The sequence below is a fragment of the Pinus tabuliformis genome, chromosome 1_1, assembly GCF_031772625.1.
Source record: "Pinus tabuliformis cultivar Carrire ecotype Pingquan chromosome 1_1, CPIR1, whole genome shotgun sequence".
In the NCBI taxonomy this organism is placed as follows: Eukaryota; Viridiplantae; Streptophyta; class Pinopsida; order Pinales; family Pinaceae; genus Pinus; species Pinus tabuliformis.
The window spans coordinates 210470495-210614673 of NC_142297.1; the positions used below are offsets into that span (position 1 = coordinate 210470495).

The 144179-nt window shown below is 38.7% G+C and overlaps 1 pseudogene; it reads left to right on the forward strand.

Annotated features, from left to right (window-relative positions):
- The first annotated feature begins 18417 nt into the window (after positions 1–18417).
- Positions 18418–97037, forward strand: LOC149212283 (callose synthase 3 pseudogene; annotated as a pseudogene).
- The last annotated feature ends 47142 nt before the right edge of the window (positions 97038–144179 follow it).

Genomic DNA, 144179 nt, shown 5'->3' on the forward strand with positions numbered 1-144179 from the left:
TCAAGAGTTTGAGCTGTTTCAGGATTGGGCAGATTTAAAATTTCTGTTTGGGGAACTTTTTTTGGTAGGCTGGTTGCATCACCTGTTGTGACAATTTCGTGGGTATGTGCAACCGACTCTTCGTTGATGTGTGCTTGTTGCTCTAGAGTGAAGGACTCATTACCAATTGAAACATTTGTATCATCATTAAACAAAATAAATGAATCCATATCAGAGTGGATTGAGTAAATGGGAAAATTTTCAGGCTTACTTTCACTACTCACTACATACTTCATGAGCATTTCTCTGTACAGTCTCTTTGGTTGCCCAAAGACTAAAATAGTAGCATAGGAAAGGTCTAATTGAAGGGATCCTTGGAGCTTTGCTCCCGATGATCTTGATAGGAGCATACCATACTTTGGTGGAATGTCAGCAACCACTACATCCATAAGGATGGTTTTGTTGGGATATTGGACTAAGGAGACACACAAATCTTTGATGAGGCCTAAACATTTCACTTGACTTGAGTCAAATGAGTACAGATCTTTGTAAGGTCTTGTAACGTCAAGATTCAGTTTTTCCATAACTGCTTTGGGCATAAGATTATGTGATGCCCCTGAGTCAAACATAGCATTGTGTAAAACTTTATCATGTATGTGAAAGCTGACATAAAAGGGTGGGACAGGTCCATGGGTTGATCTTCCGTTAACTTCTGGGCCAAATAGCAGCTCTGGGGTGTCGTCTAAAACATTTACATCATCCTTATTTTCTGGGATTTGAAGTGACCTTTGAATTTGTTGCCTACATACATCGTGTTTTGCAAGTTCAGATAGAGGGATGGCTATCTTGAGTTTTCCTATTTCTGCCTCTAAGTTAAAGGGCTTTTCTAGTGGAGTTTTTCTGTTGATAATGGCAGTTTTTTCTTTTTCATTTGCATTCTCGGCAATCTGGTCTCGCTTATCAGTGTTATGGGAAATTTCTGCTTGCGGTTTTGCATTTTCAGGAGTGCTTTGTGGGACGCTGTTTGAATTTTCTTTTGAAGAGGGAGGTGGCAGAGGCCGCTCAACAGAAGGTTGAGTGTCTGTTATATCTTCTACAGTCACTTGATGTGGGTTTGGGACAGTTATATCAGCTGGTTCTGTTACCACAGCTTTGTTTTTAGCCTTATTGGGTTGTTTGCCTTCCTTTGTCTTGCTAGGCTCAGAGATGTCAATGGTCCTAGTTCTGAGCTTATACTGTTTGTGTACTTCATACACAGCAGTATCATAACCTTGTTTGAAATCAAAAGACTCACCAGATTTAGTCTGAAATTGATTACAGTCATGTTCGTTTTGGTCTTCTTGTGTCAGGAAAGTTTGATGCTCACCCTTTAGATCCATTAAGTTCATGTGAGAGTCATCTGTAGGTTCACTTGAAGTGGAACCTTCAACATAGTTGTCTTGAAACGGGGGTCTTATATCATGGTCTTGGTTAGGCCTACCAGCATTTGTGTTCTGTGTCTTCCTGAAATTTGGGTTTTTTATAGTGTTGGACTACTGTCCCTCCCATGATGCTTTTCTCTCAACATTTTCTACTCTTTCTCCTAGTCTTTGCAGGCCATTGATAATAGCATCAAGATTTTGGTCAAAGGCTGAGGGTTCTTCTTTAAAGGTGGTTCTTCTTTCCATTCTCGCTCTGTTTCTCTTGGCAATTAAGTTAGCCTCTACGGTAACAGCAACCTTTTGCGCATCTTCGAAAGTTGCAGGGGCTCTTTCTTTCAACTGATATGCCATATCAGGGTCAAAACCATCCATAAATTTATACAAAGCAAGGTCAGGTGGAGGTCTTAAGTTCAGTGGTATTGCGTTATATACGTTATTGAATCTTGCACAGTACTCTAAAACAGTCTCTTGAGGCCTCTTTTGATTGTATCGTATTCGGCTAGTACGTGCAAGGGGTCTTTCTTTTTCTCCCATCTGTTGGTAAAGGGTTGATAGAGCTCATCTGGGGTGGTTATGGAATTTGCGGCAAGTGATCGGAACCAAGTTCTAACATCACCTGTCAGACTCTGAACAAAAATTCTCATTCTTACACTATCATCATCTATTTCATAGTTTTCAAAATAATCTTGCATCTTTTTGGTATGCTTCATGGCTGTGAAAGGATCGGTGCTGTCAAAATATGTGATTTTAGATTGGTACTCTTGAGGTAAAGCCCCAACATTGGCAGGTAATTGCAGGGGTGCATATCTATTAGCCATATTGGTAGGTATAAGTGGAACCACAGGGATAAGTGGAACAACTGGAGTAACAGGGATAACAGGAGTAACTGGGACGCTAGAAACAATAGTAGTGTTAGGATGTGCAGTGGATGAAGGTGTGGAAGGGGTACTACGGGATGTAGATGATGAACTGATGGAAATAAGGGATGAATGGAACAAAACCTTGACAGGAGTCGGAAAACAGCTAGGGTACATTGTTTCAAAGCTCAAATCAGCAAAATTTTCCTGTTTTTCTTGCTTCCTAATGATTTTGGGGATTATGTTAGGGTTTTCAAAAACAGCTGGAGGGTTGGGATCTGGATTTGACCTTGTATATCGTGGATTTTTCTTGGGAGCCAGCTTCTGAATTGTTTTTTGGGTATTTTTCCTTGGAATGTTTTTGTAATCGACAAGGGACTAATTAAAATATGGGATAGCTTGTTTGTAACTTGAAACTAGCATGAAGATTGACTGAAGCAGCATTTATTTACTCCTGTTAATGCAAAGCAAGAAACAGTCTCAAAGGCTTCCTGGCTGACATTCAGGCTTCATCTGCAGTTTTAAGAGATAAACAGCAGTTGGAAGTTTTGATTTATGGTCTCGGTAGAGCTTTCTTACCTTCTTTGTGAAACTATCTGAGGAAGTTCCCCAGTCGAGTTGCCATTATGTTATCACTCAGGTTGTCCTTAAAGCTCTGGAAAAGGATACGGCCGAGGTAACCACAAACCACTTTGGATTGCGGGTTCTAGCCAACCTGCAGTCAAAGAGGGCTCTCTCTTTATGATTTAGCTTTGTTTAAAAGGATTTTAGGCTAGGTCTCGAGTTCAGAAGGTTTTTGTTTTGTTTTCGGTGTGAAAATTGATGTTTTCAGACAGAGAGGCAAGGCATAGTCTGGAAGTTTCAAACCATTGGGCGTGGAGTCGAGGAGTGTGACTGCTGGTGCTTTCACTTGGTCATAACAGAGGGAAAATGGAGCAAGACAGCTGCGCAGGAAACAATGTTTCAGGTCTAAGTGATGGAAAGAAATGCTAAGCGATGAGGGGCAGTTAAGAATCTCTTAATCAACTTAGCAGTGGGAAGTAATAGAGCGCTACCTAGGGGCAGTTAAGAATCCCTAGATAATTGGAAAACATAGGTGAATCGGGGTAAACATGAGCCAGAAGGAATTCATATTCATAACCAATTCACTCAGAGGAAAACATAAAGAAACAATAGAAATTGAGCATAGAGAGTATTTAAACTAATTCTAAGCTATTCTTTCTTTTTGCCATTTAGATAGTGATAACAATAAAACAGAGGTAACATGCACTTATTGTTTTAGGCTGCAGCACAAGAATTCCATCTTCAATCTCCAAAACATTCATTTACAACAAACAGTTTTCTCTCCAAGCTTTCTGCAATCTTTGATTATAGAAACAGTCAGGTATACAGTGCGGGTCTCTAGTGAAAATTCTCAATTGACAAACCCTTAAAACAATGCTGAGGGTGGTATATATAGGGAAAAACTATCTACAGAGTTCTTTATTACATCTTGACCTAATCAGGTCATAATTAACTGACCTAACTCTACCAGAAATAAATGCATGCAATAACTCGGGCTGCGCTAGGGGCGGCCGTATCAAAAACTGAATAACTTATTTAGTCCTTGGTGCCTTGGTGCAGTGTCTTTTGAAATAAATGTGCATGGGTTTCTGCTTCTTTGCTGTCCTGTGCTTCGAAAGCTTTAATGGTGATTTGAGGGTAAGGATGGGCTGATGATGCCTGATTTGAATTTCTGGTGGCTTCATTAATATACAGGTGCTTCGAGCCCCTAAAAAATCTTTGTTGATACTCTTTGGCATCTTTTCTTTCTTCTGATACTCTTTGACAAAATCTGGACTGCTGTTCTAATGTGCTGCGGGTCTAATCACGCATTGATGGCCGTTGTTCGGCCTCTGTATCCTCTGAAATTGTTTTCTGCTCCTTTCGGTATGCTCTGTGAAGAAAATGGATCATTTTTGGGCCTTTCAGGCTTCCTTGGGCCTGTGTAACAAAACATTCCCTGAAGATTCTCCATTTCGGCCTAAAAAATCCTCCATTCTAGGGCTCCGAAGTGCAATTTTCGCGCCCTTGCGCCCAAAAAGTGTTGATGACGTCAGCATGACATTAGCATGATGTGACATTGTACGGCGGGTGACGTCAGCAGGATGACATGGGGGGATGACATCAGCAGGACGACGTGGGGGGATGACGTCATCATGTACAGATGGTGACGTGGCAGGTACGGTAGCAGGGATACGTGGTAGGAGGCCACGCAGGCAGGTGACTCGACATGGTGACTAGACAGGGGGGTGACGTAAGAGGTGATTGTGCAGGGGGTGACGTGGGATGTGACGTCACGGGCGGTAAGCGGTTTTGTGGCGCACCGCTTATGGACAACGGTGGTTTCGAGGGAGAGGGCTCCGCCACAGCCCAACGCTTGACGCGTGGCAGGAGGTACGGCGGTAATACCGCCCATCTCTCGGACGCTAAACGTCGGGCAGGTCGGGGATGGGACGGCCCGCCCACCATTGATCTGTGGGGCGAGCGATCCAACGGCTGGCGGGGAGTGTGATATGACGGAGGGATAAGGGGCGGTATATGCATAGGAATATTCCTTTAATATTTGCGCGGGTGGGTTTAAACTTAGGGAATGGGGTTTTTATGTGTTAAAAAAGGCGCGGGTTGATACATTTACATTCAGACTTAGGGACAAGGGTGGAATATGGGTTTTTTGAAAAGCGGGGTTAATATTTTATGTACAGAACGTAGGGAACAGGTGCAAAAATGGGTTTTTTGAGGGGTTTTTGGGCTAGGGGAGAGGTTACTAGCTGACCAGATGTCAGACTAGCTCCTTAATGACTCGGATGGGCTAAAGACAGCCCAGATGGACTGTGATTTCCCAGACTCAGCAGAATTATGGCTATAATGCCCGGGAGGGAGTATTTACATAAGGGAGTTTTATATACATGATTTTAATAGGGGAAGGGAAAAACTGATAGGGAGTTATATAATAAAGTTAGTAGTTAATATTGAGATGTATAGAGGGCGCTAAGGTATGAGACCTTAGGCTTTGTTGGGAAAAGAAGGTTCACAGAAGATGAGTGAGCAATCCTTGGGTGAAGCAGATCCTCACCAAGGCAAATGTCATGGAAATGATGAAACTGAGAGGCTCAAGCAGATCTTGACCTCTTGGGGGATGTTAGTAAGTGACTTGGGGGAAATGAGAAGAAGGGGAGGTTAGTGAATTCCAGCTTGAGTACCTCCTTTGAAATAAAATTGCCTGATAACTGTGATCTGAAAAGATAAGACATTGTGAGACACAAAATTTATCATCAGTCATCATTCTGCCACCAAACAGCTACCTGCCTAGCCTATTGTCCTAACATTTTTTCTTCTTTTCTGATTAGGGTGCACTTAGACTTGCAGACCCAGAATTACAATTTTTCTTTTGAATGTTTCCTATCTAAATCTGCACTTATTTCTGCCAGGGCCCAGATTAAACAGTTGGGTCCCTTTGGTTCTCTACCTATCTACAAATCTGACCAAGATTAAACTGTTTGGACAGATGCATTCTCTATATTCTACAAAAGGAAATTGAAACCTAGGGAGACCAAGATTAGACTGTTTGGACCTCCCTTAAATGAAAACTCTTCAAAACTGGAACAACTCATCAAAATGGGATCTCAGCAGTGGCATTTGGACTAGCACACTCTCATGGTATCTTCTGGAAATATGGAACACTGCAGCTTGCCAAGTATGACATATTTGGCATGTGAAAATGTCAATCATGAAAAATGAACCCCTGTTACAACAGGAGGCCAACAGTGTGGCTTTAATTGCTCTTATGTTTATTTCAAATTTATGAGATTAATTCATTTTATAGTCAAGCGTGAACGGATCCGTACTTGGAAAGTTTAATTAAGTTTCTTTCTTTCTTGCAATTTCTTTCTTGCAAATTAATTTCTTGCAATTCCTTTCCTGTAATTTTTTCCTTATTTTTCTTCTGCTCAGGTCGTGCAAGAAGATTCTTCCTATACCAGTGCATGTAGTTTCCTACACTCCGGTTTTACTTTACAGCAAGTGTTACGTTCCTTTCCTTCTTATAATTTCATTTATTCTTGCAAGCAAACGTATTGTCAATTCAAGTAATCATTCTCAATGTTAAGAATTATAGTTCTGAAGGATCTTTGCATGAATTAAGAAAGCAAGTTATTACAAAAACTTTAATTTATACTTGCAGTTTATGACTTAAGAACAAGGAACATAAATGCTATAAGTGAATCTCCGAAAGTCAGTTGATGCATGAAAATTACTTTAGCTGTTGCTTGATTATTTCAATTTGTTTTTGCTTTATGAAATTTACTTTCATTTCAAAGTTCAGTTAATTAAAGCATTCTCTTTCACATGTAATTTATCTTAGAATCTAGCTTGCAATTACAATTATTTTCAACGTGTCTTTTAATTCTTTCAAAAGTAAATTGGAAACTTTGTTGAAGGAAGCTCTGTCTCGGTGCAAGAGATAGTATCTTGTCACAAGAACAGAGTGCTCTAAGCCTTGAGTCTTAGAGCACCTCCATAAAGACACAAGCCTTCTGTAAAGAAGGTAAAATATATTTTTTCACATAAAGTATTGTACCTGCACTAGTGCAAGCAGATTGCAATACTACAAGAACAGGTTTCTTGGTGTAGAAGAAATATCAATTGGGAAACATATCTTGCAAGGCCCCACTTTTTAAGCTATTATCCATCTATTATGATCATAAACATAGTATTTCATTTCAGCATTTAAGATTTCTTCCAGTTGTGTGAAAGTTCCTTTACTTGATTTCCTCGCAAATTGTTCTTTTACATTCCAGCACTAGAATTTCTTTGGTGTCAATTGTCTTTAAGATTATTTTTTGTCCTATTCTGCAACATTTCATTTAAGAAGTAGGATTAAGAATAGGAAATGTTCATACCACTTCTGGCATTGCTTATGCTTCATCTCTAAGTTTACAAAACCCCTGCATTAACAATTCAGTGTTGAGGAGTTTGCTTAAGTGCAATTCCTACACCGAACACTATTGATGCATGCAAGCTCCAAGGTATTGAAAGGGAGTTTCTAGATCATCTTCCTAGATAATGAGTTGGAGACGACAGGAAGTGATCTGTCGAAGGAGGGCCATAATGTTTCCCACATCATCGACAAGAAACATAGGATTTTGCATAGTTGGAAAGAGTGATTTAGGATTGATGCAGAGGAAGTCAAATAAGATATGAGTGGTTTGAATTTGCAGATGGGACTTCTCTTAAACATTTCGGCAACACGACTCTAGAATTTGGATGTATTTGAATCAAAATAAGATCAAAGGTCATGGTGACAATTAAATATAATCAAATGAGAGTCAAATGGATTTCCCAAACTAAGTAAACCAAGTGATAAAGTGAGCATGCCCCAAACCCAACATGAGATATAGATAAGTTTCATGTTCAAGAGCGACATACTTCCTGTCATACAAAATACAAGATATATATTTCTTACCTTTCCCACCACTATTTCTATCGAGAACATATTTATTTTTAATATCAAGATTGAAGAGGATGCCATATTCTTGTAGTATAAGCTCATCCTTCGAATGAATCTATCCTAGTATTTATAACGAGCCCTAGGAAGGAGTAGTTCAGTCTTGTCATCGTAACAAGTCCTTCGTTGTTTTAGTTTTACGAGTCCAACGGAGGGCTAACTCGACATCTTTTTCATGTTTAGAGAGTTTGAAAAAGAGGCGAAAGCAAAACTCTAGATGCCCCTTTTCGAAGATAGTCTCTTAAGTATGAAAAGGTAGAAAACAATACTCAAGATAACCTCTTAGCCATGTTTGACTAAGGTATTCCTTTTTCGTAGCTAGTATATCTAAGTTCTAAAAAGGGTTAAACTTATACTGAGTAGAAGTATTTTCATTTACTTTTATGAGTTCTAAAAGACAAGTGCTCAGAAATCTTTTCATGTTTTGGGAGTCTAAAAAGAGCTAAAAGAGGACTCCTCTTAAAGGAACGAGTGGTATAAAAGGTAGCAATTGGTTCCAGTGATGATGGAACTACTCAAAACATGTACAAGTCAATAAGTTGTCTAATAAGACCACTCATCACAACAATTCTTCAAGAAAGGGTAAAACAACCAAGTGAAAGCATATGATCATCCAAAGAGATGGTGACGATGGAATGAAAAAACCAAGGCTCGTCTAGCAAAAACAGGCTAATAAAAATGGAAATCACTTGAGATAAAGTGGGAGTGGTTTCATTTTTACACAAGCTTGAAACAGAGACAAACTATGCTTGAGATTGCTTTCATTTTTACAAAATCTTGAAACATGAGAAAAAACTATGCTTGGATTTGGTTTCATTTTTACACAAGGTTGAAACTGAGACAAACTATGCTTGAGGTTGGTTTCACTTTTACACAATCTTGAAACAAAGAAAAACTATGCTTGAGATAAGTTTGCATGCCCCTAGCATAATGACTCAATTCGAGGCACATGCCCCCCAAGCTTCATTTCATTCACCTAAGTACACTACTTGTTACTAATAGGTGGATGGAATGAAGGTTCATTTATGAGAAAATACTTGACTGGGAATTTACGAGATCTAATCAAAGACTCAATTTGGAAGAGAATGTATTTCATTTTTTAATGAGCTTGACATAGGAAAAGAACCATGCTCTTGAAACCTTGTTTAATTTTTTAACAAGCTTGACACAAGTAAAGGAACTCTCCTCCGAGTGCCTTGTTTCAATTTTTAGGGAGCTTGACACAAGGTAAGGAACTCTGCGCCGACACCTTGTGTCATTTTTTAAGGAGCTTGACACAAGAAAAGGAAGTGTGCTCCAAGAACCTTGATTCATTTTTTATGGAACTTGACACAATTAAAGGAACTTTGCTCCACAATTTTGATCATGGACCATAAGAGGCCATGGCTTCCAAGAGGTTTTAATCAGATGGGAAAACAACATTTTGGAAGGGATACATGTCAAGGGATTTAATGGAAAGAAAAGACTCCAATGCCCTCAGTACATGATGCAATATATCACTGACTAAATCATCAGTAGACGCATGCATGAAACATGTGGCCACATAATTAAGCTATGGCATGGGTGATACCACTTGCATACAAGCAGAATTTAGGGAAGATGGTTGATTGGGAGTCAAATTAGGACCACCGAATGAAAGTTGATCAATGGTCACAATTCTTCCTTCATGTGAGAAACATATGACATGAAAGAGAGAAGAGAAAAGAGCTCCTATGACATAAACATAGTCACAACCAAGGAGTAAATTAAAATCCTAAGGGCCTTGGACAACCATCACATCAATATAGATGATTTTTCCTCCCAAAGTAATAGACAACTTAGGTAGGATCCCTAATAATTGACTGGTTCCTCTATTAAAAGCCAACAGATTATGGGTAACAAACACAAGATGTGGAGAACCTAAATCTTACCAAGTAGTTGAGGAAAAAATACTAACCGATCCTCCTTCACCTATGATTGTGCCAGGTACAAGTATATTATAACATTGTACTATGAGCTGGAAGGGTATATAAGGAGGAAGATGATATCCTATAAGTCAAATCCAATCAAAGGAAGTGAGCATACTACTTGGAGAGGGTTCCATGGGAATGGGAGAAATTCCCCCTTGCATTATGGGAATAGGAGGATCGCCCCCTGTACCGTGGGAACAGGAGGATTTCCCCCCAATTCATTAGAATATGAAGAAACAAGAAGAACTCGAGTGGTATGAAGTTCACTCTCTACGAGAAAAGCACGATCAACTGCAGGTGGAATAAAGTCAACCATTTTCTCAACCAATGGTCGGTCAAGAATAGACTTATGTGATTCACTTTCAGAGAGAGTAGGATTGACTAGAGATCAATTATGATCAATCACTTAATTAACTAGTGGAGTATCATGGGAAAGCTTTCAATAACCATTTGAAAGATGAGGCTTAGAAGTTCTAAGGTTGTTCAACACTTTTGAGGCTTCATTCATGTAAATACAAAGGTGAATAGGATGATTCCCTTCACATAACCTACAGGGAAATTTGACTTTACCATTTTTTCCATGGACCTTACTATCACTAGTTGAGGGTTTGTCACCAACATGATCTCCAGAGGCTGATAACAAAGGTTGATGTAAGCTTGTGGACCACACTTCTAATACCTTGGGAATACTAGGACAATCTCTAAGAAGGTGGTCACCCTTACAAAGCATGCAAGGGAATTTAACTTTGCGGGGATGATTGGAAGGTTTCTCCACATTAGTTGCATCAGTAGCAATGGTTTCTTGGTTTCCCCTTTGATTATTTTGCTTCTTCTTCTTCTTAGCTTTCTGGTTACTAGAATCAATACTTTCACTAGGCGAAGAGGGAGAAATGGGTGAAGAAACAATAGGTGAAGAAGAAAAGGGGTCAACTTTAGGATCAACATGAGGTTGATGTTGTTCAGTTGGAGGAGAAATATGTTAAGAAACAATTTGGACATTCAGAACCATAGGGGTTGAAAACAACCAAACTAGCAAACCAATGGTAAATTCGAGAAGGGACAATGTTTCCATATAAGGAGCACCAACATTTCCAAAAGAAGGAAAAGGACCAGGATTCCCGTCAGAGGGGTTTCCTTGATTGGTAGACTCAAGAACTATTTTTATTAGTCTCAAAATAAGATCCACTAAGGAGCTATTCCACGTAGAGGATGTTGTTTTGCGGTCAATTAATTAATTTAAAAAATTAAAGACACAAAACAAAACAAAGGGGTAGCTACGAAAAATGGTTTACCAAGTCACCGTGAACTGGAATATACACCTTGTTGAACCAAGGATTTAACGTATGGGATCCAATCTCCCTGAATTTTGTGTTTGGTGTATCATGGTATACAAGGCGGTGGATGGATAGCAACCTATAGGGGATTCCCAAAATATACTCGACGGTATGTGGGAGTGCAATAGATAGTAGTGTTGTTTAATGCATAATCGTTTGATGAGAGAATTCCCATATGATTTTCATGTATGGAATGTCATACGATATACCTAAATTTATGTGGAGAACGATCCTATACACTTTCGTACGTGGAACGTGATTTAGCCCCCAAGATGCAATGCTAAAAAACAAAGACAACTCCTAGGTTCAACGACACTAGAACATGTCTCTACCCTAGACCTCTAGATGTTTTCATTAATGTTCCAAATGCTCCTTAGGTTAATTGATATAAAATTTAAATTTGATCTTGAATTATGTCTCGGTTTTAAGGCTCAAAAATCAATGTCACCTGAAGACACCTATGATGCAACTAATATGCCGAAAAGACTCTTTTCATTTTTGATGAAAGCTATCTAGTGTAGGGAATAAGTGAAAACATTGATGGAACAATCAAATATGCAACCAAAAATAGCTTCCTAACTATATATTTCAATTCCATAATTCCAATGCAACGATAAAAAAAATTAAATTAATTTTAATTTACTAAAAATCACCTACATGAATCCTTTGTTTTAAAATGGATGAAGATGCACTTATCAGCTTTCAACACTAAACAATGTAATCTATGCTCAATGAAAATATCAAAAACAAAATTCCAGTGCAATGTAATCTAATGCAATTTCAAAAGGTAATGATCAATTTTTAGATGATGGATTAAAAAATGCAAATGGATTTTCTTTCTAGTTTCCAAAAGAACTAAAAATTATTATCAAGAAGCAAATTAGTAACACATGCAAGCAACAAAATAGTAAATTTGATTACCTAAAGGACTAAAGATTCAACCAAAATTCCTTTTCACTACCTAAACATGGGACAAACTTTTGTAAACCACAAAGAATATAACAACAATAAGTCAAAATTTTATGCACACAGAGCAGGAGAAAGACTTTAGAGATCAAGAAACTATAGATATTATGTCCAAAACCCTTTAAAAATCTCATTTTTGGACTAGCGCGACTGTAATGGTCAAAATCCACACGGATAGGGTCTTCAGTGCTAATGTAATCAACAAAATTCGTTCTCATAGCACTCTATTTCTTAGGAGAAATGGTGTTGGGCGAGAAAAATTTAGGAGAAAATAAACAAATTTGAACAGAAACCTAGATTTGACACTCTAAGCCACACACCACTCAAAATGTATATCCACAATCAATCAAAGTTATGGATCATTAAGAGGTTGGAAAAACTTATAAAATGAGACCAAAAACAAAAGGAGTTTTGAAGGGTTATGTACTCCCCAGCGGAGTTGCCATTTTGTCATGTAGAAAATTCTTTTTGCGGACATAAGTGATCCCTCTAGTCCTATAGGAGGATCTAGCAACTATGTTAGCTCCCTATACTACTAGGGTAACCCCTTATTGTTATTAGTACAACCCCATTTGTAGGAATTTACAGGGTAAGTTCCTCAGAAAGAATACCAAGAGGACACCGCTCACAACCAGATCTCAAATCAATACACCAGTATTTTTGACGTGGTTAAAACCCTCAGAGTGCAAGGAGGGAAACAGTCCACGGCCTGTCCCAACGTGGGTACAGACAATTTATTAATCAAAGAATGAAAATTTACATAAGCTTCTCTCATGCACGGATTACCCGAACAATGACCCTCCATGCGCTTTAAATAGAACTCATGGACCAATCGGGTGTCAAGCCACGGATCAAGTGTCGGTAATACCGAGGTGAGAGTGAACCGTCGGATCACTACATATCGTGACCGTCGGATTGTAAGTTACAAAATGTACAACGGTAAAGAAACACACTTTACCTAACTCTAACCTAACTCTATACTAGACCAAGTTGAACTTAACTATATCCTATGTGTCGGAATATCCTAACACCATTATTATATTGTTGTGCTCGTGTAGTCCCCATATTGTTATTAATGTGCCCCATAAAAGCCCTCTATTGTTATTATTGTGCCCTTACATTATTATTGTTATGTTGGCTCTAATTATATTATGACCCCTTAGACTCCTATATATAGAAAGGAAGTCTTGACATTTGTATCATCCAAGAATTGTTCATTTGTGTAATGTAAAGGAGGTTTCCCCATCGAAGAGGCTTATTTCTAAGGCATTGATCTATCTTTTCTATCTTTTTGTGAGCTGGTTTCATAACATTTAGTATCAGACCTTTGGATTCTAGGGTTTTGCTGCTCCAAATAGGTCATCGTGGAATTTTCGCTATAACATTTTTTGTGTGACGTTTTAGAACCTAAAAAAACAACCCATTTGAGATGAAATCTCGCTGAAACTCGGGTCCGAATTTTAGATCTTTCCTCGCTATATTTTTGGATACATGATCTGAGGAAGTTAGGATTTTTGCAGACTCCTAAATTACATCTTAAACAAGTGATCTTGGGAAAATCATCATAACTTTCTCTCTGAGCTTTAGATTGAAATATCGTAAGAAGTTACAGAAAGAGGACGGACTTTGTTTTTCTATGTATATTTTTCAAATTTGAAGGTCAAAACAATGACACGTGGTACTTCATACAAGTTCACTCTTTTGAAAAGGTATATAATCAGGCCATCTTGGGAGATTGTGCATAACTCTTTCTTGGAGAATCAAATTTCAGTCAGACTGGTGGCATTGGAAAGACGATGTAGAGGGATACTGTAGGTCATGATTTTAGAACTGGAAGATCTGAAATTACAGAGTTACAATCATTTCAAGATTGAGATACTAAAATCAAGAAAAGGCAATATGAGGAAATTTGATGGCAAGGATCCGGTAAATTGGATACTACAGATGGAGCAATATTTTGATCTAAATGAGGTGCAACTGTTACAAAAGGTACATATTGCATCTTCATATTTAGAACCGGATCAATTTTTATGGTATAAAGGGCTTTGTTCTCATAAACCACTTGTTACGTGGTCAATTTTCACGAAGGAAATGATAGCACATTATGAGGATACAAACAAAAACACCTTCTTTAGCCAATTGATAAATCTCAAACAAAAGTGTTCAATGGTAGAGCACATTGAGGACTTTCAAAAATTTAATATAAGGGAAAATAATATTCCAGAGAAGCAGAGGATTGATGTCTCCATAGGGACTTTAAATGATAACATTCAACATGAGGTTCGTCTTTGGGAATCGGATTCATTGGAGAAGGCATTCAGGTTGGCAAGAAAAGTGGAAAGCAAAATTATCGCAACAAGGAATTCTACCCCTCACAACTATAAAGATGGAAGTGTTGTTTCTCCTAGCCTTCCACAACCTACAAGGTTGACAACACAACAATTGGAGAAAAAATAGCGAAAGGACTTTGTTACAATTGTGATAAAAAATACATTAAAGGTCATAAGTGTGCCGAGAAGAAATTATTTTGCATTGATTGTGAAGAGGAGGAAGAAAAGGATCAAGAAACATCAAAAGAAGAGGATATACACCATGAACCAACCCCAAAGAAAGAAGAAATGAATCCGACCATAGCTTGTAAAGCATTGGCAAGAATTACCACTCCTCAAACTCTCAAGATAGAAGGACATATCAAGAAGAAAAAGGTTCAAGAAGTGAAAGATCACATCGAGAAAGAAGAAATGAATCCGACCATATCTTGTAATGCATGGGCCGGAATTACCACTCCTCAAACTATCAAGATAGAAGGACATATCAAGAAGAAAAATGTTCAAAAAGTGAAAGATCACATTGAGCATCAAGAAATGAATTCGACCATATATTGTAATGCATTGGGAGAAATTACCACTCGAACTCTCAAGATATAAGGACATATCAAGAAGAAAAATATTCAAGCAGTGAAAGATCACATCGAGCATCAACAAAAAGTTCTATAACTTTTAAAGGATAATGCCACTTTGGTGTAGAATCGAATGAAACAACAGGCATATCAACATCGCAGTGAAAGAAGTTTTGATGTACGTGATTGGGTATTTTTATGGCTACATCTCAAGCAAGCTATTTATGAGAAGGAAATGTTGGCAATACTACATGAACTTAAGAAATGGCGACCTTACTTAATGGGAAGACACTTCAAGGTAAGAATGGATCCTAATTGTCTTAAACACTTTTTAGAACAAAGATTATATTTAGAAGAAGAGAAAAAATGGGTCACAAATATGTTGGGTTATGACTTTGAAATCATCTACAAAAAAGGGAAGAAAAATGTTGTTGCAGTTGCACTCTCAAGAAAGGATGAGGATGTGGAAGAATTGTTTTGTGTTATTTCTATTATCCAACCAGATTGGATAAATGAAGCAAGGAATGAATGGAAGAAGGATGAAGAAGTGTGGTCACTCATTCAAAAGTTGCAGAAGATCCCAGTTCAAACAATATTGCCAGAACTTGACGAGGAAGGAAAAATCATATTGGAACCTAAAGCAGTCATAGAAAAAATAACCCAATAGCTACGAAATCGATCAATTTTAGAGTATCTCATCAAGTGGAAGAACTTACTCGCTGAAGATTCCACATGGGAGGACAAGAATTTTATACAAAAGCATCAAGAACTACTCAAGCGTTGAGGACAACACTTTTTGAAGGAGAGGGGCATGTTAGGTCCCTATACTACTAGTGTAACCCCTTATTGTTATTAGTAAAACCCCTTTATTATATTTTTGTGCCCATGTAGTCCCAATATTCTTTTTATTTTTCCCCATATAAGCCCACTATTGTTATTATTGTGCCCTTACATTATTATTGCTATGTCGGCTCTGATTATATTATGACTCCTTAGACTCCTATATAAGAAAGGAGGTATTGTCATTTGTATCATCCAAGAATTGTTCATTTGTGTAATGTAAAGGAGGTTTCCCCCTCGAAGAGGCTTATTTCTAAAGCATTGATATATCTTTTCTATCTTTTTTTGAGTTAGTTTCATAACAAACTAAAGAAGACATTTACATGCATTCTTTCCTAATTCATACTAGAAAATACAAAGGAGGATAGATATCCTACCTCTCTCTGATGCTAATACCCGTGTTGACCTTGACTCTTGGGCCTCGAGGCTCATGATCTCCTCTTCGTTGGTGTAGATGAGTGCCTACAAGAAAGATCAAGTGGAGACAACAAAACTATGCAAAGAATAACATTTTATAATACAAATTATGTAATAGATCAAGGATAATTACAATAAATGGACAATAATTGACACATTTATGGAAATAAAACATATATTATATTATTAATAGAGGAGAAAGGGAGCATTACAACCAATGAAGCCTTGATGTTGGAAGCCTCCTTCAAGTGAGATTCCAAGTCGAAGCCTTAGCCTTCAAACACATTTTCTCCTTTGCAAATGGGCAACAATTGGGCACAATTCAACATTAGGATGACAACCAGCAACAACCAACAACCAAAATCCAACCCTTAGTGGATGGTGGGAAATTCATTTATAGGGAAGGAGAGGGAGTTGAGGATGCATGAAAAGAGGGAGGAGTTCCTCATCTCAAGGGAGAGATCCATGGAAATAGAATCAAGGGCCAGGAATGGGAGGTCTCATTCCAATCTTCATTTAACTGAAACCACATCATCATTCTCGAGCCTTCTAGTAAGAGAATCTTCTCCTCCATTTTGGGAAAAACTACCTAAAGAGGACCAATGCAGATTTTCCTAATAAAAGTTGTGTTGGCAGCACTAGATATTTGTAATGCCAGAGGTTACCAGCACAGATTTGCCTTATAAAAGTTGCGTCGGGCTTTCAAAATAGGGCTTTGACAAGCCCTTTAGAATTATTTCAGGGAAATTTTTCCTCCTTTTCTTCAGGGATGTTCTAAACATGTTTCATGGTGAATACATTATTTGTGACAAATTTCATCACTTGCGAAACTTATGACATCGACAACACAAAGTGTGACACTTCAGGAAATGAGACTGGGAGTGCGACAAAATATTGTATAAAAATGCCTAGTCCTAAAGTTTATTTTTGGTTATTTAGCCTTGTCATCATGTGATTGATGGATTTTGAAAGTTACAACAAGTTCTAGGCAGTCGCCAAAATTCAGGGCTAGAAAAGTGCCTTAAATTTTGCGGGCAGTGGCACAGGTCTATTGTAAAATGTCCCCGGATGTAGGCATGCAGGCCTATGGGAGCATACAAAGGTCCCTGGACACTGGCATGCCCATAGAATGAGAACATCCATAGGTCAATAGGTTTGAAAGGTCAGTGGGACCCAGGGGCAAGATGCCTGAGTGGCTTGGGTGTCTCCCGGGGGTGTTTTTGTATGTGTAGAAGGTATGGTTTATTTGTTTTGGTTGATTCCATTTCCTTAAAGTTTCCAAGGAGGTTGAATCACATCATAGTAGCCTCTCGTTGCATGTTTACTCTAGTTGGTCAGTTACTTGAGTAGATCTAGGAAGAGGGTGGTTACAGATTATTATCAAAGTGTGTTTACACTTTCCTTGGGTGGATGTGTTTGTCATGAATTCATGTCAGTTGCACGTGTCAATCATCCTTGAATGTGTGTTGCATATGCATGGTGTTGGTCATGTTCATAGTGATGTCTCCATGGGAATGACGATGTCGTTGTGTGAAGTGTGTTGTCATGAGTGTATGATTGGTCACATGTTGTTTGTGCTTGCATATTGTTAGTGTACGTTGGTATGGTTGTGTTGTCATGCATGAGGTCATGGTAGGATTAGTTGATATTTTCATGCATTGATGACCAAAATTTAGCTAGACTGATGGTTACATGGTTATATGATTTTGTATCATATGTATATATGTTGTTATGATTATGTTATACATGTATCATGCTGATTTGATGATTTTTCAGATGAGATATCCTCCCCGAACTATGCTAAGGTACATTGGTTTATTGTGATTTGGTTTAGATGACATAGTATGCATTGTAGGAAAGAGATCAAAATAGCTAGCAAGATGGTAGACTACAAAGACTCTCCCTATGAATCATATGAGCAGTGTTGTATTGGGCACTCTTCTGATTTGGAAGACACATTAAGAATCCTGAAGGAAGAGATAAGGAGTTGTAAGGTGGACAATGACAAAATCATTAAGGCACAAGAGAAAAAAGAAGAGGTAAATGCAAGGATAATTCAATGTTTTTCATATTTGCAGCAACAGGGACAACTTCAGAGCCATGAGTAGGAGGACATAACTAATGGGGCATATAGAAGTAGGTCTTATGGTGGTCACAAGTTAGACATAGATGACAGGATCAAATATGGTAGGTTGTTGGATACTCTAGATATGAGAGGTGATGGACACAAGTACTACTCTAGTTCTGATTTGGATAGGCATCATGCTCATCATCGTATCATCCTTACAATAGGAGTGATAGGGGATACTTTCCAAATGAGTTTAAGAAAGAAAATCGACCGACCTTTTGATGGAGAGATGAAGATATCACAAGATGCAAAGACATGGTTGCTTGGTATGAGGATTTTCTTCAGATTGCACGAGTATTTAGAAAACATGAAAGAAAAGATAGTCACTTTCAATATAAAAGGTAAATCAGATATTTGGTGGGAAGGTGTGAAGAATTTTAAAGGTATAAATGAAGATGATCTAATTTGGCAAGAGTTTGAGAGGCTTTTCGGGAAGAAGTATTTGTCAGAGAGTTACTTTGATGACAGACCTAAGGAGTTTTATGGGTTGCAAATGGGTCGCATGACAAATGATGAGTATACTAGTGAGTTTTTGAATCTATTGAGATATGTGCCTTACCTCAAGAAGGAGAAGGCTAAGGTTCATAGATTCATTAGTGGTTTTCTAGTAGCATAGTTAGATCGTCTTGAGTTCGATGAGCCTAGATCATTGGAGGAGGCCATCTGAAAGTTGAAACATTGTTATGAGAAATCGAAGCACAAAGTTGATCCTAAGTGTGACTTGAAAGGAAATGAGAAAGCTAAAGGAAAATGGCCACCAAAGCGAGGAAGACCTCAAGATGCAAGTGAGAAAGAAAATGTAGTCCCTTATAAGAATTTCAATACAACTAAGAAGGGATATGGAGAGCAGCAGGTTAGAGGCGGTGGTAGAGAACCATTGCAGTGTTGGATATGTGGAAAGGATCATCATAAGAGGGATTTTCCGCAGTATCAGGGTGGTAGACCCAAGGTCTATACTCAGGAGGCACACATAGTTGGTGATGTTGGTCATAAAATTACTCAGATCTATGGAGTTGCGGACAACAAGCAGGAAGATCATCAGGGATCTATCATTGAGATGGTCAGTAAGATTTGTGATCAAGTTGTTTCTATTTTGATTGATCCTGGATCTAACTATAGTTATATTAATCCTAACTTGGTGGATAAGTGTGGTTTGAGAAAAGAATTGCATGCAGAATATTGGTTGGTATAGTTGGCTACAGGTACAAAGAAGAGAGTTCACCATTGGGTAAGAGCTTGTGCATTTGAGTTAAATGGTATGCCTACAATAACACATTTGAATGTACTACCATTGGGATCGTATAGTATTCTTTTGGGTATGGATTGGATGTACCTTCACAGGACCAAAGTGGATTTCTTTGACAAGGCCATTGAGTGTGTGGATGATAGTGGGGAAAAGAAAACTTTGCAAGGAAAGAAGAAGCTTACATTAGTGAGAATGGTTATCGCTATGTAGGCTATGCATAGTTGCAGAAAAGGTTGTGTGATGTTTGTAATCCATATATCTAGTGACAAGGGAAATGATGTTGGGGATGCAGAAATCTTCAAGAGGTATCTTGTATTGCAATAGTATCAGGATATGTTTCCAGCAGAGATTCTAGAGTTACCTCCTCGCAAGGAAGTGGATTTTTCTATTGAGTTGATGCTAGGGGTAGCACCAGCATCGAAGGCACCTTACAAGATGAGCACCTTAGAGCTAGTAGAGTTGAAGTTACAGTTAAAGGAGATGATTGAAAAAGGATACATTAGGTCAAGTGTACCACCTTGGGGTGCACTAGTGTTGTTCATAAAGAAGAAATATGGTACTCTCAGATTGTGCATTGATTACAAGCAGCAGAACAAGGTAACGATTAAGAACATGTACCCATTACCAAGGATTGATGATTTTTTTTATTAGTTAAAGGGAGCAGTGGTGTTCTCTAAGACCGACTTGAGATCGGGATACCATCAAGTATGCATCAAGGAAGAGGATATCTTCAAGAATGCGTTCAGGACCCGGTATGGGTATTATGAGTTTTTTGTAGTTCCATTCGGTTTGACTAATGCTCTACCTACATTTATGTGTTTTATGAATAGCATGTTGTGTCCTTATCTGGACAATTATTTTATTGTATTCATTGACTACATATTGGTACATTCTAAAAATGAAGAAGAGCATGTCAAAAATTTAACAGCAGTGTTGAGATTGCTAAGAGAGCATCAGTTGTATGCTAAGCCTAGAAAGTACAACTTCTTTTAGAAAAAGTTGCATGAATTGGGACATGTCGTTTCCAAGGAAGGCATGGCATTAGATCCAGAAAAGGTAAGGGCCATCATGGATTGGGCAGCTCCTAAGAATGTGGATGAGGTGATATCATTAATGGGATTGGCAGGTTACTATAGGAGGTTCATCAGAAACTTCTCACACATTGCATGTCCTATCACATCATTGTAGATTAAAGGTAAGAAGTTTGAATGGATAGAAGAATGTGCAACTAGTTTTGAGCAACTCAAACAGTTGTTGACACATGCACCAATACTAAATATTGCAGATTTGGATATCGAGTTTGTAGTGTGTAAAGATGCTTGCAATAGAGGACTTGGTGGAGTTCTCATGCAAGAAGGACAAGTAGTGTGCTATGAGTCACAAAAACTGAATGTGCATGAGCAGAATTATCTGATGTATTATCTTCAGCTAGCAACGATCATACATGCATTGAAGAAGTGGAGGCACTATCCTCTTGGCAGGAGGTTTGTATTGATGAGCGATCACATTGGGTTGAGGTATTTGTTTGACCATACGACTTTAAATGGCATGCAAGCTAGATGGTTAGCCACCCTTAGTGAGTTCGAATTCAAGATCAAATACATCAAAGGAAAGGAGAACCAAGTTGCAAATGCTCTTAATAGAAAGGTACAAGTAAATCATATAGAAACTATCAACTCTTATGGGACAGAGTTACAGGATAGGATCTTGGAAGCAAGACATCGGGATGACAAGTACAGAAATAGGTATAGGTGCAAGTACAAGTACAAGTACATATATAGGTGTAGGTACAAGTATAGTTGATCAGGATGCAAACTATCATCTCACGGCAAATGGTTTGGTGAGATTTAAGGATAGGATATATGTGTCGAATTGCAGTGAGATTAAGAAACTTATCTTGGGGGAGTTTCACGTCAAGCCATACTTGGGTCATCAAGGATATCATAAGACATTGAAGGTAGTGAAGAAGTTCTACTATTGTCCGAATTTGAAGAAATAAGTGGCAGAGTTTGTGGCTAGATGTTTAGATTGTCAACAGGTAAAGGCAGAATGTAAGCATCCAGGTGGTCTACTACAACCTAATGTGATTCTAGAATGGAAATGGGAGGTCATTTCCATGGATTTCATTACAAGTATTCCGATGATAGAGATACAACATGATTCTACTATGGTTGTGGTCAACAGGTTGAGCAAGGTAGCTCACTTCATTCTGGTGAAGACTGTATATTCAACTAGTGAGGTGGCATAGGTTTTCATCAGATAGATAGTGAGATTACATGGTGTTCTAAAGAAGATTCTATCAGACGAGGATGAAAATTTCACTTCCAAGTTATGGAAGGATGTATTTGTAGGTTTGGGTATAGATTCAGCCTTCATTACAACTTATCATCCGCAGACATATGGACAGACATAGAGGGTCAAAAAGATCTTGGAGGATATGCTGAGGTTGTATGTGATGCACCAACAGAGAAAATGGGAGGACTATCTTCCATTGGTTGAGTTTGCATACAATAATGGTTATCAAGATTCTAATTGAGGAAGAGTCCTTTTGAGGCATTGTATGGACACAATTAACTCCCATCAGCTGGAATGATCTAGTGAACACGGTACTTATTGGACCTAATATGTTGGTAGACATGGAACAAGAAATGCAGGTTATAAAGAAGAATCTAAAGGAAACACATGATAGACAGAAGAGAGGACCAACATAGGGTATTCAAGAAGTTTCAGGTTGGGGAGCATGTGTACTTGCGCATCGAGCCCAAGAAGAGCTCTTTGAGGATTGGATCATGTGTCAAATTGGCACCATGGTATTGCAGGACTTTTGAAATCCTTGAGAGGAATGGATCATGTGCCAAGTCGGCACCGTGGTATTGTGGGTGTTTTCTGATCCTTGAGAGGATTGGACCGGTTTCCTATCGACTTGCACTACCTCCAATAGTGAAATTCCATGATGTTTTCCATATTTCATTGCTTAAGAGTTATATAAAGGATGTTTATCATGTTACTGATTGGTTTGTATTGTAGGTGGAGCAAGAATGAGAGTTCCAGTCAGACCCTTAGTGCATATTGCAACAGAATCATATCATGCTCAGGAACAGACCCATAGAACAAGTTAAAGTGTAGTGGAAGCACTTTGGGCCTAAAGAAGCTACATGGGAGATGGAGGATGAGATGCAGGTCATGTATCCTTCATTGTTTGTCGGTTGAGGCAAAGTAGTTTTGGTTTGATGTTCAGTACATGTTTGGCATATGTTTTGTTGATGTTTTGGTATATGTATATATGTATATGGATGTAAATACTGCTATGAGCTAAGTTATAAAGCTCCAATAAGTAGTATGGTTGTTATCTTGTCATGTTGTCATGATTTTTTGCTTTTGAGTGGGTCTTTCATTGTAAATATTGCAATGAGCTAGGTTATAAAGCTCCATGGGAAGTATGTTTGCTTTTCAATGATTTTTCTGAGGTCTTGGTGTGGTTTAATGCCAAGGATGTTGTTCTCCAATGGGCAAGGTTCTATAACAACCTTGGTGAAAAGTTCATGCAATAAAAGTTGATAAAGGAAAAATAAGACCACGAGTAAGGGACACGTATTCCAAGATGAATGTTGGCTAAAGATATCCTAGTGGTCATCACTAGATGTGCTTATGGCTAAAGGAAATTGGCAAAGGAAAAGGCAAAAATGCATTTTTTGGCGCATTTGAATATGAAAATAAATGAAATTAGGAGAAAAGTAAGGTGAAAGGTCACATGTTTCATGTAAGGAGTAAATTGAAGGAAAATAATGGAAAGTGAAGAAATTAGATGCCTCATTAATAAAAGGCTTCTGAGGATCAGTTGGTAACCTTTCGTCAGTTCAATTTTGGAGCTCTCTCATTATTCTCTTTCTCACTCTTGGTCACTTAGAGTTTTCTTGGAGCATTCTAGATTTGGATGAAGGAAAGAAAAGCAAACAAAGGGAAAGGAAGGAAAGCATAGATCAAGAAAGGAAGAGAAAGATCAAGAAACTTCATCAAGAATACTTGCAGGTAACATATTACATGTGTGAATTCCTAGCTGTTTTTGACATGCATGGCTTTGCATGTTGGTGTATGGTTCTATTGTTGTCGGTGGCATGGTTTTGTCAGGTTATGATAGTGGTTTTCAGCCGAGATTTGCCTTTTCCGGATGCCATGGTGTGTTGGGATGTTTATCTCAGTTTTGAGATTTCGATTTTCTGGATGGATTTCAGAATCTGAGGCAGAGGTGGTCTCAAGGTTCATTCCTTAAGGCCTGGGAATCCTTTGATTGGTTTGTACACAGTAAAGCCTAAGGGAGGAGTCTCGGTTTAGGGCCTAGTGATCCGAGTTTGGATTACGGTAAATCCTGAGAGACTGATCTCAGTTTAGGGCCTAGTGATTTAGGATTGGATTGTGATAAAGCCTGAGAAATAATGAGATGGAAAATTCATCAAGGAAAGTGATGGATTTCGAATGGAATTCCAAGCTCGGTCCGGTTTTGTGCTTAGAGCACCAGTTTTGGTGTGCTCATAGTTTGGTGAGGGTTGAGGTGGTTTAACCTCTGGATTCCATTTGGTTCAGCCGTGTCTATGATTTGGTGGTACATGAAAGTCTCGAACTTGGTCGGATTTTCCTATGATTAGTGAAAGCTAAGTTCTCGTTCTTTAGTACTTGTTTACATGTGGATTTAATGGTTGCTATATCTCTGTTATTTCCATGGTTTTATGTTGGTTATAAGCATGGTTAATTGACTAGTTCATGTCATGGTTATTTCATGTATTTACTTGTAATTGTTAAAATGATGGAGGAAAGACCTAATTGATGTCATAATAGTTCAAGGGAGAAGGTGGTGATCCTTCTTGTCATGTTTCAAAATAGTTTTCAGTCATTCATGCTCTATCTTGTACCTTAGACCTGTAGGTTTCATTGACACGAAGTGTTTGATACAATCCCAGTTCCAGTTGAGGATGGTGAGGGCTAGTCCTGAAGTTGATTTTTGGTTATTTAATCTTTTCATCATGTGGTTGATGGATTCTGAAAGTTACAACAAGTTCTGGACAGTGGCTGTAATTCTGGGCTAGAAAAGTGCCTTAAATTTTGCAGACACTGGCATAGGTATGATGGGAAAAGTCCCTAAACGTAGGCATGCAGACCTGTAAGAGAATCCAAAGGTCCCTTGACACTCGCATGCCCACATCATGAGAGCATACAGAGGTCAAGAGGTCTAAAATGTCAGTGGGACTAAGGGGAGGATGCTTGAGTGGATGGGATGTCTCTTGGAGGTTTTGTGGCTGATGTAGAAGGTATGGTTGATGTGTTTCTGTCGATTCAATTTCTTGAAGATCACCAAGGAGGTTGAATCATATCATAATATGCTCTCGTCAAATGTTTACCCTGGTTGGCTAGTTACTTGGGTAGATGTGGGAGGAGGGTGGTTACACCCAGCCCAAGGTCTTATCCCTTCACACATAACCATGGGTAGATGAAACAAAGAGGCGAGCACGTGGCACCCTGCCTGCACCCATCTCGTGGCCATATGACAACATACATGACTAGGAGTGAGGTTGGTGGAGCATGTAGCCTCTGGCCAGTGCCCCCAGTCACATGGTGTGCCACGTGATTGACCCGAGGGTGGAGTTTTAGGGCGTAAGAGTCAAATTAATGATCCGACATTTTGCACCCTTTTTGGCAGGCGTACCCCATTTGTTTTTGCAAATTTTTTGGTATGCAAGTCCGCCAAAGGAAGATTTCATTGTTATTTTTTATAGAGGGTCAATTTTGTAGGACAATTAGCAGGCAAATGAAGGAGGAGGCCTAACTTGGACATTTTCAGCCTTTTTGAGCCCATGAGAAGGCTACACAGGGGTTATTGTGTATTCTGGACACAATGGCAACGTTATTTTTGTGATTTGAGCATTGTATATTGATGTAATTGACATTTTGAGCATATAATTTAAAGGGCCAATATTGGAAGCTAGACATGGAAATGTAGCCCATGAGAGGTGAACTCTGTCATCAAATTGTTGTTTTGTGATGCTTCTTGTTGTCTATTTTTTACTGTTAAATTTTGTAAAATTTAACTAAATTTACTAATTTAAATTTTTTTTTGCAATTTTGATCTATTACTCACAATACATAAACTAACTTGCAAAATTTTATAAAAAACCTTCAATTTTTAATTCCAAATCAATAATTTATTTTTTCATAAACTTTAAGTATAATAATCATTTTTTTTTCATAAATATGAATTATGTATTTGATTTTCATTATATTATATAATATTTTGATAACATCCGTAATTTTATTTATAATTTAAAATAAAATTAATTGTAATAATGAATTTATTATAAATAACAATTATATACTTTAATTTTTATTATATTACCATATATTTATATAACATTAATAATCACTTTTTTGAAATATCATATTTCTACTGGACTCTCTACCTCATTGTTATTTAGCCATTTAAATTTAAATTTAAATTTAAATGTGTTAAATAATATTTATATGATCTTATATTATGATTGCGGGTCGTTAGAGTATAAAGAAACCTAACCATAGGGTGCATTTGACACTGTGGCCTTTTTTTAACTTTCACAAGGATCTTTGTGAAAAATAAGGAGGTTGGATAACTTTGCGTATAAAAAAATTGTGATTATTAAAAAAATAAATTATGTGTATGTAAATATTAATATGGTTTTAAAATTAAAGTTTAAAAATGTAGATTATTGCATGTTAATTAAATTTAAGTATATTAAAATATATATATTTTTTCCATTTAAAATATTTTCTGGTTTTGAATGATTTGGTAATGTAAGTATATTAACTATTACTACACGTTAAATAAATCACTTAACTCAGTGTATAGAATGTGATTTATATTAAAATTGTTTTTATCACAAACATAATAATAATGATGGACAATTTTTTCAATGGAACATGGACAAGAGGGACTATAAGAAGTGGAGCCTATTACACTGTAAGAGAAAGTGAGAGGGTTATACGGATTGGAAGAAAAATGAGCTTCCAAAGATAAAGATAAAGCATTCAAATTAACATGAAAGGACTACAATCCTTATTATGAATGTTAGTCTTTTACATCTTCCTTTGAATTCTAATACATAATTAAATTTACTTTGAGCATATATGTAGATGAAGTTAAGAGGATAGAGGATAGAAAGGAGGAAGGCTCTTAAGGGCATAAGGTATTCAGGAAGTCAACTCACACAGAAAGCTACCTCCACGCTGAATCTGAAGTTTGGTGTTCTTAACACTCTGGCTATTAGAGCCCTTCGAATTTCTGACTCTGAGCATCTGGAGAAAGAGAAGAAGCATTTAGTTTCGCTATTTAAGGGTATAGGCTATAAAGAAAGAAATAAATTAAAAGAGCTATAAAGAGGGTTGAAAGAAGGGTGTTATCTCAGGAGCCTAAGGCTCAAGACCAACCTCAGTGTGGTAGGATATTTCTACCTTATATTCAAGGGGTGACAGATAAGATTTCTAAAATCCTAAGAAGGAAATACATAATCACACAATTCTCAGCACTTGGAACAATTAAATAAGGTATGAGGTCTGTCAAATATAATATTGATAGACATCAACTCAAGGGAGTATATAAAATAAATTGTTCGTGTGGAAAAAGCTACATTGGTGAAACAGATCGTTCCTTGTAGACAAGACTAAAAGAACATGGAGCTGATATTAAGAATGGAAGGTCTCGTACTTCGGCCCTAGCAGAGCATTCCTAAAAAACTAAGCATCATGTATGTTTGGAAAACGTCTCAGTTTTCGTAATGGAGGAACAACATCATAAGCGAAAGATTAGGGAGGCTCTTGAGATTATAAAACATCCACAGAATCTCAACAGGGCCAATGGTATCGAGAACAGTGAAAGCTGGCTTCCCTTAATTAGAGAAATTAAGACCACCAATACATCCCAGGTATAACACACATTAAGTAGCTATCTTCCTCTCCTATCCTTCTAATCTTATTTTACAAATAAACATAAAAATTTGTATTATTATTATTACTCCTAATAATAATTATCATTATTATTAAGTGTGGATAATAATAATTAGTATTTAATTTTAATATTTATAATAATAATTATTTCTAATAATAATAATAATAATAATAAGTATTATTATTATTATTAATTATTATTGTGAAATATTACTATGAATTATTTATAATAATAATTAGTATAATTAAGATCTATTAATCAATCGTTCAACTAACTAAGAATTGATAAGGGTTTAATAACAATAAAAAATTCAATAACTAAAAAAACATTATAATTTCTTTTAGTAAGAACATTAATTTTTCCTAATAATATTAAACAGTATTAGTCTAAATTAGTTATAACAATATTGTTATATATTCAATATAATAATTAATACTTAATTATCGTGATTATAATAATAATAATAATAATAAAAATAATAATATTATTATTAATTAACTATTGTTATTAATTATAACAAGTACTTATTAATTATAAGATCTATTAATCAATTAATTATATTAACTAACTAAATATTTTTAATAAGAATTAGTATTTAGTAATAAATATTTATAATAATGATTACTATTATTAATTATTTCTATTAATTATTATTATTATTATTAAGAATTATTTATATTTATATTAAGAATTATTATTTAATTATGAAGATCTATTAATCAACTAATTATTTCTCTTAGTAATTAGATTTAATAATAAATAGTTTTTATTATTATATTATTATTATAATATTTTCCAATTAATTAATTAATTTCTAAATTATTATTAACCTCTTCAAAAATTATTAAAAATTACAATAAAAAACTTTAAAAGTGTGGATAATAATAATTATTATAAAAAAGCCGAACTTCATCTCATCCTTAAATCAAAACATCTCATAACTATTTAAACTCTCATTTAGCTCTTCTGCTAATAGCATTCAGAAATTGTCCTGATGATGGATCCTTGTTGAGATTTGAAACGTTGATAGAATATGGTTATTACTGTGGGTTCTCAGAAAACTAACTCAAAAGAAATGAACCACAAATGTCTAAAATCCAGGATAGATGACAATGACTAGGGAAAATAACCTCAACCTTGCAATAGATTAGGTGAAACAAATTAATTTTATCTTTAATTTCTTCATTTATAGGACAAAACTCCTTTTTTCTCTTCATTTACAATGTAAACTTATTATTATTCACTAAAATCTTTATAAATTATAAATCATATACAAATTAAAATTGATATTACATTTATGATTTCTAAACTTTCTCAATAACAATGACCTTAAATTAATATGCTCTTTTGACAACTTAATTAAGGTGGGTACAAATTACTCCTCGTTTTGACAACTTTATTAGGGTGGTAATACAACATGGAATATTGAATTACTAGATTGCATGCCGAAATACCACTGATTGAAGTTGTTGTCCAACCATATGTTGACAACTTTATTAGGGTGGTAATATAACATGGAAGATTGAATTACCAGATTGCATGCCAAAATGCCATCTATTGACGTCGTTGTCCAAATATGTCAAAAAACAATGATAAGAGTTTTATTCTTTTCTACAATGACGAACACGAGTACCTTTTCAATCTCAAACAATATCGGACCTAAGAGGATGAAAAATAGGAAGTCAGGTCCCAAGATTTCCTAATCGGCTGGGTTTTCTGATGGATCGGCACAAGAGGTCATATGTGGTTGTGGTTTCTGGATCATCATATCTAAGGAATAGGAATTATGGGTTCACTAGGGAGCCAGTAGAGGCACTAATACAAAGGCAGAGGTTGTGGCTTTGTGGGTACTACTTTGGTTCACTACTTTCCTGGACATGCCCAAAATTCACATTTATGGGGACTCCCAGGCTATCATCGACCACGTCTAGGGCAGCACAGGAGTTAGAAAACCACAAGTACATGAATGGCTCAGACAAATTGAGACCTTATAGGGGTATTTCATGGATCCAACTATTCAGTACATAGGAAGCGATTTCAATCAAAATGCTGACAGGATGTCAAAGCTGGGACTTCTAGATGCACGAACGGGATGCACATTGAGATAAGGTTGGGTGGAAACATACTAGATGCTGGCATTCTACCTCTTCCAGGATAAGTCCCGCTTGGCTGAGATATTTTACAAATGGAATGCTCATGTTTATACATCTTCCTTGATTGTTGTCTTTGGCCATGTTTTCGATTTCGATATGCATATGTTTACATAGATAAGGTGCATTGATGGACTGTTTAACTGGATATTTGCAGGACATAGATGTAATTTTGATTTGTTAATATGTTTAAGTTATCACACTTTAGGTTTATAGATTGGTATATTAGAATTGATTGATCTTATGTCACATCTGAATGGACATATACATGGTGCCTAGGGCAATGATTTGGCACTAGAAAATTTGGATATATGTACTGTGTTTTTCTCTATATATGATGAACACGAGTACATTAAAGCCAACAAGATATCAAAGCACCATTTCACGCTAGTGTTTCCAAAATTTCACAGATGTGGGTGATATGAAATATTAGAACAAAAGAAATAAGAATTGGTTCACCAAATCAATGTTTTTCACATATGAGATAATGCAGGAAAGCTTCTGCAAATCACATGTTGTGTTCTATGAAATTTGGGAGCTAGGTTTTGAAGCAATCACCAAGGATAAGAATTGATCCCATAAGGTCAAAGATAATAATTGCCAAATTAGACTGCTATGATCACGAATCACAAAGCTACATGTTATTTTTGTTTACAGTATATACAAGTGTAGAAAATTGAGATGCTACATGGATCAGAATGATTGCAGGAGATTTACTACTTGACAATATATGTACATATTTCTCCATAAATATTGAAACACATGAAATAAAAAGGATAATAGATTCGCTAAATTGACTACCAAAATAAGCTTGATTTTGAGTTAGATTTAATGGAGAACTTGACTGTATCTCATCTAAACAAGTAAAATTAGCTTGGATTGCAAGAGAAAAACATGAAAAAAAATTAAGTGAATCTGCAAGTTATTCACATCGACCATTATCATCCCAAATCATGAAGAAATTTCATTGGATTGTTTAAAGAAGAACTTGAAATGTTATTGAATCACTATACAAGATCACTCATAAGTCAAAAGATTTTTGTGACTCACATTTTGATTTAACTTTTAAATAAGTTTTAATTAGCCTTTTTTTAGAACTAAGCTTAATTGTTATCTTAACATTAATAATTAATTATAATTAATATTTTTAGTTTATTAAAATATAATTAATTATTTTTACTTAATTAAGATTAAATTTGAAGAGGTTCACAATAATAATAATGTGAATGTGAAAATTCTAGCATTGATAATATTAATAATAAGTTTTTCATGTTTAAAGTTATATTATTATTAAAAGGTTTTTATTAATATTTGCATTTTTTTGCAAAGGTTTTATCAAATAATTATAAAAGTTTTATCAAAGAAATAATTTTATCCTATGTTTTTTCACTTTGTTAATAGTTATTTTTATTTTATTGTTTTGAGAATGGATTGGATTATGATGGAAGGTAAGTATAAATTTACTTTCATGAATTCATATGATGTAAATTGGTTTATCTTTTATAAATTTTTAATTATTAGATATTTTATTCATGAAATAATTTTGAAGTGGGAGAAATGAATAGCCACTAGATAAATATATAATTTCTTATAAAATATAAAAATGGCTAGCCACTTCCTTGTATATATACATCTTCTAGCAAATAAGATAATAATCAAAGTATTAAGTTATTTCTCAATTTGATAGTTTTTAGCAAATAATATAATCCTTAGAGTATTGAGTTACTCCCAAATTTGAAATCATATCAAAGTTAAACAGTTTCCAGCAGCATAACTTTTGGTGTTTTACTCATGCTATGTTATGATATGCAAATCTCTTGGTTGTCAATTACCATTCATTGGGTTTATAATATAAATTCCTTGGGTTTATTAATTGCAATGTGGCAAAGATTTTCTTGTTATGAAAATCAATCATGGTCAACCATGGTCCAATGTCGCATTGTGACAATGATTGTCTCAATATGAAAATCAACCATGTTCAACGATGGTCAACCATGTTTATTTTAGGTTTATAATATTTGCCTTAGGTTTTATATACCTTGGGTTTATAATATTAATCCCTTGGGTTTAATATCAATCCCTTGGGTTTATTAATCTAAGGGTTCATATTCTTAGGGTATAATATTATTCATAGTGTTTATAATATTAATCATATGGTTTAATATAAATCCCTTGGATTGTAATCATGGTCGACCATGTTCAACCATCATCAACCATGGTCAATCATGGTCAATTATGGTCCAACATCACATTGCGACAAAGATTGAATCAATATGAAAAATAACCATGGTCAACCATAGTTAACCATGTTCAATCTTGGTCAACCATGGCCAAACATCACATTGTGACAAATATTGTCTTAATATGAAAATCAATCATGGTCAACCATGGTCCAATGTCACATTGTGAAAAATATTGTCTTAATATGAAAATCAATCATGGTCACCCATGGTCCAATGTCACATTGTGAAAAATATTGTCTTAATATGAAAATCAATCATGGTCACCCATGGTCCAATGTCACATTGTGACAGATATTGTTTCACAATATGAAAATCAACTATGGTCAACCATGGTCAATCATGATCAACGATGGTCAACTATGGTCCAACGTCGCATTATGAAAAAGATTGTCTCAATTTGAAAATCAACCATGGTCAACCATCGTCCAACGTCGCATTGTGTCAAATATTCTCAATACGAAAATCAACGATGGTCCAACGTCGCATTATAACAAATATCCTCTCAATATGAAAATCAACCATGGTCAACCATGGTCCAACGTTGCTTTGTGACAAAGATTGTCTCACTATGAAAATGATCCAGATTTAAATAGGAACGCAAGAAATTACAGATATAACCATACATATAGAGATGTAGTAGAAATAATACTTCATTTCATTACTATAAAACACTGAAATATGCTTACAAACAGAAATGGAAATAAACTAGCTAGGGCGATGGTAGTTTATCTTTGAGAAAAGATGTGGCAACTACATGCCTCTGAACTATGTTACAATGAGGCTCAAAGGCCTATTTATTGTTGAGAAACAATGGAAAACCCTAAACATCCAAAAACCTAACCCTAGAAGATGAAATGCCAAACTATGGGCCCCATTTGGGTAAATTGGTACATCAACTTCCCGGGGTCGTAACTTTGGCATACAATCTCTATTTGATGCACACAATATCTCGTTAGAAAGATATATCCGAGAAATACAACTTCAAGAAGAGGAACATCGGTCCATGGACCCATGTTGCTCCCATTTTTCCCAAAAACGTTGTTTAGGGCCTCAAAATGGCTTCGGAAGTTCAAGAATCGAAAAACTGCTAAAAATAGTAAATTGTGCTACAATTAAGGAGACTGAAAAGATGAAAGAAACAATGGTGGGGGTCCAAGTGGAATTGGTGGGTGGCCACCAATATGCACCTAGATCATTCCTCACCCCTTATGAAGCAATGGTCCCCATTGCGTTGAGTTCCTCCATCAGATGAGGAAACTTCTGCTAAACTTGGTCCCTGGTGAACCACTTGCCCTAGTGAAGGAGTTGGTATGCTTTGAAAACTCGGTACAATTGGATATTCTACTGGTGAGTGTGCTTGATCTCTGTGTCCATGATCCAATCAGTTGCAGCTTTTTCCATGCAATCTGGATTTAACTCTGTGGGTGTGAGCTATTTTGCAATGTCGGATGTGTCTAGTAATGGTGGAAAGTATGGTCGAATGCGGTCCACATTGAACACTGTGATCCGGATCTTGGGAGGAGGCCCCCAAGATCTAAAAGATTGAATTGGATCTTGGGGGGAGAGACCCCCAAGATCTGAAAACTTGAAATGGATCTTGGGGGAAAGGACCCCAAGATCTGAAAACTTGAAATGGATCTTGGGGGAAAGGCCCCAAGATCTAGAAGATTGAAATGGATCTTGGGAGGAGAGACCCCCGAGATCTGAAAACTTGCATTGCCAGAAGAAAAATAGGAGAATGCCCAATAAACAAAACCACAAAGAAACTTTTTTATTAAAACCGATAATAACTGTAAAGGCTACATTGTGGCGGACAATCTGTCCTTTTACAAAATGTGACTTGTTACTTATAGTATTTTTCAGTTACAATACCACGGGTCAATTCCATGGGTGAATGAATACCATGGGTGATTTTACAATACCACGGGCAGATGCCATTTACAATACCATGGGTAAATTCCATGGGTGAATGAATACCATGGGTGGATTTTACAATACCACGGGCGGATTCCATTTACAATACCATGGGTAAATTCCATGGGTCGATGAATAATATGGGTGGATGAGTACCATGGGTTGATGCCATTTTTCATTCGGATCATTCCTCCCTCCTTAAGAAGCAATGGTCCCCATTGTGTAAATTTCCCTCCTGCAAAGCCTTTGTTGAATATGAAGATCCACTGAACATAAGGGTTTTACGTGGTTAACCCAAAACCCTGATAAATGAAGATCCGAGGATAGAGATACCCTGTAATGCTTGTGACCAACTGTGATTCTGACAGTGTGTGGCCTAGCAAATGGACTTCGATGAACTGTGGGTTTGTGGATGACCCATAACCATGAAGAACGAAGATCCGAGGATATAGATACCATGTAATGCTTGTGACCAACTGTGATACTAACAGTGTACAGCCTAGCAAATGGACTTCGATGAAGTGTGGGTTTGTGGACGACCCACAACCATGATGTTGGTTGCTGATGAAGTAGCAGGTGCCTACATAGCCTGGGGTGGGAGGGCACATCTCCAAATAACCCAAACCGATTGTTGCTATGTTGAAACTGATGAATGTGAAGCAGGTGCCTACTAAAGTGGGGTGGGAGGGCACGTCTCCAATGGAAACCCACTCCGAATGCTGCTCCAGAATTAAAATGGACATAACTCAGCCAAAATAACTCAAAATATTTATTATAACCTGTTTTTGGAAGCAGAAGGACCATTTTGTATCTTCCCATGTGATGGAAATCCTTATCTGGGCACTCTGAGATCTCAGATGTGTGCTGCAACAGTTCCGCCGTCACAAAAATTCTGATAAAATAGCTAATTTTAAATCAGCGATATCTCCCACATCCGGACTCCGATTTGACCCATTTTGTTTTTGAAATTGGGTGATTTTTCGAGGGGAATCCAGATCTGGTATTTGATTTTGTAAATTTTGTACCAAATGTTTCAGATATGATCTGCAAAGTCGCCGCCCAAAAAAAAATCCTGCAAAAAAATGAGAAAAGAAAAATTCTTCCTGCTTGACCCAAGAAAGTGCTCTGTGGAGGTTGTAGTACATGCCTAAAGTTTGTTGAATATTTCTGCAAAATTTGAAACTGAAACATGCATCAAACCCTCGTTCCCATGGAATCATAACCTGCTCTGATACCACTGATCCAGATCTTGGGAGGAGGCCCCCAAGATCTAAAAGATTGAATTGGATCTTGGGGGGAGAGACGCCCAAGATCTGAAAACTTGAAATGGATCTTGGGGGAAAGGACCCCAAGATCTGAAAACTTGAAATGGACCTTGGGGGAAAGGCCCCAAGATCTAGAAGATTGAAATGGATCTTGGGAGGAGAGACCCCCGAGATCTGAAAACTTGCATTGCCAGAAGAAAAATAGGAGAATGCCCAATAAACAAAACCACAAAGAAACTTTTTTATTAAAACCGATAATAACTGTAAAGGCTACATTGTGGTGGACAATCTGTCCTTTTACAAAATGTGACTTGTTACTTATAGTATTTTTCAGTTACAATACCACGGGTCAATTCCATGGGTGAATGAATACCATGGGTGGATTTTACAATACCACGGGCAGATGCCATTTACAATACCATGGGTAAATTCCATGGGTGAATGAATACCATGGGTGGATTTTACAATACCACGGGCGGATTCCATTTACAATACCATGGGTAAATTCCATGGGTCGATGAATAATATGGGTGGATGAGTACCATGGGTTGATGCCATTTTTCATTCGGATCACACTGGGTGCAGGCCAACGAATGGGGGAATGCTAAGCTCAAATGCATTGTCTCCCACAGCCTTGGTAATGGTGTAAGGACCATATCGGAGTGGTTTTCATTTATGATAGGCTCCGGTAAGGTGTTTCTTTTGCAAATGCAACTAGACTTTGTCACCCACTTGAAACTGGGGTGGCACCTGATGTTGATCATGTCGCTACTTGTACTTGGCATTTGATTTCTCTAGAATGTCATGGACCTACTGTCGAGTATGTTTAAAGTCTTCAATGAAATTGTTTTCCTTATTTGTTTCAGACTGGACATGAGTCGAATCTACGTGAGTAGCTGCAAATGGCATGGCCGCATCAATGGGACATAGTGGTTAGAATCCCAAGCCCACCTGAAAATGGTTGTGGCCAGTCGAGCTGCGGAGAGCTCGATTATAGCTATGCTGAACACATCCCATGTGCGTGGATGCTTTGAGTTGTACATGTGTAGAATATGTACAATCATCCTATTGACAACCTCTGTCTGGCCATCAGTTTGGGGATGGAAGGTTGTGGACTTAGTGAGTTTGGTGTCCAGCATCGACCAGAGACTAGGCAAAAATGTACTAAGGAACCTATTGTCCCACTCTGAGATGATAGATTGTGGGATCCCAAAGTGTGTCCACACTCATTCAAAGAAGAGTTTAGCAGTGGCTTCTTCTGTGATATTCTTCTTGCAGTCCACCATAATGGCCATCTTCAAGAACTTGTCGATGACCACAAAAACAAAGTCGTTTCCATGCTTAGTAGAAGGAAGGCCTGACATGTAATCCGTGCAGATGGATTCCCAAGGTCGACTAGGGGTAGGAAGCGAGGGATAGAGGCCTTGCTTCTTGATGGTCGGTTTGGCAATGGTGCGGGCAGTGCATAATCTGATGTACTTCCCGACATCCTGTCAAAGATTCGGCCAATCGAAATAATTTTGTAGTACTGCCATTGTTTTCTCAACCCCGAAATACCCAACAGCTCGACTATAGTGTGCTCTCCAAATCATCTTGGCATGCTCACTTGAAGGAACACAAAAGGTGACCCAAGTGGCATAACAGGGCATCCTGGAGGTGAAAATCTGGAACATGCTAACCCTCCAAGAGTGTCTGGTATGTGTGGCGAAATTTTGGGTCGCTGTTATAGACATTTTTGTGCCTTACAGCATGAAGCATGAAATGTCAATAATCTGAGGGATCCAAAGTCCCTAAACATGTTGTTCTTACCCCTAGAGGAACAAGGTCAGCAAACCACAGCACTTCAGATCAGTTCTCCACCTGAAAACACTCAAAAACAAGCAATTTCAGGATCATGTCAGCTGCCCCATTGAGCATCTGCGCTGAATGTCAACTGCTCCACTCTGTACCTGCGCTGAATGTCAACAGTAATGAAGGCTACCTGCGCTGGGAGAGAATGGCCAAGTGGCACAGTCATTCTGCAAGGTGTCAGATGCCGAGGAAGCTTCTAAAATGACACTTGGATCAGCAAATTCGCCCTATGATGAGTAAGAGGTCCTTAAACTCCAAGTGGAAGCTAGGATCTCCAAGTGGACTCAAGAACTGAAGTATAACTGAAGAGGGAGAGGACACAAGTCAGCTTCATGTCAGTTTCAAGCTGACTCATCCTTTCTCCAAATATCCTATATATAGAGCTCTCTCATGAGGTCTAGGGAGGCTGGAATTTTGTGTAAAGCAAGGAAGTGATGTTGGTTTGAGTTTAGAGCTATTGGGCGATTGCTTTGAAGGAGGTGAAGAGGAGATTTCTTGCTGCTGAGAGGTGTTGCTGGATTGGGCCTCTATGGTTGTAACACTCTCAGAACTTTACTTCTTCCATTAATAAAGAATTTGAGGTTCCTCTATATACATGTGTTTCAATGATGTATTGTTGTACTTGTGTATTTGATTTATTCTAATCCTTGAATCAGTTATGAATGTATGCTTCTTGTAGTTTCCCTCTCTTGCCTTTTTGCAGGATCTTTGTGTAGCTGGGCCAGTGAAAGAGCAAGGAGCTGGGAGCAAGCAGCAAGGAGAGAAGACTGGATCAATCAATAGCGAAAGACATCGGTTGGTGGATCTCTTTCTCCTCTCTTTACTTTCATAAAGAAGAAATCTTAGATAGCTTTGCTTTCTGTTGTTGGTGAGGTACTATCACCCTTAGAGTAGGGATAGGGTCATTCCGTGTCGGATACTTTTCCCCGCAACAAATTGGCGACTCTACTGGGGAACGCATCTTATTGGTTGTTTGTGTTTCTTGCTATTCATTTCATAAACAAAGGGAGTACCGAATCAAACTGCATTTGGATCTTTCAGATGCAAAGTAGAGGGCAGCTACTCTAGCTCAGTTTCTGGGCATGTTTATGATTTGAAGAGCTGATCCACAAGGACTCTGAAGCTCTTAGTGATAGCTTTTCATCCTCCTAATTATCCCTTAGTGTGTACTTGACTGATAGCTTCTGATTTGGCCAAAAACTGTGAATTTTTGAGCAATCTGTGACCCGGAAACTGTGAAAAACGCAAGTCTCGTTCTTCAGTGCAGGCTGTACAAAGGCAGTCTGCATTTCAGCGCAGGTAGCCCCTTCGGGAACTGCGCTGAATGTCAATCTGACAGTCCAGAGCCTGCGCTGAACCAGTGTGGCAGTGTCCTACTGGGGTTTCCTACTGTGTCTTGCCCTGTTTTCACTCTTGTTTTTGCTGCCTGTTGCTTGTCAATGTACCTATCTGAAACCAACTGTCCTTGCCACTATTCCGCCTCGGTTGTATAAAGAAACTATGATTGTTCTTTGTGTATTTCTTGTTTCATTTACAGTTTCCCATAGCGAAAAGCGAACTAGTCTTGATGTGGCCTCTTAGATCCAGAACTGTGATAAGTGTCGTAGTGATCTTAAGGGCTAGTTTGATTGCTGTTCATAGCTGATTGAGCGTTTTCTTTCATCATATGGTTTGAATTTATACATTTCTAGTGTCGAAACAAGTAAATCTTGAGGTGTCTTTTGATTTTGGACAAGCTTGTTTGCTTTCACTTGAAATTAGATTCAAAGTTATACAACAGCTTTCTTTTTGTAATACATCAACATTAAGAAAGAGAAAAGAAATACCTGCATTGTGCATGTGCATTTTGACAGCTTGCATGTCGATTTAGGAAAAAGTGCATTAGTGTGTGCTCTATGATCTGTGTGAAAAGTTGATGTCTTTCCTTTCCCTCAGTAGTTAAGATTTTCAAAGTTGAAAGATTGAAAATCTTTCTTATCATCTTAGATTGCATCTAGGAAGTTGTTTATACATCTCGTGGTGATCCTTAAAGGCAAACTGCTAAGCAAGATCAACTTAAAATGAATTGAATTTACATAACAACGCATTGAAACATAACGCAAACACATAGAGGTCTAAGCTAGAGACGTGTTCCGGCATCGTTAAACGTGATATCTTAGCGTTGAGTGGTTGGGTGATTCCTCCACGGTGAAGCGATAAGTATCAATACGGACTTGTGCTCCCGCGTACCGTCGCGTATATTGGGAGACCCCTATAGGCATTTATCCTTTATCCTTAGGAAGCCGTGTCGGCCGCCCTACTGATCGCGATGCAGTGAACACAGCATTCACGAAGATCGACCACCCGTACCGTAAAACGTATTCTGTGGTTTCGCGAAAGGTTTGGCACACCCTCTGCCTAGATCTCCAGAGCAGTTTCTTTTGGCCTTTTTCAAACTCTATAACTGAAAAAGTCCAACCGAGCATTTGTCACTTCGGGCTCGTTAAAACATCGAAGGAGACTAGAGTCATCTTTAGCTTTTTCTCGACTCTTAAAAACTGAAAAAGCAAGTTGTGTCTAAAAGCGTCTAATAAAATTCATTCAATACGGAAACATAATTCCCCTTTTTGTATTTTAGTTGATCGAGTAATCCGCAACCGTGGAGGAAAGTCAATTGAAACCCCGTCGTTCGCGGAGGCTTGCGAGTCAACCGTCTTTGTCTCCGGAATCGAAAGTAGTACGGACGAAGCGAACTCGCTTGACCGGGTCAAAATCTCCCATTAAAGTTAGAACAACAGTTCCAACAACATCTGAGATTCTGGTCACTCCTAGTATTTCTGGAATCCCTGCCTCTATTGAAGAAGTTCAACAGCCACAGAGGGACAGTTGCACTGATCCTGGTCTGAGAACAAGTACTTGCATAACTGAACCAGTTCCATCTGTAACCGGTCCACAGAGTCTTGTTGCTCAAACAACTGTCGCTGTCGAAACAACCCCTTCTTCGGCACCAGAAATCTTTTACGGACCTGACGGTCTTCCTCTTCCTCCTGGTCTGATTGCAATAGAGGAAATCGTAGAGGACCCACAAGCAAATACTCCAACTCATTTTGGAGTAGGTGTCACTCTTTTTCCCTCTGCATCAGAAGTTTGTCCATCACCCGTGGAAGTTCCTGTAGAATCGCTGGGCAGTTTATTGGATAGACTTAAAATGTCTGAGCAACCATCGACATCTAGGACTGTGCCAAATGACACAGCGACGGCAGAAGCTCCTGCTGTCACTCCAACGATGTTTGCCGGCATACCAGCTATCCCAACTAGCTCTCAACAGCTAGAAGGAGTCCACCCAGGGACTATTACGACAGCTTGGTCTGTTCCAGTTTGTTCTTCCGGTATAATACCCGGTAATTCTTATGTTGAAACTAGACAAATTGATCCCTATGGAGGTCAATTTGGGCCATCCAGTCCTCAAAGGAAATCCATACCCTTGAGCTCCGGATTGTTACCGTATGGGGGGCAATATGCCCTTTCACTACCCCCTCCGGGAGGATACCCATACGGCAGTTTTCAACAGCATTCAGGTTTGACTGAAGTTACGACGAGCGGTTGGGTACCTATGTTACCCCAACAACCGAGAGTTGTATATTCTATGCAACAATGTGTACCTATGTCTAGCATCCCGACGACGCCAGCAATTGTAACCGTGTCGCAAGTTCAATCGATGCCTGTTGTATGTCAACCCCAGGTTGTAATGCAACAGCCCCTTGACCTTGCAACACAACCACAATCGCCAACTGCCGGGACGACACAGTTACAAATGGGTACAATAACCCCGCATCTTGGTTCGTCGGTTAGTATAGCACAACAAAACATGGCTTCACAACCATGGATGGTGCAATACCAACAACCTTAGTTTCAACAGGTGTACCAGGGATCTGAGCAACAGATCTTTGCGAATAGTGGACAACCCTATATTCAGAACGGGTTAAATCAACCACTTTACAGTGGCCAAATCCACCAGCCATATCAGTCATATCAGCATCAATTGCATTATGCTGGTATGCAAAGGCCTACTGCTCAAGCGATTCCATCGTATCCTGGGTACGCCTCGCCAAACCTGAATCAGCAGTTGCCATTCGTGGCGACTCTAGAATTACCAGATTTACATCGATTGACGAATGATCCAATCGCCTATGCCCATTGGTGGCCAACGATTCCTCACAAGCTTCCTTCGGACATTCCTAAATTCAATGGAAATCCTGGCGAAGACCCGTCGAATCATGTGATGACTTTTCATCTGTGGTGTTCGTCAAATACCTTGAATGATGATTCGATAAGGCTTCGCCTTTTCCAGAGGACATTGACTGGTCCGGCGGCTAAATGGTATATTGAATTACCTAGAGCCTCTTTCGACAATTTTAGTTCCCTAGCCACGACTTTCTTAACACACTTTCAGTTACCTATAAGGTACGAAACTAGAACAGAGATCTTAACCAATTTCAAGCAGACAACGGCCACACATATATCAGATCATATACATGAGTGGCGTCGTCGTCGCAGAATGGTAAAGACTTATGTTCCAGATCAGCTATTAGCTGAGTGGTTTATAAAGTCGCTTCTTCCTGCTATAACAGAAGATGTGGCCAAGGGAGGGGTCGTAACAGAGGAGCAAGTTATTGCTCATGCCCAGTATTTAGACTTAGTATATACTCAGTCTGGCATGCACTATGATAAGATACCCGACGCCCTCAGACCGGAATTTTCAATCCCTCCTCCTCCTGGATCAAATAATGCCTCTCACGCCGGCGATGGTGTGATTGGCACTGCAAACGCAAAGTCGACAAGGGACTCAAATAAGAAAGCCCGTAAGACTTCAAATCAAAAAGCGAATCAAGAAATTCTTGCTTCGGAAATAAATGCCATATCTGCAGATAAAGGCAAAAATTCCAATCAACCAGGAAGCAAGAAGAAGCAAAAGAAAGGGAAGAAGAAGAAACAGGATGAGTCATCCCCTCAAAGAACTTCTTCAAGCCCTCCTAAGAAAGGGAAACCAAAGACTCCATGTCATATATGCGATGAGGATCATTGGACAGCAGATTTTCCATACAAAGCTGAGCTTAAAATATTCTTTAAGAGTTCGAAAACCTCAGCTGTGTTGACTGATCCGTTTCCCAATCAAGGTCAAAATATGGTTGATAGTGGAAATGCTTCCCCGTCGCAAGTGCTAATGTTATCGATCTCTAAGCAACAAAATGATGCTTTGATTTCGACAAGGAGTAAAGATTACGGGAATCCACAGGTGTCGAATGACAAAGGTAAAGATCAACCTAGTAGTTCGATAACAATTTCGGCAGAAGTTGTACCCCCCATCAAGCATGAGTTAACAATAAAACCGCCAAAGGGAGTAGTACACAAGTCGACATTTAATCCTCGCGCCAAGGCGGCGCAGCATTATAACATAGTGGAAGATTGGGCCCAATCACCATCCGCTATGTCGACTCTTGAGGTACTGCAAAATTGCCCATCCCAAAGGCAGGCCTTGTTATCAGCTATTGGTGGAGTGGATCCTAAGGATTCCAATCTTGTATCCTTTGATCACCAGGGATACGATCCTCAGTTACCAGCTCAACTAGCTTTCCTTATTCAAGTGAAATCCATCAACAAAACTGTTCACCAAATAATTATTGATGAGGGGGCATCTACATGTATAATGTCGATGAGTTGCTGGAAAACTCTCGGATCTCCAACCTTGTCGCGATCTTCGACGGCACTAAAAGCATTCGACGGAAGGACGTACACCCCGTACGGCATCCTAAATAACTTGAAGGTTGAACTGGGGGGAAAAACAGTAGAAATTGATGTTGAAGTAATCGACGGAAACCTTGATTACAACATCCTACTGGGAAGGCCCTGGATATATGCCATGGCCGCAGTTGTGTCGACCTACTTCAGGAAGATTGCATTTCCCTTCCAAGGAGGAATTACAATCGTCGACCAACAAACATTTCTCCCCAACAGTTCACAAGTTACGGGAAGCGTTCCGATGATCCATGGAAGCAATCATTCGCTCCAAAATATCAGAGTAGGTCTCCTAAAAGACCCTACCTTAATGGGTACTTTTGCCCTACCGCCTCCGAGTAATCTGGCGGAAGTGGCCACAGTGGAATATGAAACCTTCTATATCTAATGGATCTAAGGCTTAGAGGATAGTTCTTCGCCGTGTCAACCTCATTAAAAAATGAAACGACCCCCTGAAGTCTAGGGGGCATGCACCTCGTTTGCATTATTATGCTGGGGGCATGAAACAAGATCCGAGCAGTTTTAGCACATAGTTCATGCTCGTTAAAAAATAAACATAAGATTGTGAGCAGGCTTTCCCTTAGAGTTCAAGCTCATTCAAAAAAAAATGAACTGGTAAATAACCTTTTGTGATCATAAATACATTAGCCATAAGAGCCTTGGTTGTGTTCGCCCGTCACCTCCACTTTTCATTTGGCCGATCATTCACCTCCATTTGTGTGTTTACCTCTTTTGAGAAACAGCTGCGAAGAGTGATTTCACCTAGCCATCCTTGTGACACTACCGTGATTGGAGAATTCCAACCTGTACCTGGAATCTGCTGCTATCCCTGTTTATCACTCGTTCCTCAAAAGACGAGTCTTCTTTGAGCTCTTTTCATCTGACTCGTAAAATATGAAAAGTTTGCCGAGTTTTGGCCTTCCAGCTCGTTAAAGGGACCGGAAGAGCTATCCCTCCTCTAGATTTTAATATTTTTGGACCTGAGGGATTATTGCACAAAAAGATCAAGCGCTTGTCTTGTTCGGCTCGTTAAAAGTACCGAACACTCATCCCTTCTGTATTGTTTTATACTTTTTCGAACTTAAGGGATTAGATGACGAAAAAGGAATTTTGGAGTTAACTTTCTGTACCTTTTCAGACTCTCTAAAAATGAAAAGTACCGAGTTTTCCTTGTCGTTAGACTCGTTAAAATGATTAAATAGCGACAAACTTGTCTTTAGACGAGAACGAGTTTCCCTATCGCTAAGCTCGTTAAAACATAGCGATGGGCTTGCCCGAAGGGCAGGTTATAGAACAAGCATATGTTATCCTCCTCAAGCTTGACAAAAATAAAGAGGTACTGGTCAGAAATGACTGGGGAAAAATTGGGAGAACCTCAAAGCTTTAATGGTAGCAAGTCGCTCTTGAACATGACACTTTTCCTCCGTACCACATCGGGTTGGGTTGTTTCATTCACCGGTCTCATCACCATGGTCCTCGCAAAACCATCCACATTTGGGGTAATGCTACTGATCCATCGCATCAGTGTCGTTATATGTTCAAGAGAGGTCATTCAGAAAGTGTCAACCGTGTCCCATCCACTGCCATACATTATCCTTCATCCGTCCATGATCGCCACCCTGAATCATATGTCACAGTTTGTTTTCACCTCCACTAAAATCATTAGCTCCATTCCGTGTCATTGATGTGGGATTCATTAAGGCCCTCCTTTGACGGATCGCTTCTTGTCGACTTCAGCTCATTATCCAAGAAGTTGATCTAGGAACAACCCCCTCAGTACTTTGAAGCTTGCATGCCTCAATGGCAAGTTTCTCACTTCCGGCGACAGGTATACATCAATGACCTTCGACCAGAAGATTTTGCGTGGCGTTCGACGCCAAGTCCTTTATTCACGCCACGTGAATTGTACTGCAGTACCTTGAGGGTCATTATCATTATCGGTGATTCCTCTCGCGCTTGTTAACGGTTTTCATCATTGACCGGTAATCAAGCGATGTATTTCCATGTTCGACTTCAGCGCAATTCTCACATGGATCGACTTGTACTTAGAGTGAAGATCGAACGAGTTTGAAGACCCCGGATCTAGTTTCATCCATCTGGGCTGCGATATATATTCAGGAAATATAAAAACATTTGTCATGTACATCATTGCAGCAGATGATCATCCTATTCAAAGGATGATAATTTCAGCAGAGAATTATCAGTCTACCATCAGACGATCGTCTGTTCTATGTACCAAAATGTATTTATAAAGCTGAGCATGGGAATGCCCGCCTCAGCTAGATCATGAAAACAGAATGAAAAATAATGTATTGTATTGTATTTTATTACAGGACACCTCTCAGCGATTGAATGAACTTCGGATCCTCTGGATAAAGCATTTCACCCGATAAACGACCTCATACTTTAGGGGGCAACTGTTATAGACATTTTTGTGCCTTACAGCATGAAGCATGAAATGTCAATAATCTGAGGGATCCAAAGTCCCTAAACATGTTGTTCTTACCCCTAGAGGAACAAGGTCAGCAAACCACAGCACTTCAGATCAGTTCTCCACCTGAAAACACTCAAAAACAAGCAATTTCAGGATCATGTCAGCTGCCCCATTGAGCATCTGCGCTGAATGTCAACTGCTCCACTCTGTACCTGCACTGAATGTCAACAGTAATGAAGGCTACCTGCGCTGGGCGAGATTGGCCAAGTGGCACAGTCATTCTGCAAGGTGTCAGATGCCCAGGAAGCTTCTAAAATGACACTTGGATCAGAAAATTCGCCCTATGATGAGTAAGAGGTCCTTAAACTCCAAGTGGAAGCTAGGATCTCCAAGTGGACTCAAGAACTGAAGTATAACTGAAGAGGGAGAGGACACAAGTCAGCTTCATGTCAGTCTCAAGCTGACTCATCCTTTCTCCAAATATCCTATATATAGAGCTCTCTCATGAGGTCTAGGGAGGCTAGAATTTTGTGAAAGCAAGGAAGTGTTGTTGGTTTGAGTTTAGAGCTATTGGGTGATTGCTTTGAAGGAGGTGAAGAGGACATTTCTTGCTACTGAGAGGTGTTGCTGGATTGGGCCTCTATGGTTGTAACACTCTCAGAACTTTACTTCTTCCATTAATAAAGCATTTGAGGTTCTTCTATATACATGTGTTTCAATGATGTATTGTTGTACTTGTGTATTTGATTTATTCTAATCCTTGAATCAGTTATGAATGTATGCTTCTTGTAGTTTCCCTCTCTTGCCTTTTTGCAGGATCTTTGTGTAGCTGGGCCAGTGAAAGAGCAAGGAGCTGGGAGCAAGCAGCAAGGAGAGAAGACTGGATCAATCAATAGCGAAAGACATCGGTTGGTGGATCTCTTTCTCCTCTCTTTACTTTCATAAAGAAGAAATCTTAGATAGCTTTGCTTTCTGTTATTGCTGAGGTACTATCACCCTTAGAGTAGGGATAGGGTCATTCCGTGTCGGATACTTTTCCCCACAACAGTCGCTTTTATAGAGAAGTGGCCAATCAGAAGTCTCATTCCCACAAGAGTTGAGCATGGTGGTTAACGCCATGATCAGTGGTCGAATGAGGCAATCTACAACATTATTGGTGTTTCTCTTCTTATACTTGATATTCAAATGGAACTGTTGCAGGTATGTGGACCACTTCTGATGGCGATCATTCTACAATTTCCCTTGGGTGTGTGTGAACTACAGGGGCCGGTGGTCTGTGTGGATGGCCATTTCTTTCCCCAAAATGTAATGCTTCCATTGTTGGCAGGCCTGCATAATGGAATACATCTTTTTGTCATAAGTGGGATACTTCTGAACTGTGTCTGAAAGTGTCTCACTATGATATGCCATTGGATGCCCGTGTTGAGTAAGGGCTGCCCTAATAGCATAGTCAGAGGCATTTGTCTCGACCTCAAATGGTTGTTGCAAGTCTGGTAATGCGAGCATTGGTGCCAAGAAGAGGTGATCTTTCAACTCTGTGAATGCCTTCTGTTGAGATTTAGACCAAAAGAATTTTTCTTTCGCTCCTCTGTTGGTGACTTGACTCAAAGGCCAAGTGATATGAGAAAATCCCAACACGAATCTGTGGTAGAAGTTGGCAAGACCTAAAAAGCTACGGAGCTCTGTCAGAGTGGTTGGAGATGGCCAATCCCGAAAGACTTGGATCTTGGCTGGATCCACATGCACCTTCCGTTCATCAATAATGTATCCCAGATACTGAACCTGGGTCATGCCAAAAGTGAATTTCTCCAAATTGTCACATAACTTGTGTTGCCGCAGTGTTTGGAGAACCTGTTGGATGTGGTGGAGGTGCTCTTCCCAACTCTAGCTAAAGATTAGGATGTCATCCAAGTATACCACTACAAATGAGTTGGTGAATGGACGCAAGATGTCATCCATTAACCTCATGAAGGTTGCAGGATCATTCGTCAATCTGAAAGGCATAACCAACCATTTGAAAAGGCCCTCCTTGGCTTTGAAGGTAGTCTTCCACACATCACAGGGTTCGATTGGTACCTGGTGATATCCTGAATTCAAATCAATCTTGCTGAAATATTTCCCCCCTTTAGTTGGTCCAGGAGATCATCAATCCATGGGATCGGTTACCTATTACAAACAGTGATCTTGTTCAGCGCCTAATAGTCAATACAGAGTCTCCAAGTCCCATCGTTCTTCTATACCAACACGATCGAGCTCCCACAGTGTGATGAACTCGGACGGATGTGACCTTTCTGCAACATCTCCCCAATTTGCCTCTTGATTTCATTGTTCTCTAGAACGGAGTGCCGATAGATTGGTCCATTGGGTAGCGGCGCACCTCGGGTCAGATCGATGGAGTGCTTGACCTAACAGTGCAAAGGAACCCCTGCGGGGGAGGTGAAGATGTCCTCATACTCCTCCACTACCTTGTCCATCTATCGTTGTTGTGCAAAGGGGCCCTGTCTGGAGGTTGTGGCCACTGTCTTCTTCTTTCCTTGAGGGTGTATCATTAGGAAAACAAATTTCCCGGTTATGGATTCACACATAGCATGGGGCCTTGATTCACACATAGCATGTCGCTTCCACAAGTATGGTTGTCATAATAATACATCACAAACATCAAGGGGAGCAACATCACACAATACCTCATCCATGAAGGGCTTGATGTTGTATGGAATGCGACACTGCTATATCATGCGAAGATCACGTCCTTGGTGAAGCCACCTGATGGTGTATAGTTGTGGATGTGTTGTGTTCGGTAATCCTAGCCGCGTCATGACTTTTGCTGAAATGAGGTTCTTTTGGCTCCCGCTATCAACAATGAACTATAGCAGGGAGCGCTTTACCCACGTCTAGGAGTGGAAGAGGTGATCCTCCTCCTCTGGATCTTCGGGTTCCTCCTTCTGGATCTCCATGGTGGCAACAGTCGCATTGGGCTCCATATCGGTAATCTACTTCCCTTTGTCATTCCCCTTGTCAAGTTCTAACTCAGATTCAGAACATGCATCTGATTCTAAAACCTTTAGCTTGGCCAGCAGTTACTGCTTGGCCCAACACTCACTTGTGTTGTGAGTAGAGCTCTTATGGAACTCACACCACTTTCTCGTGTCCTTTTTTGTCTTCACGGCATTGTTCTTTGCTTGTAGCTTTGGCGGGTTATCTTGGGTCACCCTGCCTTGGCTTTGTCCTTCGTTCTGCGGTTTGGGGGCACCTTTCCCTTGCTTCAGATTTTCAGATCCAAAGTCTCACTTCTTCTATTTAAAATTTTGCTCGATCTTGACAACATATCGGTATGTCGTGCCGAGCGAGGAGATGTTTAGGAATTCTATTTCTTCCTATATGTACCTATCCAGGCAACTGTGGTATTTGAGTACCAAAATTCTACTCCAAATCCTTGATACCAAACTTTGTGCGAAGGGTATGGAAAATATTGGTAAAATCCGACACGTCTTGGTCCCTTCCCTGCCGCAGTGTGGTCCACTTTATGTATTGATCCTTATAGCTTCCGACAGGGTAGTACTGCTCCTTGATGGTAGCCTGGAATGAATTCCAAGTGGGTGCGGTTGAAAACAGTGAGGCTGTACTTTCATCCTTCTACTCGCAGTAGGTTTCCCACTAGTCCTTGATGTGGGGGCGGCTTTGAGAAGAGCGAAAGTAATCTTTTCCCGGCCGGAAAAATCATGAACAGAAAAATGCCCTTCTAGTAGATTTAACCATTTATCTACAGTGTCTGCATCTATTTAACCCTCAATTATGGGAATGTCAAAGTTAACGTATACCTTAAAGGGTGTGGCGCTTCCAGAGTAGCTACTAGAAATAGATGTGTTGCCCCTGGGTAGCCGCTCAAGGATCTGGGCAAAGTTGTCCATCATCGCATTCCTTTGTCACTTGAGGGCCTCTTCGAGCAAGATTTTGATAGGATCCACTACCCCCTCGTATTTCTTTTCATCCACCATGGGAGGTCGTCAGGATTTGCGAGGCTACTCTTGCAAAGGTTTGACCAGTTAAAGCCCTAACTCCTTATATCCCGGCCTCATTGGGGACATGCAAAGAAAGACAGAGAAAGAGCAGACCACTTTGACACCATTGATCTAGATTTAAATTGGAACGCAACAATTACAGATACAACCATACATATATAGATGCAACAGAAATAATACTTCTTTTCATTACTGTAAAATACTAAAATATGCTTACAAACAAAAATGGAAATAAACTAGCTAGGGCAATGATATTTTATCTCTGAGAAGAGATGTGGCAGCTACATGCCTCTGAACTATGTTTTTTTTTTTTTTAACACGATCGATTACTATTATATTATAAAAAACTTCAGCAAAGGAAAAAGTCCTATTACATATATTGGAGGAAGCGAAGCTGAATTGATCCGAAATGGGCACGCAGTCCCTTGATCCAATTCACTAGACTTGAGATTTAAGACTTGGAAGGTATAACGACTATATTTCCATATGAACTGGCCTAGGAGCAAGCAGTATTTACAATGCATAAGATGTTTTACAAGAATTTATTTACTGTATCATCAGGCGGTGGCTCTTTTTTGTCACTGTTCTTTGTAGAGGTCTCCCCTTGCATGCTTTAGGGCATAGTTTTTATGTGGTTGATGGCTTCTTCCAGGTGATTGCACTTCTCTTTGAGGCTTTCTATTTCCGCCCTCTGTTTTTCAAGATTTTTCCTCTTGGATTTACTATCAGCCTGAACTTCTTCTTTGAGATAGTTGAAGTGCTTGACGAAGCGGGCAATCATGAAGCAGTGCACCTTACAGAGGGAGCAACTGCTGTTGGTACTGACACAGTCCAGAGGATTTTCAAACATTGTCGACGAGTCTTGAATAGTCTTGGAAATCTTGAAGCAGAGCTTAAAAGAGTTGATATATAGAAGAGAGGAAAGGTTGACAGAGGTTTTGGAGGGAGAAGACTGGTAGATCAGATAAGTGGGAGAGGAGCAGATCAGAGAAAGGCTCGAGGCTCCACAGATAGGGAGGGGGAGGCAGGGAGAAGCAGGGTCGGGGGGGAATAGCTTCTATAGAAAAGAACAGAGAATATGGCGAGAGGATGGTGACAGAGGTAAAGGGGAACTCAGAACTAAGTAACGGTGGCTGATGAGGTTGAGAGGAGCTGATTCACAAAGACAACGACAATGTTAAAGAGAAAGAAAATACAATCCCAAAAAACACAATCAATACCTCGCCAGGCAGAATTTGAAGAACTTCTTCGGCTGAGGAGCACCGAGAGCGATCTAGAACAACTGAGACTTGAACCTTTGACCACCTGGGACGATCTGTAGGAGGCACGACTGGAGCACGAGCCTTTTCCAAGATGGCAGAGCAAAACTGAAGCACTGAACTGGCTAAACTAAGGCACCTCGTGCTGTTTATAAGCCCACTCAGATCGGATCGGGCTACTCAGATATTTTTCTGTCCCAAATGTCATTTCGAGTATTTCTTGAGCAGCCTCTGAGGATTACGAAATGATCGATGCCTAACTTCTGGTTTATTTTATCACGAGACTCTTCCCGGTCCATTATCCAGTACAGATTTTCCATAAGCCTGAGGATTTCATTGACAGTGCTTTTGATGTGGTGATGGACATTGTCAATGGGGAGGGAATCAGATGTCCAATTGCAAGAATTAAGGGGAGAGGTGAAATTTTTGTTGAGGTGACTATGGTAGCCTTAGATCACGAGCCCGATTGAGGAGAGGGCCAAATTATGGAATTGGTTTGTCATAAGTGTGTTCATTCTCACAGACCTGTCCTGTGGGTCTGATGACTGCACTGTTGGCTAGAGAATCCGCCTTGATGTTGTGGTTTCTCATGACATGTTTGCGTTAGATGGTCCCCAGCTGATTTGATTTATCCTTGATCCTGTGCTTGATTTTGTTGAGGGCCTGGTTCTTGAAGTCTCCCCCTGAAGCCATAGCTGCAATCACAATTGCCGAATCACCAATTATGACTGGATTTTTAGCTTGAAGTTTTTTCAGGATGCAGGTACCTAGAAAAAGGCTATAGGCCTCTGCCATATTGTTTTTCATGTTTACAAATCTCCATTCATAAGTGGTGATAACTTTCCCATTTTGGTCTATGATTATTCCCCCTACCCCTGCTTGACCAGGGTTGTTTTTGGATGCGCCATCGAACTGGAGAGTGAAATTATTTTGCTCTTGAATCCACTATTCTATGTCTTTTTGAGTTCCCCTGAGTTTCCACTGGAATAAACCAATTGGAATTTATTGTACCATTATTCCTCTTCCTTCTGCCAATTGGAGTGATCAGTTTTTGTAACAGTGTTGGCACTTATCATTTCTGGAACTAGGCCTAGAGTTTTAGCCAGAGGGCGAGCTAGGTTTGGTTTTTGGTTTTTAAAGATGCAGTTGTTCCTAGAGAGCCAAATTTGCCAACAAAGAGTAGAAGGGATACATTTTCCGTAGGCGAGTGATGGTGGATTTGCCTTTTCTTGCATGGGGGTAGCTTTTCTCCAAGTTTCTATTGAGGATTGTGAGCTGATCGAAGTTTTCTCTAGGAGGCCTTAGAGGGATGATAATTTGATTCCAACAGTGTTGAGGAAAGGGGCAATCAAGGAAAAGATGTTGACTGCTCTCCTCCTCCGAGCAACAGAGGCAGCAAATTGAGCGACCATGAATCCCTTTTTTTTTTTAGATTTTCGGCAGTGAGGATCTTCCCTTTGAGGAGGGTCCACGCAAAAAATTTAATCTTTGGGAGGCATTCGGTTTTCCACACTGCTGACCAAAGATTCCAGTTATCTAGATTGTTTCTAGATTGGAGAAGTTTATACCCTTCTTTTACAATGAACTTTCCTCCACTTGGGTCCCAGACGAAGCTATCATGAGCTAATTTGTTTAAAGGAGCTGCTCCCATCAACGTTTTCTTAAGGTCTGCCCATTGATTATTGAGGTGGTTTGGGAGGGGGAGGTCCCTCCAAGAAAACCAACTATTGTGGTCCCAAACCGAGATGTCAAATAAGGAATGCCAATTTTTAGCCTCCATCCATAATTTCAGGGGTCTGAACTGCTGGAGAAGGTTTCTTGGCTCCGATCCCATAATTCTATCAGTCCAGAGATTTATTTCTTTTCCATTCCAGGTGACTTTGAGATATGATTTTTGATTTGGGGGATGACTTTTTTGATGAGTCTCCAAGCCGGAGTGCATGGTCTTTCCACTATCAAATCAGTGAGAACCTTGGAGTGCTGCCCATTGAGGTATTTTCTTTTGAGAGCCTCAACCCACCAGCTGCCTTTTTCCATTAGCATTCTCCACACAAGTTTGAAGCCCATCGCTTTATTAGTAAGGCTTGGAATTTTGATTGCTATGCCCCCTTTTTCGAAGGGGAGGATTACCTGTTCCCATCGGACCAAACTGAATTTTTTTGTATCTTGTTTCCCTCCCTGCCAGAGAAAGCCTCTCATAATTAACTCCAATTGTTTGTGTATACTAGCTGGGGCCAGAGTGACAGCATACTGATAAATGGGAAGGGCTAAGAGAAGAGCCTTTATGAGGGTGGTCCTGCCCGCAAGATTTAGCCACGACAACCCCCAACTGTGGAGAAGCCCTCTCATTTTTTCAATCTGCTTGTTCCAAATCTCAGACTTGACAACTTCTTTTGCCAAGGGAAGGCCAAGATATGAAAAGTGGCTCCAGTTTCTTTGAACTGGGATGTCCATGATTAGAGAGATTCTTTGCATTACTTGGAGAGATAAATTCCAAGTGTAAATTCTGCACTTATTGTTGTTAAGCAATCCCCGTGAGACATCCAGGAAAGTGTCCAGGGTTCTCTTGAATCTCCTTGCAATTAACCCTGAGGCTCCACCTATTAAGAGAGTCTCATCGGCAAAGAGATAGTGATTTATTTCTTTTATTCCTCTCGCTATGCTGATACCTGTTATCTCCTTTTTCTTCCTTAGATTTTCTAGATGTATGCTTAAGGTTTCTGCCATGATGATGTAGAGGAAGGGTGAGAGGGGGCAGCCTTGTCTCAAACCTCTGGAGCTTCGGAAGTAGCGACTGGGCCTGCCATTGATTAGGGGGGTTGTCCAAGGATTTGAAATACATTCCATAATGATGTTTATGAATTTGTTGGATATTCCAAACTTCCGGAGGACAGCAGCTAAGAATTGATGATTGACCCTGTCAAAGGCATTTGCCATGTCAAGTTTTATGATCATACCTCTTTCCTTTCTATGGAAACTGTTGTGGATTGCTTCTTGGATCAGAATGACATTGTCCGTTATTTGTCTTTTAGGAACGAATCCTCCTTGGTTCTCTGAGATAAGGGAGGGCAATAGCTTTTTCAGTCTATTTGCCAAGATTTTGGTAACTATTTTGTAGGAGACATTGCAGAGGGAAATGGGTCTGAAGCGATCAAAGGAGAGGGGGTTTGGATCCTTGGGGATAAGCGCCAAATGGGAAGTTTTTGTATTTTCTCCCATCTTGGTTTTTTTGAAAATATTTTTGACCATCCTTACGAAGTCTTTCTTTATAATATCCCAATGAGTCCTGTAGAAAGCAGTTGTGAAGCCGTCAGGTCCGGGAGCCTTGTCCGACTGCATGCTACACACGGCTTCTCTAATTTCTTCCTCCAAGACATCCTGATCCAGCTCGCTATTTTGCTGCTCATTGATTTTACAATCGACTGGTTGCAGAAAGTCCACGCTGTCCATAGACTGGGAGTCTGCAGATAAGAGAGTTTTGAAGTGATTGTGGGCAGCTTCTTTGATTTCCTCTTGCTCTCTTAATTCTTTTCCCTCAGCAGTGATTTTATCTATTTGATTTCCTGCTCTTCTGAGCTTAAGGTTATTATGGAAGAAAGAAGTGTTTTTATCTCCCGCACTGAGCCAGAGGCACCTCGATTTTTGTCTCAGCTCCTCTTCCTCTTCTCTGTTCTACCTATATAGTTCCCTAAACATTTCATTTTCCTGTGATTGCTCTTCCTTTGAGATTTGTTGATCCTCCTTTTCCTGGTTCCATTTTTCCAATTTTCTGTGTAGCTCGATTCTTTTGTTTTTCTCTAATATTGCATTCTCTTTTGCCCACTTTTTGATTGCTGCTCTTAGGGATTTTAATTTGGATTCCCAGACATAGTGAGGGGATCCAATGACTTCCATCTCCCAACTTTCTTTGATGATCTTGCGGAAGTCCTCCTTGCTATCCCAAATTTTATTGTATTTGAACGGGATTGGGCCGAGATTTCCTATTCTGTCAAGAATCAAGACCACAGGCTTGTGATCTGATGTTGTGGCATGGACGATCTTACTTTTTATTGAGGAGAAACCTGTAGCTATACTTTCATGGATCAAGATCCTGTCAAGTCTTTCTTTGATGTTGTGTGTTCCTGCTCTCTTATTGCTCCATGTAAATTTCCCATTGCATGGTGGGATGTCGATGAGTTTGTAAGTTTCTATTATTTTTTCCAGAGCATCTCTTGAAGGGTCAGCAAGGAATTTCCCTCCTATTTTTCCTTCAATGTTTCTTATTAAGTTAAAGTCACCACCCAGAACTGTATTCCTATTTTGACATGCCTGCAGCTCTGAATTGATAGATTCCCAACAATATGCTTTGTCCCTGTAGTGATTTGGAGCATAAATGTTGAGCACAATAAATTCCTCTTTTGTGATTTTATTTTTGAGGTCAGTTCTGACCCACCAGTAGGTTGAGTTTTGTCTGATGAGGTCCCATTTTCTCTTGTTCCACAATGTACCTATTCCTCCTGAGGTGCCCAATGAATCTGTTGTTGTTCCTGCAAAGCTTTTGTATCTTTTTGTAAATGTTTGAAAGTCTTGGTTTGAACATTTTGGTCTCTTGGATTAGGAAAAAATCTGGCTGCTCATGACTGATTAAATCCCGGGCTGCGTTGGATTTTAGGGAGGAGCCCAGGCCCCTACAATTCCAAGAGACGAGTATCATTACTTATTGGTTTTTTGGTGAGCCCCGCTCTTCTCCTTCGTCTTTTCCCCACTTCCTTTTTGCTTGTCCAAGAAAGAGTCCTTCGGTTGTTGAGTGCCCATGGTCATTTATTTAGCTGCTGTTTCATCTCTTATTTCTTTATTTGATTTCCTGCCTGCTTTTTTTGGTGGGTCTGAGGTGTAGCTTGCTTCTTTGAGTTTGTTTCTTGTTAGGATACGTTCTATGGTAGGGGGTGGGGAGGGAAGGATCTGAGAAGGGGAGGGAATGACTGCTAGAGCAGTGGCTGAGGGAGAAGAAGGGGGAGGATGGGTCTTCGTCCGCCAGAGATTCAAAGGGGTTGGAAGAGGAGGGGAAAGGCTGAGTCAAGATGGGAGGGGGGGGGAGGGGAGCGGCTTGGGGTTCAGGGGGAGGCTTAGGTTTAGGGCCAGACTGATTGGGGTTTGATTTCTTTTTTTTTACTTTCTCCCATGTGCCTTCGCTAGCTTCAGCATTTTCATTCATTTCATTTACTTTTAGTTTACTACACCTATTAGCAAAATGACCATATTCATGGCATACCTTACATTTGAACGGGATTTGTTCGTAGTCCAGCTACTGAATATGGGTCCATTGGTCCACTTTGATCTTGATAGCTTCCGGTAGGCCCTTTCCTAAGTCGACTTCAACACAGATCCTTGCACAAGCATGCATATTATCCTTTGGTTCGCATCTGTCAATGTATTTTCCCACAGCGTTCCCAATAGCTTTAACCGATTCATCCCCCCAGCAATGAAGAGGGAGGTGAGGCAGGCGAACCCAAACCGGGACTGCATTTGGGATATCCATTTCTGGGTCAAAGTCGGGGGACCATCTATTCAGGTAGAGACCTCTTGAGTCCATGAAGTAGGGACCATTTCTGAAGATGAGGTTCTGGTCTTCTTTGGTTTCAAAGAGGAAAGTGTAGTAGCCCCTTCCACAGAATCTTATGGCGATTTTCCCTTGAATGTTCGCGTTCCAGTTACGCTCCACCCATTTCTGAACCGCTTTGGGAGATGGCCAGAGACCAGTAAACTGTCCTACCAAACCTCTCTCAGCCAAAGAGATCGTTGCCTTCCTTGGGAGACTGGGAGGAAGAGAGATTTCTGGAATGTCAGCCAGCTTCTTAACAAACTTTGAGGCTGTAGGTCTGATTCTAGAGGATGCATTTTCGGAAATGAGAGAAGCAAAAATTTCCGCCTGGTCTTCATTGTCTTGTTGCTAGGAGGGATCAATCCCAGCCATGAGAGAAGCAGAAGGAGGCCAGTCTCGACACTGATCAGAGGAGGGTGAGGACCGAAAGCAAGAAAGGATATGAAGAAGGAGGGAGGCCCCGCAGCAGGGGCTGCCAGGCAGGGGGCCTACGGAGGGCCGCAGGAGGCGGAAAGTAGAGGGCGGGAGCACTAAAACCACAGCAGGGGCCAACTGTCGGGGGATCAAGAAGGGGAGGGCCCAGTAGCAAGGGCTGCTAGGTGGGAGGCCTGTAGAGGGCCGTAGAAGGTAGAGTTGCAGAAGCACGGGAGCCACTAGTTGCTGGGCAATCTTCTTTACGCATCATTTACTTATCCCCTGAAGTTTTGTATCATTAATTTTCACCCTCCTCTGAACTATGTTACAATGAGACTCGAAGGCCTATTTATTGTTGAGAAACAATGGAAAACCCTAAACATCCAAAAACCTAACCCTAGAAGATGAAACGCCAAATTATGGGCCTCATTTAGGTAAATTGGTACATCAACTTCCTGGGGTCGTAACTTTGGCATACAATCTTTGGTTGATGCGCACAATATCTCGTTAGAAAGATCTATCCAAGAACTATAACTTTGGAAAGACAAATATCAGTCCATGGACCCATGTTGCTCCCAGTTTTCCCAAAAAACGTCGTTTAGGGCCTTAAAAACTGCTAAACATAGTAAACTGTGCTACAATTAAGGAAACGGAAAAGATGAAATAAACAGTGGTGGGGGTCCAAGTGGAATTGGTGGGTGGCCACCAATATCCACATGGATCAAAAATCAACCATGGTCAACAATAATATCAATAATATCAATACCTAGGGTTTATTAATCTAAGGGTTCATATCCTAGGGGTATACTATTATTGATAGGTTTATCTTATTAATCCTTGGGTTTAATATAAATACCTTGGGTGTATAATCCATTAGGTTTATAATATAAATTTCTTGAGTTTATAATATTTATCATATGGTTTATATTCTTAGGTCTATTATTCAGCCTAGGGTTTACAATATCAATCCCTTATGTTTATTAATTTTAGGGTTTATATTCCTTAGGTTTAATATTCAACCATGGTCCAACGTCGCATTGTGGCAAAGATTCTCTCAATTTGAAAAACAATCATGGCCAACCATCACATTTTTGTAACAAAGATTGTCTCAATATGAAAATCAATCATGGTCAACTATGTTTGTTTTAGGGTTTATAATATTTATCTCAAGGTTTATATGCATTGGATTTACAATATTAATCCTTTGGGTTTTTGAGTTTTTAGTATTAATCCATTACATTTGTTAGTGCCTTGGGTTTATAATATCAATCCTCTGGGTTTATTAATCTAAGGGTTCGTATTCCTATGGTATAATATTATTCATAGGATTTATAATTAATCCTAGGGTTTAATATAATTTTTTTGGGTTTATAATCCATTAGGTTTATAATATAAATTCCTTAGGTTTATAATATTAATCATAGGGTTTAATATTAAGTTTAGTTTTTACAATATTAATCCGTTAGGTTTACTAATTTTAGGGTTTAATATTTATCCTAAGGTTTAATGTTATTCCCTTGGGTTTTTAATATTAATCCCTTGGGTTCACATTGTGACAAATATTATCTCAATATGAAAATCAATAATGGTCAACCATGGTTCAACGTCATATTATGACAAAGATTGTCTCAATATGAAAATCCGTCATGGTCAACCATGGTCCAACGTCGCATTGTGATAAAGATTGTGTCAATATGAAAAACAACCATGGTCAACGATGGTCAATTATGTTTATTTTAAGGTTTATAATATTTATCTTATGGTTTATATATCTTGGGTTTATAATATTAAACCCTTAGGCTTAATATTATTCCCTTGGGTTTTTAGTATCAATCCCTTGTGTTTATCAGTGCCTTGGGTTTATAATATCATTCCCTTAAGTTTATTGATCTAAGGGTTCATATTCTTAGGGTTTAATATAATTTTATTGGGTTTATAACCATGGTCAGCCATGGTCAACCATCATCCAATGTCACATTGTTACTGTTGGATTGTGTTATATTCTTTCCACGACTAGCCCATGTAGTTAACCGGGGTGTTAGAAGGGGGGCAAAGCCCCCCCTGCATTGCACCGATTGCATAGCAGGGGGAGTCACAGGTGGTTTGAGGAGTGTAGGTAACCCCACTCTATGGTGCCCGGGGCAACGCCTCAAAATTTTTTGTTTTTGGACCCTATATTAGGTTGGGCGGACCTACCTATGGTTTTGTGCATGATTTTTCGCACATGGTTTTGGATGCGATGGTTTTTTGGTCCATGGTATTGGATGCTTCAGAATCTACAAATATATATTGTAACATTGAAAGGAATGTAATGAAAAATCAATATGGTAGTCCCAGTTTTGGGATCCAGGGGAAAATCTCTGTGTATATGTGTTTTATGTGTTATGCTCTCACATTGTTTATTTTTTGTGTTTTAGAATTTGTATGCAGGTAATTTCTGTACGGGATTAGAACCTACATTTGGTATAAACGTTGTTTTGGCTTCAAGGGAACGCCTTTTTTTCTGAAGGGTTTTGCTCGGGCATGTGGTAGACCCTGTTCAGTGGGAAATTTGCGGGATCGATTCTGGTGGTGAAAGAAGATGGCGAGCAGCGGAAAGATAGAGATCGAGAAATTTAATGGTCAGAGTTTTGAGTTATGGAAACTCAATATGGAGGATCTGTTGGTGGATAAAGATCAGTGGATCATGGTATATCCGAGTACTAAACCAACGAGAGTGTTTGAGGAAGAATGGAAGAAGTTGAATCGGAAGGCTAAGAGCACAATACAATTGTGTGTCTCGGATTCAGTATTGTTGAATTTATCAGGGGAAGCTACGACGAAGGTTTTGTGGGACAAGTTAGGGACTTTGTAACAATCTAAGTCTCTGGTGAATAAACTGTTCCTACGGAAAAAGTTGTATAACTGGAGGATGAAAGATGGAGACTAAGCGACAAAACATTTGAACACATTTAACACTGTGATAAGTCAGTTATTATCTGTTGATATTAAAATTTTAGATGAAGATAAGTGCATCAGTTTGTTGTGTTCTCTACCAGATTCGTGGGATAGTCTTGTTATTGCAATAGGTAGCAATGGAACTTCCTTGCAGTTTGATGAAATAATCTCATCCTTACTGATGGAGGAGATGAGATGAAAAAATATGGAGAGCCAGAATGGTGATTCCTTGTCTGTACGAGGATGGTCCCAGAATAGAAACAAAAATAAGTCATTGAGTGGGAGATCTAAATCTAGAGGTAGATCTAAATCTCCAGGAAAACCTGTAAAGGTGGTGTGCTGGAAATGCAGAAAGGAAGGGCACTACAAAAGAGACTGTAAATCTAAAGCTCCTGATAAAGGAAATGGATCTGATGATGCTCCTTCTACAGAGGAAAAAACCACCTCAGATGAAGGTGGGGATGTGTACTTGGCTTCTTCAAGTACACATGTAGATCATGAGGCATGGTTGATTGACTCAGGTGCATCCTTTCACTTCACTCCCCATAGAGAGTGGTTTTTCGAGTATGAGAAATATGATGGTGGTGAGTATTCTTGGGGGATGACAAGAAGGCTAGAATCATTGGTCGTGGAAAAGTAAAGTTGAAGTTGCAAGGTGTGTTATAGACATATTTTGGCACTGCAACCCAAAACTTATATGTCCATAAACCAAGGGCTTCTGAGTCCCTAAAAGTGTTGTTTCACACCCTAAAGGAACAAGGTCGGCTGATTACACCATCTCCCAAAAGTTCTCCATAGAAAACTACTCAGAACTGGTCAAAACTGGACCATACATACTGCTCAGTGCTAAGGGTGTGATGCATCTCACCTACCACATGCAAAAAGTGCGATGCATACTAAAATGCCTTTCTATAGGGTGCGATGGGCAAGAGTAGACAAATGCCATAGAAAGTTTGCAAGGTGGATGATCATGGAATCTTCCAGAAACTTCTCCTGTGACACTTGCCTCTCTGAATTCGCCCAGGGATGAGTAAGACATCATGAATCTCTAAGTGGAACCAAGAACTATCAGAGAGAGGACACTAATCAAAATCCTAGAAGCTGACTCACCCCCCTGCAAACATCTATATATAGATCCCTCATCCCAGAGGTCCAGAGGTTGGAATCTTGTATTTTGTAAGGAAGTGTTGTTGGTTTCTTTGTGGAATATCACAGTGTTGGGTGATCTAAGCTTTTCATGAGGTGAAGAAGGGCTTTCATGATGGGAGGATGATGTTGGGTCAGAACAATGGGTTGTAATCCTCTCTTCTACTCTTTCTATCAATAAAGCTATTTAAGTTTTCCTCCACATTCTTGTATGTTTTGATGTATACATTTGTGTGGTCAATATATATCTGGTCCTATATTGTTTATGATTGTAGATCTTTGTACTTTGATGGTATCATGCTGCTTTGACTTTATAGGTGCTCTTTGAAGCGTGGTAAGCAAGGGAGGACTGGAAAAGGTCTGTCAAAGGGGAGAGGAAACAAGTAAGGAGCCAATCAGAACTGAGGGTGGTACTCTCTACTTCTCTCTCATCTACTTCTCATAAAGGAAAACGCAAGTAACTTTAGTTTGTTTGTTTCTAAGATAGCTACCCATCTTAGTGGGACTAGCAGCTCTGAATGGACACTATATTTCCCGATAACAAAATGGCGACTCCACTGGGGAGCGAATAGCTTGTTTTCTTGTTTCTAGTTTGTTTACTTTATAAACTACAGACGGATCCTGAAGTTATGCCAGCTAGCCTTTGAATTGCTTTTGCTATGTGACTACAAAGTAGATAAACGCTGCTTCAGTCAATCTCTGGGTTCGTTTATGAATTAAACATCTGACTTGAAACCATCCTAATTGCCCTAGTGGTGGCTGAAGTAACCTCATAAGATCAGCCCCTATGATTTGTATTTACTGACTATCATTAGCTCGGCCTAAATCCCTGAACTAAGCTGCAAATTATGACCAAAAACCAAGTTAAAGTCTCATCCCTGGACCATCGCACCTTCTCCTCTTGGCAATCTAGATGCATCACACCTCCCGTGTGCAGTAGGTGAGATGCATCCCTGTTTCCCTGTGTTACAGGTGCGATGATAAGATAAGACTGTTTCTGCCTCTAGATTTTGGTTTTTCTTCACTCTCTTCAGCTTTATTCAGGAGTTTTGTTGTCTGTGATCAGTATACCACTGTGGAAACTCCCTTCCTTTGCATTATTCCACCTCCATTTGTTAGGATATTCCGACACATAGGAAATAGTTAAGTATAACTTAGTCTAGTATAGAGTTAGGTAAAGTGTGTTTCTTTACTATGTACATTTTGTAACTTACAATCCGACGGTCACAATATGTAGTGATCCGACGGTTCATTCTCTCCTCAGTATTATCGACACTTGATCTGTGGCTTAACACCTGATTGGTCCATGATCTCTATTTAAAGAGCATGGAGGGTCATTTCTAGGTTAACCGTTCATGAGAGAAGCTTATGTAAATTTTCATTCTTTTATTAATAAATTGCCTGAAGTGGCCGCGTTGGCTCAGGCCGTGGACTGTTTCCCTCTTTGAGGGTTTTAACCACGTTAAAATTACTAGTGTATTGAACTGCGATCTGTTTGTGAGCGGTGTCCTTTGGTGTTCTGTATGAGGAACTTACCCTGTAAATTCCTACATGGTATCAGAGCTATTTGAGGGCCGCATTTGTTGGTGATCCAAATCTGAAGCCGGTAGAACTGCATCCAACTACCGTTTCCTAGATCTACGGTTTCTGACTGCTTTCGGGCCGTGAGGACTGCTCTGTTATGTTGGGAGCATCTATTCCAGTTAGGAACCCCTTTCGTTTCACGCGAAAAGGTTTCCGGTAGCCCTAGCTGCGTCATTTTTAAGATCTGGAGGTATACATTGTTTATTTGCAGTTTACAGTTATTTTCTCTCTGTTTATTTCCGTTTTGGTTTATTTAGTATTTTTTATTACCGGATCTATACCTTTCATTTCTATGTATGCTCTTTGCCCCACGACTCTGTGCGATCTGGGCAAATCAGAAACAGAAAGGAAGGATTTTTCTCATGCGTATGCTCTTTTCAGCTACGCCTTAGTGTGATCTCGGAAAATCAGAAACATTGAGGAAAATATTTAGTTTCCGGCTAAAGCTAACTTTGAGCCATAAGGTTCGTTTTTTTTGTATGTCCGTGTTGGGTTTTGTGTTTTTTGTTTTGTAGGGAAAAAGAGCTTTCTCAAAGCAAGCACGCAACCCAAAGCTTCCCCCCCCCTCTCTCTCTCAAACTTTTTGTATAGCTCACTTGGTCCAAAGCTAATTTATGAGAGTAGAGGTCTTGAGTTCAAGTCTCCTTTTTGTGGGGGCGGATTTTTCATTTCCACACATTCCCGCACTTCGTCGGCGACTTCATAAAATTTTATTCAAAAAGCCATAACTTCTTCATCCGGAAGCCGTTTTCAGAACCGTTTTTTTTTAAACATCCTAATTTTTCGAGATCTTTCCATTGGAACAATTAGTTTCAGCATCTATAGCTTCAGTTTCTATTAAAATGGAAATTCCATGTCAAGCTATTCTTGACAGCACCAACTACTTCCAATGGTGGTCCTACATTGTGGATTTACTTAGAAATAAAGGTCTCTACAGAATAGACACGAGCCAAGAAACCAAACTGAAAGATGAAGATAAGGCAGCTAAATGAAAAAATAGGCAAGATCAAGAACGTAGGTTGATAGGGATGTCTATTTCTCTAGATCTTAGATTCCATATTGTAGAACTTGATACTCCTGATGAAACATTGAAACATATTACTAAAGTTTTTGGAATAAAAAATGAACTTAGAGCCCATCAACTTGAAAATGAGTTGCTCACATTGGCCCCAAATAATTTTTCTTGCATTGAAGATTTTTTGTCCAAGTTCAAGACCCTTAGACTTATCTTGGAAGGAGTTAAGGTTAAGAAAGAAGATAGTAACCTTATCTATTCCATTCTTACTAAGTTGGGACCAGCCTACTCTGTGTTTGTTTCCACTTTCCATTCTACAAGAGAAACCTTCATTTCTCAAGGACAAGACTACAAGTCCCCTTCCTTTGATTCTTTTTGTGATTCTTTAATAAGAGGACAAGAAAAACTCTTACACCTTGGTCTTCTTAATCTTGGAAACTCTTCTAAGAAAGCGTTAGCCGCCTAGCAGCAACCAAATCTAAAAAATCCTAAGAAGTTGTATCCTAAAAGGAATGGTCCTAAACCAAACAAGGGTCATAAGCAATTTCAGCCTCAAAATGAAAAATCATTTCAACAAAATGATAAGACAAATAAAAACAAAGGGAAGAAGACTGATAGACATTGCAACTTTTGTAATCAAGATGGCCACTTAGAATCCAAATGCTTTAAGAAGATGGAAGCCTTGGAAGCAGCAATGAAGAAGCATAACATCCATTTGGAGCACTCTTCAACTTCAACTTCATCTTCAGGAATGGCACTTTCTGCATGTGGTTGTCAAGCATCTCGGTCTGGCTATGCACTAAATGTATCTTCTTCTTCTCATTCTCATGAGTGGCTCATTGATTATGGAGCTTCTTATCACATGGCCAAAAACAAAGCCATGTTTTCTTCTTTAAATGATTGTAACACCAAAAATATATATGTTGGTGATGATATATCTCTTAGTGTTGTAGGGACTGGAACTGTTCATATAGACAATGGTCAGTTTAATGATGTATTATGTGTTCCAACCTTATCCTACAACCTTCTATCTGTATATCAAATAACCCATTCAGGTGAAGGTAAAATCATTGAATTTTCACCTCATGATGTTGTAATTAAGGAACTAAGAGATCCTAGACAGATTTTAGCCACTAGCATTGCTGATGATTCTACAAGGTTGTATAATTTTCACAACTTTGGGTCATCAAATCTTCCCTCAGTATTTGTTGTTCATACTGATGAAGTGAGCAAACTTTGGCATGAGCGATTTGGTCACTTGAATTATCGCTCTCTTCAGAATCTATGTAAAGAAAATATGGTGACAGGTCTTCCAATGGTATCTTGCAGAGATGGTGTTTGTTCCGGCTGTGTACTCGGAAAACATCATCGGGACAGTTTTGAAAAACGTGCCTCTTGGCACGCCTCAGCCCCTTTACAGCTCGTGCATAGTGATTTATGTGGTCCACTTCCAGTTGTTTCATTCTCTGGCTACAAGTATTTCTTAACTTTCATTGATGATTTCTCCAGATGCACTTGGGTATACTTCTTAAAACTCAAGAGTGAAGTCTTTAACATATTCTTGGCCTTTAAGGCCTTTGTTGAAAAACAATCTGGACATCAAATTCTTAAGCTAAGATCTGATAATGGCGGAGAATATGTTAGCAACAAATTCATCAACTTTTGCACTGAGAATGGAATTCAAGTGCAATTTACTATTCCATATACTCCACAACAAAATGGTGTAGCTAAAAGGAAGAATCGCACCTTAAAGGAAATGGCTAATTGTATGCTTCAATCTAAAGGACTTAGTCTTAATTATTGGGCAGAAGCAATTAACTGTGAAAATTACATAATAAATCGCACTCCTACTAAGGTTTTAAAGAATATCACTCCAGAAGAAGCATGGAGCTCTATCAAACCAGATGTAGGTCACTTTCGTGTTTTTGGAAGTGAAGCATGGGCCCATATTCCAGATGAGAAGCATAAAGCTTTAGAACCTAAGAGTGAAAAATGTATTTTTGTTGGATATTTTGAAGATGTCAAAGGATATAGACTTATTCCACTTAAGTCCAAAAATGTTATCATTAGAAGAGATGTAAAGTTTGCTGAAAATATATCGGCCTACGAGCCTAGTTCAGCGGATGTGCCACCTCTCCCTATCTCTTCTACTTTTGAAAATATTTCTTCTTCAGATGATGAAAGCGCGGATGAAAATCCTCCCCCACCTTCTCAGGATCCTCCTTCAGCTCCTCAGCTTCCAAAATGGGTCCGTGCTACTCGGGATGCAGTAGGTGATCTTGTCGGTGATCCTACAGATCAGCGACGTACACATTCTCAGTTTGATAGAGCCTCTTCTTTACTGGCTCAAGCTTCAGTGAATTATTATCCTGACACCTTTGCAGAAGCTTCGGGCCATCCAGATTGGGAAGCAGCTATGAATGAAGAATATTATTCATTATTGGCAAATGATACATGGGATCTTGTTCCTCTACCAAAGGGACGAAAACTTGTTATATGCAAATGGGTTTACAGAACCAAGTATGGACCAGATGGGAAAGTTGATAAACATAAAGCTCGTCTTGTTGCTAAGGGTTTTTCACAAGTTGAAGGCATTGACTACACTGAAACCTTCTCCCCTGTTGCCAAAATGAACCCTATCCACCTTGTTCTTTCCCTTGTTGCCTCTTTCAAATGGGAAGTCCATCAGATGGATGTTAAATCCGCCTTCTTGCATGGGGACTTGCATGAAGAAATCTATATGGAACAACCTATTGGCTTTATACAAACAGACTCCAGCCTTGTATGTCGCATTAAGAAATCCCTTTATGGTCTCAAGCAAGCTCCTCGAGCTTGGTATGCCAAAATGGATAACTTTCATTTAGAAAATGGCTTTTCTAGGTGTCATTCTGACAATACTGTCTACACCAAGAAAGTGGGCAAGTCTCTTATCATTATTGTTCTTTATGTTGATGATCTTATCCTGACTAGTAGTGATCCCAACCTTATAAACCATGTGAAGACTAGCCTTAAAAGGAAGTTTGAAATGACAGACTTAGAACACTTACATTATTTTCTTGGTCTTCAAGTCTTGCAATCCAAGGAAGGTATTTCCCTTTCCCAGTCGAAGTATGCCTGTGATATTCTACGCCATTTTCTCATGGAAGAATGTAAGCTAGCCCCTTCTCCCTTTCAATCTGGAGTCAAACTTTCAGTCACTTGTACTTCTCCTGAAGTTGATGCTACCTTATACCATCAACTTGTAGGAAAACTTTTGTATCTAACCCATACTCATCCTGACCTTTCCTTTACTGTTGGCCTTGTTGCTCGGTTTATGCAAAACCCATGTGAAATTCATTGGAAAGCAGCTAAAAGAATATTTCATTATGTTTGAGGTACAGTTCAGTTTGGGATTCATTACAATGCCGAAGCATCTCCTCTATTGGTTGGTTTCACTGATTCCGATTGGGCAGGTGACCCTGATGATCAGAAGTCTACTGCAGGTTATGTGTTCACTCTTGGTTCAGGACCTATTACATGGGTTTGCAAGAAACAAGGTGCCATTTCTCTTTCTTCAATAGAAGCAGAGTATCGTGGTGTCGTAAAAGCTAGTAAGGAAGCCTTGTGGCTTCGTTAGATCCTATCAGAGTTTGGCTTTCAGTAGTAGCATCCGACTACACTTTGGTGTGATAATCAAAGTGCCATTCAACTATGCAAAGATCCAGTCCAACATCAGCGTAGCAAACACATTGAACTGCACATGCACTTCATCAGAAATATCATCCACGACCATGTTCTTGAAGTGCAATATTGTTCAATAGATGATCAAGTTGCAGACATCTTTACAAAGGCTCTCACAGAATTGAAGTTCACTAAACTTTGATTTATGGTTGGAATTCAGGAAGTTGTCACTAAGGGGGGATAGGCTCTAGTGCCACCTTCCTTATCCTATTGTGTCATATTTGTAAATCCTTCAATCCTATCCCAAGTTGTTCTTAAGGGGGGATGTTAGGATATTACGACACATAGGAAATAGTTAAGTATAACTTGGTCTAGTATAGAGTTAGGTAAAGTGTGTTTCTTTACTATGTACATTTTGTAACTTACAATCTGACGGTGACGATATGTAGTGATCCGACAGTTCATTCTCTCCTCGGTATTATCGACACTTGATCTGTGGCTTAACACCCGCTTGGTCCATGATCTCTATTTAAAGATCATGGAGGGTCATTTGTAGGTTAACCGTTCATGAGAGAAGCTTATGTAAATTTTCATTCTTTTATTAATAAATTGCCTGAAGTGGCCACATTGGCTCAGGCTGTGGACTATTTCCCTCTTTGAGGGTTTTAACCACGTCAAAAGTACTGGTGTATTGGTCTGCGATCTGTTTGTGAGCGGTGTCCTTTGGTGTTCTGTCTTAGGAACTTACCCTGTAAATAGCTACACCATTGTACAAAGAATTGTGAATGTTTTTATGTGTTTTTCGCCATTTACAGTTCTCCTTTACAAAGAAGTGGCTTAATCGAACTGTCGTCTTTTGATTTGGAAGTGTTGCAAGTGTCGTTTTCAGTCAAAGAAAAGAATCCCACTCTTCTTGATGGTCGATTACACTATTACTATTGTATTTGATTTGAATTAATAGTATTTCAAGTGTCGAAAGCAGTTTTCAATTCAAAATCGCAAAGTGTCGTCATTGTCTTCCTTTCGTCTTTTGAAAAGAAAATTGTTAGTATTGTCGCTTTGAAAAGATAATTCAAATTTGTACTTAGCATTCTTTTTGTCATTCACACATTAAGAAAGCAAAAAACAAATACATGCATGTGCATTTGCATTTAGACTGCTTGTTGATTTTGATTTAGGACAGTGCATCTAGTGTGTGCTCTCTGCTCTATGTTGAAAGAATCTCGCTTCTCTTTGCTTAGTAGCTAGGATTTTCATTACAAAAAGAAGAATAAATGACTGTTTATCATATTAGATTGCATTTTAGGAATTGTATATCTACATCATGCGGTGAACCTTAAAGACAAACTTCTTAAGAAAGATCAACTATAAAATAAATTCAATGAACATAAAAACGCTTTGGAACCTAACACACAACATTTAGAAGTCTAGGCTAGAGACGTATTCTAGCATCATAAATCCTGGTAACTATCGCTTTCATCGTAGGTTGGGTGATTCCTACTCTTTGAGACGACAAGTGCCAGTACGGACGTGTGCTCCCACGTACCGTCGAGTATATATTGGGAGACCACAATAGGCTATATCCTTTATCCTTAAGAAGCCGTGTCTGCCGCCCTATCGATCGCAATGCACTAAACACAACATTTGGGAAGATTGACTGCCGTACCGTAAAAAGTATTCTGCAGTTTTGCGATTGGTTTGGTAATCCCTCTGTCTATATTTCCAGAGCAGTCTCTTTCGTTCCTTTTAAGAATCCTTAAAGGAAAAGGTCCATATGAGCACTTGTCACTTCAGGCTCATTAAAAATCGAAGGTGACTAGAGTCATCTTTAGCTTTTTCTCGACTCTTAAAAAGTGAAAAAGCAAGTTGTGTCAAAGCATCAGAAAATTTATTTTAATCGGAATAATGTCACTATTCCCTCGTTGATCTTAGGTTGAGAAAATGGAGTCCACCAACCAAGGATTTCCCCTTGGGGGAAATCCTAGTCCTTTCTCCTCTTGGGGAGATGTTGGTGCACCCCATATGGCCACATTGTCCCTTCCAGGACTGACAATCGGCTTGCCAGTATGGCTCTTCTCGACTTCTGTCGTTCAAAGCACCATGATTCCTAAGCAATCAAATCTGCAACTAGACGATACTAAAGTTACCCCCCAAACTTCTACTTCGTTTGCCTCTCCCTCTCCTCCTTCCTCTTCGCTTGGTAAATTTGGTAAAACTAAAAACCAAGTAGCTGAGAAGAAGAAGAAAGGGAAGGAGAAGAACAAGAAGGAGCCAACGGCCAAAAGGGGCAACCATGCATTGTCTAGCGAAAATCCACACACTACACATTCCAAACCTAAATCTTCATGTGTCATTTGCAAAGGATACCACTATCATCGAGATTGTCCTTGCATCCCACGAATCTTAAGGGACTAGTCTCCCCGCTTGCACAATCTGGTGTCCTCAACCTCTGGCAATCATGTTGATAATACACCGTCAACTAGTGAAAATGAAGTCACTGGATAGAAAGGAAAATATAAAATTCCTTGTAGACTGTGTGAAGGCGATCATGCCATCCACCGTTGTCCCTTCCTAGACGAAGCTAAAAGAGTTTTGGATAACCGCCCTGCTTCCCCGCCACGACTTCCTCCTGGATACAAGAAACTCTTGCCGAGTCCATCACTAGTTGAAAATCCGACTGACACACCTTTGTAGTCAGTCGAAGCATCTATCATTGAAGATAAACCCTCTAAGTCCACACCGAATTGAAGTCAACATGTCGAGATGGCAGTCGACCCAGTCTTTTCTTCAGAAGGTCCATCTTCAGATGATACAGTCACTGAAGAGAATGAGAATGACACCGTTCAAATTCTTTTTGTAAACACAGACTCCGATGAACCTGGGGGCAATCTACCTGTTCCTTTACCGCAGGAAGGAAGTTCGTCAGAGTTGTATCCGACCGTTTATTCGGTCCCACCTCCGAGCAACCTAGTCGTTTCCTTCAACTGGAATCTACTAGGCAAATCCCATCTACCATCTAATTTATCATTTCGAATCATTGTACAAGCTTACAAAATGGTCATGGTTAGTACTATCATAGATGAAGGGGCTTCTGTGTATATCCTTTCCTCAACTGCATGGAAAACGCTTGGTTCGCCATCACTTCAGCCTGAGATGCAAAATATGACAGGCTTCAACAAAGGAACCTGTCGACTGTTAGGGATCCATCCAAATTTTCCTATAACTTTGAGAGGGAAAACCATTTATCTGAATGTAATGGTAGTCCAAGGACCTTTAGATTACAATCTACTCCTTGGGCATGACTACATTTATAGCATGGGAGCCATTGTCTCCTCGCTCTTTCGAGTAATGTGTTTTCCGCATGAAGGCAAAGTGGTCCAGCTCGTAGACCAACTTTCATTCCCTGGCTCACATATAGCTAACAGTCAAATTCCATCCCTAATTGGTCTTTTTACGCAAGGAATGTTTCATCAATCTCCAGTCCGTCCACCTGATGAGTGCGAGTGATTCGGTGATTGTGACTGAAACCCAGGGGGCATGTACCCTGGTCTGCTTCAGCAGGAAAACTTCAGGTATAGGGTGAGTTTCCGTGGAGAATATATTACTAGTTTGATACACCCATCCGTTTAGGAACATGGAATTAGACGGGAATAAGATACCTCCATCAGAAGGTATGCCTTTCCTGATAGAACAAATGTTTTGTCTACAAATTGAAGGGTAATGTTGGGTCCCTATAATACTAGTGATTATCCCATTACTATTGTAGTTATACCCCTTATTTATATTGTTGTGCCCCTATTACCCCCATATTGTTATTTCTGTGCCCCATAGAATCCCTCTATTGTTATTTTTGTGGCTTTATATTATTATTGTTAGGTCGGCTGGATTATATTGTGACTCCATAGACTCCTATATATAGAAAGGAGGTTTTGTCATTTGAATCATCCAAGAATTGTTCATTTATGTAATGTAAAGGAGGTTGCCCCCTCGAAGAGGCTGAATTCTAAGGCGTTGATCTATATTTTCTATCTTTTCTTGAGCTGGTTTCATAACATTTGGTATCAGAGCTTTGGATTCTAGGGTTTCGCTGCTTCAAACAGGTCATCGTGGCATTTTCACTATAACGTTGTTTCTGTGATGTTTCAGAAGTTGAAAAAAAAAACCCATTTGAGAAGCAATCGCGCTGAACCTTGGGTCCAAATTTCAGAACTTTTTACGCAATATTTGCGGAGATATGATCTAAGGAAGTTGGTCTTTTTGCAGACTCCTGAATTACATTTAAAACAGGTGACCTGGGGAAAATCGTCATAACTTTCTCTCTGGGGATCGGATTGAAATTGCGTAAGAAGCTATAGAAAGAGGATGGACTGTATTTTTCTTTTATGCATGTGTTAGATCCAAAGGTTGAAACAGTGACTCGTGGCACGATATACAAGTTCACTCTACTGAACTAGTCTAAAAGCAAGTCACTGTGGGAGATTTCACATAACTCTTCCTTGGAGAATCCAATTGGGGTCAGATTTGTGGCATTGGAAAGAGGACACAGAGGGCTACTACAGCTCACTAATTGAGAACTAGATTATTGGAAAGTACAGAGATACATCAGAGGCAATATCGAGCTCCTACAAAGTGAAAAAAGGTGTGTAGATTTTCTTTAATTTTTGCTTAAGCTTGGTTTGAAAATTTATTTTGAAGGAATTCAAAGGGCATAGTAGAGGATTATTATCGGTAATTGATGCCTCGAGGAAAGAAAATGCAAACACCTAGTAAGGAACCTGAAAGCTCTAGCATGACTCATGAAGAAGAGGAAGAAATGCAACATGATATATCAAAATTACAAGACCAAGTGCAACAACTGTCCCTTGCACAAAAAGGAACAGAATCTAAGATGGATGGTTTAAAGAAAGGTAGAAGCTAAGATGGATGGTTTAAAGAAAGGTGTAGAAGCTAAGATGTACTGTTTAAAGAAAGGCGTAGAAGCTAAGATGATTGACGTGGAAGCTAAGATGGATGATTTGAAGATAGATTTGAAGACAGACATGGACGAATTGAAGATAAATATGAATAAGTTGCTACAAGAAATGGTCCCTAAGGGTGAAAGGGTACTAAAGTAAACTCATGATGAGAACAAAAGAAATGTTAATCATGATTCCATAGACACTAATGTTGGATTGAAGAATCACCATATTCCAAAAATCGATATGAGGAAGTTGTTAGAAAATTATATATTACGGAGCAATGGAACACATAAAATATTGCAGAAATATAAACACAGAAAACGCACAAAACAAGAGAGACACAGATATACGTGGTTCACCCAGTTTGGGCTACGTCCACCCCGAACAGCCAATCCTTCCTTTCTATTATCCAGCAAAATGAAGAGATACAACCTACAGCAAAACCGCTGTAATATCCTCTGTTGTCTCTCACAGTCTCACCTCTATGTTTCTCGCTCACCGAATACACATCTATCTCACAGCCTCAAATACAATGCCCTCATATAAAGAGAGGGGTTGCCTTCTAGGGCAAAAAACCCTAAACTAAACATAAGTTCTACCGTCAGATCATCCGCCTAATGAACGGCCCAGATTGACTATAAATTACTATACTTTTACAAGGAAATTTTACAGCTGTTTTTAGCTTCGGGGCGCTGCCACCGAAACCCCCCGCCAGGGGGGGGCTCCCAAAAGTCGCTACCACCCCCCCCTGGACCCCCCACGGCAGCGATTATTTTACGGGCGGCGTTTCCGCCCCATTTTGAACTGGGGTCCAATATGCCGGTACTATAGAAGATAATCAGGCTCCACACCCAACAATCTCCCACTTGGAGACTGATTGTAGCAACTCCACCGCTGCTCCATTTGCTGAACAATGACTCCTCTTTGGACCTGGTTGTTTCTCATCTTCATCGTCATCCTTGAAGACCAACTGAAACTGAGCATATTCTCAGTTTCTCCCTGGTTACAACTTTTGTTAACATATCTGCAGGGTTCTGGCTAGTGTGTATCTTTTCCAGCTTCAACTCTCCATCTTCCAACACTAATCGTATGAAATGGTACTTGAGCTGTATGTGTTTTGTCCTGGAATGAAATGCTGAGTTCTTTGCAAGATGAATGGCACTTTGACTATCATTGTATAAAGTGCCCATATCATGCTCCTTACCCAATTCACCCATAAACCTTTGTAACCAAATCATTTCTTTACTAGTCTCTGTAGCAGCAACATACTCTGCTTCTGTTGTTGAAAGTGCAACAACACTTTGGATTTTTGAAACCCAACTGACAGTTGTTCCTCCGACAGTAAATACATATCCTGTAGTGCTCCTCCTATTATCTCTGTCACCTGCCATATCTGCATCAACATATCCTTGTAGGGATATGTTTGAACCACCAAAGCATAATGCCTGATTTGTGGTACCTCTCAAATATCTGAGAATCCATTTCACTGCCATCCAATGTTCCTTTCCTGGATTGTTCATGTACCTGCTTACAACTCCCACTGCATGTGCAATATCAGGCCTTGTGCAGACCATTGAATACATTAAACTTCCAACTGCTGATGCATATGGAACTTTAGACATATAATCCATGTCTTCTTGGGTCTTTGGGCACATGTCTTTGCTAAGTTTGAAATGGCTAGCAAAAGGTGTACTAACTAGTTTTGCATTTTGCATGTTAAATCTTTTCAACACCTTTTGTATGTACTCATTCTGAGACAATGTTAATTTTCTATTTTTCCTGTCTCTAGTTATTCTCATACCAAGGATTTGTTTTGCAGCACCCAAATCCTTCATTGCAAATGAATTTGCCAATTTTCTTTTGAGCACATTTATTTCCTGCATGTTAGATCCTGCAACAAGCATGTCATCTACATACAATAACAATATAATATAGCTGCCATCATTTTGCTTTTTCAGATAAACAGAATGATCAGAGTGACATCTAGTATAACCTTGTTCAGACATAAACTTGTCAAATTTTAGATACCACTGCCTTGGAGCTTGTTTTAAACCATACAAGCTCTTCTTCAACCTGCACACAAGTTTCTCCTTCCCTTTCACCTCATATCCTTGTGGCTGCTACATATATATCTCTTCCTCCAAATCCCCATGGAGAAAGGCTGTTTATACATCTAACTGCTCAAGATGCAAATCTTCAGCTGCTACAAGACTTAAAATAGTTCTGATTGAAGTCATTTTAACAACAGGAGAAAATATTTCATCAAAATCAATACCTTTCTTCTGTGCAAACCCCTTCACCACAAGTCTAGCTTTGTACCTTTGCTTTCCTCCATCTTCTTCCTTCAGCCTGTAAACCCATTTATTCTTCAATGTAGTTTTTCCTGCAGGCAACCTGACTAAATCCCAAGTCTGGTTATGCATTAAGGAGTCCATCTCTTCTTCCATGGCTACCTCCCACTTCTTCTTGCTTTCAACCTGCATTGCTTCTTCATAACATTCAGGCTCACCGGAATCAGTCAACAATAAATAATATAATGAAGGAGAGTATCGTTCAGGAGGTCTACTTGTCCTGGTAGATCTTCTAACACCACTTTCAGGTGTTTGGGGTGCCTGTTGTTGTTGTGATGGTTGTTGTTGTTGTGGTTGTTTATTATTATTATTTTCAGGCACCTTTACTTTTTCAGTAATTTCATCAAGAACTGCGTATTCCTTGTTTTCTTTTTCTTGTTTCTTTTCCTGCAACTAATTCTTATACAAGACCTTTTCATTGAATATTACATCTCTGCTCCTTGAACATAGTCATGAAAGTATTTCTTATCAGGTATGGCATGGAATGAAGCCCTTGAATCTACCACCCAGGAATCAGTAATATTTTCAAAAGAAAGAATCAAAGCATCTTGTAACACCTCACCTGTCACATTTGCTTCATGATTGTTTTCTTGCTGTGCATCTGCTTCTTTTCCCTTCCGAGATCTACAGTCTTTCTTTAGGTGTCCTTTCTTTACACATTTCCAGCACACTATCCCCGATCTGGACTTGGATCTGCCTTTCCTTGATTTACTGCGATATCCTGAGCTCTTTCCTCTTTCCATTTTTCTTCCTCTAGACTCTGCACTCAAAGCATTTCCCGATGTCTCACCGGAGCTTTTCCGTCGCATTTCCTCGCTAAGGATAGCACCGACAACATCATCAAACTTTAAAGTACTAGATCCAGAAACAGAGTTACTGATGGCCATTACCAAACCATTCCAGCTTTCTGGTAACGAGCACAAGAATAACAGAGCTCTAATTTCATCATCAAAGTTTACCCCTACAGAACTTAACTGACTTGTAACTGTATTAAAATCATTTAAATGGTCTGCAACAGATCCACCTTCCGACATCTTCATATTAAATAACCGTTTCATAAGAAATACCTTGTTCGAGGCCGAGGGTTTTTCATATAGTTTCGACAACGCCTCCATCAAACCTGCTGTCGTGGTTTCCTTCAAAATGTTGAAAGCGACTGACGCAGCAAGGCACAGTCGTATTGTTCCGAGTGCCTTTCTATCGAGAAGGTTCCATTCTTCGTCTTTCATACCCGTCGGCATCTTTGTTTTTCCGCCCAATGGTAGGTATAGATCTTTCTGATACAAATAATCTTCCATCTGCATCTTCCACAGCGAGAAGTTTTGACCGTTAAATTTCTCGACCCTAAACTTACCATATTCCGCCATTGCTCCCACTCGAACCAGGAACCCTTCTTTCCTGTGAGTTTATCAGCCAAATAGACCTTCGGCTCTGATACCAGTTGTTAGAAAATTATATATTACGGAGCAATGGAACACATAAAATATTGCAGAAATATAAACACAGAAAACGCACAAAATAAGAGAGACACAGATATACGTGGTTCACCCAGTTTGGGCTATGTCCACCCCGAACAGCCAATCCTTCCTTTCTATTATCCAGCAAAATGAAGAGATACAACCTACAGCAAAACCGCTGTAATATCCTCTGTTTTCTCTCACAGTCTCACCTCTATGTTTCTCGCTCACCGAATACACATCTATCTCATAGCCTCAAATACAATGCCCTCATATAAAGAGAGGGGTTGCCTTCTAGGGCAAAAAACCCTAAACTAAACATAAGTTCTACCGTCAGATCATCCGCCTAATGAACGGCCCAGATTGACTAGAAATTACTATACTTTTACAAGGCAATTTTACAGTTGTTTTTAGCTTCGGGGGCGCTGCCCCCGAAACCCCCCGCCAGGGGGGGGCTCCCAAAAGTCGCTGCCCCCCTGGACCCCCCACGGCAGCGATTATTTTACGGGCGGCATTGCCGCCCCAATTTGAACTGGGGTCCAATATGCCGGTACTATAGAAGATAATCAGGCTCCACACCCAACAGAAGTTTGATGGCAAGGATCCTGCCACATGGATATTACAGATGGAGCAATTCTTCGATCTCAATAATGTGCAAAACGCACAAAAGGTACATATGGCAACTGTATATTTGGAACCAAATCATTTTGTATGGTATCAATGGCTTTGTTCTCGTAAACAATTTATCACTTGGGCAGTTTTTACGGAAGAATTGATAGCACATTATGAGGATACAAAAAGCAACACTTTTTTTAGCCAATTGATAAGTCTCAAACAAAAGGGTTCAATAATGGAGCATATTGAGGAGTTCCAAAAATTCAACATAAGGGTAAAAGATATTCCAGAGGAGCATAGGATTGATGTGTTCATAGGGTCTTTAAAGGATAATATCCAACATGATGTCCGCCTTTGGGAACCTGATTCATTATAGAAGGCATTCAGGTTAGCAAGAAAAATGGAAAGCAAAATTATGGCAACTAGGAAGCATACCACTCACAATTATAAAGACGAAAGTGTTGTTGCCCCTAGTCTTCCACAACCTACAAGGTTGACACCACAACAATTGGAAGAAAAAAGAGCAAAAGGGCTTTGTTACAGTTGTGATAGCAAATACATAAAAGGTCATAAGTGTGCTGAGAAGAAATTATTCTACATAGATTGTGAAGAGGAAGAAGAAACAGAGCAAGAAAGGTCAAAAGAAGAGGATATACTCCAGGAACAAAGCCTAGATGAAGAACAAATAAATCCGACCATATCTTGTAATGCATTGGTGGGAATTACCACTCCTCAAACCATCAAGATAGAAGGACAAATCAAGAAGAAAAAGGTAATAGTGTTGATTGATTCAGGAAGCACCCACAATTTTATTCATTGTAGGGTAGCAAAAGAATTGAATTGCTTCCTATATCCAACACCAGAGTGTCAAGTGATGATTGCAAATGGAGGAACAACAAATTGCTCTGGAAAGTGCCATAATATCAAGCTATCCATGGGAGAATATGTATTGACTAGCCCAATGCTTTCCATTCCAATGGGAGGTGTTGATGTTGTACTAGGAGTCCAATGGCTACAATCCTTGGGTACAATAGCTTTTAATTTTCAAGAACTTTTCATCAAATTTTCTACAGAAGGAAAGGAAGTTGAATTAAGGGGTATTGCAGGGAAACCAGGAAAGATAATCAGCTCTAATGGCATGACTAAGCTTCTAAAAAGGAGCAAAGAGGTGTAATTGCACAATTATGTTCGCTAGATGTTTCCACATTGGAATCATCTATTTCTCCAGATCTCCAAAAAGTCCTGGACAATCATTCCAAGGTATTTGAGACTCGCAAAGGTCTCCCACCTATGCGTGATCATGATCATGCTATTCATATGATTCCAGAAAGTGTTCCTCCAAACATCAGGCCGTACACATATCCCTATGCCCAAAAAGTGAAATTGAACGTATGGTTGCAGAAATGCTAGAGGCTGGTATAATTCAACCGAGTCAAAGTTCTTTCTCAGCTCCAGTAGTATTGGTGCACAAGAAGGATGGATCATGGCGCATGTGTCCAGATTATAGGGAGCTCAACAAGCTCACTATTAAAGATAAGTTCCCCATTCCTGTCATTGATGAATTACTGGATGAATTGCATGGATCAATTTACTTCACCAAGTTGGACCTTCGTTCGGGATATCATCAAATCAGAATGAAGACTGAAGACATTCCGAAAACGTCATTTAGAACTCATGAGGGTCATTATGAATTTTTGGTCATGCCTTTTGGCCTTACCAATGCACCTTCAACATTTCAAGGTTTGATGAATTCAATTTTCAAACCATTCCTTAGAAAATTTGTGTTAGTATTTTTTGATGATATACTAATCTACAGCAAGTCTTGGAAGGATCATGTTGAACATGTTGACAGGGTGCTACAACTATTTGAGGAGAAACAATTATATGCAAAAAGATCCAAATGTTTCTTTAGAGTCCAGGAGGTGGAATATTTGGGTCATATTGTATCTCATGAAGGAGTTAAGGTAGACCCTAGCAAAATTAAAGCCATTAAGGAATGGAAAATCCCCACATCCATAAAGCATCTGCGAGGATTTCTTGGGTTGACAGGGTATTATCGCAAGTTTGTTAAGAATTATGGGAGAATAGCAGCACCTCTAACAACATTATTGAAGAAAGATTCATTTTCATGGACTCCGAAAGCAACAAAGGCCTTTGAACATCTTAAAGAGGCAATGTGCCAAGCACCGGTCTTAGCTACACCGGACTTCACAAAAACCTTTATTGTGGAATGTGATGCTTCAGGAAATGGAATTAGTGCTGTTCTAATGCAAGATGAAAGACCCATTGCTTTTGAAAATCGTCCAATCAAGGGAAAGTTTTTAAGCAAAGCTATTTATGAAAAGGAAATGTTGGCAATACTCCATGCACTTAAGAAATGGCGACCCTACCTAATGGGAAGACACTTCAAGGTAAAAACGGATCATGATAGCCTTAAATACGTTTTAGAACAAAGATTATCCTCTGAAGAGCAACAAAAGTGGGTCACAAAGATGTTGGGTTATGACTTTGAAATCATCTACAAAAAAGGGAAGCAAAATGTGGTGGCAGATGCACTCTCAAGAAAGGATGAGGATGTGGAAGCATTGTTGTGTGCCATTTCTATTATCCAACCAGATTGGATAAACGAAGCAAGGGAGGAATGGAAGAATGAAGAAGAAGTGTGGGCACTTATTCGAAAGCTACAACAAGATTCCAGTACTTCTGATACATTTAGCTGGCAAAATGATTCGTTATGGTACAAAGATCACTTATACCTCTGTAATAATTCCCAGCTAAAACAAAAGATTCTTATGGAATTGCACACTTCTCCCTTAGGAGGGCACTCAGGATTTTTAAAAACTTACCACACGGTTAAGAAGGAATTTTTTTGGGATGGCCTTAATGTTAGGATATTCCGACACAGGATATAGTTAAGTTCAACTTGGTCTAGTTTAGAGTTAGGTATAGAGTTAGGTAAAGTGTGTTTCTTTACCGTTGTACATTTTGTAACTTACAATCCGACAGTCACGATATGTAGTGATCCGACGGTTCACTCTCACCTCGGTATTACCGACACTTGATCCGTGGCTTGACACCCGATTGGTCCATGAGTTCTATTTAAAGCGCATGGAGGGTCATTGTTCGGGTAATCTGTGCATGAGAGAAGCTTATGTAAATTTTCATTCTTTGATTAATAAATTGCCTGTAGTACCCACGTTGGGACAGGCCGTGGACTGTTTCCCTCCTTGCCCTTTGAGGGTTTTAACCACATCAAAAATATTGGTGTATTGATTTGAGATCTGGTTGTGAGCGGTGTCCTTTTGGTGTTCTTTCTGAGGAACTTACCCTGTAAATTCCTACATGGTATCAGAGCTATTTGAGGGCCGCGTCCGTTGGTGATCCAAATCTGAAGCCGGTAGAACTGCATGCAGCTGTCGGTTTCCTAGATCTGCTGTTTCTGACTGCTTTCGGGCCGAGAGGACTGCTCTGTTGCGTTCGGAGCATATGTTCCAGTGAAGAACCCCTTTCTTTTCACGCGAAAAGGTTTCCGGTAGCCCTAGCTGCGTCACTTTTTAGATCGGGAGGTATACAGTGTTTTTTTGCAGTTTACTGTTATTTTCTCTCTGCTTATTTCGGTCTCAGTTTATTTAGCCTTTTTTTTAACCGGATCTATACCTTTCATTTCTGCGTATGCTCTTTGCCCTGCGACTCTGTGCGATCTGGGCAAATCAGAAACAGAAAGGAAGGATTTTTCTCATGCGTATGCTCTTTTCCTTGCACCTTAGTGTGATCTCGGAAAATCAGAAACATTGAGAAAAATATTTAGTTTTTCGGCTAAAGCTAACTTTGAGATTTTTTTAAAAAATTTCTAGTTTTTTTGCTAAAGCTAACTTCGAGCTGCAAGGTTCGTTTTTCTTTGCATATTCGTGTTGGGTTTTGTGTTTTGTGTTTTGTAGGGAAAAAAGAGCTTTCTCAAGGCAAGCACGCAAACTGAGGCCTCTCTCTCTCTCTCTCTCTCTCTCTCTCTCTCTCAAATTTTTTGTATAGATCAATCGGTTCAAAGCTATTTTAAGAGAGTAGAGATCTTGGGTTCAAGTCTCCATTTTGTGGGGGCGGATTTTTTTTCATTCCCGCACATTCGCGCACTTTGCCGGCAACGTCAACAATTTGTTTTTCAAAAAGCCATAACTTCTTCATCCGGAAGCCTTTTTCAGAGCCGTTTTTTTTAAAACCGCCTATTTTTTTGAGATCTATCCATTAGAACACTTACTTTCAGCATCTTCAGCTTCAATTGTTTTTAAAAATGGAAAGTCGATGCCAAGTCATTCTTGACAGCACTAACTACTTCCAATGGGTAGCCTACATGGAAGATTTACTTAGAAGCAAAGGTCTCTTCAGAATAGCCACAGACCAAGAGAAGAAACCAAAAGATGAAGACAAGGCTGCAAAATGGGAAAATAGACAAGATCAAGCACGTGGTTTGATAGGGATGTATATTTCTCCTGATCTTAGATTCCACATTGCAGAACTTGAGACTCCTCATGAAGCATTAGAAAAACTCGCTAAAATTTTTGGGATTAAAAATGAAATTAGAGCCCATCAACTTGAAAATGAGTTGCTTACTTTGGATCCTAATAATTTTTCTTGCATTGAAGATTTCTTGTCCAAATTCAAGAACCTTAGATATCTCTTGGAAGGTGTTAAAGTTAAGAAAGAAGATGGTAACCTTATTTATTCCATCCTTACTAAGTTGGGACCAGCCTACTCTGTATTTGTTTCCACTTTCCATTCTACAAGGGAAGCTTTCATTTGTCAAGGAAAAGACTACAAGGCCCCTTCCTTTGACTCCTTTTGTGATTCCTTAATAAGAGAACAAGAAAAACTCTTACACCTTGGTCTTCTTAATCTTGGAAACTCTTCCACGAAAGCGTTAGCCGCCCAGCAGCAACCAAATTCAAAGAATCCTAAGAAGTCATATCCTCAAAAGAATGGTCCTAAACCATCTCAGCCTCAAAATGAAAGATCATTTCAGCAAAATGGTAAGACCAATAAAAACAAATGGAAGAAGACTGATAGACATTGTAACTTTTGTAATCGAGATGGCCACTTAGAATCTAAATGCTTTAAGAAGATGGAAGCCTTGGAAGCCGCAATGAAGAAACATAACATCCATGTGGAGCCTACTTCAACTTCAACTTCCGGAATGGCACTTTCTGCATGTCATTGTCAATCATCTCAGTCTGGTTATGCATTAAATGTATCTTCTTCTTCTTCTCATTCTCATGAGTGGCTCATTGATTCTGGAGCCTCTTGTCACATGGCCAAAAACCAAGCCATGTTTTCTTCTTTAAATGATTGTAACACCAAAAATATATATGTTGGTGATGATAGATCTCTTAATGTTGTAGGGACTGGAACTGTTCATCTAGACAATGGTCAGTTTAATGATGTATTATGTGTTCCAACCTTATCCTGCAACCTTCTATCTGTCTATCAGATAACTCATTCAGGTGAAGGTAAAATTGTTGAATTTTCACCTCATGATGTTGTAATCAAGGATCTAAAAGATCCTAAACAGATTCTAGCTACTGGTCTTGCTGATGATTCCAAAAGGTTGTATAAGTTTCAAAACTTTGGGTCATCAAATCTTCCCTCAGTATTTGTTGCTCATAATGATGAAGTGAGCAAACTTTGGCATGAGCGATTTGGTCACTTAAACTATCGCTCCCTTCAGCATCTATGTAAAGAAAATATGGTGACAGGTCTTCCTATGGTATCTTGCAGAGATGGTGTCTGTTTCGGATGTGTACTCGGAAAACATCACCGGGACAGTTTTGACAAACGTGCCTCTTTGCACGCCTCAGCCCCTTTACAGCTTGTGCACAGTGATTTATGTGGTCCTCTTCCTGCTACTTCATTCTCTGGCTGCAAGTACTTCTTAACTTTCATTGATGATTTCTCCAGACGCACTTGGGTATACTTCTTAAAACTCAAGAGTGAAGTATTTAACACCTTTTTGGCCTTCAAAGCCTTTGTTGAAAAACAATCTGGAATTCAAATGCAACATACTATTCCATACACTCCACAACAAAATGGTGTAGCTGAAAGGAAAAATCACACCTTAAAGGAAATGGCTAATTGTATGCTACAATCTAAAGGACTCAGTCTTAGTTTTTGGGCCGAAGCAATTAATTGTGAAAATTATATAATCAATCGCACTCCTACTAAGGTTCTAGAGAATATCACTCCAGAAGAAGCTTGGAGTTCCATTAAACCAGATGTAAGTCACTTTCGTGTGTTTGGAAGTGAAGCATGGGCCCATATTCCAGATGAAAAGCATAAAGCTTTAGAACCTAAGAGTGAGAAATGTACTTTTGTTGGATATTCTGAAGATGTAAAAGATTATAGACTTATTCCATTTAAGTCCAAAAATGTTATCATTAGAAGAGATGTAAAATTTGATGAAAATAAATCGGCCTGCGAGCCTAGTCCGGCGGATGTGCCACCTCTCCCTATCTCTTCTACTTTTGAAAACATTTCTTCTTCAGATGATGAAAGCGAGGATGATAATCCTCCCCCACCTTCTCAGGATCCTCAACTTCCAAGATGGGTCCGTGCTACTCGGGATGCATCAGGTGATCTTGCCGGTGATCCTACAGATCAGCGACGTACACGTTCTCAGTTTGAAAGAGCCTCTTCTTTACTGGCTCAAGCTCCAGTAAATCATGATCCTGACACTTTTGCAGAAGCTTCAGGCCATCCACATTGGGAAGCAGCTATGAATGAAGAATATCATTCATTGATGACAAATGATACATGGGATCTTGTTCCTCTACCAAAGGGACGCAAACTTGTTAGATGTAAATGGGTTTACAGAACCAAGTATGGACCAGATGGGAAAGTTGACAAACATAAAGCTCGTCTCGTTGCTAAGGGCTTTTCACAGGTTGAAGGCATTGACTACACTGAAACCTTCTCCCCTATTTCCAAAATGAACTCTATCCGCCTTGTTCTTTCCCTTGCCGCCTCTTTAAAATGGGAAGTCCATCAGATGGATGTTAAATCTGCCTTCTTGCATGGGGACTTGCAGGAAGAAATCTATATGGAACAACCCATTTGCTTCATACAAACAGACTCCAGCCTTGTTTGTCGACTTAAGAAATCCCTTTATGGCCTCAAGCAAGCTCCTCGGGCTTGGTATGCCAAAATGGATAGCTTTCTTTTAGAATCTGGCTTTTCTAGGTGTCACTCTGGCAATACTGTCTACACCAAGAAAGTAGGCAACTCTCTTATCATCCTTGCTCTTTATGTTGATGATCTTATTCTTACTGGTAGTGATCCCAACCTTATAAACCATGTGAAGTCCAGCCTTAAAAAGAAATTTGAAATGACAGACTTAGGACACTTACACTATTTTCTCGGTCTTCAAGTCTTGCAATCCCAGGAAGGTATTTTCCTTTCCCAGTCCAAGTATGCTTGTGATATTCTTCGTCATTTTCACATGGAAGACTGTAAGCCAGCCCCTTCTCCCTTTCAGTCTGGAGTCAAACTTTCAGTCTCTTGTACTTCTCCTGAAGTTGATGCTACCTTATACCGTCAACTTGTCGGAAAACTCTTGTATTTAACCCATACTCGTCCTGATCTTTCCTTTGTTGTTGGCCTTGTTGCTCGTTTTATGCAAAACCCCCGTGAAAGTCATTGGAAAGAAGCTAAAAGAATACTTCGTTATGTTCGAGGTACAGTACAGTTTGGGATTCATTACAGTGCCAAAGCAGCTCCTCTGTTAGTTGGTTTCACTGATTCTGACTAGGCTGGTGACCCTGATGATCGAAAGTCTACTGCCGGTTATGTCTTCACTCTTGGTTCAGGACCTATTACATGGGCTTGTAAGAAACAGGCTGCCATTTCTCTCTCGTCAGCAGAAGCAGAGTATCGTGGTGCCGTGGAAGCTAGTAAGGAAGCCTTGTGGCTTCGTCAGATCCTATCAAAGTTTGGCTTTGAGCAGCAGCATCCAACCACACTTTGGTGTGATAATCAAAGTGCCATTCAGCTATGCAAAGATCCAGTCCAGCATCAACGCAGCAAACACATTGAACTACACATGCACTTCATCAGAAAGCTCATTCATGACCATGTTCTTGAAGTGCAATATTGTCCAACAGATGATCAGGTTGCAGACATCTTCACAAAGGCTCTCACAGAGGCGAAGTTCACTAAACTTCGATATATGCTTGGAGTTCAGGAAGTTGTCACTAAGGGGGGATAGGCTCTAGTGCCTCCTTCCTTCTCCTATTGTGTCATATTTGTAAATCCTTCAATCCTATCCCAAGTTGTTCTTAAGGGGGGATGTTAGGATATTCCGACACATAGGATATAGTTAAGTTCAACTTGGTCTAGTTTAGAGTTAGGTAAAGTGTGTTTCTTTACCGTTGTACATTTTGTAACTTACAATCCGACGATCACGATATGTAGTGATCCGACGGTTCACTCTCACCTCGGTATTACCGACACTTGATTCGTGGCTTGACACCCGATTGGTCCATGAGTTCTATTTAAAGCGCATGGAAGGTCATTGTTCGGGTAATCCGTGCATGAGAGAAGCTTATGTAAATTTTCATTCTTTGATTAATAAATTGCCTGTAGTACCCACGTTGGGACAGGCCGTGGACTGTTTCCCTCCTTGCACTTTGAGGGTTTTAACCACGTCAAAAATACTGGTGTATTGATTTGAGATCTGGTTGTGAGCGGTGTCCTTTTGGTGTTCTTTCTGAGGAACTTACCCTGTAAATTCCTACACTTAAATCAGATATTCAAAAGTTTGTGGCGGAATGTTTGGTTTGCCAACAAAATAAAGTTGAAACAATTAAGACACCGGGTCTATTACAACCTTTATCCATTCCAAGCCAACGTTGGGAGGAGGTTTCAATGGATTTTATCACAGGTTTACCCAAGTCCGAGGGAAAGAGTGTCATCATGGTGGTAGTTGACAGACTTACCAAGTACGCACACTTTTGTGCATTATCACATCCATTTAAATCCAATACAGTTTCTACTGCATTTATGGAAACAGTTCAAAAGCTACATGGAAACCCAAAGATTATTGTAAGTGACAGAGATCCCATTTTCACTGGAAATTTTTGGACAGAATTATTTTCTTGTCTTGGTACTCAGTTAGCTCATAGCTCATCTTATCATCCTCAATCTGATGGGCAAACTGAGATAGTAAACAAATGTTTGGAAGGATATCTTCGTTGCTTTGTATCGGATAAACAGACACAATGGGTCAAATGGTTGCCTCTGGCTGAATGGTGGTATAACACTTCCTTCCATACAGCAACAAAAATGACCCCATTTATGGCACTTTATGGGTATCAACCACCATCCATCACATCATATTTAAGACAAAATTCTAAGGTTCAGGCAGTGGAACATCACATCGAACATCAACAACAAGTCCTCCAACTCTTAAAGGATAACCTTGTGTTGGCACAAAATAGAATGAAACAACAGGCAAATCAACATCGCAGTGAAAGAAGTTTTTATGTAGGTGATTGGGTATTCCTATGGCTACAACCATATAAGCAAATGTCCCTAAAGCAAGCTAAGAAGGATAATAAATTATCACCAAAGTATTATGGTCCATACAAGGTGTTGCAAAAGATTGGTACTATGGCATACAAATTGGAGCTTCCTGCAGCTTCTTGATTGCACCCAGTTTTCCATGTTTCATGTTTAAAGAAGGTTATAGGCGACAAGCTCCCAATTCAAACAATATTGCCAGAACTTGACAAGGAAGGAAAAATTATATTGGAACCGGAAGCAGTCACAGAAACAAGAACTCGACAGCTAGGAAATCGATCAATTTCAGAGTATCTTATCAAGTGGAAGAACTTATCCGCTGAAGATTCCACATGGGAGGATGAGAATTTTATGCATAAGTATCCAGAACTACTCAAGCGTTGAGGACAACACTTTTTTTGAAGGAGAGGGGCATGTTGGGTCCCTATAATACTAGTGATTACCCCATTACTATTGTAGTTATACCCCTTATTTATATTGTTGTGCCCCTATTACCCCCATATTGTTATTTCCGTGCTCCATAGAATCCCTCTATTGTTATTTTTGTGGCTTTATATTATTATTGTTAGGTCGGCTAGATTATATTGTGACTCCATAGACTCCTATATATAGAAAGGAGGTTTTGTCATTTGAATCATCCAAGAATTTTTCATTTATGTAATGTAAAGGAGGTTGCCCCCTCGAAGAGGCTGAATTCTAAGTCGTTGATCTATATTTTCTATCTTTTCTTGAGCTGGTTTCATAACAGGTAACCTGGAAACTCTACTTCACTATACCTGGGGACATGCAAACCTTTTTGCGTGAAAGTGAAAAGCGGCCATTTATTTTCTTAGTTTGTAGAGTCTTAACCCTTTAAACTCGTAGGATTGGTCATCTCTAGCTTACATAATAAAAGGAGTTGGAGCAAAATTTCGAATGGTGCAAGCTCCCTAAAAAATGAACCTATCAATGAGACATCCTTATTATACGACTGGCATGAGCAGTTTTACACAAAGTTCAAGCTCGTTAAAAATTAAACCTAAGCAATGAGCATATGTTCCACCAAAGTTTAAGCTCACTAAAAAATGAACCCGCCTTCGGTAAATAACCATTACAAATGCACTATCATTAGCTTTTAAGCCTTGGTCGTGTTCTTACCATCACCTCCACTCTGTTTTAGCCAATCATACGCCTCCATTTGATTGTTTACCCCTTTTGAGGAACAACTGCGACGAGTGATTCTGTTAGCCATCTTCTTTACACTGTCGTGATTGAAAAGTTCCAAACCTTACTTGGAACCAGCTGCTACCCAAAAATTTCACTCATTCCTCAAAAAACGAGTCTCCTTTAATCTCTTTTCTTTTAACTCATAAAATATGAAAAGGTTGTTGAGCAATTGGCCTCTCCAACTCGTTAAAATGATCGGAAGTGCTATCCCTCCTCTAGATTTTAGTCTTTTTGGACCTGAGGGATCATTACACAAAAAGATCGAGCGCTTGTCTTGTTCAGCTCGTTAAAACTATTTAAAATTCATCCCTTTCATATTATTTTATACTTTTTCAGAGTTAAGGGATTATATGACGAAAAAGGATTACTGGAGTTTCCTTTCCGTCCCTTTTCAGGCTCTCTAAAATTGAAGAAGGACCGAGTTATCTTTGTCGTTAAACTCATTAAAACCAATAACGACAAACTTGTCCATACAGACAAGAATGAGTTTCACGGTCGCTAGGCTTGTTAAAACATAGCGACGGGTTTTCTCGAAGGGAAAATTATAGAGCAAGCATATGTTATCCTCCTCAAGCTTGACAAAAATAAAGAGGTACTGGTCAGCAATGACTAGGGAAAATTGGGAAGAAAACTTGAAGAAACTTTATTGGTAGTAAGTCGCTCTTGAACATGACACTTTCACTCCATCACCATGATTGAGTTGGGTTGGGTCATTCCGTTCACCGGTCATATTACCATTGGTCCATCGTACCATCCATTTTTGGGGTTAACACTACCAATCCATTTCAGTGTTGCCGATATGTTCAAGAGAAGTCACTCAGAGAATTCGCCAACCCAGCTTGTGTCTCATCCGCTACAATACCTTCACGCTTCATTCTTTCATGACTGCCACCCTGAACCCTGTATCGTCAGATCGTTTTCACCTCCACAAAATCATTTGATCCATTCTGTGTCATAGATGTGGGATTCATTAATGCCCTCCTACGATGGGTCACTTCTTGTCGACATCAACTCATTATCCAAGAAGTCGATCTAGGAACAACCCTTTCAGTACTTTGAAGCTTGCATGCCTCAATGGCAAGTTTCTCACTTCTGGCGACAGGTTTACATAAATGGCCTTCGACCGAAAGATTTTGCATGGTGTTTGAAACCAAGTCCCATTTTCACACCACGTGAATTACACTGCAGTACCTTGAGGGTCATCATCGTTATCGGTGATTCCTCTCGTGCCTATTAACGGCTTACATCATTGGCTGGTACTCAGGCGATGTATTTCCATGTTCAACTCTAGAACATCTTTTCACATGGATCGACTTATAATATGGGAAACGATTGAATGAGTTTGAAGACCCCAGATCTAGTTTCATCCATCCGGGCTGCGATATATTCAGGAAAATAAATACATCAAATGTACATCATTGCTGCACAGATAATCATCCAAACCAAAGGATGATGGCTCTACCAGAATCATCAGTCTACCACACAGACGGTCGTTTGTCCTATGTACATGAGAATGAATTTATAAAGCTGAGCATGGGAATGCTCGCCTCAGCTAGATCATGAAAATATTATGAAGATAATGTATTGTATTGTATCTTATTACAAGTCGCCTTCCAGTTCAAAAAACCTCGGATCCTCATGATAAAGCATTTCACCCAACATCAAAAGATTTATGACCTCACGCTTTAGGGGGCAACTGTTATAGACATATTTTGGCACTACAACCCCAAAAATATATGTCCATAAACCAAGGGCTTCTGAGTCCCTAAAAGTGTTGTTTCACACCTTAAAGGAACAAGGTCAGCTGATTACACCATCTCCCAGAAGTTCTCCACGGAAAACTGCTCAGAACTGGTCAAAAGTGGACCATGCAGACTGCTCAGTGCTAAGGGTGTGATGCATCTCACTTGCCACATGAAAAAAGTGTGATGCATACTGAAAAGCCCTGCTGTAGAGTGCGATGGGCGAGAGTAGACAAATGGCAAAGACAGTTTGCAAGGTGGATGATCATGGAATCTTACAGAAACTTCTCCTGTGACACTTGCCTCTCTGAGTTCGCCCAGGGATGAGTAAGACATCATGAATCTCCAAGTGGAACCAAGAACTATTAGAGAGAGGACACTAATCGAAATCCCAGAAGATGACTCACCCCCCTGCAAACAGCTATATATGGATCCCTCATCCCAGAGATCCGGAGGCTAGAATCTTGTATTTTGTAAGGAAGTGTTGTTGGTTTCTTTGTGGAATATCATAGTGTTGGGTGATCTAAGCTTTTCATGAGGTGAAGAAGGGCTTTCATGCCAGGAGGATGACGCTGGGTCAGAACAATGGGTTGTAATCCTCTCTTCTACTCTTTCTATCAATAAAGCTATTTAAGTTTTCCTCGACATTCTTGTATGTTTTGATGTATGCATTTGTGTGGTCAATATATATCTGGTCCTATATTGTTTATGATTTTAGATCTCTATACTTTGATGGTATCATGCTGCTTTGACTCTACAGGTGCTCTTTGAAGCGAGGTAAGCAAAGGAGGAGTGGCAAAGGTCTGTCAAAGGGGAGAGGAAACAAGTAAGGAGCCAAGCGGAACTGAGGTTGGTACTCTCTACTTCTCTCTCATCTACTTCTTGTAAAGAAAAACACAAGTAACTTTACTTTGTTTGTTTCTAAGATAGCTACCCGTCTTAGTGGGACTAGCAGCTCTGAATGGACATTAGATTTCCCGATAACAAGGTGGAAGAGTTAGAACACTTCCAAGTGTTCTGCATAGTCCTGCATTAGCCAGAAATATGATTTTTGTAAGCAAGTTGGGTGATGTAGGTGTAAAAATAGTGTTCGAGAAGGATACCTGCAAGATGGTTCAGGGGGCACTGGTATTGATGCCAGAAGTTTGAATTGGAACTCTGTACAAGCTGCAAGGTAGCACTATTGTTGATGGGTGCAACAGTTCTGTGGTTCCTGAAAGTGGAGCAGAAAATGTAGTGGTTTCTGGAGAGAAGACCATGTTGTGTCATCAAAGGCTTGGACATATTGGAGAGAAGGGCCTTTGAATACTTCATGGTAAAGGTATGGTAGAAGGTATGAGTAATAGATCTATAGATTTTGATTTATGTGAAAATTGTGTATATGGGAAGCAGAATCGGGTGAGTTTCCCCTCTGGTGGTAAGAGGGCAAAACAGATATTAGAGCTTGTGCACAGTGATGTGTTTGGACCTATGAAGGTTCCAACACTAGGTAAGTCTTTGTATTATGTATCATTTATAGATGACTTCTCAAGGAATATATGGATATCTTTCCTTAAGAAGAAATCTGAAGTCTTTGACAGGTTTAAAGAATTTAAGGCTCTGGTGGAAAACCAGATAGAGAATAAGATAAAGGTGTTGAGGAAGATAACGGTGGAAGGTTTTTCAGTAAGGAATTTGAAGAATTATGTAACAAGTGTGGTATAGCATGGCATAAGACTACTCCATATACACCTCAGCACAATGGAGTTGCAGAAAGAATAAACAAGACGTTGATGGAAAGGGAAAGAAGCATGCTCAATGGTGCCGATTTAGGACAGGAATTCTGGGAAGAGGCGGTGGAGACAACATGTTACCTGGTTAATAGATCACCTTCATCAGCATTGGAGGATAAGACTCCACAAGAGGTGTGGACTGGTAAGAAACCCTCTCTTTCACATCTGAGGGTATTTGGATGTGATGCATATGTACATGTTCCAAAGGAGAAAACAACCAAGTTGGATTGTAAATTTGAAAAGTGCATCTTTATTGGGTATAAGGATGGTTTAAAGGGTTATAAGCTTTGGAACCCAGTAATAAGGAAGTTTGCGTACAACTGAGATGTGGTGTTCAGAGAGGTGAAATATGTTATTAAACATGAAGTCCAACCAAAGGAACCTGAGAAGATAGAGTTTGAGCTAAAGGAGGAAGAATCAGACTCTACAGCAGAGGAGGAATCAAAACATGAAGAGCCACAAACTCCGGGTGTGAGAAGATCAGTTCAAGAAAGAAGGCAGCCAGAAAGGTATAGTCCATTTGCTTTCTATTTAAATTTTGCTTTATCTATTACTAATGATGATCCTAGAACTATGAAGGAAGCAGTAGATTCAGAGGATGGAAAACTCTGGAAAGAGGCCATGGTTGATGAAATGGCATCTTTGCACAAAAATGAGGTTTGGGATCTGGTGGAGTTGCAGGCTGGAAGGAAACCCATTGGAAGCAAAAGGGTGTTCAAGAAGAAGACAAATGCGGAAGGAAAGGTGGAGAAATACAAAGCTTGGTTGGTAGCAAAAGGTTATTCCCAGGTGCCAGGAATTGATTTTCGTGATATTTTTTCTCCTGTTGCCAAGGTAAATTTTGTTAGATTACTTATATATGTTGTTGTTGCTTTTGATTTTGAGGTAGAACAGATGGATGTGAAGACAACATTTATTTACGGGGATTTGGAAGAGGAGATCTACATGAATCAACACGAAGGCTTTGTGGTGAAGAGTAAGAAAGAACTAGTATGCAAGTTAAAGAAGTCTTTGTATGGGTTAAAACAGTCACCAAGGATGTGGTATCAGAAATTTGATACATTTATACGGGGACTTGACTTCACTAGAAGAAAAGTAGAACATTGTGTGTCTTTTAAATTAATTGGTGACCATGTTATTTATCTGCTCTTATATGTGGATGATATGTTGCTGGTTGGAATTGCCAAAGAAATTATCCAGGATTTGAAGACCCATTTGTCCTCTAAATTCGACATGAAAGATCTTGGTGGTGCAAACTATATTTTGGGAATGGAAATTAAAAGAGATCAGACAAAGAGGAAGCTCTGGTTAAACCAGACGAAGTATGTCGAGACAATATTGCAGAGGTTTAATATGCAGGATAGTAAACTGGTGAAGGTTCTTATTCTTGTAGCTGTAAAGTTATCTGTTGAATAGTGTCCCAAGACACAATAAGAGGAGGAGGACATGTCCCGTGTTCCATATGCAAGTGTAGTTGGTAGCCTGATGTATGTGATGGTATGTGCTAGACCAGACATTGCACATGTAGTGGGAGTATTGAGCGGGTTTATGTCAAAACCAAGGAAGGAGCCCTGGACAACAGTGAAGTGGGTTTTCAGGTATTTGCGTGGCACAAGTGATTATGGTTTGTGCTACCAAGGAAGACCAGGATTGGACAGAGTGTTGGATATTCGTGGCTTTGTTGATGCAGACTGGGTTGGAGATCTAGATTATAGAAGATATTCAAGTGGGTATGTGTTTAACCTATTTAGAGGTGCATTCAGTTGGATGAGTAAGAAACAATCTATAGTGGCACTATCAACTACAGAGGCGGAATACATGGTGGCCACTCATGCAAGCAAGGAAGCAGTTTGGTTGCAAAGATTGTGTTTAAGTATGGGGTTAGTATAGGGAGCTATAAGGATAGACTGTGACATCCAAAGTGAAATTTTCTTGGCAAAGAACCCTGCATATCATTCAAAGACAAAGCACATTGATGTCCAGTATCACTTTGTGAGGGATATGATAGAAGACAAAAAGGTGTTGCTGATAAAGGTGGAAACTTTGAAGAATACTGCAAATGCATTGAAAAAAATTGTGAGCTCTGAGAATTTCTCTTGATGTAGACAAACAATGGGCATTGCAGGGTTGGATAAATGACTAAGCTCTCTTGTGGGCCCCTGTGGAAAGAAAACAACAAGTGGGAGAATGTTGGGTTGTGTTATATTCTTTCCATGCCTAGCCCATGTACTTAACCAGGGGGTTAGAAGGGGGGTCGTTGCGCCGATTGCGTAGCGGGGGGAGTCACAGGGAGTTTGAGGGGTGTAGGTAACCCTAAGGGGCAGACCTACCTATGGTTTTTTGCATGATTTTTCGCCCATAATTTTGGACGCGATGGTCTTTGGTCCATGGTTTTGGACACGATGGTTTTTTGGTCCATGGTATTGGATGCTTTAGCATGTATAAATATGTATTGTAACGTTGAAAGGAATATAATGAAAAATCAAGTTGGTGGTTCAGTTTTGGGATCCAAGGGAAAATATTTGTGTATATGTGTTTTATGTGTTATGCTCTCATGTTGTTTATTTTCTGTGTTTTAGAATTCATATGCAGGTAATTTCTATACGAGGTTAAAACCTACAGTGATAACGATTGTCTCTATATGAAAATCAACCACGGTCAACCATAATATCAATCTCTTGGGTTTATAATATCAGTTTCTTGGGTTTATTAATTTAAGGGTTTATATTCCCTTGTGTTTTCAGTATTAATCCCTTGGGTTTATAATATCAATCCCTTCGGTATATTAATCTAAGTGTTCAAATTCCTAGGGTATAATATTATTCATAGATTTATAATATTAATCCCTTAGTTTCAATATAAATCATGGTTAACCAAGGGTTTATATACCTTGGATTTATAATATTGGTCCCTTGGGTTTAATAATATTAGTCCCTTCGTTTTATATTACCTTGAGGTTTTAGTATTAACTCGTTGGGTTTATAACATCAATCCATTAGGTCTATTAATCTAAGGGTTCATATTCCTAGGGTATAATACTAAAACCCCAAGGGATTATAAACCTAAGGGAATAATATTAACCAAAGGGATAATAAACCCAAGGGATTAATGCTAAAAACCCAAGGAATTGTAAACCCAAGGGAATAATATTAAATCTTGGGGATTGATATTATAAACCCTAAGATAAATAATATAAACCCTAAAATAAAAATGGTTGAAAATGGTTGATTTTCATTTTGAGACATTCATTGTCACAATGCAATGTTAGACCATGGATGACCATGGTCAACCATCTTTGTTCGATGGTATTTCATATTTATATTAGGGTTTATATACCTTGGGTTTATAATATTAATTCTTTGGGTTTAAAAACCCTTGGGTTTAATACTAAATACCGAAGGAATTATAAACCCTAGGAAATAATATTAAACCCTAGGAATTAATATTAATTACAAACCTTATGAATAATATTATACCCTAAGAATATGAACCCTTAGATTAATAAACCCAAGGGATTGATATTATAAACCCAAGGGAATTTAAGATACCCAAGGGGTTAATACTAAAACCTCAAGGGATTATAAACCCAAGGGAACAATATTAACCCAAGGGATTAATACTAAAAACCCTAGAGTTTATATTCCCTTGGGGTTTTAGTATTAATCCCTTAGGTTTATTATTCACTTGGGTATAATATTATTCATAGGGTTTATAAACCTAAGGGACTAATATTTTAAATCCAAGGGACTGATATTATAAACCCAGTGGAATAATAAACCCAACGGATTAATACTAAAACCCAAGAGAATATAAACCCTAAGGTTTTTAGTATTAATCCCTTGAGTTTATTATCCCTTGGATTAATATTATTCCCTTGGGTTTATAATCCCATGGAGTTTTAGTAATAAACCCTTGGGCTTATAATATCAATTCCTTGAGTTTGTTAATCTAAGAGTTCATATTCTCATTGTATAATATTATTCATAGGTTGACTATGGTCCAATGTCGCATTGTGAAAACCAACCATTCTCGACCATGTTTATTTTAGAGTTTATAATGTTTATCTTAGGGTTTATATAACTTGGGTTTATAATATTAATCCCTAGGGTTTAATATTATCCACTTGGGTTTATAATTCCTTAGGCTTTTTGTATTAATCCCTTGGGTTTATAATCCCTTGGGGTTTTAGTATTAAACCTTAGGAATGTGAACCCCTACATTTATAAACCCAAGGGTTAATACTAAAACCCCAAGGGACTAATATTATTAAACCCAATGGACTATTATTATAAATCCAAGGTATATAAATCCTTGGATGACCATGAGTTATATTGAACCTAAAGAATTAATATTATAAACCTATGAATAATATTATACCCTAGGAATATGAATCCTTGTATTAATATACCCAAGGGATTAATACTAAAAACCCAAGGGAATATAAACCCTAGGGTTTTTAGTATTAATCAATTAGGTTTATTACCCATTGGGTTTAGAATCCCTTCGGGTTTTAGCATTAACCCCTCGGGTTTATAATATCAATCCCTAGGTTTTATTAATCTAAGGGTTCATATTTATATTACATAATTTAAAATTAAATAATAGTAAATAACTTTTAATAATAAATAATAATTATTATAAAAAAAATGATTGTTATATAGAAATAATTATTATTAACTATAATGATAATGATAATATTTTTATTGCAATAATTTTTTTGTATTATTATTTTTATTGTTATATATTTATCAATGGTAGATACAAATGAATTCCTCAACTATATCAACCACATTAATATTTTTAATGTGGTTGTGCTAGTAATTGAGTTTATATTGTTTGATTGAGATTTCTGTAATTTACTTTAGTTCTTAGCAATTCTTAACACTATAGATAATGTGGTTTGATGAGAAAATTTGATATAGATCGATAGATGTTTCATAGTGTTATCACTGAAAATGCTGTTGCCAAAATTTTTTTAGCCTAGTTTAAAGACCGGGTGTTTTCGCAGCGCCTGAATTCTGTTTAGCAGTTTCGCAGCGTATAAATTCGTTAGCAGTTTAGCAGCGCTACCTGTTTAGTGGTTTCGTAGCGCGCTACAAAACTGGGAATTTGTCCGAAACCATAACTCACCCATATCACTTTTGTCTCCTATGGGTTCTGTGGGAATGTCTGGCGCAACATGTCACAGTGCAGGTTATTATCATCAATATACAAATAATACTGCTGTGTTTTTCATCTTCAAGGCTTTCTCTATAATCCCACTATATTGGTCAAAGTTCTGGTATCTAGTGGAGGTCAATATCATAGCGTGCCTATTATACAGAGTTCTGCTTTCTTTCAGAAATCTGCATCAAGTGGGAATCTCACAGGAAATGGCACAAGTATTTAGGACGTAAATCCAGCCTTTGGTTACCCAACATCCAATAGGATTTGCAGCAGCGGAAAATTCTTTATATGGGATTATACCTTCTTATTTGGGGGAAGGCTGCAAACCTACGGTTTATGCCAGAGTGCCTCTGTTATATCTACCATCATATGGCATTTGAGCTGTATGGGATGTTAGCTGGCAAGGTGAGTCCTACAACAGGGGAAAATGTAAAGCCAGCATATGGAGGTGATGAGGAGTCCTCTCTCAGAAAAGTTGTGACCATCATCTATGAACTCATTGCAATGGAAGCCAAGAGAAGCAAAGATGGCACTGCAAAACATTCTCAATGGAGGAATTGTGATGATCTGAATGAATATTTCTGGTCAGTGGATTGTTTTCGGCTAGGATGGCCAATGCGTGCAGATACAGATTTTGTTTTTATATGCTACCAGGAGATGGCTGTAACTCTAAAGGAAAGCCTTTAACTGATAGAAACAGATGGCTGGGCAAGATGAACTTTGTTGAAATCCGTTCCTTCTGGCACATTCTTAGAAGCTTTGATCGAATGAGGATCTTCCATATTTTGTCTTTACAGGGAATGATAATTCTTTTCTGGAATGGATCGAGCCAGCCAACTGGAATCTTTAATGAAGTTGTTTTTAGAAAAGATCTTGAGTATTGTTATCACAGCCGCAATATTAAAGCTTGTTCAAGCTATTCTAAATATAATTCTTAGCTGGAAAGCAAGGAAAGCCATGAAGTCATCAGAAATTCTAAGATATGTTTTGAAAGTTGTCGTTGCTGCTGCATGAGTAATCATCCTCCCAGTCTGTTATGCTCACGCATGGATAACCCAATTGGTCTTGGCAAAATTTTCAAGAACCGGTTTGGTGACAAGTGGGAAAGCCCTTCATTATTCATTTCTGCAATCGTGTTCTAATCTAGTTCCTAATGTAAATGGCGCATTGCGAGTATCCTGATGTGGTGGGCACGGCCTTGACTTTATGTTGGTTGGGCAATGCACGAAAGTTAGTTTTCTCTTTGCAAATACACAATGTTCTGGATCCTACTTCTTGTAACCAAACTGGCATTCAGCTACTATGATGAGATTCATCCATTGATTGGGCCTACAAAGGCTATCGTGACAATGCATATTACTGCATTCGAATGGCATGAATTTCTCCAAACGCAAAAAACAACATTGGCGTGGTAATTGCCCTCTGGGCTCCAATAGTACTTGTTTATTTCGTGGACATACAGATTTGGTATACCATTTACTCCACTATCTTTGGAGGTATATATGGTGCCTTTCGCCGACTTGGTGAGATACGAACATTGCCTTTCGCCGATTTGGTGAGATACGAACATTGGGGATGCTGAGGTCAAGATTCCGATCTTTGCCTCTAGCTTTCTATGCACATTTAAATACCACCTACAGAAAAACAAGAGGGTGGAAAGTCGAAGTTTCTGCACTGATGATTGAATGACAGCGGTGTGCACACATGGCATGCATCAGAGCATGGTATTGAACACATGGCACTGTAAATGGAAGATGACGGTGATATCGACGGATTCAGCATCCAGCCCATCATAATCAATAGAGTTCTTTCTATACCTCATAAATGGCCATCGATTTAGATTCAAAGCCAATTCCGAAAGAGGTATAGGAACATGGTGAATCGTTCTGAAGTTGCCAAACATTTATAGCCAGTTTTGGGAAAAGAGCAACACATCAATAAGCATATCTAAAGGAAGCCAAGGTAGTTTCTTCATAATGACCAATAGCAACAGCTGCAACCAGTGGGTTTGTCTACGATGGCAGTATCCTTCAAATGGTGAACCGTGAACCCTAGCAAACAGCAAATATTCAATTTTGTGAGCAGTTTAGAGGAAGACTGTGTTTTTAAGTCACACAGCAGTTTCGTAGCGCGCTACGAAACTGCTGTAGATGACTGTTTTATGATAAAAAATGAAATTGATGCTGAGGTCAGCTACTTTTGAATGAAATGTTTTCAGAACATAAAGGTGACTATTCAAAACTATCCTAGCTGTTCAGAAAATGACAGATGTGCCTTGCAAAAAGGTGAAATGTTTTGTTTCCAGCTAAAGTCTCGTTAAAGGTACTTTATGACCGAATTATTAGGGTTTTGGTTTTAGTCTTCAGTGATCCGGTTTGTACACCTGTTCATCTCATAAGGCTTTCAGCTCATTTGAAAGGTGTGGTAATATGCGTTGTTGGGAAGAATTAAAGAGAAGAGGACATGTTTTTAAAGTGATGAAGAGTGATGGGAGACAGAAGCCGTGAAAACAGAGCACCTTCCTTGGTTAATTAATGAAGCCATCTACGTGACTGGAATCCAAGGCCAACTCATTTAATGTACTTTCCTTCAAGACACCTCAACCCAAGCAGCAAAAGGACATGTGTCAAGAGCCAGAAAAGCATCATGCTACGAGGAGCAAAGATTGTGGATTTTGATTAAATGAAAACCATTTGTAATTTCAGTTTAGCCATTATGTAATTAATAAGTTAGTTATGCACTAGATAGGGATAGTCAATAGCCACCTTCGAGGCTCCCCTCATGCTGGAGGAGGAAGCTCGAGGTGGTTAAGTTTGCTTGCCTATATATGGATCAATGTTAGATGTAGAAAGGGTTGGACATTTTATACAAAAACAGAGTTGTTTTGGGCCATTGTAAGACTTGTGACAGTAATAGTAAAACAGTGTTGATCTCTTCTCAAGATTCTCGATGGATTATTGTGTTCAAATATAATGATGGTGTTTTATATTTTATGTCCTTTTACAGCCTTGTTGTAACACAATCACTCAGAATTCATAATCTTATGCTCTGACTTCCTGTGTGTTTGGCAAGCTGTGGTTTTGATGGAGTATGTTTGACATGTAATGCAAAGAGCCTTGACTTCCATGAGATGACTATGTTTTTCTTGTTTACTTAGTATATGAGACTCCATAGCCCAATGAGAACCAGTTTGATATGTTTCCAACCAGCTTTTGCTTTCATGAATGAATAAAGAGTTAGCCATCTGTTGTAGTGAAGGATTTTTATCAAGAGTTTGTGAGAGAGCCCTCTCTGATCAAAGAGGCTAATCTTTGATCTAAAGTTAGGTTGAAAGAGTTACATGAAATCTTGCTTGGTTGCAGCCCTCAGTAGTGATTTTGTGATAACACATAGATTAAATCAATAATATTTGAATGAACAAGGAGTTGAACTTTCATGAATTCTTTCTTAAGGCACTCAAGTTATATACATATATATAGATAATTTGTATTTGATGACAATGTTAGAAAAATGATAAATAACCAAATCAAATTGTCAAATTGATAACAAGTGTTGCAGGGAAGCGTAGTCCCTGCCACTAAAGTGGATGGTATGCATTTAGAAAAATTGCAAATTGATATATGAAATAGAAATTTGTTGACGATGCTGGACGCGCCAACATTCGAGGGGGTATCAAAAAAATAAAAACAAAAAAATAAATTACATGGCTAGTCAATAGCAGGAACAAAGCTAAAACCAACCAAAGAGAAAAATGGGGCTAAGAGAAAATGCTTAGTCACCCTTTTCTACCCTATTTCTTATCTACTTTTCACCATCCTCCTTGATTAGGAGTGGATGTTACAATGGTTAGCTGATTGTCACATGGACTTTCAACTAATGAGCTAACAGATCTGACCAGTTGAATGGTTTTCCATCATTCACCAACTAATCCAACACAACCACCCAATTCTCTAAAAAAGTCTCCATGCTATCTTGACCTTATAATCGGTATGCAAAGATGATCAAGAACTGATAGGCCTTTCTGAGTGACTTTGTCTTGTAAACTTGATTGGGTGTTGATCTGAACATCGATGCTTCTTTCACCCATCACTTAATGATATCTCTGGTGTTTACAAAGTTGTGGGTGGCATAGAAAAGTGTGTCCATGCGGTTCATCAACTGAGGTAAGTGATACATCTGATGATAATTATTTTTCCTGAAGGTAGGAAGTTGTATCCCACTGGAACTGCCCAATGTCATAGTCTCGGGATCTATGTGTGAGACAATCCAGTGGATAATGTCTGCACATGGGAAGCCAGGGTACGTGCATGCAACCTTATGTAAGTCTGACCAGTGGATATTAACATACACCTACAGATCCTCTAGATCATCCTTGAAGTCCCCCGCAAAGATATCCTTGATTTCCAGCCATGTTAACTTCATTCGCTTCTTAATGAACAACTAAGTGTCTGCATAAACTGACAAGTTCACTGACACTTGCTCAACTGCTTCTCCAGTGCTACTTTCAACATTATCATTTCATGCAACTCTCTTGGAAGCCATGTTATCTGTAATGGTTGGAGAGTTTCTCAAAAACTATTGTGCCTGGAGACAAAGAGGACAATCATGGCATGCATATATTAGCTTGAAACCAAAATCACTTTAAGAACAGACCAAACAACAAATTGGGCAACTTTTGGGAAGAATTGCACAATTCTGACTCTCAAAGGTGACTGACTCCTAGCTGGTTCTACGCATTGCGCAATTCCAACTATCAGTGGGGAGGTCTTGCTGGCTGGAACAACACAATGCATAGTTTAATCTGGCTTAGGTTGGTTGGGACTGTGCATTATGCAATCCTAGTGGCCAAGGCTCAAGACTAGCTCCTGCAACTTCACATTGTGCAATTGGAGCCAAGGCAGAGCCTTGAGATCTAGAAATGTGCAGTGCATGCCAGGGAGAAGCAAGATCAAGGCCAAGGAAGCCCAGATTTGTCCAATGGCAACATGAAAATGAGCAGATCTAAAGGTGGAAGTGAAAGTGGGTGCAGATATGAGTAAATGATGATGTATGCAAACAAAATGAGTGTACAAATTAATCAAACTGAAGAACAATGAAGCATGTAAAGAGAATTGCTTCAACAATGACCGTTAGTGCAAAAACTGGGTTATGGATGCGACACTTGGGAAATGCAATGGAAAACTTAAAACAACACTTCTAGAAGCTAAAAAAAATCGAAACGCCAAAGGACATTCAATACAATGGGTAAAACAACACTCTCACAAGCCAAGCAAACAAAAGCAATAGAAAAGGTCTAGAAAAACAGGACTTACCCGGAAAAGCTGCAATGACTGTGTCGAAGGTTCCTAGATCTCCTCGGGAATGCCAGAGCTCCGAGATCGAATGTGAAAATGAACTCTGGCAGCATCCATTAAATAGATTTGGTTGATTTAGGGTTTATGACACAAAGACCAAAAACCTAGGAAAAAGCGACCTTGGCGGAAGTTTCCAAAAATAACTTAAGTGCCACTCCGACTGCTAAAAATAAATCCCTATTTTCTAAGGATGATTTTCATCTTTTTGATTTTTCTTTTTCAAGAAAAACTAACATGCATGCCCAGAGGGATTGCACAATTCTAGGGAGAACTAGGCAACTTACTGGCTCATGCATTGGGCAACCACTCGGGGAAAGCTTCTGCACAATTCCTGAGCTGAGTGGCCCTGATTGCCTCTCATGCTCCGCGCAGTTTCCCCGCTGAAGGCAAGTTGTCGGCTAACTCTGCGTAGTTTTGGACCTGAAGGCTCACTGTTGGCTTGGACTACACAATTCCTGAGAGCAAGGTTGTTTTCCCTCAAGGATTGCACAGTTCACTAAAGCAAGCCTAGAATCGGGTTAAAACCAAATCAAGAGATCGACTTGTGGGTTAGAAAGTAAATCAAGTGAGAAAAAACAAGCCGAAATAAAAAGATAAAAATTAATCAAAGCACAAGTACTTGGATTAGTTAAGATGAGTTGCTGTGAATTTTAAGAGGGAGGCTCCAAAACAAAGCATAGGCAAAATTTTACAAGGTGGTTGTAGCCACTACAACAAAAAGTTAATTGCCTACTAAGGATATGGACTTGCATAAATTTTTGGTGGGTAGTAACCACTACCAATTTGACACATTTACATTTTTACTCGTACATGTTAAAGCATTGAAGAAAGTATAAATAATGGTAGGTAGTAACTCCTTGTAGGTATATTTATTTCCATTCATTTTTTATGGAAATACTTGCTTAAATTGTGGTGGGCCGTAAATGATGGAAATAGGTTATTTAAGTGAGTATGAGCTATTTTCAAGGATTTTAATTATGAAGTTTAACAATGAAAAAACATTGCACAAATATTTAAATATCATGGCATAAATAACCCAACTATATTAAGAAAAAATTTCAATAATATTGATTTTTTTTTTTTTCAAAATTTAACATTATAACTTGCATTTATTAATGCTACACTAATTGTAATCAATGTGAACAGATTGCTATAATCTTTTCATTACAAATACTATTAAAGAAGATGAATTCCAATTTGGCTTAATATTGAATATTAATTTCATTTAAAACTTGACTTTATAGAATCTATTTTCCAATCAATTATTGTAATTTAGGAAATTGATGTGTTGAAAGTTTGGTTAGGAGAAAATCTAAATATAAACCATTTTTTTTTTTAAATTATAATTTTTAAATGATGAATTGTATTTTGATTTGAATATTTAAAAAGTAATTAAAACTAAAAAATTTCCAATATCCAATATAAATTCTAAATAAAATTGAAAAGTAAGCCGCTAAAAACATCAAACCTTTGACTAATAAACATTGATGAAATTACACGTTAAATCCCTCTCCCTCACCACTTGTATATCTTTCATTACATAGTCTGCAGCCAGTCAAGTTTCCACTTCACCTCTCGAGTCAAGTCCCCACGCGTTTTACCCTCAAAGTGGTATTGACAGTTATCAATTCTGCCGCCCCAAAAAAGTACAGCATGCATGCATGCAGAAAATAATTCGACCACCATCCATTCAAAAGCCAATACAATCAGAGTCGAGATTAGCTGGTCCACCAGTCACGTGCAGGATGCTCAAACAATGGTATTATCTTATTAAAATAAGTCTTTATTAAAATATTTATATATAGTTAGTTGAATCTATCTTAAAGAGGTTGGTTATACTCACGGAAAGTTTGATTCCATCAAATAAAATATGAACTTTATTATTATTATAATTTGATGATAGTCTTTTGATAATGATAGGCGCTTTTCTTTTAGGGTCGGGACAACAAAAAAACTAGGAATCCGGTAATTTTTCACAAAACCAATTGTGGAAGAATGTTTAAATAGATAAAGTATGATAATAAAAAAATTAGAAATTTAAAATTTTGAAATTTAACCATCGTTAAATTAACAATCTACAAGAAGAGAAAATCTAATTTTCATAAATCTTTCTTTTTGCATGACTTCAAAGATCATTGGGTTGGAGGAACATTAAATTTGATGCAAAGAGAGCTTCTTAAAAGCTCGAGCTCAAAAGATGAGCCTATAAACAGTGCTAATAAAGGTACATGGCAGCTTTAATTGAGTGGCAGTTGTAAATGCCCACTTTTCGGCCACTGAATATGCCCAGTATACAGCAGCAACTCAATGCAACCTAATAGCATCAAATTTATTTGTTACCAAAGTGCAGAGATGCTCAAACAACCTCTCAAATATTGTAACGCATTAGTGATATTAGAATATGTAAATGATTTCAATTAAGTGGATGCACTTGTGCCAGTTCAAATCCATGATATGCACTAGCATAGCTTAATAATATTGATTACATCCAGAGATAAGCACATTATCATACGTTCAAAAGTTGAAAACTCATCCATTTATTGGTCAACAGATGTTAACCCACAACACTCAAGAGTTCTCTTCTGCTCCTACGCTTTCAACCAGCTGTATCCAAGTGGTTATGCGAAGCTAAAGAGAATCAGGGGTCATGAGAAGGTGACAGTTAGAAGAGCCACCAAGAATGGAAACATTGGGATGTTTGGAGGAATTGTGGGCAGACATACATATGCATGAATCTGAAGAAAATACAGGGATTGGCGTAGTGTACAAGGTTTCGAATACTAAGTATTTGTGGGTGCTCAAAGCTAGAGGAGCTGCCAAGTTTGGAAGCCTTGGTATGTTTGGAAGAGCTATGGAAAAGTTATTGTGTGAAGCTGAAGAGAATGAGGGGGCTCCGGCAAGCGACAAACCTTCGAGAGCTAGTTGTCATACGGTGCTCTGAGTTAGAAGAGCTGGAAAATGTTGAACATGCATCGTTAGAGATGCTTGATGTCTCCGAATATCCCAGACTACAGATTAGAATGGGAGTAGTGGACCAAGCGGCGTGGTCAAACGAAGGCATGCTCCTTACATGGAAAACAAAGCAGCAAAAGCAATTTTACAATACATTCTAAGAGGCAGCTATCAATATGCAATATATGTGGAAACTCATATGTAAAAGCTTAGCTTGAATCAACTTTTGATGGGTGAAAGCTCTTTCGTGCGTTATTCACAATATAGGTGAGTTTAGTACATTGTTACCACTCTCGTTTAGGGCATCTCAGTTGATTTTCATTCAAAGCATCTCAATTGCTGGTCTCAAAGGAGAGAAATTGACCGGAGTTATAAGTCAAATTTGGTTAGCATCCATTTCAGTAATAATGTATCACATGTATGGGAATGGAAATAACTTTTTCATTTGAATCTGTTTGAAACTTTTTTTCTTTCCTTTTTTTCCTGTTAAAATCTTGGGAGATTCATCCATTTTCTATTATATATTAGGCAAATTTACACCACAGATTGACTGGGTGGCCTCAACTTGTCCCGGGGGGAAACCAAGTCTATTAGCCATTGGTTAATGTTATATGCCATCCAAAAACCAAATTGCTTCAATCTTTCTAGCCAAACTAAATAATTCTCAATCTCATGTCCAAATACTACATAACTATAATAACTAGAATATGCAACACTAAACTTAAAATCGAACCGCATAAACAAAAACTAAGCATGAGAAATCTAGTCTTTTTGCTCATTCTGCTCATCAGAGATAGAGGCTACATGAGCAGGATCTTCAGTAGTTTCCTTGGCATTCCATACAGCTCCAGGATGCAATGGATGTGGCGGTCAATTCAATCCATCCTGATGTCCTGTTTGTGCAACTGAAAGAGGATTTTTTCCATGTCTTTTTTATAATTGGGCAGGCCCTGCAATATGACCGCCATCCCCATAGCGATCTGTTCCATCACTTTTCCAAGTAGACTTTTCATTAAGAAATACAAGTAAAGGGTGTGTTTGAACTGTGTAATTCTACTCTTGGCTTATTGAGGCCTGACCCAAGTTTGGAGTTGATTTAGCCAAAAAATTCCCGGTACTACTGGCCCTTTCGGCAACACGGATTGAGGTCTCACCGAAGTAGTATGGGAGGGTGCTAGAACCAGGTTTCTGCACCCTGGAGATGTCTGATGGTTTTAAGTGGTCTGTGGTTTGACCCTGCGCTGGTCACTACGTGCACTTATCTATACCGCGCAGCCTGAGATACTACCTTTGCGCAACCCTACTTGGGGGCTGAACGTTATTATTACTCAAGTTCTTACTAATATTCCACCGTTAGTTTATTAACTTAGCTTATTTGCATGTGTAAAGTATACTTAACAACATAAATCATTCATACAAGTGCGCACAGTAAATAAACAGTATATTTGCAATTGATATCATACATGTAATAACTTAAGAACAGATACAAAAAATTTGGATAAAACTTCTCTTTATTATTCTCTTCTTAGGTTATAGACTCGACTCTGCCCTATGCACTCAGCTGCAGGGGTCCGTGCACTCAACTGCAGACTCTACTAGGCCTCTGCGCACTCAACTGCAGAGCCTTCTCCTACTCCATGACCCAAAACATAGTTCGCACTTCAACTTAACCTCTAAGACCTTTTTTTCCCATCCTCTATTAGCTCTCTTTACAACTTAGAGCCTTGCTCTATTTATACAATCCCATGGTTTGTGGACCATGGGTAGGCCGACATTACATTCAAAACTTAGGGTGGATAGCCCTATGACTCTAACATACATTTCGCGCCCATATTTCGTGTAGCATTACAATCATATCAAGTCGAAACTTGGGCTTTGAGCCCCAAAACATGCCTTGGGGGGATTCCATGCCCAACGGGCCCCCAACACAAACATCGTGACTTGCCCTCGAGTCACTCTATCGTTGCGGCGATCTTGGCGTGGAGTCCCTCCAATTGTTCTCGAATGGTACTGATGTCTGCAACACACTAAGCCGCTGCTTGCTAAACCTGTTGCATCCGTTCTTCTAAGACCTCTATGTCCGACATGCTTCCCTGCATCTACGCATGCATCCCCTGTATGTGCACGAGATTTCCTTCAATATTCATCGTGATCGTGAAGGCCTCGTCAATCCATGGCTGAATGCATGCTTTGAGAATTGCTTCTTTATGTCGCACCACGTCCACCTACTCCTTCAGTGCCTTAGCTTACTGCATCCTCATAAGCCGCTGAGAGAGGACTACTGTCTACGCAGTTCCTCTGACACTGTCATATTGCTGCTGGAGTTCTCATGCCTCTGCCTCCAGGTACTGGATGTTGGGGTCCTCCTGTAAAGTTGTGAGCACCTCAAGTGCTTGTTCCAACATGCCGGTATAGTTGTGCATTACACCTCCAATTTCTTCCAACCCTACTACGATAGCGCTAGGGTACTGTTCTCTGATTTTCGGGGGAGTGGAAGGTTGCGCCTTCAACCACGGCTCAACAATCTAAAGATTCACCTCTAGTTGAACCTTTGTCATCTCTTCCCTAGCCTCGCAGACTAGGTTTCCAAGCTGTGGATCCGCACATCTACTGGTAGATCTGCTGGGATGGCCAGTTATGGGATGCATCGAAAAGCGTCATCTACCACCTGCGCCAACTGTTGGTTCTATGACACCAATTCATCGCGCTGCAGACTGAGTTGTTCTATGTTGATTTTATGTTTGCTGAGAACTTGGATTGTGCGGCTCTCCCTAGCGCACAGCTCTGTCACTATCCCATCCTGTAGCTGATACAATGTTTCTCGTGGAAGGGCAGCCAAATTAAGGCCAAGGCCTTTGATCGTGTTAATCGCAAATTGGTTGGCCACATTTGCTACTATGAGGGCTCCTTCCAGTAACACTATAGTGTTTTCCATATGTGCGTGCAACATCTACTCTGCTGCCGAGGATCCTGCTACGAAGGGGGTCGAAAGGGTACCCACCTGAGGGGGCCACACCTGTAACTCCTGTAGCTGTGCCTTGAGGGCCCCCAACAGTATGGTGCTCCTGCATAAAGTCCTGAAGGGCCTCATTTATGACATCACGAGCTGTCTCGCCGATGTCATGGAGGTCACCTTCAGACAAGGTGATCAGGTCAATGGCCAACTTCGAGGCCTTGACCTTCTTCCTCGGTCTTGTTCTCTCTGCCACATGTGGGTGCTTTAGTTATGTCGACGCATTCCCTGGGTCCTCGCTTCCTTCTATTGTTTTTGCTTCCTCTACCTCTTACCCCTGTGAGGACGTTGCGTGGTCCTCATCCACCTTCATTGTTATCTCCTCTGCCGCCTATGTTGCTGTTGCTGCTTCTGCAGCCTTTTTCTGCTCTACAACTTTCTGTGTTGCTTCCCGTGCTACCTTTTCCTTAGCTGCTACTGTTTCCTACCACCTTTTTTCATCCAATTATGTGTCGCACAGCTTGACATCGTCCTTCTTCTTTTGTGTTGTCGCCTTCTCAAGTTTTGCAAGGTATGGGGTGTGTCATTCCAGAGGCCATGTCTCCAAGACAGTGAAGATGGTGTCGTAAGTGGCAATAAACGGGAGCTTTGTCCAATGTTTCATTGTATCCTTGCACGCCCTGATGTATACATTGTGCATGTTGGCTTTGAATTCTGCAAAACTCTACAGATTGTTGTACACCGTAGGTGACAGGCGTGGTCTTCGATTGATCCACATTCGTATGCTCATCCCAATGAGCACCCATAAGATTTTTGTGTCACGAATCCATTTTGCGTCCTTTGTGGCCCAGAGCGAAGCGTACTTCACAGCCTCCGGTAAGTCTTTGTCAATGTTGGGGAATTGACTTTCTTCTGGTAGTTCCCCCGCTATGAGCATGATGGATAACAACAACCACGTGTAGTGGAAGGTTTTACCCTACTCTTGGGCTTCGTGACAATTTTTCAAAAATTCCTCACAGAGGAATTCAGACCAGTTGAATTGGACCCCCTCTATGTACTGTTCAACCAGTGCGACCACCGACGCCGGTACCTCATCAGCGTGACACTTCCTTATGACTTTGCTGGCCAGGATTTGGGTTGCTATGCATACCCCTTTTTCCTTGATGCTGGAGATGGCGTAGCCCTTTTTCTTCTTCTCCAGCTTGTATTTTGTCTTCATGGCCTTTGCAAGGGCAAAAACACTGCCCTTTCCTTCAGCGATGGTTGTGAGGTCCTTTCCTTTGCAGGGGAGCCAAGAAATGTGGTGAATGAGATCTGCTGTGATGGGGACAAGCTCTTCTAGCCATAAGTACCCATCATGCATTAGGCAAAGTAACTTTCTAATGACGAAAATTGTGATTAGCACACAGTGGAAATGTGGTATCCCTAATAAATTCAGTAGGCCAGCCTTCTCCACACCGCACAACCACTTCCACAGCTCTAAGTTATCATCGCCCCCTCAGTGTTCTACTTCATTAGGTTCCACATCTCTAGATGTGGGAACTTCTCGTGGTCAGTGAGGTCCTAGTCTTTAAACTTCATGGTTGGCATGTGGCCTAGGTGCGTGTCTTCAAACACAATACCATCTGGGAGGAGTGGGGTCTGGAGCGGACTCTTGGTTTCATCCAGATCCTTTGGCACTTTAGTCTTCCCTTTCTGTAGAAAGACAAATGCAAGTAGTTTTGTTGTAGAGCGTAACGGTTGGATATCCTCCTCCATGTCTTCTTCTTCTTCTTTTGCGGTGATCAGAGCTTGCCAGTCTTCTTCTTCCTCATCTGTTTCTATTCTGACTACTTTCCCCTCCTCTGCCATGGATAGTTTGTTGTGCAACGTGTTCCTAGGGGACACGTGTACTAGACCCGTTAGCTATTTATCCTTCTTGGGCCTCAGTGTTCGCAGTGATGTGGGGATTTCTGTCACAACCCCAACGCCTTCTGGAACATCCTCCACTATTGGAGTTTGTGCATCCTCGCCGGCAGTTACCTCTTCGATTCCCAAACCATCCTTAGTGGTCGTCATCGTATCTAGGCTATATTCTATCACTCACAAACTTATGGGCTCAATTATCACTCAGCTCTTAATGCTCAGTGCTCTTCTCAAACGCTCAACTCTCAAATTACGAAGTGTTGTTCGCTGGCCAGCCCTTTGTGTTTTATAGTGCCTTTTGAATTTGAATTCAACCGTTCCCCCCAATTTCGGCCCACTAATGCTTTCTTGGTGGCAGATTTTCCCAAGTCTTTCCCATAACTCGCATCTTAAATGCCCGTCGCTCGCTCCATTTGGCCTCAAATTGCACATCCCATCATGAATAGTGACCTCAATGGTCACTTCCCAGCCAACCCACGCACCAACGCAGCCCTCTGTGCGCAGTCGCGAACCTTGTGACGTTTTTTTTCTGCGTGCGTCTCCCATATCGCGCAGCTCCAAGGCATAATATTTTATAGTCCCATGCTCCCTTTCAACTGCTTGATCTCCACGTCCATCAAAGTGCTTTTCTCCCTTAGCCATACTCGATCTTTTTCAAGTTCGCGGAGTCTAAAGTTTCCTCGTCGGATTTCTTCCTCAAGTCCTATATGTTTTGTTTCTCACAGCTATGTGATTTCTTCTTTCTGGAATTCGCAGACTGTCGTATCTACAGGTGATGTTACGTGTGGACTCGACTTTGCATGCTTCACAAGGATTACAACCCCTGCTTCATACTTCAGCTTCAGAAGTGCTCTTGCGTTCAGGGTTTTGAACATGGTCCTATAGGCCCAGAGAACCGCTGGTACGCGCAGGTCCCAGTCAGTGCGTCTCGCATGGTGGACCCTGTTCAGCACTTCACACACCTTATCAAAGGCTTCCCCGGGGATAATTTTTGGTGCGCTTCATCTTATCATACTTTGTTGTTCGTGCACTTGTCTTGCCCGCTCCTGCTTATCCTTCTTGTTTCCTACCGCGAGGACGGTGTGCGTTCGTGCAGGGTGCGTACAATACACCTATACCCATCTGGAAAGGTGGGTGCGTAGGTTGTTTTTTCCATCATGCCAGGCTTCCATCCACAGCTGAGGTTTTCCAAACCGTATAAGCATCATCTTTCTGCATTCACGCCAATCCTCGAAACTCCATTGATGCATACCCCACCATGTGCCCGTTTTAGAGCATCGAACTGCTGTTGTTCTGGAACTTCGCTTTCAAATTTGTTTAGGAATTCATCCACCAATGTCAACCCGTCATACATAGGAAAATCCCTTGCCTTTGTTTCTACACATCGTAGTGACTTTATCATCATGTCGCAATTGAGTGTGGTTATCTCATGTAACCGATTTTGCGATCTTTCTATCTCCTCGTCCGAATCTGAGGTGCAGGAGCTTTCGCGCTCCCATGAAATCCTGCCATCTGCTGTCAGTGGTTATCTTGTAAATACAATCGAGATCATCATCACTCTCATCATCAGGCATTGACTTTGTGTAGCGCGATCCTTCCACAGGGTCTAAAGGTACCACGATTCGTAGTGAATTTTTTTCAAAAATCATCTTGCGCTTCTTTAGATTTATCACTCCATTCATATTAGTGGCCCAATCTATTCCTAGTAGCACGGGATAGGGATTGCTATCATCAACAACCTCTATCACTTTGAAATCTGCAAGCACGCTCGCACCCTCAATATCTGTTGTTATTCCCTACAGTCTTCCCATCGGTAGGATCTTTTGCTAGTTCACCATTCACAATTGAATAGGAGACCATTGCAATGCGGGCTTGCCCATGCGCTCCCATGTTTGTTTTGGCAGAACATTCGCATCCGATCCTAGATCCAAAATCACTTGATCCATTTCATATTCCTCGATTTGTGCAGTCAATCTCATCTCCCTTCCTATTCGTGTTGTGTGCTTCTTGAGCTTCCGGACTACGCGCGGTTCCCCTGATCTAGCACATCTAGTGATGAGCTCTTGCGGTCCCTTCATAAACTTGTTGTCGCGCAACAGCTTCAGGCATGTCTCCAGAAAGGTAGTAAGCATTGATGGGTCCATCTCCTTTTCTAGTTTGTCCTTACTACCTAAAGTGGAGGCCTCCGTGAAGCTATTCTTATCTTCCATGAATGTCTCCTTTGCGTGCTCCAAATCAAACTCTGGTTCCTTCATTCGCACCTTGCAAACCCAGGCACTTTCTTTCGGCTCCTTACCTTTGTCATCTCCTATCGTGATATCACTTTGGAGCACGATGTTTACATTTGGGTCCTCCTCGCGCAGCTCAGACCTCATCATTTGCGAGTTCTGATTCGGGGGAGGCTGGACTATTCCTTTATTTCATAAGCTTGCTATAAATGTGGGGTAGCCTTCTATCTCATGATCAAACTGGGTACAATATAAGCATGATGCTCTCATCGGATTTGTACAATCGTAGGCATAATGCCTTAGCCCTCCACAATTGTAACAAATTAGCTGCCCGCGACCCTTTCTTAGTCCCATTCCACCTTGACCTCGTCTACGCCCTTGAAATCCAGAGCTCACTATCCCTGTATTTTGATTGAAGGCTCGTGTTTCGGTGTGAACTCTATAGGAAGGAGTCTGATCCATCATTAGTTCATAACTTCTACAGGTGTGTTCATCGTGGCCTAATGACCTTCAGAAAATACCGAACAATTGCTCGGAGGTCTGAGTATACTTCTGTAATAGGTGGCAATTATTTGTAGCATGCTTCCCTCCTATCTGACAAATCACGCACCATAATGTAGGCGCCGCACTTGGTCCTACTTGTGCCTCTAGCCTCAGTGGCATTGGTCCTCCTCCCTCTTGGTAGATCACAAAGACTGGACAATGGTCCTTGTCATGTCCCTAGCCTTTGCATTTTATGCACCATACTTCCTCTCACACTTCTAGGTGAGCTATCCTGTCTTGTTTCAAGCTCTGCATTTCGAGACACAAATTTTTCAATTGCGCATGGATTATACTCTTTAGTCTCTAATCCAACTCCTAGGGGGTCTCGCCTGGAAGCATCACGATTTCCTTAAACTTGATAATCAATTGTCTCCAATTTTGGCCTGCTAAATTCCATGTTCAGTGCAGCCTGGATATCTGTAATCCCCGTGTTTGGATGGTCATTAGATTGCTTAATGTACCATGTTAGTGCACGATCCTACAACACGCTTACCATCATTGCTTTATTTATGTTGTAATCCGTGACTCCTTGTGCTTCCCTTACAACCTTTACCATGAACCAAAATTGGTCTGGATCTTCATTACCTACTCCTTTGAACACTGGCAACTTTATTGTGCTTGCCATATTAAATTGTGGTGGTGGCGTAGGTGGTGTGGGCGAAGATGGGGGTGAGGATGGTGAAACTAGTGGTGGTATAGGTGGAGGTGGTATGCGTGGAATTCATTGTCTTATCAAACTGATCACACTTCTGGGTGAAACTTTCGTGAGCTCTTCCTCGCCCTCCCACAGAGGTGAAATCAAGGGACTAGTCTCTAATTCTTCACTACTTCTATTTTTATAGATCCTCCCACTTTGCGTTGCCCCAAACAACAATTTATTCACATAACCCGCTTTTCACATAGTAGCATTTTAATCCAAATGTTCAAATATTTAATGTACTTACCTCGCGGTCCTTTGAGGAAGCGTCATTCCGCCTCATTGTAGCTGACTGTCATGTCTACCACGAATTTGGTGATAAACCCTCCCATAATTCGATCGATCCAATGGTCCACAGTGCGCGCGATCTTATCTTCTCATGCTTCTAGACTATGCACCAACTCTGGAGTCCACACAAAAGGTTTGTTGATCCTACACCTTCCCTGACTGTCTGCTAGCTTCGTGATCCACTCATTCAACTAAAAGGGGAAGGATGCAAAGAAAATTTTGTGGATTTATATATATAAGTAGCACTCTAACCATTGTTCCTTTGATACTCATAGATTCCTATTTTCCTGCGCTGCGAACTCGTGAATCTTTCTATCCAACCACCCTTCAATCTCTTTCTTTGTTGGATTCTAGTGACACGACATCTGACATCTCTTATGTAGATCCCGGTCATGATAACGGAACCATTTGCTGGCTTATTGGGGCCTAACCCAGGTTCGGAGTTGATTTAGCCAAACAAATCTCCATACTACTGGCCCTTTCGGCAACAATCTATGGAGCGCAGACTGAGGTCTCACGCAAAGTAGTATGGGAGGGTGCTAGAACCAGGTTTCCGCACCCTGGAGATGTCTGATGGTTTTAAGTGGTTCGTGGTTCGACCCTGTGCACGTTGCTACATGCACTTATCTGTACCACGCAACCTGAGATGTTGCCTTTGCACAACCCTACTCGGGGTTTGAACATTATTATTACTAAAGTTCTTACTAATATTCCACCGTTAATTGATTAACTTAGCTTATTTGCATGTGTAAAGTACACTTAGCAACATAAATCATTCATACAAGTGTGCGCAGTAAATAAACAATATATTTGCAATTGATATCATACATGTAATAAATCAAGAACAGATACACAAAATTTTGATAAAACTTCTCTTTATTATTCCCTTCTTAGGTTACAGACTTGACTCCGCCCTGTGCACTCAATTGCAGGGGTCCGTGCACTCAGCTGCGGACTCTACTAGGCCTCGCGCACTCAACTACAGAGCCTTATCCTACTCTACGACCCAAAACACACTTCGCACTTCGATTTAATCTCTAAGACCTTTTCTGCCCATCCTCTATTAACTCTCTTTACAACTTAGAGCCTCACTCTATTTATACAATCCCATGGTCTGTGAACCATGGGTAGGCCGACATTACATTCAAAACTTAGGGCAGACAACCCTATGACTCTAACATACATTTCGCACCCACATTTCGTGGAGCTTTGCAATCATATCAAGTCAAAACTTTGGTTTTGAGCACCAAAACATGCCTTGGGTGGATTCCATGCCCAACATCCACCACGGGTATTCCCTGGATCAGGGACCATCATCCTCCAGTCGTTGATTTCCTCCTCTTGTCACTTTCCTGTTTTATCTCCACTTCCCAATGTTCAATCAGCTTCTGTATTCCTTTGTCTGCTTCATCTCGATATGTCACTGATGCCTCTGCTATGAGGTGCTTGATGGGCTTACGACCCTTGTGAGCTTTCGACGTGCTCAGCACCTTGTTTTCCTGGTGGGTCGGGTCTCCTCTACCTCGACCACGCCCTCTCGTTGCTGGAGCCATACTTTGTGTAATGATACCAAGGAAACTGTTTCTTGTCCACAACCAAGGTGTCATTGCCCCTCTCTATCTCTGAGTCACCTCCTCTCTTTACAACTACTCTCACTTGCCCGGCATGTCGAATGCCTTACCCTTATCCACCACCCTCTGCCACCTTGCCAACCCAATATCCATGCATTCATATCCAAGGACACTGCACCCAAGCCTAGAATTTGATATTCCACAGAACGCTTTTTCAATTTTTAAACGTATTTGACGAAACATTTTTTTTTCATACGTATAAAATGATAGTTAAAAAAATCTCAAACCATAAATTTGACATTCAGGTATCTAGGTTTCCATCATAAATTTTAGGGGGGAATGAGGGAGTACAGGCTTAGTCAACCTCACCTCAGTGGCTCAGCCATAAATTATTCCAGACCCTATCCAAACCATTGAATATTCGCAGAAGAAATGATGGCTTTGGTGTAAATTTTAAATGATTTCTTTTGTAAAATTAAATAAAGGTCGGCAATTCAATTTTAAGGGTTGAAGGAACAGATTTCTTATTTTATAGAGCAATACATATTTTTTTAGCAAAGGAAGAATTGCCAAAGTAGAGGACTATTTTGCCCCAATTTTTTGATTTGGGACTCAATCTCCTCCTTTGATCTTCGAAAATAGTAGAGGTGAGTTTTTATGTTGTTTTTGTTGTTCTTATTGTTAGTTATACTTTTGAATCTTTGCGAAGTTTGGGTATGAACTTAATCTGCAACCCTTTGAAATGTGTGGATTAAGATTTAATTTAAAGGTTAGCAAAGTGCTGATTTAAATTAATTTTATAATTTGGCAGATTCTGGATTTAAATTTAATTTAATGTTTCATAGGCTGGATTTTGTTTCATGTCTGCCTGCCATGGAATTTAATTAGGAACACATTTAAATTTAGATTTTAATTGTATTTTTGAGTATTTTTGCCAATGTATTATAATACTAAAACCCCAAGGGATTATAAACCTAAGGGATTATTATTGACCGAAGGGATAATAAACCTAAGGGATTAATGCTAAAAACCCAAGGAATAATATTAAAGCCTAGGGATTGATAGGATTGATATTATAAACTTGGTATATAAACCCTAAGATAAATAATATAAACCCTAAAATAAACATGGTTGACAATGGTTGATTTACATTTTGAGACAATCATTTTCACAATGCAATGTTAGACCATGGATGACCATGGTCAACCATATTTATTCCATGCTATTTCATATTTATCTTAGGTTTATATACCATGGGTTTATAATATTAATTCTTTGGGTTTATTTTATTCCTTTGGACTTATAATCCCTTGGGTTTAATACTAAAAACCCAAGAAATTATAAACCCTAGGAAAGAATATTAAACCCTAGGAATTAATATTAATTACAAACCATGTGAATGATATTATACCCTAAGAATATGAACCCTTAGATTAATAAACCCAAGGGATTGATATTATAAACCCAAGGGAGTTTAATATACCCAAGGGGTTAATACTAAAACCCAAAGGGATTATAAACCCAAGGGAATAATATTAACCCAAGGGATTGATACTAAAAACCCTAGAGTTTATATTCCCTTGGGTTTTCAGTATTAATCCATTGGATTTTTTATTCACTTGGGTATAATACTATTCATAGGGTTTATAAACCTAAGGGACTAATATTATAAATCCAAGAGATTTATATTATAAACCCGATGGAATAATAAACCCAAGGGATTAATACTAAAACCCAAGAGAATATAAACCCTAGGGATTTTAGTATTAATCCCTTGGGTTTATTATCCTTTGGATTAATATTATTCCCTTGGGTTTATAATCCCATGGAGTTTTAGTAATAAACTTTTGGTTTTATAATCCCATGGAGTTTTAGTAATAAACCCTTGGGTTTATATTATCAATTCTTTGAATTTATTAATCTAGGAGTTCATATTCCCATTGTATAATATTATTCATAGGTTGACTATGGTCCAATGTCGCATTGTGAAAATCAACCATTCTCGACCATGTTTATTTTAGAGTTTATAATATTTATCTTAGGATTTATATACCTTGGGTTTATAATATTAATCCCTAGGGTTTCGTATTATACACAAGGGTTTATAATTCCTTAGGTTTTTAGTATTAATCCCTTGGGTTTATAATCTCTTGGGGTTTTCGTATTAAACCTTAGGAATATGAATCCTTACATTTATAAACCCAAGGAATTGATATTATAAACCCAAGGGTTAATACTAAAACCTCGAGGGACTAATATTATTAAACCCAAGGGACTATTATTATAAATCGAAGGTATATAAATGCTTGGATGACCATGATTTATATTGAACCTAAAGAATTAATATTATAAACCTATGAATAATATTATACCCTAGGAATATGAATCCTTATATTGATATACCTAAGGGATTGATATTATAAACCCAAAGGATTAATACTAAAAACCCAAGGGAATATAAACCCTAGGGTTTTTAGTATTAATCCCTTAGGTTTATTATCCATTGGGTTTATAATCCCTTGGGGTTTTAGTATTAACCCCTTGGGTTTATAATATCAATCCCTAGGTTTTATTAATCTAAGGGTTCATATTTATATTACATAATTTAAAATTAAATAATAATAAATAACATTTAATATTAAATAATAATTATTATAAAGAAATAATTATTATATAGAAATAATTATTATTAATTATAATGATAATAATAATATTTTTATTGCAATAATTTTTTTTGTATTATTATTTTTATTGTTACATATTTATTAATGGTAGATACAAATGAAGCCCTCAACTATATCAATCACATTAATATTTTTAATGTGGTTGTGCTAGTGATTGAGTTTATATTGTTTGATTGAGATTTCTATAATTTACTTTAGTTCTTAGCAATTCTTAACACTTTAGATAATGTGGTTTGATGAGTGAATTGGATCGATAGATGTTTCATAGATTAAATCGATAACATTTGAATGAACAAGGAGTTAAACTTTCACGAATTCTTTCTTAAGACATTCAAGTTATATATATATATATATATATATATATATATATATATATATATATATATATTTGATATATCTATATATATATATATATATCTATATATATATATATATATATATATATATATATATATATATATATATATATATATATATTTGATGATAATGTCATAAAAACGATAAACAATCAAATCAAATTGTCAAATTGATAACAAGTGTTGCAGGGAAGCGTAATCCCTGCCATTTAAGTTGATGGTATGTATTTAGAAAAATTGCAAATTGATATATGAAATAGAAAAGTGTTGATGATGTTGGACCCGCCAACATTCGAGGGGGTCTCAAAAAAAAAAAAAAAAAATAAATAAATTACATGGCTAGTCAATAGCAGGAACAAAGTCAAAACCAACCAGAAAGAAAAAATGGGGCTAAAAGAAAATGCTTAGTCACCCTTTTCTACCCTTTTTCTTATCTACTTTTCACCATCCTCCTTGATTAGGAGTGGAAATTACAATGCCTAGCTGATTGTCACATGGAATTTTAATTGATGAGCTAACAGATCCGACCAGTTGAATGGTTTTCCATCATTCACCAACTGGTCCAACACAACCACCCAATTCTCCAGAAATGTCTCCATGCTATCTTGACCATATAATCTGCATGCAAATATGATCAAGAATGGATAGGCCTTTCTGAGTGACTTCATCTTGTAAACTTGATTGGGTGTTGATCTAGACTTCGATGCTTCTTTCACCCAGCACTTAATGATATCTCTCGTGTTGACAAAGTTTTGGGTGGCATAGAAAAGTGTGTCCACGCGGTTCATCGATTGAGGTAAGTGATACATTTCATGATAGTTCTTTGTCCTGAAGGTAGCAAGTTGTATCCCACTGGAACTGCTCAATGTCATAGTCTCGGGATCTGTGTGTGAGACAATCCAGTGGATAATGTCCGCACATGGCAAGACAAGGTACCTACATGCAACTTTATGTAAGTCTGACTAGTGGATATTGACATACACCTGTCGATCCTCTAGATCTTCCTTGAAGTCCTCTGGAAAGATATCCTTGATTTCCTGTCATGTTAACTTCATTCCCTTCTCAATGAACAACTGTGTATGCATAAACTGACAAATTCACTGACACTTGGTCAACTGCTTCACCAATGCTACTTTCAACACTATTCTTTGATGCAGCTCTCTTGGAAGCCATGTTATCTGTAATGGTTGGAGAGTTTCTCAACAACTGTTGTACTTGGAGACAGAGAGTACAATCATGGCATGCAGATATTAGCTTGAAACCAAAATCACTTCAAGAACAGACCAAACAACAAATTGGGCAACTTTTGGGAAGAATTACACAATTTGACTCTCAAAGGTAACTGACTGCTAGTTGTTTCTGCGCATTGTGCAATTTCAACTGCAAATGGGGAGGTCTTGTTGACTCGAACCACGCAATGCACAATTTAATCTGGCTTAGGTTCACTGGGACTGCACATTACACAATCCCAGTGGCCAAGGCTCAAGACTGACTCCTGGAACTTTGCAATGCACAATTGGAGCCAAGGCAAAGCCTTGAGATCCAGAAATGCATAGTTTATGCCAGGGAGAAGCAAGATCAAGGCCAAGGAAGCCCATATTTGTCCAATAGAAACATGAAAACGTGCAGATCTGAAGGTGGAAGTGAAATTGGGTGCAGATATGAGTGAATGATGATGCATGCAAACAAAACAAGTGCAAGAATTAATCAAACTGAAGAACAATGAAGCACGTAAAGATAATTTCCGCAATGACGATCATTAGTGCAAAAACTGTGTTATGGATGCGACACTTGGGAAAGGCAATGAAAAACTTAAAACAACACTTCTAGAAGCTAAAACAAATCAAAATGTCAGTGGGCATTCGATAAAATGGGTAAAACAACACTCTCACAAGCCAAGCAAACAAAAGCGACAGAAAAAAGGAGAAAAAGTCTAGAAAAACAAGACTTACCTGGAAAATCTGCGACAACCGTGCCAAAGGTTCCTAGATCTCCTCGGGAATGTCAGAGCTCCAAGATCGAATGTGCAAATGAACTCTGGTAGCAACCATTAAATAGATTTCGTTGATTTAGGGTTTATGACACAAAGACCAAAAATCTAGGAAAAAGCGACACTTGGCGAAAGTTTCCAAAAATAACTCAAGTGCCACTCTGACTACTAAAAATAAATCCCTATTTTCTAAGGATGATTTTTTATTTTCACTTTTTTCTTTTTCAAGACAAGTTGTCATGCATGCCCGGAGAGATCACGCAGTTCCAGGGAGAACTAGGCAACTTACTGGCTCATGCATTGGGCAATCGCTTGGGGAAAGCTTCTGCGCAATTCCTGAGCTAAGTGGCCCTAATTGCCTCTCATGCTCTGCGTAGTTTCCCAGCTGAAGGCAAGCTGTCAGCTGACTCTGCGTAGTTTTGGAGCTGAAGGCTCACTGTTGGCTTGGACTACACAATTCCCGAGAGCAAGGTTGGTTGCCCTCAAGGATTGTGCAGTTCACTAAGGCAAGCCTGGAACTGGGTTGAAACCAAGTCAAGAGATCGGCTTGTGGGTTAGACAGTAAATCAAGTGAGAAAAAACAAGCCGAAATGCAATGATAAAACGCAATCAAAACACAAGTACCTGGATTAGTGTAAGATGAGTTGCTATGAATTTTAACATGGAGGATCCAAAACAAAGCATAGGCAAAATTTTCGAGGGTGGTTCTAGCCGCTACAACAAAAAAGTTAATTGCCTACTAAGGATATAGACTTGCATAAATTTTTGGTGGGTAGTAACCATTACCAAGTTGACACATTTACATTTTTACTCCTACATGTCAAAGAATTGAAGAAAACATAAATAATGGTAGGTAGCAACTCCTTGTAGGGATATTTATTTCCATCTTATTTCCATTCATTTTTTATGGAAATACTTGCTTAAATTATGGTGGGCCGTAAATGATGAAAATAGGTTATTTAAGTGAGTATGAGCTATTTTCAAATATTTTAATTATGAAGCTTAATAAAGAAAAACATTGCACAAATATTTAAAAATCATGACATAAATAACCCAACTATAGCCAGAATTTTTTTCAATAATATTGAATTTTTTTTTCAAAATTTAACATTATAACTTTCATTTATTAATGCTAAATTAATTGTAATCAATGCGAATAGATTGCTATAATCTTTTCATGACAAAGACTATTAAAGACGATGAAATTCCAATTTGGTTTGATATTGAATATTAATTTCATTTAAAACTTGGCTTTATAGAATCTGTTTTCCAATCAATTATTGTAATTTAGGAAATTGATGTGTTGAAAGTTTAGTTAGGAGAAAATCTAAAAATAAACCATTTTTTTCTTTTAAATTATAATTTTTAAATGATAAATTGTATTTTGATTTGAATATTAAAAAGTAACTAAAACTAAACATTTTCCAATTTCTAATATAATTTTAAATAAAATTGAAAAGTAAACCACTAAAAACATCAAACCGTTGACTAATAAACATGGATGAAATTACACGTTAAATCCCTCACCAGTTGTATATCTTTCATTAAACAGTCAGCAGCCAGTCAAGTTTCCACTTCGCCTCTCGAGTCAAGTCCCCACGCGTTTTACCCTCAAAGTGGTAGTGACAGCTTGTCTCTTTGCTTATGATACACGCAACGTCACACAGTGAAAGGAAAAACGTAGAGCCATATGGAAAGTAATTGGACCACCGTCCATTCAAAAGCCAAGACGATCAGAGTCGAGATTAGCTGGTCCACCAGTCACGGGCAAGATGCTCAAACAGGGGTATTAAAATATTTATATATAGTTAATTGAATTTATCTTAAAGAGGTTGGTTATACTCACCGAAAGTTTGATTCCATTAAATAAAATATGAACTTTATTATTATTATTATAATTTGATTATTATTATTATAATTTGATGATAATTGACTGGAGTTGAGCAACATCCAGTTAACCAATAATGTATTCTGGATATGTATGGGAATGGACATAACTTTTTCATTTGATTTTGTTTGAAAGTTTAATTATTTAATAAAATCCTTAAATCCTTAATTATTTAATAAAATCCTTTAATTATTTTGTTTCAACCATTTGCCAAGAATTATGTAATAACAGAACCAACAGAAACAATGAAATAATCCATAATGGTTTCGGTAATGAAAGAATAATGTCTTTTATATTTTATAAGATGGAATATTTTTTTCTTAAAGTTAAAAACATTCCTATTATAATACAATTGTAACATTAAACTTTTCTATATAATATTTTTCTGTTTAGAAGCGTCCATATGCGAAAGGGAAAGGGAAAAAATAATTAGTAATTAAATTATAGTAAAAATAATAAAGAGTTAAAATTTATATAAATAAATGTTTTGAGTAGTGAAAAATATAAATATTAAAAATTGAGTTGTTTTATTTGTATAATTTTTGTTGTTTGAATTAATAATTATTTTAATTTAGTTTTTTGTTGTTTAAATTGATAATCATTTTAATTTATTATTAATATTAATTTTTTTTATTAATATTAAGTAAAATTATATAATTAATTTTGTATTTTTATATGTATTTTTTCCTTATTATAGTATTAGAAAACATAAATAATGGTTGGACATCTTAGCATTTTTAATGAAATTTTATGCTTAAATTATGGTGTGTACTAATTGATGGTAAGTATGTTATTGAAATGAGTATGAGCGATTTTTAAAATTTTTAATTTTGGTTGATTTCTTATGAAGCTTAACAATAATAATAGTTGCAATAGCAATCATTATTACGACATTGGCATAATAGAATATTTTTAAGATTATTTTTTTCTAATATAATTTTTATATTTACAATTCAATATAAAACCATATAAATATAGCTATCAACAAATTAGAAAAAAAAAAAATTACATTTTAAAACATTAAAAAATACTTTTTAATTTTCAAAATATTAAAATCAATAATTTTTTTTTTCAAAACTAATTAAAAATCAATATTCTTTTACCAAAATAAAAAAGAATAGAACTTAACAATGTAAAAAAAAAATCCAATGGTTAAAATGGAATAGTAATATAAAAATTATTTTAACTAACGTTCAAGAAATAATAATAAATAATAAATAAAGAATGATTTCAAATAAACAAAAAAAATAAATTAAATTAAAAATAGAAAAAAAAACTATTTTATTCACAATCAAACCCAACAAACCAAATGGTCATAATTAAATAAAATAATAAAGAACAAAAAATAATATCGGAATCAAAAATATTTTTTTAACAAATACATTAAAAACCAATTTTCAAAAAGATAAATATAAATTATTTAAATACATTAAAACCCAATTCTCAAAAAATAAATATAAATTATTTAAAAGTAATAGTAGACCAGGTTAATATACAATGGAAAATTGTGGTGGATTATCCTAATTTTAAACACTTAAAGTCAATAACAAAGTAATTTAAAACAAAAAAAACATGTAAATTATAAAATTAATATATTTTTAAAATAAAATCATAAAATTCATGATATAAAAAATTCAAAATGAACATTATTTTAGTTTAATCTATACATATGAAATATATATAGTTCCTAGAAACAATTTTTGGAATAGATTAGAAGAGCTAAAGGTTCCTTTCGAGTTGAGAGTTGCCGCTATAAGGTTATACGAGAATGTAATTGCCAAGCTAAAAAGAAATGAGGGGTGGTCGAAAGATATTAAATGTAATATCGGAGTTAAACAAGATTTCCCCCTCTCCCCTACCCTATTTGGCATTTACATCAACAAGCTTGAAGGGTATTTAGAGGAAGTAGGATGTGCTGGAACGATCTTAGCTGGGATAGTCATCATCCTTCTTCTCTATGCTGGCGATATTGTTCTCCTCGCAAGGTGCCCATCTGATCTTGATAAACAACTTAGGCTTCTTAAGGATTTCTGCTCTACCATCGGTATGACTGTTAACACTGACAAAACAAAAGTTATGATTATCAAATCCAAGAAGGACACTTACGCTACTTTTATGTATGACATTAATAACTTGGAGGAAGTGTATTCTTACAAGTACCTAGGAATTGATATTCATCACAAGCTCAACTAGAACTATAGCATTGAGAAAAGGATTAATGGGGGGTGGAAAGCTTATTTTGGTCTTGAAAATAATTGTAAAATGGAAAACCTCGTAATGTGGGATAAAAAGAAGTTCATCTTTGAAACTTTGGTCACTCCTGTTATCTTATATGGATGTGAGGTCTGGGGGTGCAACATCTCTAGAGAATCCTGGAGAAATATTGAGCAAATCTAGAAGCGTTTTTTAATGTATAACCTGAAAAATAAAAGCAAACACCCTATCCTATTCTCCTTATAGAAGTAGGTCTTTTCCCTATCAAGAGCCTAGCTATGACTAGGCTTCTAGTGTACAAGCACAAACTCAATAACATAGGAGACCATAGACTTCCTAAGCTAGCTTTAAATTCTAGCCAAAACCACCTAAGGCTCAAGCGAGGGTGGTATAAAGACACGAGGGCCTGGTTAAACCATTGGAAGATCACCGAGAATGATGCATTGCAAAACATTAATAACATTAAAAATATTGGTACTTCTAAGTTCAAAGAAAAAATGTGGTGTGAGAAAGAATTAGAAGCTAAAAGAAAATTAAGTTATTATAAGAAGGTCATCGACCCCACCCTAGAAGATCAAAAGTATCTCTCTGTTTTAACTAGCTCAAAGAAGAAAAATAATATAGTGAAGATTAGAACGAACTCTCATGAGCTCCATAATGAAACAGGTCGTTGGGCAGTTCCTAAAACACCATGGATGGAAAGGATCTGCCATCTCTGTGAGAATAGGAACATCAAGGATGAAAACCACTTCCTCTTAGAGTGCCCCGCGTACAACCACATTAGATTTCAGTTTCATAATCTCTGTCGCAATACTGACCTTCCTAGCCTTTTACAATGTCAAAATTATAGTGAGCTCGGGAGGCTTCTCTCCAAGCTTTTTGAGCATAGGAATAAAATCTTAAATCAAACTAAATAATTTGTTTCTTTAGGTCCGATAGACCAATGTTTGGTCTCAGTGGATGTTAACCACCACCACCATATATTTATATATAGAATTAAATGATTCTTATTATATTTAAATAAAAATAATATTTAATTTAGTTTTTAACTAATTATTATTTAATAATAATTAATGTATATTTAATCTTGTTTTGAAAATGGATTATACGAATGGGTTCAAAACATGTTAATTATTACCAAAATATTTATCTTCATATATTATAATATATTTTAATAATATTTTTAAAAAATATTAATTTACAAAATAAATATTAAATTAATTTTAATTTTAACATAAATAATATTTTTTCATAATTATAGTTATTCCGTTAACAATATAAATATTACTAAAATAATATTAATTTAAATATGTTTTAATTTAATATTAATTAATTATTGATAATTGTTTTTATGATTAATCACATCATTAAGATCCAAAAAACATTTATCTACAATATGGATCACAAAAGTCTTAGATCTAATTAATCATCATATAAAAACAATTCAAATATTTTATCATCATCTATGGGACATCACAATTTCTGTTATGGCTACAAAAGGTATAAACACCCAGTTACAAGATACTTGATTCCTTGCAAAATAATAAATTGAGTACACATCATGCCATTCCATTCATTACAAATTATTCATAAACATGTGTTGAAATTCTACTAGTTTTTAATGTGGTTATCAATATTTACAGAATTATAGTTTCATTAATACATGAGACAGGATATGCCAACTCTTAAATTTAACAAGTACAAAATCCAATAAATGACATATACTACCAGATACATGAAACTATTACTTCAGCGATATTAATTACACTACCAGATACATGAAACTATTACTTCAGCGATATTAATTACAATTATGAGAGCAATTGCAATTATGGATTGCTCTCATAAGCAAAAAGCTTTTGTAGATGAAAATAACAACTTACATTTTAAAATCACAGTATAATGAAATTTTTAGGTAAAAACCTTGATTACCTCCGCGGGCCTGCGAGAGAAACCACCCTCGACACACAATGCTAGCCATGCTTAACACCGGGCTATACAGGGGAGGAATTTTTGAATATATATTTGATGGGAGGAATTTCAAATCTTATTATTATTATTATTGCAACTTAAGTGATAAGCTATTTGCCCATCAAATTCTTCTGTAGCCCGGGGCCACTCTCCTACGTCGAGGCCGTCAGGAACGTCCAACCGTTTAAGCCTTCTCAGTTGCGCCAACCCGTGTATGCGCTTCAGTTTAACGCATTCATATATAACCAAATCCTTCACAGATAGCAATGTTCTCATACTTGGGAGCTCCTCTAGTTGTGCGCAGTACCCAATGTCTATTCTTTGAAGTGTTGATGGCAGTGCTCCAACCTTTACCACATGACAACAACTTTCTATTCGGAGAAGTTGAAGATTTGGGAGAAATACTGTTTCAACTTTTGGGAGCTCAAATTCCGAGCAGCGACTCAAATTAATATGTTGGAGCTTGGTTAAAGTCCCAAAGGAACTTGGCAGCGACTGCAATTTTTTGCAACCAGACAAGTTAATATGCTTGAGTTTGGTTAAATTCTTGAAAGAATTTGCGAGCATCCGCAATTTTGAGCAGCCACTCAAGTTAATATGTTGGAGCTTGGTTAAATTCCCTAAAGAATTTGGGAACATCCACAATCCTAGGCAGTAATTCAAGCCAATACGTTGGAGTTTGGTTAAATTCTCAAAGAAACTTGGCAGCATCTGCAATTTCTTGCAACCAATGAAGCCACTTTGTTGGAGGTTGGTTAAATTCCCAAAGGAATTTGGGAGCGTCTCCAATTTATCGCAAAACTGCAACTCAATATGCTTGAGGTTGGTTAAATTCCCAAAAGAATCTGGCAGCATTTCCAATAGGAAGAACTAGGAAAAGTTAACATATTGGAGGCTGGTCACATTCCCAAGAGAATCTGACAGCGACCTCAAATGACAGTACCTTAATTCCAAGTATTTCAAGGACCGCAAATGACAGAACTCACAAATAAGCATCATCAACAACAACACGTAGAGGTAGGAGCGATGATTGCTCTCAGTGTTCTCCAGGTATGGTGCATTACCTTGATAATTGCGTTTACAGTTATTGATTTGGTAGAGATAATGTGCAAGTAATTTAAATGTTGTGTGATAAATAGATTAAAAATAGAAACTCGTCAAAAATGTGCTTTCTGAAAATGTGTGGAACCCTCTGGCAAAAATGTAGCATACATGAAGAGCCACACTAGGCCTTGAAACTTGGGTAGCCAAGATCCCAAAAGCCTCACAGGCTGTCAAAATAAAAGGATTGATAATTCAAAGAGCCATGCCAATCAACATAGTCCTGAGCAATATCCCGGCTGAGAGAATCGCTATGTATATTGGGATTTGTAATGACAGGTCCCAACGAACAGGCCATGACGTCTGTATTTCAAGTTTCAGCGTGTATTTTATGGTTGGTGAAAATTTGTGAACGTCCAAAATATAAAATATATATTGGGGTCTTCTTATTTTGATGTTTAATTAAAAATCTAAATCTTAAAAATTTATTGTACTAGAATTTACAAATCCCTAAAATTATTTATTATAACTAAAGTTATTATAACTAAAGTTAAGTTTACAAAAATCTAATTATAATCTACATATTATATATAGGTGATTTAGTTAGATTGCTTTGTACCTACAGAGTACAAGGCTATGGCAGTGCTATTGCTAACGTGCTATATTCTTTCAAGATTTGGTTGTTGAGGATTAATGAGACATTATGGGAACTACAGGGCTATGGCTAGCCCGCTATATTCTTTCAGGATCTGGTTGTTGAAAATTAATGGGAGAAACCGTTGGGTTGACCATATGAATATTGATGACAGAATTTAATGACCTATTTACTAGCATTGGAATTGACTCTCTTGCAAAACATCTTTCAAATTTACCACTTTCACCTTTGGCATCTAACCATATGTGGTTTGATGAATTATGTGTTTTATGGTCTTACATTTTCCTCTGCCATTGATCTTTCTTGCTAATTGGGAAAAGCAATAACATTCCTACAATCTTTTAATTTACCCATTTGCACCGTCTGAATATGACATGCTTTCTCGTTCAAAACTGTTAGACTGGTGGTATCAGCCTATCAGCCTATCAGGGATGTACTCTTTATTTACTTGTGTGGTTTGATGAATTATGTGTTTTATGGTCTTACATTTTCCTCTGCCATTGATCTTTCTTGCTAATTGGGAAAAGCAATAACATTCCTACAATCTTTTAATTTACCCATTTGCACTGTTTAATTTGTTAGCGTCTGAATATGACACGCTTTCTCGTTCAAAACTGTTAGACTGGTGGTATCAGCCTATCAGCCTATCAGATATGTACTCTTTATTTACTTGTGTTGTTAGTTTATTGTAAAACGAAAAATACTTACAAGTTATGTAAAATTTGATATGGTATACAGCCCTTGAGGAAATTTTGAAGTAAATTAAGACGTGTTTGCTTTATTTACTTATGCGGTTAGTTATTTTAAAACCTGAAAGATACTTACAAGTTATATGTAAATTTTGATATGGTATATAACCTTTCAAGAAATTTTGAAGTAAATTAAGGCGTGATTTCTTCCAACCAGCCAACTAGCTTAGGGAGCCCCTAAGGAAATTTTGAAGTAAATTAAGGTGTGATTTCTTCCAACTAGCTAGGGGAGCAGCTCAAACTCAGGTTGGTAGCCTGATACACCCTCAAAGTCAAGAAAAAAAAGTGTGTATATTTTATTTTCTATATTCTAATCTATTATGTGTTTTATGTTATTTGGTAGTTTTCAGAAGTTCAGGATTTTGAATTTTCAAAATTGGAGTGGATAAGAGGTTTAATGTTATTTGGTAGTTTTCTGGAACGGGAAGTTGAAGATTTTGAATTTTCAAAATTGGAATAGATAAAAAGTTTTTAAGGTATTAGATTTATTTATAAATCAAAATTTCAAAAACATTTTATTCAATTTCTCTCCAATTTTTTGCATGATGTTCTGGCAATTGTTTTAAGAAGATTTTAAGGTTCGCAACCTTGATAAATAAGGAGCTTCATAACTAATGATCTTGTCTAGTGCCCACCATTGAGAAAGTGCCCACAATTGAGAAGGATGTGCATATGATGAAGGTTGTTTATGAATTGAACTCTAGTCTTGATCTGTTTAAAAGGAAAAAAACCTAAATTAATGTTCTAGCAACGTTTGGGATAATCGAATTGTCAACCCAAAGATAAATTTACGAGAACGATTTGTAATTGTTCAATCCTCTTGCTTTAATGGTGAAAATTTATAGTTGAATGGTCAACTAAAAGTCCACACTGTCCATATTTGTTTTCAAGTGTTCTACTGCTTGAAGATTGTCCAGATTGGGGATCACCTGTTGATATTTTAGCCAATTTTTTTACTTAGAGATGGATATATCTATGTGAATTCTGTCCAGATTAGGGATCACCTCTTGATATTTCAGCCATTTGTTTTTGTTAGAGATGGATATATCTATGTGAAGTCTGGAAGTTTGCAATTATAAGCACAACTTTGGTAATTTGGTTTAAAGAATGTTGTGTTAAGCATGAATAAATGCTGGTAGCTGTTACTTTTAGTAAATTTCCATAATTCCACTATATTTTCAACATCATACAATGTAAGATGATTAGTATTATACTCAGATTGGAGGCTTGGATGACTATCCTCACGCTGCAGATGTTGTACATTGCTCATTAGTATCTATGTGAAAACTATATGATTCTACCTTGAAACTTTATGAACAAACATAGAATTATTTCCTGATTATTACATAGAAGAGCTAAAAGCGGGAAAATCTAATGCTACTAGTTTAGTTTATTAGCATGAAAGATGGTTTACTGGCGTAAAACATAAAGTGAAGAGCATGTAAAATGTAAAATCGTCATGAAATTCTCATTTGACAGGAAAAGTGAATTTGAAATTCCAGACCTCCCGACGAATATCCTGGCTAAGAGAATTGCTATGTATATTGGGATTTGTAACGACGGCACGGAGGAGGCCTCTCCATTGATATCAACACCCTTCTTCAATTTTGCTAATTTTTCAGATATATCTCGGCTAAGAGAATTGCTATGTATATTGGGATTTGTAACCACAGGGCACGGAGGAGGCCTCTCCATTGATATCAACACCCTTCTTCAATTTTGCTAATTTTTCAGATATCTGCTAGATCAAGATATTTTATTTTGTATAAGATATACTATTACAAATTGTTTTGAATGGATATAAAGCAGTTCTGGATCAGGATATTTTATTTTGTATAAGATGTACTATTACATATTGTTCCGAATGGATATAAAGATTGACGTTTAAAGAGAAAAACATTTTGGTGAAGCTTTGAAGGAGAGTAAAGTAATTTAATAAAATACAATAATTAGTAGTTTTTACTGTACATATTATATTAATGTGAATTTGAAGAAGAAAATATGTCCATCAAAAATGTGTATATTTTTAATTATTTAACATAGTTTTTTTTATATATTTTTTAATAATTTAATTTTTAAAATTAATATATATTTTTAAAATGTTATTTATCAAATATAAAACAATTTTCTATCATATTAAGCTGTAAATTAGGCCAGTCACTACTTTTTAATATATATATAAAAAATGATTTTTATATTTTATTATTTCTTTCCATATATTTTAATATATTTTAATTCATGCATCTGGAGAATTATAATAGTATTTGAGAAACTTAAATTGGAAATCTCTATGAGGAATAAAATACATACCAAGTTGCTTTGCACCGAGTTGTGCATGACCTCTTTTTAGGAAAGAGTTTTTAATTTATTAGAGTGAATGATCATGTAAAGCATAGGGTAGTCTATGTTACATTCAAGTAGAATAAGTCAATGTTTACATTCAAGTAGAATAAGTCAATATTTACATTCAATTTTGTGACTAATCTTACGAAAGGATTTTTCTCAAATATGTTGATTTAGATAATCATTATAATAATATTGCACATCAAATTTAGATTACAAAAAAGAAAGGACATTGCAAGAAAACAATCCATATAAATAAATGTGATGTAAAAGATATACTTAATTTACTTGATCGAATTTAATTTTATCATTTTAAAAATCTATTAATATATATGCAAAAGCAATTTTCGATATATTTTCTATATTAAATATTCTTTAGTAGTTTTGTATTACATATATATTTATACAAATTTTTATTTAACTTAAACCTATTGATGTAAAAATACATCATGAAAATTATATGACACTATTAAATTAACGTAATTTGTCACTATGCTAAATAGTTATAATCAAATTTAATAATGCACTTAAAATCAACATTTTCTAGTCTTGGTTTATTAAAATTATATACTTTTCAAGGGTTCCCAAATTCTTGTTGTTAAACTTTGAGACTATACAATAATCATTTTGTGGAGAGGCTTTAAACATCGGTTGGATTATTCAAACTCCTTGGATTTTTTCTAATTTGATTTGATTTCGACCCTATGTTTTTGGTGTTTGATTTACTCTAGATTTGATTCCCTTTGTGTGTATCCCTCTCTCTCTCCTTTCTCTCTCTCCTACACACACATACATTCCCTGGCATCTTGTTAGATGCAACACTTATCAAGTCCTTGAGTTTTGGTATGAAAATTGGCTATAATGGTCTCTAGTTTTGGTGCTTTGTTACTCCATGGGATAATTTTGGTTTCTAATAACCTTTTTTTGCTTGTTTCAAGTTTCTTTATCTTAGAGTTTGTTTGATTTCATAGTTGAAGTTGTCGAATATCAAGATAAACAATAAATAAATAAATAATTGCAAGCACATGTGAAGATGATCAATAATAACATGTCTACTATTTGCACTTTTTATGTGAAGGTCCAGGGAAAGTAACCTAGAGACAAAATGCACCATGTTAAGGAATTTGTTTGTTCCTCTAAGCAAAAATGTCAACTCAAGGATCTCAAATCAAATAACTCAGACAATTTGTACAAGGAGAACTCAAGGAGGATGATATTGTGCGATATCTCTTTGAAGTTATAAATAAGTGAGTAAGAGCTAGTGCTCCTTAATAAAAAACCTAATGAAGCTATGAGCTACAACATGTTCTATTTAGAGCATTTTTACTAGAGTTATATGTGTGTGTCTGTGTGTGTGTGTGTGAAAGTTTCTACAAAATCTAAAATGGGAGTAGAGACTAGAAGTTTTTGTTAAGAGACATTTTTAACCTTGTTATTTTTGTTTTGGATCTATTAAACTCATCTGATTTTGGAGAACTTAATTTTGGCTAAAGTATTTCAAGGATCTTGTCGAACCTTCTGACAAGAAAGGCTTCTACTTAATTCCATGCTCATATGGTGCTTCCTATGTTAGTGAAACAAGTCGATATATTAAGCAAAGGATTCAAGAGCATATCACTAATATTAAACATTATCAATCTAGTTCCTTTGCTCTTGTTGAGCATGTTGAGAAAACAAAGGACCATATTTGCATTTAAGACTTCAGAATCCCAAACTAGCGATTCATATTTGCTGGAAAATGAATAGTTATTTGTTTAATCCAAATGAGACAAAAAAAAACCTTAAATATGTACATTTACCAATACAGAAATATGTATACCAAAATAATTACCTTAATGAAGGTAGTGTTTTTACCCCACCAAATTCACATTTCTTTGTTTAAGATGTTATTTATTTTTAAGGAAAATCCTTTTAATTCTTCAAATTACCTCTTTTAGATCATCGATTTGCTTCTCTATTAATAACCATGGAATGTTGTTTTGGTCACATCTCTTATGAGAGAAAAGCTACCATTGCCCGAGCTAGTTTACTTTCATTCTGCTTGTAAAGAATTTTTAATAATTGTTATTAATGAATTTAAGTTTAGTTTCATTGTAGCTTTGTATTTTTGTTTGAATATTTATTACATTTCATTCCTGCACAAATATGGATCAGTGGTATCAGAGCAGCCTGCTCTCTTTTTTTCTTTTATGCATGTCCCCAACGAAATCGGGTATAAGGAGTTAGGACCTGAACTATTTGAACCCTGGCAAGATCGACCTCGCCGACCATGACAACCTCCCATGGTAGAAGAAAAGAAAAGTGAGGTAGCAAGAGAGCCTTTCAAAATGTTGCTCGAAGAAGCCCTCAAGTAGCAAATCAACGAGATGATGGATAACTTTCCTAGATCAACGGGACAATGGATGAAGCATCTTCATCTAGCAGCCACCTCAGGGGTGCCACCCCCTTCAAGTTACAAGGTAACTTTGAAATTCCTATATTTGAAGGGCAGATAGATGTAGATGTTGTAGATAAATGGTTGAATCTACTGGAAGGATATTTTTCGGTCCATGATTTTTATAATAAGGAAAAAATTACTTTTGTACTCCTCAAGTCCGCTCCCCACATCAAGGACTGGTGGGAAACTTACTGTGAGTAGAGAGACAAGAGGGAACCCTCACTATTTTTAGCCGCACCCACTTGGAATACCTTTTGAGACGTCGTCAAGGAACAATATTACCCTGTCGGGAGCTATGAAGATAACTACATAAAATGGACCAAACTACGGTAGGGAAGGGACCAAGATGTGTCGAAGCTAACAAATATTTTTCATACCCTTCACATGAAGTTGGGTATTAAGAATTTCGAGTTACAAGATGAGCACATATGATTTGGTAGAGTTGAAGTTGCAGTTGAAGGAAATGTTGGATAAGGGATACATTAGGCCAAGTGTATCACCTTGGGGTGCACCAATCTTATTTGTGAAGAAGAAGGATGGTACTCTCAGATTATGCATTGACTATAAGCAGTTGAATAAAGTGACTATCAGGAACAGGTATCGGTTGTCGAGGATTAATGACTTGTTTGATCAGTTGAAGGGAGTAGCATTGCTCTTGAAGATTGATTTGAGATCTGGATACCACCAGGTACACATCAAAGAGGAGGACATTTACAAGACAAATTTCCAGACCAGGTATGGGAATTATGAGTTTGTTGTAGTTCCATTCAGTTTGGCTAATGCTCCAGCTACATTTATATGCTTGATGAATGGTGTGTTTTGTTCGTATTTGGACAAGTTTTTTATTGAGTTCATTGATGATATATTGGTATATTCTAAAAATGAGGAAGAACACATAGAGAGTTAGCAACCATTTTGAGGTTGTTGAGAGAGAACCAGTTGCATGCTAAGCTTAACAAGTGCAGTTTCTTTTAGAATGGTATACATTACTTGGGACATGTTCTCTCCAAGGAGGGAGTAACAGTGGATCCAGAGAAGATAAGAGATATTATGGACTGGGAAAATCCCAGGAATGTGGATGAGGTAAGATCCTTCATGGGGTTGGCAGGTTATTATAGGAGGTTTATCAGGAACTTCTCATAGATTGCTTATCCTATTACATATTTTCAGAGGAAAGGTAAGAAGTTTGAATTGACAGAAGAGTGTGAGGCGAGTTTTAAGTAGATTAAGAAATTGTTGAAACATGCACCAACATTAAAGATTGTAGATCACAAAGAAATTGTAGTACGTTAAAATGCTTTCAATAGAGGTCTTGGTGGAGTCCTTATGTAGGAAGGACAGGTAGTGTGTTATGAGTCACGAAAAATGAATGAGCATGAGCAAAACTATCTGATGTATGCTCTTGAGCTAGCAACGATCATACATGCATTGAAGATGTGGAGGCACTATCTTCTTGGCAGGAGGTTGGTACTGATGAGTGATCATAGTGGGTTGAGATACTTGTTTGACCAGCTGAATCAGAATGCCAGGTAAGCTAGATGGTTGGCCACGATCAGTGAGTTCGATTTTGAGATCAGATACATCAAAGGAAAGGAGAACAGGTTCACAGATGCTCTTAGCAGGTGGATACAGGTAAATCATATAGCAACTAATAGTTATTATGGGAAAAATCTATACAATATGATCTTCCAGGTAGGTCAGCGCAATGTCAGGTATATGGAGATTGTGCACATGTTGCAGTAGTGTACAGGTATAGGTACAGGTGCAAGTGCACAAGATGTGGCATATTGTCTCATGTCATATGGATTGGTTAGATTTAGGGATAGGATATGTGTTCTAGAAAACGGTGAGCTCAAGAAGGTGATCTTGAGGGATTTTCATGTGAAACCCTATTCAAGTTACCCAGGGCATCAGAAGACACTAACCACAATGAAGAAATTTTATTATTGGTAGAATTTGAAGAAGGATGTAGTTGATTTTTTGGCTAGGTGTTTTGATTTTTAGTGGGTGATGGAAGAGTGTAAGCATCTGGGTGGACTGCTACAGCCGATCGCAATTCCAGAGTGGAAATGGGAGGTCATTTCCATGGAATTTATTACAGGTTTCCGAAGATAGTGAGACAACATGATTCCATCATGGTTGTTGTGGACATGTTGACAAAGGTTGCACACTTCATTCCAGTGAAGTCTACATTCTCATCTAGCGATGTAGCATAGGTATTAATTAGAGATGTGGTCAGGATGCATGGTGTTCCAAAGAATATTGTGTCCGACAGGGATGTGAAGCTTATTTCCAAGTTTTGGAATGAGGTGTTTGCATGTTTGGGCACAAAGTTGGCCTTTAGTACAACTTATCATCCATAGAAAGATGGACAGATGGAGAGGGTCAAAAGGATATTGGAAGACATGTTGAGGATGTACGTGATGCATTCATAGCGAAAGTGAAAAGAGTATTTTCCATTGGTAGATTTCACTTACAACAATGGGTATTAAGAATCCTTGAAGATGAGTCCATTTGAGGCATTATATGGGTGGAGTTGCAATACTCCCATCACTTGGAGTGATCCAGTAAACAGGGTGTTGATTGGACTGAACATGCTAGTAGAAATGGAACAAGAGATGCAGGTAATCAAGAAGAATTATAAAGAAGCACATGATAGAAAGAAAATCTATACAGATCGAAACAGGTTGTTCAAGGAGTTCTAGGTTGGGGAATAGGTGCACTTGCACATCAAACCGAAGAAGAGCTCCTTGCAGATTGGATCATGTGGCAAGCTGACACCCCATTTTTGTGGACCCTTTAGTATTATTGAGAGGATTAGGCTAGTAGACTATCGAATTGAACTACCTATAATAGTGAAAGTCCATGATGTTTTCCATGTGTCATTTCTTAAGAAATATGTTAAAGATGTTGATCATGTGATTGATGAGTTTGTATTACAGGTGGAGCCAGATGGAGAATTTCAGCTAAAGCCTCAATATATATTGCATAAAAAGGTGCTCATACTATGGAACTAAGCAATCGAGCAGGTTAAAGTGCAATGGAAGAAATTTGGCTCGATGAAGCTACATGGGAGATGGTGGACTGGATGCGGGCATGTATCCTTCATTGTTTATCAGTTGAGCTAAAAAAAATTTGGTATGATGTTTGGTATATGTTTTGGCATATGTTTTGGTGATGTTTGGTATATGTACACATGTATATGGATGTAAATATAGCCATGATCTATGTTATGAAGCTCCAATAAGCAATATGTGTAGGTTTTAACCCCGTACAGAAATTACCTGCATACGAATTCTAAAACATAGAAAATAAACAATGTGAGAGCATAACACATAAAACACATATACACAGAGATTTTCCCCTGGATCCCAAAACCGAGACTACCAGATTGATTTTTCATTATATTCCTTTCAATGTTACAATACATATTTATACATGCCGAAGCATCCATTACCATGGACCGAAAACCATCACGTCCAAAACCATGTGTGAAAATCATGCACAAAACCATAGGTAGGTCCGCCCAACCTAATATAGGGTCCAAAAAACAAAATTTTATGGGGCGTTGCCCCGGACCCCATAGAGGGGGGCTACCTGCACCCCTCAAACCCCTTGTGACCCCCCCGCTACATAATCGGCGCAACGAAAGGGGGGCTCCGCCCCCCCTCTAACCCCCCGGTTAACTACGTGGGCTAGTCGTGGAAAGAATACATTCTCCCACTTGTTGTTTTCTTTCCACAGGGGACCACAAGAGAGCTTAGTCATTTATCCAGCCCTGCAACGCCCATTGTTTCTCTACACCAAGAGAACTTCTCAGAGCTCACAGATTTTGTCAATGCATCTGCAGTATTCTTCAAAGTGTCCACCTTTACTAACAACACCTTTTTGTCTTCTATCATATCCCTCACAAAGTGATACTGAACATCAATGTGCTTTGTCTTTGAATGATAAGCAGGGTTATTTGCCAAGAAAATTGCACTTTGGCTGTCACAGTCTATCCTTATAGCTCCCTGTGCTAACCCCATACTTGAACACAATCTCTGCAACCAAACTGCTTCCTTGCTTGCATGAGTGGCTGCCATGTATTCTGCCTCTGTAGTTGATAGTGCCACTACATATTATTTCTTACTCATCCAACTGATTGCACCTCCAAATAGGTTAAACACATACCCACTTGTAGATCTTCTCTGATCCAGTTCTCCAGCCCAGTTCGCATCAACAAAGCCACGGATATCCAAAACTTTGTCCAATCCTAGTCTTCCTTGGTAGCACAAACCATAATCACTAGTGCCACTCAAATACCTGAAAACCCGCTTCACTATTGTCTAATGCTCCTTCCCTAGTTTTGACATAAACCTACTCAATACTCCCACTGCATGTGTAATGTCTGGTCTATTACAGACCATCACATACATCAGGCTACCGACTGCACTTGCATATGGAACACGAGACATATCCTCTTCCTCTTCTTGTGTCTTGGGACACCATTTAGCAGATAACTTTACGCCTACAGGAATATGAACCTTCATCGGTTTACTATCCTGTGTATTAAACCTCTGCAATATTGTCTCAACATACTTCGTTTGGTTTAACTAGAGCTTCCTTTTTGCCCGATCTCTTTTAATTTCCATGCCCAAGATATAGTTTGCAGCACCAAGATATTTCATGTCGAATTTGGAGGACAATTGGGTCTTCAAATCCTGGATAATTTCTTTGTCATTTCCAACCAGCAACATATCATCCACATAGAAGACCAGATAAATAACATGGTCACCAATTAATTTAAAAGACACAGGGTGATCTTCTTTGCTTATGGTGAATCCAAGTCCCCGTATAAATGTATCAAATTTTTGATACCACATCCTTGGTGACTGTTTTAACCCATACAGAGACTTCTTTAACTTGCATACCAGTTATTTCTTACCATTCACCGCAAAGCCTTCAGGTTTCTTCATGTAGATCTCCTCTTGTAGATCCCTATGAAGAAATGTTGTCTTCACATACATCTGTTCTACCTCAAAATCAAAAGCAGCAGCAACAGATAAAAGTAATCTAATAGAAGCTACCTTGGCAACAGGAGAAACAATATCACCAAAATCAATTCCCGGCACCTGGGAGTAACCTTTTGCTACCAATCGAGCTTTGTATTTATCCACCTTTCCTTCTACATTTGTCTTCTTCTTGAACACCCATTTGCTGCCAATGGGTTTCCTTCTAACCGGTAACTCCACCAGATCCCAAGCCTCATTTTTGTGCAAAGATGCCATTTCATCAACCATGGCCTCTTTCCAGATTTTTCCATCCTATGAATCTACTGCTTCCTTCACAGTTCTGGGATCATCATCAGTAATAGATAAAGCAAAATTTGAACAGAAAGCAAATGGACTATACCTTTGTAGTTGTCTTCTTTCTCGAACTGATCTTCTCACACCCGGAGTTTGTGGCTCTTCATCTTCTAATTCCTCCTCTATTGTAGAGTCTGATTCTTCCTCCTTTAGCTCAAACTCTATCTTCTGAGATTCCTTTGGTTGGACTTCATGTTTAATAACATCTTTCACCTCTCTGAACACCACATCTCGGTTGTACACAACCTTCCTTGTTACTGGGTTCCAAAGCTTATAACCCTTTAAACCATCCTTATACCAAATAAAGATGCACTTTTCAGATTTACTATCCAACTTGGTTTATTTCTCCTCTGGAACATGTACATACGCATCACATCCAAATACCCACAGATGTGAAAGAGAGGGTTTCTTACCAGTCCATACCTCTTGTGGAGTCTTATCCTCCAATGTTGATGAAGGTGATTTGTTGACCAGGTAACATGTTGTCTCCACCGCCTTTGCCCAGAATTCATGTCCTAACCTGGCACCACTGAGCATGCTTCTTTCCCTTTCCATCAACGTCTTGTTTATTCATTCTACAACTCCATTTTGCTGAGGTGTATATGGAGTAGTCTTCTGTTGTGCTATACCACACTTCTTACAGAATTCTTCAAATTCCTTACTACAAAACTCTCCACTGTTATCTGTCCTCAACACCTTTATCTTCTTCTCTGTCTGGTTTTCCACCAATGCCTTAAATTCTTTAAACCTGTCAAAGACTTCAGATTTCTTCTTAAGGAAATATATCCACGTATTCCTTGAGAAGTCATCTATAAATGATACATAGTACACAGAATTACCCAATGATGGAACCTTCATAGGTACAAACACATCACTGTGCACAAGCTCTAATATCTGTTTCGCCCTCTTACTACCAGAGGGGAAAATTGCCTGATTCATCTTCCCATATACACAATTTTCACAGAAATCAAAATCCAAAGAGCTATTACTCATACCTTCTACCATACCTTTACCATGAAGTATTCGAAGGCCCTTCTCTCCAATATGTCCAAGCCTTTGATGCCACAGCATGGTCTTCTCTCCAGACACCACTAGATTTTCTGCTCCACTTTCAGGAACCACAGAACTGTTGCACCCATCAAAAATAGTGCTACCTTGCAGCTTGTAGAGAGTTCCAATCCGAACTCCTCGCATCAATACCAATGCTCCCCAAACCATCTTGTAGGTATCCTTCTCAAACACTATTTTTACGCCTGCATCATCCAGCTTGCTTACAGAAATCAAATTTCTGGCCAATGCAGGAATATGTATAACACCCGGAAGTGTTCTAATCCTTCCACCTTTCAACTTCAACTTTACTTTTCTGTGACCATGATTCTAGCCTTCCTATCATCCCCTAAGAAGACATCACCACCATTGTATTTCTCATAATCGCAGAACCACTCTCTATGGGGAGTGAAGTGAAAGGACGCACCTGAGTCAATCAACCATGCATCATGATCTACATGTGTACTTGAAGAAGCCAAGTACACATCCCCACCTTCATCTGAGGTGGTTTTCGCCTCTGCAGAAGGAGCATCATGAGATCCCTTTCCTTTGTTAGGAGCTTTAGATTTATAATCCCTTTTGTAGTACCCTTCCTTTCCGCATTTCTAGCACACCACCTTTACAGGTTTTCCTGGAGATTTAGATCTCCCTCTAGATTTAGATCTCCCACTCGGTGACTTATTTTTGTTTATGTTCTGGAACCGTCCTCGTACAGGCAAGGCATCACCATTCTGGCTCTCCATACTTTTCTGTCTCATCTCCTCCGTCAGCAAGGATGAGACTATTTCATCAAACTGTAAGGCAGTTGCATTGCTACCTATTGCAATAACCAGAATATCCCATGAATCTGGTAGAGAACACAAAAAACTAATGCACTTATCTTCATCTGAAATTTTGATATCAACAAACGATAACTGACTTACCACAGTATTAAATGCATTCAGATGTTCTGTCACTGAGTCTCCATCTTTCATCCTCAGGTTATACAACTTTTTCCGTAGGAACAGTTTATTCACCAGAGACTTAGATTGGTACAAAGTCACTAACTTGTCCCACAAAGACTTCACTGTAGCTTCCACTGATACATTCAGCAATATTGAATCTGAGACACACAATCTTATTATGCTCTTTGCCTTCCGATCCAACTTCTTCCATTATTCATCAGACAATCCCGTTGGTTTAGTACCCAGATCTACCGCGATGCACTGATCTTTATCCGCCAATAGATCCTCCAACTTGAGTTTCCACAACTCAAAACTCTGACCATTAAATTTCTTGATATCTATCTTTCCACTGCTCACCATATTCTTTCACCACCAGAATCGATCCCACAAATCTCCCACTGAACGGGGTCTACCACAGGCACGAGCGAAACCCCTCAGCAACAAAGGCTTCCCCTTGAAGCCAAAACAGCTCCAATACCAAATGTAGGTTTTAACCCCGTACAGAAATTACCTGCATACGAATTCTAAAACATAGAAAATAAACAATGTGAGAGAATAACACATAAAACACATATACGCAGAGATTTTCCCCTGGATCCCAAAACCGAGACTACCAGATTGATTTTTGATTATATTCCTTTCAATGTTACAATACATATTTATACATGCCGAAGCATCCGATACCATGGACCGAAAACCATCGTGTCCAAAACCATGTGCGAAAATCATGCACAAAACCATAGGTAGGTCCACCCAACCTAATATAGGGTCCAAAAAACAAAATTTTCCGGGGCACTGTCCCAGACCCCATAGAGGGGGGTTACTAGCACCCCTCAAACCCCTTGTGACCTCCCCTACTACACAATCAACGCAACGAATGGGGGGCTCCGCCCACCCTTTAACCCCCCAGTTGACTATGTGGGCTAGTCGTGGAAAGAATATAACACAACCCAACTGTATGGGTGTCATGTCATTACAGTTGTCATGTTTTTATGTTTCCATGTTGATTTTCTTTTTAGCTTGGTGATCATTGTAAATAATGCATTGAACTATGTTATAAAGATCCATGGGCAGTATGTTTTATTTTTAACGGTTTTGTTGAGGTATAGGTGTGGTTGAACACCAAGAACGATGTCCCTCAAGGGGGAGGGTTTTGTAACAACCCTCATGAAAATTCCATGTAATAAAAGTTAATAAAGGAAAAAATAATAACCATAGTTGATGGGGGATGGTGCTCCGCACTGAAGCACCTCAAGGTCTAGGGTAACAGGCCATCCGACATTCTGTTGTCACTATAGTTCTATTTCCATCCTCCTACTATGTGAATCTCACTGTGACGACTTGCGGGATGGTACCCTACCCTTTCTCTGATCGTTAACTACATCCCCGATTCCATATGCAACTGTCAGAATGGATTTAGACGCTGTCGATTATTCTGCCGACCTGAATCCCTACGAGCTAATTTCGACGCTTCCTCATACTATGTCAGGTTTTGTTCCTCATTGAACATCGTCTCTCCCTTGGATTGTTCTGTCATCTATCACTGAGCCTTCTGGACCATCCATGCCCTACATGTTGGCTTCTACTGCCCCCGTTACTTCACCCGAGCTTGACTGCCCCACGCTCTCTCCTACTACGCTCAATCTTTCAGCTACTTACATTGCACCCTCCCCTACATTTGAATCCATTCCACCTGAGACATCCCTTCACCCCGCATCATCCGAAATTCCCACTTCTTTAGGGTTGTAATAATTGGGGATATCCTCTACCCATTTCTCCACACTGAACAACAACCCTAACCCTAACCCTACCTGTCTTCAAGGGAGCTTCCCTATTCCCTCTAAATGCTTCATATTCCGTCCGTTAACCCTTAGAAATCCTCCCTTTCTCCACAGACAGACTCATAAGGCAATGAGGACCCCTTCGAGGACCATCTGACAGCTCCATGGACTAGTAAGGCCAAGAAGAGCAAGTGCATCAAGGTCACGAGCAAGGACATCAATCTCAGATTTGGGGAAGGTATCACTATGGGAGAAGTGGTGGACACCGTAAATAGGGTTCTGGTGGGGCGTGTGAGGGGAAGAACATACTCAGCTGAGAGGCTTCACCTCTAGACCATGGAGATTTGGGGCACTTTACTCAAAGAACTTCCGTCGATCACCATTCTAAGTCGAGGATGGTTTGCCCTCAGTTTCCATCAAGAAGAATACATATATTGGATACTCTCCCACTACTGGCATATCGAAATGGTCCCTATCCTTCTAAAATGATGGAGCCTCCTCTTCAATCCAGAATGGGAGTAGTTGGGTGTTGGAATGATTTGGGTTTGCCTTTAAGGGTTGCCTCTACATTTTTGGTCGGAAGACATCTTTATTCGCATCGACAATGCACTGGGTACCTATTTGGATCATGATAAGACTTATGAATCATATGGAAACAAATCCATGGCCCGCATTTTGGTTCACCTAGACACTAGAGAAGGATTGGAGGAAAATATTACTCTACATTGGAGGCATTTCACTCGCAAACAAACCCTAGACTATGAGGGAGTCCCCTTCAGGTGTAGAAGGTGTCACAAGGTAGGGAAGTTGTATAAGGAGTGCTCCCTCGTCTCATTGGCAACTTCTTCATCAGAAAAAGGCACTAAGAATCCACAATTAGAAGATCCTCAGGTGGAAGAACAACCTTCTTACGCTGCCAGTCTAATGGTTATGGATGGGGACACTTCTCTGCCAACTTGTTTTTTCTCTCTACATCCAACATCCCCGCCCATGACGAGATATCGAACTGCTGCGACAGGTACTCTCTCCACGGGTACTCGTCCTCCTCTTTGTTCCTCTATTTCTTTTTTATTCATTGCACATCAAATACATGTTTCATATGCATCCATTCCTTGCTTCTCCACATCCCCTCTCACTTGCCCGGTCGATCTTCCTTCATCAATCTTCTCCACTGCCCCTCCCTTTGTTACTGGAGCTGGCCCCATCATCTCACCTGATCCCTCCACCACTTATCAACATTTACATCCATATAATCTTTGCTCCCGAGTATCCATCCCTCCTGAATCAACTGGATTTGGTCTCTCTTCCCTCCCTATTGAGATTAAACCCTCCTGATGGCGCCCTTCCAAGATTTCGAGAGCTATCATACTTGCCAGGGTTGATGTGGCCCTGGGAAGACAAATCACTATTGATAGAGTTCTTATAGAAAAGAGAACCCTCATTCCAGACCATCCATGAAGTGGATGTACTTCAACTGCAGAGGGTGAGCTAGCCCTGCCAAAAAATTAGCTCTTAAGAGGCTTCTAGATACAAAGCCATCCGACATTATTTTTTTACAAGAAACCCTAGGGAAGGTAGAGCAGGTTGCACAGATTCTTCACTCTATGAAGCCTGGTTGGTGCTTTCATGCCCTAGATGTCAATGGGAGATCTGGGGGTATTGCACTAGGCTTAATAATCGATCCATCAACCCTATTTCTATATGGGGGGACCTAGTTTCCTAGGAATGGATATCTTCTCCTCAGAGTTGGGCAAGAAGTTTTGTATTATCAATGTCTACACACCATATCATAATAAGGTGGAGTTTTAGAACCACCTCTTGCAACTCTCCCTGATGAATTCTTATAATCTAATTTTCGGAGGTGGCCTCAATTTCACTATTGGTCATGAGGAATCCTGTGGACATCATACACAACTGGATTCACTATCATATTATATGGAACATATACTAGAACAACATCATCTGATCGACATCCCCATGAATAAAAACACACTGAAATGGAATAATAGGAGAATTGGTGATGCTACTCTGGGTAGGAGATTGGATCGATTTCTCATCAAATAGGAATTGCTTAGCACCCTCACTAACTTTCATCAACGGGTTGGATCTGGGGGTATCTCTGATCACTCCCCCATCTATCTGGAACTGGCTGGTCCATCCCTAAAGCCTAGAGCACCCTTCAAGTTCAACTCGACCTAGTTACAGGACCCTGAATATCACAAATTAGTCACCAAATTTTGGAGAGACCAACCTCCTTCACAAGGGCGCAACTTGGATGAAGGTTTTTGTCGGAACCTCATGGAACTTAAAAGTCTCTCCATTCAGTGGGCCAAAGAAAAACATTCCAGAGACGATCAGACTCTCTGTGATATTGAGAACCAGCTTGCTAATCTTATGGATGACCAAGGTCAGGGATTCATCTCTGTTGAAGCAAAAGCTACCCTCACCGGGATGGAGGCCCAGAGGTCCAAGATACTACAGGAACGTGAGGAGACTTGGAGACTTAGAAGCAGAGCCATATGGCTAAAGGAAGGCGATGACAATACTAAATTCTTCCACCATTATGCCAAAGGAAGGTGGGTTTGTAACACGATTTGGAAAATGCATACTGATAATGG